Below are 144,179 nucleotides of genomic sequence, written 5' to 3'. Positions count from 1 at the left end.
GGGAAGGAGGGAGCACATGTGAAATTGTGCCTCAAAGAGTTAAGGAAACTAATGACGAAATTATTGGGCTTACAGGATAGTATACAAAAAAACAAGCAACTTGCTTAAAAGCTGAAACTGGAACTGTACCCCAAAGAGTAAGAAACTAGAAACTAACGTGTATTCTTGAGTTTGCAGGATAGCAGATAAGAAAAGAACAACTTGTTGAAACACTGAAACTCCCTCTGCTTATAAGATAAAGAGAAATCTGGCTGAAATCAGTTGGGGCCAAGATGGTTGACTGGAGTTTACACAGAATGAGCTTGCTGACATCACAGCCTAAATTTCCACATGTGTTTCATATTAACTCCCTCCAAATTTGCCCATGTGACCCATTGTTGTTCCAGACCCCTATTGACTCCAATATGGATGAAACCATATCTGAGAGGCTGAACTAGAAATTCAGTGAATTAGACATGAGATTTATTGAGGAGAATTACATATGGGGCGGTCTAGTGGTAGTGGGCTGGACAGGAGAACCACTATTGTTTGTGAAAAGCATGTAGTTTATATAGCATTTTCAGCACCCTCCACCTAGTAACTTCCATTTAACTCAAAACATAGGACTTTGATTCCCTGTACAGTCTGCTTTCTAAGGAATGGGCTGGGTGTTCAGACATCCTTCATAGATAAGGAGTGAATCAATGAGCTGGCCACTTCTGGATTCTTTGCTCAGAACTCAGAGCAGACATTCTTCTTAGACCATAAGGTCACTCTCAAAGTAGGATTCTGTTATAGCTGTTAGGGGCCTCCACCATACCCCCATTAGGTAACATGAAGAGATAACTTTGCATACGCAAAGACTTTCCAGACCTGCTTTTTCCTTCCACCAATCACCTGCTAACCTCAGAATCCACTGCTGAATATTTTTTAATATACTGACCTGAAACCAGGACATATAGAAATATTTGAGCTTGACTCCTTTCTCCATGTGAGTAAACTTTCAATATAAAGCTTTATTTTTTTCCTCAAAAACCATTGTGTCACAGTATTGGCTTCTAGTGCATCAGGCAGTGAGACCCTTTTGCTTGGTAATATATGTCAGGAGAAACCGATAATCAAGGTCAGTGACTGACCATACACCAATGTCAAACATATGAGTTTTAAGTTCTGCTTCTGAACTCACTTAAGATCTGTGGATATGGCCAGGATCTCTTCCAGAATTATTCCATTAAATGTTACACCCCATGATGACAGATAATCAGCTATTATCCTAGTAAGCTGATGTAATAACAGACAATGTAGAAGAATTAGAAAATGTTGTACCTAAACAAAAGAGTAGAGTTGGCCTCAACAACTTTTATTAAAACACTAAATTTATCAACAATTGTATAAATACAAAACAGATGTTCTTTGGGTTTTTTTATTTGATTTTGTCCCTGAAGAATTTTTTAAGAAGGTGTCAGGTCTGGGTCATTGAGGTAGAGATAGTCATATTTTTCAGTATTCACTTTGTGAACTTTAAGTCACATGAGTTCAGTGGAGTTTCAACTCTTCCTTAAAGGTTCAATATGTAATTATATGTTACACACACTAATAGCTGAAAATGTAAGCTGAGTTTTCTATTTTATATCAACATGAGAATCAATGCTTTAATAAAGAAAGCACATGAACATTTAAGAAAAACAGCAGTTTCAAAATGTGCATTCTGTAGTTTAAAGTGAAATTCCTGCATCTCAATATTATGAGATAAATTCGATTGTTAAAAATGGCAGCATAGATAGCAATGATTTCAACAAAATTTTTTTTTTAGAATAAGTATTTGGATATTAAAAAAAATTCTTCCATGATAATTGTGTCTTAAATCTAACTGAAGTAAGATAAAGTCCTTTCTGACTAGGTGATAATGCTCTCTTATCATTTGTTCTTGGGAATGTACTGTTTATTCATGGTTTTTAAGTTTAAGAAAATGTATTTAGGACAACATCATCTGAAGATTCAGCCTGAAAGTTCACTAATAGGATTAATGTAACCTTTAACATTAACATTCAAAGGGCTGTTCTCTGTCACATTGTATTTATCTCCTAATCCATTTAGTAATAATACATGCTTTCTCATGTTAATGTTTTCTCTTTCTCATTAAATACAGAATATGGAAAATTCTGGATTTGCAACCCCATTAAATGAAATTTCAAAGTGATGACAAAAATGGTGTCTCCATTTTTGTCCAATAACTCCTTGAAAGATGATGACATACTTTGTATAACACAATAAGAAAGATAATTAAATTTAGTATTTCAGGACCCCGCTTGGCTATTCCATCCTTCTTAATTTTGCTTATTTTTGTCTTTTTTACCATAGTTAGAAATAATTGTGAGTAATGAGTGGTAAATAATGTTTCAAAATACAAGAAAATAATGTCACTGATAGCTCAAAATGTATTTAAGGTTTATTTTTTTAAAAAGTCTAATGGATTTAAATGGTATTTTTTAGGTAAAATGATTTTAATTCTTTTGAAAGAAAATAGGTGATTTTTTTCATTTTTATTATTTTTATTTTATTTATTTATTTATTTATTTTTAATTTATTTGTTTATTTTTTTCTCCCCCCTCCCCCCACCCCACAACAGTCCCCGAAGTGTGATGTTCCCCTTCCTGTGTCCATGTGTTCTCATTGTTCAATTCCCACCTATGAGTGAGAATATGTGGTGTTTGGTTTTTTGTTCTTGCGATAGTTTACTGAGAATGATGATTTCCAATTTCATCCATGTCCCTACAAAGGACGTGAACTCATCATTTTTTATGGCTGCATAGTATTCCATGGTGTATATGTGCCACATTTTCTTAATCCAGTCTATCATTGTTGGACATTTGGGTTGGTTCCAAGTCTTTGCTATTGTGAATAATGCCGCAATAAACATACGTGTGCATGTGTCTTTATAGCAGCATGATTTATAGTCCTTTGGGTATATACCCAGTAATGGGATGGCTGGGTCGAATGGAATTTCTAGTTCTAGATCCCTGAGGAATCGCCACACTGACTTCCACAAGGGTTGAACTAGTTTACAGTCCCACCAACAGTGTAAAAGTGTTCCTATTTCTCCACATCCTCTCCAGCACCTGTTGTTTCCTGACTTTTTAATGATTGCCATTCTGACTGGTGTGAGATGGTATCTCATTGTGGTTTTGATTTGCATTTCTCTGATGGCCAGTGATGGTGAGCATTTTTTCATGTGTTTTTTGGCTGCATAAATGTCGTCTTTTGAGAAGTGTCTGTTCATGTCCTTTGCCCACTTTTTGATGGGGTTGTTTGTTTTTTTCTTGTAAATTTGTTGGAGTTCATTGTAGATTCTGGATATTAGCCCTTTGTCAGATGAGTAGATTGCGAAAATTTTCTCCCATTTTGTAGGCTGCCTGTTCACTCTGATGGTAGTTTCCTTTGCTGTGCAGAAGCTCTTGAGTTTAATTAGATCCCATTTGTCAATTTTGGCTTTTGTTGCCATTGCTTTTGGTGTTTTAGACATGAAGTCCTTGCCCATGCCTATGTCCTGAATGGTATTGCCTAGGTTTTCTTCTAGGGTTTTTATGGTTTTAGGTCTAACATTTAAGTCCTTTAATCCATCTTGAATTGATTTTTGTATAAGGTGTAAGGAAGGGATCCAGTTTCAGCTTTCTCCATATGGCTAGCCAGTTTTCCCAGCACCATTTATTAAATAGGGAATCCTTTCCCCATTTCTTGTTTTTGTCAGGTTTGTCACAGATCAGATAGTTGTAGATATGTGGCGTTATTTCTGAGGGCTCTGTTCTGTTCCATTGATCTATATCTCTGTTTTGGTACCAGTACCATGCTGTTTTGGTTACTGTAGCCTTGTAGTATAGTTTGAAGTCAGGTAGTGTGATGCCTCCAGCTTTGTTCTTTTGGCTTAGGATTGACTTGGCGATGCGGGCTCTTTTTTGGTTCCATATGAACTTTAAAGTAGTTTTTTCCAATTCTGTGAAGAAAGTCATTGGTAACTTGATTGGGATGGCATTGAATCTGTAAATTACCTTGGGAAGGATGGCCATTTTCATGATATTGATTAATCCTACCCATAAGCATGGAATGTTCTTCCATTTGTTTGTATCCTCCTTTATTTCATTGAGCAGTGGTTTGTAGTTCTCCTTGAAGAGGTCCTTCAGGTCTCTTGTAAGTTGGATTCCTAGGTATTTTATTCTCTTTGAAGCAATTGTGAATGGGAGTTCACTCATGATTTGGCTCTCTGTTTGTCTGTTATTGATGTATAAGAATGCTTATGATTTTTGTACATTGATTTTGTATCCTGAGACTTTGCTGAAGTTGCTTATCAGCTTAAGGAGATTTTGGGCTGAGACAATGGGGTTTTCTAGATATACTATCATGTCATCTGCAAACAGGGACAATTTGACTTCCTCTTTTCCTAATTGAATACCCTTGATTTCCTTCTCTTGCCTAATTGCCCTGGCCAGAACGTCCAACACTATGTTGAATAGAAGTGGTGAGAGAGGGCATCCCTGTCTTGTGCCAGTTTTCAAAGGGAATGCTTCCAGTTTTTGCCCATTCAGTATGATATTGGCTGTGGGTTTGTCATAAATAGCTCTTATTATTTTGAGATACGACCCATCAATACCTAATTTATTAAGAGTTTTTAGCATGAAGGGTTGTTGAATTTTGTCAAAGGCCTTTTCTGCATCTATTGAGATAATCATGTGGTTTTTGACTTTGGTTCTGTTTATATGCTGGATTACATTTATTGATTTGCATATATTGAACCAGCCTTGCATCCCAGGGATGAAGCCCACTTGATCATGGTGGATAAGCTTTTTGATGTGCTGCTGGATTCTGTTTGCCAGTATTTTATTGAGGATTTTTGCATCAATGTTCATCAAGGATATTGGTCTAAAATTCTCTTTTTTTGTTGTGTCTCTGCCAGGCTTTGGTATCAGGATGATGCTGGCCTCATAAAATGAGTTAGGGAGGATTCCCTCTTTTTCTATTGATTGGAATAGTTTCAGAAGGAATGGTACCAGCTCCTCCTTGTACCTCTGGTAGAATTCGGCTGTGAACCCATCTGGTCCTGGACTTTTTTTGGTTGGTAAGCTATTGATTATTGCCACAATTTCAGCTCCTGTTATTGGTCTATTCAGAGATTCAACTTCTTCCTGGTTTAGTCTTGGGAGGGTGTATGTGTTGAGGAATTTATCCATTTCTTCTAGATTTTCTAGTTTATTTGCGTAGAGGTGTTTGTAATATTCTCTGATGGTAGTTTGTATTTCTGTGGGATCAGTGGTGATATCCCCTTTATCATTTTTTATTGCATCTATTCGATTCTTCTCTCTTTTTTTCTTTATTAATCTTGCTAGCAGTCTATCAATTTTGTTGATCCTTTCAAAAAACCAGCTCCTGGATTCATTTATTTTTTGAAGGGTTTTTTGTGTCTCTATTTCCTTCAGTTCTGCTCTGATTTTAGTTATTTCTTGCCTTCTGCTAGCTTTTGAATGTGTTTGCTCTTGCTTTTCTAGTTCTTTTAATTGTGATGTTAGGGTGTCAATTTTGGATCTTTCCTGCTTTCTCTTGTGGGCATTTAGTGCTATAAATTTCCCTCTACACACTGCTTTGAATGCATCCCAGAGATTCTGGTATGTTGTGTCTTGGTTCTCGTTGGTTTCAAAGAACATCTTTATTTCTGCCTTCATTTCGTTATGTACCCAGTAGTCATTCAGGAGCAGGTTGTTCAGTTTCCATGTAGTTGAGCTGTTTTGAGTGAGATTCTTAATCCTGAGTTCTAGCTTGATTGCACTGTGATCTGAGAGATAGTTTGTTATAATTTCTGTTCTTTTACATTTATTAAGGAGAGCTTTACTTCCAAGTATATGGTCAATTTTGGAATAGGTGTGGTGTGGTGCTGAAAAAAGTGTATATTCTGTTGATTTGGGGTGGAGAGTTCTGTAGATGTCTATTAGGTCTGCTTGGTGCAGAGCTGAGTTCAATTCCTGGGTATCCTTGTTGATTATCTGTTTCGTTGATCTGTGTAATGTTGACAGTGGGGTGTTAAAGTCTCCCATTATTAATGTGTGGGAGTCTAAGTCTCTTTGTAGGTCACTCAGGACTTGCTTTATGAATCTGGGTGCTCCTGTATTGGGTGCATATATATTTAGGATAGTTAGCTCTTCTTGTTGAATTAATCCCTTTACCATTATGTAATGGCCTTCTTTGTCTCTTTTGATCTTTGTTGGTTTAAAGTCTGTTTTATCAGAGACTAGGATTGCAACCCCTGCCTTTTTTTGTTTTCCATTTGCTTGGTAGATCTTCCTCCATCCTTTTATTTTGAGCCTATGTGTGTCTCTGCACGTGAGATGGGTTTCCTGAATACAGCACACTGATGGGTCTTGAGTCTTTATCCAATTTGCCAGTCTGTGTCTTTTAATTGGACCATTTAGTCCATTTACATTTAAAGTTAATATTGTTATGTGTGAATCTGATCCTGTCATTATGATGTCAGCTGGTTATTTTGCTCATTAGTTGATGCAGTCTTTTCCTAGTCTCGATGGTCTTTACATTTCGGTATGATTTTGCAGTGGCTGGTACCGGTTGTGCTTTTCCATGTTTAGCACTTCCTTCAGGAGCTCTTTTAGGGCAGGCCTGGTGGTGACAAAATCTCTCAGCATTTGCTTGTCTGTAAAGTATTTTATTTCTCCTTCACTTATGAAGCTTAGTTTGGCAGGATATGAAATTCTGGGTTGAAAATTCTTTTCTTTAAGAATGTTGAATATTGTCCCCCACTCTCTTCTGGCTTGTAGGGTTTCTGCCAAGAGATCCGCTGTTAGTCTGATGGGCTTCCCTTTGATGGTAACCCGACCTTTCTCTCTGGCTGCCCTTAACATTTTCTCCTTCATTTCAACTTTGGTGAATCTGACAATTATGTGTCTTGGAGTTGCTCTTCTCGAGGAGTATCTTTGTGGCGTTCTCTGTATTTCCTGAATCTGAATGTTGGCCTGCCTTGCTAGATTGGGGAAGTTCTCCTGGATAATATCCTGCAGAGTGTTTTGCAACTTATTTCCATTCTCCCCATCACTTTCAGGTACACCAATCAGACGTAGATTTGGTCTTTTCACATAGTCCCGTATTTCTTGGAGGCTTTGCTCGTTTCTTTTTATTCTTTTTTCTCTAAACTTCCCTTCTCGCTTCATTTCATTCATTTCATCTTCCAGGGCTGATACCCTTTCTTCCATTTGATCGCATCGGCTCCTGAGGCTTCTGCATTCTTCACGTAGTTCTCGAGCCTTGGTTTTCAGCTCCATCAGCTCCTTTAAGCACTTCTCTGTATTGGTTATTCTAGTTATACATTCTTCTAAATTTTTTTCAAAGTTTTCAACTTCTTTGCCTTTGGTTTGAATATCCTCCCGTAGCTCGGAGTAATTTGATCGTCTGAAGCCTTCTTCTTTCAGCTCGTCAAAGTCATTCTCCGTCCAGCTTTGTTCCGTTGCTGGTGAGGAACTGCGTTCCTTTGGAGGAGGAGAGGTACTCTGCTTTTTAGAGTTTCCAGTTTTTCTGCTCTGTTTTTTCCCCATCTTTGTGGTTTTATCTACTTTTGGTCTTTGATGATGGTGATGTACAGATGGGCTTTTGGTGTGGATGTCCTTTCTGTTAGTTTTCCTTCTAACAGACAGGACCCTCAGCTGCAGGTCTGTTGGAGTACCTGGCTGGCTGTGTGAGGTGTCAGTCTGCCCCTGCTGGGGGGTGCCTCCCAGTTAGGCTGCTCAGGGGTCAGGGGTCAGGGACCCACTTGAGGAGGCAGTCAGCCCATTCTCAGATCTCCAGTTGCGTGCTGGGAGAACCACTGCTCTCCTCACAGCTGTCAGACAGGGACATTTAAATCTGCAGAGGTTACTGCTGTCTTTTTGTTTGTCTGTGCCCTGCCCCCAGAGGTGGAGCCTACAGAGGCAGGCAGGCCTCCTTGAGCTGTGGTGGGCTCCACCCAGTTCAAGCTTCCTGGCTGCTTTGTTTACCTAAGCGAGCCTGGGCAATGGCGGGCGCCCCTCCCCCAGCCTGGCTGCCGACTTGCTGTTTGATCTCAGACTGCTGTGCTAGCAATCAGCGAGACTCGGTGGGTGTAGGACCCTCTGAGCCAGGTGCAGGCTATACTCTCCTGGGGCACCGTTTCCTAAGCCCGTCGGAAAAGCACAGTATTCGGGTGGGAGTGGCCCGATTTTCCAGGTGCCGTCTGTCACCCCTGGAAAGGGAACTCCCTGACCCCTTGGGCTTCCCGAGTGAGGCAATGCCTAGCCCCTGCTTTGGCTGGCGCACGGTGCACTCACCCACTGACCTGCACCCACTGTCTGGCACTCCCTAGTGAGATGAACACGGTACCTCAGATGGAAATGCAGAAATCACCCGTCTTCTGCGTCGCTCACGCTGGGAGCTGTAGACCGGAGCTGTTCCTATTCGGCCATCTTGGCTCGATTTTTTTCATTTTTAAAAATTACTTCTATCAAAGATGGAAAGCTTTGAAATATCAATACTCACATATGATTTGAACTGCTCAAAATAAAAGCAAAAACAAAACCTTCAGCAACTAAAATGGGTAACCAATTGGACCACAATTAAGTACAGAGAGTTAATAAGGCAACCAAAGTTCTTCGCTTAACATTGCCTTCTTGCTTTCATGGCTCTTTGATACCACTTTTTATTAGAGTTGTGAGAGATTTTTCTTGTAAATTGTGATCTTAAAAAAATCAATTTTCCCTTCAATCTGTAAAAGAAACATTGTTGACTGTGGCATAGTTATTTCCTAATAGTTACATGCATATTCTCATTTCCACAACATGGTACTGAAAGGTCATTTTTTCCTGTTCTGAAGAAAATTCAAGAAAGAAAATAGGATCCTTAGCTTATCATATTTTAAGTGTCCCAAAGAATATGATCATACTAAAGTAAAATAGAAAAATAAACCCACTTGCCCTCATCTGATGATCTTAAGAAATACTGCCCTGAGTGAGGAGAAAGAATAATATTAAAAGTACAGAAACATGGTTTTGCAGGTTTGCATCATAAATTTATACAACTTTATAGATAGAAAACACCTAAAAGCCAAAATTTAATTTAAAAGTGGGCTAAGTAATGCCTTTAAATGCCTGACAGAAGCAGTAGTAAAATTCTCTGCAGAAACTCAATTTCAAATCAGGCCAAAAAGCATTGCCACAGTAAAGTTCAGTGAATATAAACTCATAATCACAAATCACAAAAAATACGATAGAAAAATGAAACGCTATTCAGACTAGCAGACGAAATATCACAGGATCCTTTGAGTGTTGCTTTGTCTGCTGGAAACCTCTGTGGCCAGTGGCACCTCTGCTTGAGTTTTGCTCATTTCACCCACTCTGTCAGGCAGGCTGCACTTGACTCATGCTACCGGCCCAGATTCCATGACCATCGAGGGTGAGCCAGGCATGAAATGGCAAGAAGTGTGTGAGTATGTGAGCGCAGAGTCTGGCCACTGTGCACATCCAGCTGTGCCAGCTGCTGTGGCTTGGCAGGCAGCTCCAGATGCTGGCACAGGCATCAGCTCTGCAAGGCTGCAGCTTGAACCAGGCATAGTGGAAGTGGTTTCTGCTGTGGGCATTGGTGTCCAGATGAGAGGAACATGGTGGCCCCCAAAAACTCAGAGATGTCAGCAATCACAGAGCCCAAAGGGTTTAGTGAGGCACATGTTACAATTCTTTCATTCCCATCAGCTACAGCATGGAAAAAGTTGGTGGGGTGTGTTTCAGCTCGTTTGTGTTACAGCTCGTTTAGTCCTGCCACCTCACTTCAACCCATGGCTTCTAGCCCTGCTGCTGCTTGCCATCACATGGTGTGCCCACCCAGTGCTGATGGAGGTTGGGAGGGCTATAGTGTTACAGCTGTGTCTCAAGGAATCCTGAGGTCTGGGGTCCCAGATGGGTCACCATTCTTCACTTCCAGTCTGGTGAATGGGAACATGTCACCACCCACAGCTCCAGTAAGCAGGCCAGGAAAGTGTAGAAAGAGATTACATGGACAACTGGAGGGTGAACAAGGCAAAAAAGAGTTTTATTGAGTGACACAACAGCTCTCAGTGGCGAGTGACCCAAAGTGGGTAGCTCCTACTGAGTTTGGCTGAGTCTGGGGTTTTTGTGGGCTCAGAATGGAGGAAGTGCATGCTGATTGGTCCATGTGTGAGAGAAAGTACGTGCTGATTTGTCCATAGGTGGGCTTCTGCACCATCTGATTGGCCAAAAGGGATCAAGGAAGTGCCCACTCTGTCATGGACTCGAGGCAGAACTGGCAACATGGCCCCTGGGCTTCAGGCCATCTCTGGCTTGAAGGTTGGGCCTCACCGGGGACCTACCCCTTTCTGTCTAAGAACCTGTGTCACTCCTACTGACATCAAAAGCAGAGAGCAGAGTGAGGTCAATAAAAATATCAGATATTAGAATTACCAGATGAAATATAAAATATCTATATTGAAATAATGTAAGTTATTAAAACATGTTCAACAAAATTGTTATATAAAAAGTAGATTTTAAAGGAAACTAAAGGGAAAAATAATGTAATTGAAATAAACACTAATTGGACAGGTACAATATCAGATTATGAATATCTAAAGAAACATTAGTGAGCATGAGATAAATCTGAAGATGTTATTCTGAATACAACACAGAGCAGTAAAGAAATTTTAAAAAGTTTCATGAAAAATGAAAATGAAAATAAATAGGATGTCTCTAATCAACATTACTGAAGAAATAGAAAGAATTAAGAAGAGGAAAACTAAGCTTTAAAAAACATCTAGAGGAAAGTATAGATTATCCTCAATGGCATGAGAGAATTCTCATGAAAACCCACTTCTCAACCATAAGAATTCAGTAGACACTGAAAAACAAAGTGCTTGTAAAAGAAAAATATAACTCAGATTTTTATATGAACTGAAAATATTGCAACTGAGAACAGTATATGGGCATTTTTAGATAAATAAGAATTGAGGGTTAGATACTACAGACCCTCTCTAAGGCAACTAGTAAGATGTTTCCTGAAAGTGATTCTATATGTAATATCTGAAATGAAAACAATGAAAAGATAAGCAAATAAGGTAGCAAATACATTATTAGTAAATCTAAGCGGATACATTTAAAACATACAAGGCAAATGCTAATCAATTACATACCAAAAGAATGCTGATTAGACCATATTAATATAAAAAATGACTTTTTTTGGTCAAAAAGCACCCTAGGGAAGAAAAGTGCATATAAATGTTTCAACTCAGTAGAAACATGTTCTGAGTTGATACATCTAAGAATATATTTAGCAAACTTTTTAATAACAAGGAGAATTAGAAAATCTGTCACTATATTGGAGGGATTTTTGCATTACCTTCTTAATAATTGGTAGGACACATAAAATTAAAGCTATAAATAGGGTCATAGGATATCTGAACAAACCAATAAATAAGCTAAATATATTGTACAAACATAAAACACAAAGTCTCTGTGAGAATTGGCTATATCCTAAGACATAAAGCTAGTTCAGATCTTTACAAAAAAAACACAATATTCTGTGATTACATTGCATCTAATGCAATAACTTAAAAAAAAAGAGATAACTAGAAAAATGCTTTTGAAATCTAGTAAGAAAGCCAATTAATAATCAGTAACTTCTGGGTCCAATCGGAAATTATAATGGAAACTAGACATTTAGATATCAATGTTAAAATTCTCCTTGTCGAAACCTGTGGAATACAGGTAAAATAGTGCTAAGATGTAAATTTATAGCCTTAAATAATTCAATTAGAGAAGAAAAGCTGAACATTGGTGAATAAAAAATCTAACTTTAGGTGTTACAGTACAACATTAACACAGTAAATCCATAGAAATTGTAATTAAGTAAATAAAACACTTACATAGGGCTAGGGCCTGTTCTAAACACTTTACATAGTCTAACAATCTTTCAACTGTTACCATGAGGTAGGTCTTTTTATTATCTATACTTTTTTTTATGTGAAAGCAAGTTTATTAAAGAAGTAAAGAATAAAACATGGCTACTTCATAGGCAGAGCAGCCTATTGTCTATACTTATTAACCCAAGCAGACTAGCTTTAGAAATTATCCTGTTAACCACTATTCTCTACTCTCTGACAGTGGACATTTAAGCAAAACTATAATGAAATAGAAAGCAAGATTAAAATATAATCAAATTTAACACTGACTATTTCAAGTGGATTAGGATTATAGTCTAATCCAAAGGGGTCAATACATAAATTTGTCTAAGATTTCCTTTGATTATTGCAAGGTTGAAGCCTTGAAGGGCTGGCTATCCATGTAGAATTTCAGATATTCAGACCCAGGGAAAAATAAAACTGGTTGATACTCCCATCTGTAAAATGGGATAATAACAGAACCTACCATGTTCTGTTGCTTTGAGGATTAAACGAGACACACTATATGGATTTCTTAATCTATATAACCTCTCTCTATATAATCTATCCATACATAATGTATATAATATAATCTATGTAATCTGTCATGTTAATGTATTATGTGATGATGCTATTTAAATGGACAATATTGTGTTCTGCTTGCCACATATAAACTACTGGATGAACAGTAGCTATTGGTGATTTGGCATTCCAATTCTAATTACATTTCTTGGTCTTCTTAAAATTATTCCATTTTAATTTAAATTATTTATTCATTTAAGTTGCATTCAAAGTTATTAGATTTTTACCTAACAAATAAATCCACCTTATAAGAGATTTGGCTGATAAATTATTAATCTCTTTAGGGCTAATATATTAACTCTCTTTATTTTGCTCATAGTAATAATCATACCTGAATTTAAAGTCCTTTAAAGAAATCTAATCTAATGAGGGCTCAAATATCTGTGATCTAATGATGTCTATAAGACTACTGCATCTTATAGTGCTTTTGAATTTTAAACACTTTGAACCTATTCTTTATTTTGACTGATGGAATTGCACTTTTATTTCTCATGCTATTTTGAACTTATTAAGCTTTTGTGCTTCCAAACATAATTAGCAAGGCATTAAGAATATTTTATACCTTGATTATGCATCTTTATTTTCAAAGGCTTATGCTTCTCTGATGTGTTTTGAAATCAACAAATATTATTTGTTCTGTTGCTCATGACTAGAAAATATTTCACAAGTGCCAGTAAACAAATTGTAACATATTTTTTAGTTGGAGCAATATTCTTGTAGATTTTAATAGAGAATAGTAAAAGGAACTATTCATTTCTTCATAAAGTGTGTTTATGAAAGAAGTCAAATTAAGACACTTCATCTTTACTTGAATAATATTAATATTTTGTGGATAGCCATGAAAGATTGTCTAACTCACCACTGTGTTATTTCCTCCTGGAAGGGTCATGTGTTTCTTCCTTTCCCTAATTTTCTTCTCTACTGCTTAGTTCTCAGCACTAATATAAAACTGTGGTCTCGTAGGTCCCCTCACATGACCCCACAAGCAACTCAGGTCCTTGGAAAGGGCCGAAGTACCTAAGTTCACATTATCAATGATTTAAGTTCATACCTTTATATTTCTTGCTGCCCACTTCTCTGCAAAACTACTTGATTTCAGAATTTGTATCTTCAGAATAGATTCCCACCACCCTAACCAATATCCTTGAGTGTAAACATTGAAGAGGGCATTTAACAACTGTTGACTCCTCTTTGCTTAGCTAGCTTAACTATTGAATTTATTATTTAAGCCCAGTTAGAAAATGCATACTGAGGCAAAACTCCCTGCAGGATGAACAAGATCTTATTCTAGTCAAGGAATCCCAACTTGGAACTAGAAAGCAAAATATGAAATTACTGAAATAAGACGAATGTAGATAATAACAAATTATGATACATCTATTCTTAATGTTCAGGGACAAGCCAGAGCACCTAATTCTCCATTCAGAAACAATTAACATGCTTCTTGCCGTGTCCATTTTGATGCATGTTTCTATTATTTTCAAATACAATGAGGTTAAAAAAAGATTGTCCACTCTTAAAAATGCTATTAAAATGCTTAATATTCAGTTTTATATATATATATATATATAGTTACTGAAGGCATTTAGTTTGCTGGTGTTTAAGATAGACAAAACCCAAAAGGTTCTGGGCTAAAAAGTCAAGATATAACTCCCAGAAGAAATGCTATTTATGACAGTTTTCTTTTACTTTATTAATATCATTTTGGGAATACTTTAAGAGCAGGATATGAGTAGATAAATATTGACAAGTAATTTGGTGTGATTACAATGAGGTCATGTACTAGGTGGATTGTTGTGTAAGTACAGAATTTGATTCAGGGCTTAATTCTTTTTTAAAGAAGTCAAAGGCTTATATATATTGATGTTATTTGATAGTACTTATAATTTTTAATTACCTTACTGTGTAAGGTGTAAATGAAAGTTAACAAAGATAATACTTTGTATAGCATAATTAGGCCAATTATTGACTTTAATATTCAAATAATGTTGGTTAGAGAAGAGATAGGGAATCTAGGATGTTTTCTTGCTTGCTTATTTTAAGCTTTATTAATTCTGAACCTGCTGAGAGCCTTGTAATCATTTTTGTGCCAATTGTAAGAAAGATTGCTTTCCAGATTACTTTTTTTTTCAGTTTAAGATTTTTTTCCAGTTTAAGATTAAGACCACAACAGCAACATTTTGCTTTTGCTGTAATTATAATATTGTAGTCTTTGTTGGACAATGCAAATCAACAGGTATTAAGAAACAGTGGTGGGAAGTGGCTGGGTTATGAAAGCGTAAAGAGGAACTCTTAAAATTTAGGTCCAAAGGACATTTTGATTTTATAATGTTATAATATTTCTGAGTTATCTACTAATATCCTGAAAGATTCATAAGAAAGAGACTTTTAGATTTGTGATACAAAATTGTTTCTCAATTCATAATTTTTCAAAGATTTACCTAAAAATTTAGCTTTTTGTAATTAATGAAGTTGATCTAATTACTGAACTTCACTAATAGCTTTGCTGGAAATTGGGATCATTACTTAGCTTCTTTTAGTGATTACAATATTTTTTCTAATCTTTAAATATAAGTGGCAACATTATATATGATCATTTTTCCACTACCAATGATAGCATATAATGTCCCTTTTACTACCTCTCCCTAAAACAACAAATAAAAAAATAATAATAAAAACAGACAAAAAATGAACAGGAAAGAAAATTAGCTTGTCTTCAAACTACACTACAAGGCTACAGTAACCAAAACAGCATGGTACTGGTAACAAAACAGATATATAGACCAACAAAACAGAACAGAGGCCTCAGAAATAACACCACATATCTACTACCATCTGATCTTTGATAAACCTAACAAAAACAAGCAATGGGGAAAGGATTCCCTATTTCATAAATCATGCTGGGAAAACTGGCTAGCCATATGCAGAAAACTGAAACTGGACCCCTTCCTTACACCTTACAGAAAATTTAACTCAAGATGGAATAAAGGCTTAAATGTAAAACCTAAAACCATAAAAACTCATAAAGAAAACCTAGACAATACCATTCAGGATATAGGCATGGGCAAAGACTTCATGACTAAAACACCAAAAGCAATTGCAACAAAAGCCAAAATTGACAAATGAAATCTAACTGAACCAAAGAGCTTCTGCACAGCAAAAGGAACTATCATCAGAGTGAACAGGCAACCTACAGAATGGGAGAAAATTTTTGCACTATAGCTACTGACAAAGGTCTAATACCCAGAATCCACAAGGAACTTAAACAAATTTGCAATAAAAAACCAAACAACCCCATCAAAAAGTGGGCAAAGGATATGAACAGATGCTTAAAAGAAGACATTTATGCAGCCAACAAACACATGAAAAAAAGCTCATCATCACTGGTCATTAGAGAAATGCAAATCAAAACCACAATGAGATACCATCTCATGCCAGTAAGAATGGCGATCATTAAAAAGTAAGGAAACAACAGATGCTGACAAGGATCTGGAGAAATAGGAACACTTTTCACTGTTAGTGGGAGAGTAAATTAGTTCAACCATTGCGGAAGACAGTGTGGCGATTCCTCAAGGATCTAGAACTAGAAATACCATTTGACCCAGCAATGTCATTACTGGGTATATACCCAAAGGATTATAAATCATTCTGCTATAAAGACACATGCACACGTATGTTTATTGCAGCACTATTTATGATAGGAAAGACTTGGGACCAACCCAAATGCCCATCAATAATAGACTGGATAAAGAAAATGTGGCGTGTATATGCCGTGGAATTCTATGCAGCCATTAGAAAGAATAAGTTCATGTCTTTTGGAGGGACATGGATTAAGCTGGAAACCATCATTCTCAGCAAACTAACACAGGAACAGAAAACTAAATACCACATGTTCTCACTCATAAGTGCAAGTTGAACAATGAGAACACATGAGCATGGGGAGAGGAACATCACACACCAGGGCCTGTTGGGGGCTGGGATGGAAGAGGAGGGAAGGCATTAGGACAAATACCTAATGCATGCAGGGCTTAAAACTTAGATGATGGGTTGATAGGTGCAGCAAACCACTATGGCACATGAATGCTTATGTAACAAACTGACACATTCTGCACATGTATCCTACAACTTAAAATTTAAAAATTAAAAATATTAGCCAGCCTTGCTTTATATAAATAGAAGTCATATCCTTCAATCACTTTAATTAATTGGATTCACTGAAAGTAACAACAGACTATAGTTTTGTACACATTTTTGTCATTGGAAATTCTTTTCTTATTAGCAGTTGTTTTCTCACATTTTCTTTCCTAAACACTGAGAATTTTACAACCTACTAACATTTTATTCTTCTAAAAATGATTTTATACTTGATTTATACCCCATAAACAAAGCATTGTTATTGACTATTAGTGTATTATCTTCTGCATTTTCCAAATATTAAAACATTGGAATCCAAAATAGGACAAAATGTTGCGGGAAGTCAGGGACCCCAAATGGAGGGACTGGCTGGAGCTGTGGCAGAGGAACATAAATTGTGAAGATTTCATGGAGATTTACCAGTTCCCAAAATTAATATTTTTATAAATTCTTATGCCTGTCTTTACTGCAATCTCTGAACATAAATTGTGAAGTTTTCATGGACATTTATCAGTTCCCAAAATTAACACTCTTATAGTTTCTTATGCCTGTCTTTACTTTAATCTCTTAATCCTGTTATCTTCATAATCTGAGAATGTATGTCACCTCAGGACCACTGTTGTACAAATTGATTGTAAAACGTGTGTTTGAGCAATATGAAATCAGTGCACCTTGAAAACGAACAGAATAACAGCAATTTTAGGGAAAAAGGGAAGACAACCAAAGGTCTGACTGCCTGCGGGGTTGGGTAGAATAGAGCCATATTTTTCTTCTTGCAGAGAGGCTATAATTGGACTTGCAAGTCAGAGAGATATCGCTGAATTCTTTTCCCAGCAAGGAATATTAATAATTAATACCCTGGGGAAGGAATGCATTCCTGGGAGGAGGTCTATAAATGGCCGATCTGGGAGTGTCTGTCTTATGCGGTTGAGATAAGGACTGAAATATGCCCTGGTCTCCTGCAGTACCCTCAGGCTTATTAAGGTGGGGGAAAGATCCCGCCCTGGTAAATTTGAGGTCAGACCGGTTCTCTGCTCTCAAACCCTGTTTTCTGTTGTTTAAGATGTTTATCAAGACAATACGTGCACAGCTGAACATAGACCCTCATCAGTAATTCTAGTTTTGCCCTTTGCCTTGTGATCTTTATTGCCCTTTAAAGCATGTGATCTTTGTGACCTACTCCCTGTCCACACACACCCTCCCCTTTTAAAGTCCTTAATAAAAATCTGCTGGTTTTGTGGCTCAGGGGACATCATGGACCTACTGATATGTGATGTCACCCCCGGAGGCCCAGGTGTAAAATTCCTCTCTTTGTACTCTTTCTCTTTATTTCTCAGACTGGTTGATACTTAGAGAAAATAGAAAGGACCTACATTGAAATATTGGGGGCTGGTTTCCCCAATACAAAATAGGTTTCTAAAAATAAATTTTGGTCAGGGTGTCATGGAAATAGAGTCATTCTGGGAACTCAGAATATAAAAGAAGCAATAGTTCTTATAATTCTTAGTATGTTGACAATGTCTCAGAACTAATATAAACTTTTACTCTGCTATTTGCATTACAATTAACGTACTCAGTTTCCAAAAGGGAAGAAAAGAGACTTATACATTAATTGCTTAATATTGTTGTAGGAAATATTTTTAATATATTAACCCAGAAGCCCTTAAACTTTTTGTTTTCAGGATGCCTTTATATTAAAAACTATTATAGAAGTTCTAAATAGTCTAAATTACTATTTCTCTCTCTATTTACTGTATTGGTAATTACAACTAATAATGTTTAAATATTGTTTATTTATATTTTATTGAATACTATTTATTGATATTGATATGGTTTGGATTTCTGTCCCCACCCAAATCTCATTTTGAATTGTAACCCCCAGTGTTGAAGGAGAGGCCTGGTGAGAGGTGATTAGATCATGGGGGCAGCCTTTCCCTTTGCTGTTCTCCTGATAGTGAGTCCTCATGAGATCTAATTGTTTTTTTAAAGTTTGTAGTACCTCCCCCTTCTCTTTTTCCTGCTCTGGCCATGTGAAGATGTATCTCCTTCCTCTTCACCTTTCTCCATGATTGTAAATTTCTATGTACATCATGCTTCATGTACAGCCTGCATAACTGCGAGCTAATTAAACCTCTATTTTTTTTTTTAAATAAATAAGCCAGTCTCATATTGTTTTCTATAGAAGTGCAAGAACTGACTTATACAGAAAGTTGATACTGGAAAGTGGGGCATTGCTGTAAAGACACCTGAAAATGTAGAAACAGCTTTGGACCTGGATAATGAGCAGAAGCTGGAACAATTTGGAGGACTCAGAAGAAGATAGATAGATTAGGAAATGTTGGAATTTCCTAGAGGCTTGTTAAATTGTTGTGATCAAAATATTGATAGTGATGTGCACAATGAAGTACAGGCTGAGGTGGTCTCAGATGGAAATGAGGAACTTATCGGGAACTGGAGTAAAGGTAACTCTTTCTCTGCTTTAGCAAGGAGATTGGGGAGGCATTGTGCCCATGCTCTAGGAATCTGTGGAACTTTGGACTTGACAGTGATGATTTAGGGTATCTGACAAAAAGTAATTTCTAAACAGCAATGCATTCAATATGTGAACTGGCTGCTTCTAACAGTGTTATGTCATATGCCTGAGCAAAGAGATAATGTGAAGCTGGAACATATTTGAAAGGAAAACAAAACATAAAAGTATAGAAAATTTGCAGCCTGACCATGTGGTAGAAAAGAGAAACCAGTTTTTAAGCAGGCTGCAGAAATTGGCGTAAGTAAAGAGGGGCCAAATGTTAATAGCTAAGACAATGGGGAAAATGCCTGGAAGACATTACAGAGAGCTTCATGGCAGTCCCTACCATCACAGACCTGGAGGCCTAGAAGGGAAAAATGGCTTTGTGGACCATGCCTATGGCCTCACTCCCCTGCACAACCTTGAGACACTGCTCTCAGAATCCCAGCTACTCCAGCTGGAGCTGTGGTTAAAAAGGCCCCAGGTATGTTTCAGGCTGCTTCTCCAGAGGGTGCCAGCTATAAGCCTTGGTAACTTCCATGTAGTGTTAAACCTGCAGGTGCACAGAGGGCAAGAGTTGAGGCTTGGGAGTTTCCACCTAGATTTCAGTGGATGTACAAAAATGTCTGCATGTCTAGTAGGAAGTCTGCTGCAGGGGCAGAGCCCTTATGGAGATCCTCTACTAGTGCAATGTGGAGTGGAAATGTGGGCTTAGAGCCTCCACACCGAGTCCCCACTGGGGCACTGCCTAGTGGAGCTGAAAGAAGAGGGTCACCATCCTCCAAAGCCTAGAATGGTAGATACACTGGCAACTTGCACCATGCACCTGCAAAAGCTGCAGGTATTCAACAGCAGCTCTTGAGAGTAGCCATGGGAGGTGAGCCCAGCAGAGCCAAAAAAGCAGAGCTGTCCAAAGCCTTGGGAGACAACCCGTTGCATCAGTGTGGCTTGGATGTGAAACATAGAGCCAAAGGAGATTATTTTGAAGTTTAAGATTTAATAACTGACCTGCTGTTTTTCAGACTTGCATGGAGCTTGCAGTCTCTGTTTTGGCCAATCCTTTTGGAAAGGGGAGCATTTACTCAAAGCCTACATCCCCATTGTCTCTTGGAAGTAAATAAATTGTTTTTGATTTGACAGGCTCATAAGCAGAAAGGACTTACCTTGCCTTAGATGAGACTTTGGAATGTAGGCTTTTGAGTTAATGCTAAAATGAGTTAAGACTGAGGAACTGTTGAAAACGAATAATTGTATTTGGCAATGTGACAAGCACATGAGATTTGAGAGGGGCCAGGGTGAAATAATATGGTTTGACTCTGTGTCCCCACTCAAATCTCATGGCAAATTGTAATCCTCAGTGTTGCAGGAGGGCACCTGTGGGAGGTGATTGGATCATGGGGGTGGATTTCCCCCTTGCTGTTTTCATAATAGTGAGTAGTTTCTTATGAGTTCTGGTTGTTTAAAAGTGTGTAGCACCCCTCCTTCTTTTTCTTCTTCCTGCTCTGGCCATGTGAAGATGTGCCTCCTTCCTCTTTGCCTTCTGCTATGATTGTAAGTTTCCTGAGGCCTCACCTTCCATACTTCCTGTACAGTCTGCAGAACTGTGAGCCAATTAAACCTCTTTTCTTTATAAATTACTCAATCTCAGGTAGTTTTTTTTACAGCAGAGTAAGAATGGAATAATACAAATATTTTTATATACCAATAAAATAGGACTTATCATGTTAACATAAATAGCCTATTTCTTATAGAAACTCTATTGTCAAAAAAAAATAACCATGACAAGAGAAGAACTTTTTTGTAGTTTTGCATACATATTTAATATTTGGATTAGTACAGGGCATTAGAAATTTCTTATTCATATCTCAATCTTTTTCCAGATTCACTTTTTAAAAACTTGTATAGAGAAGATTCATCATTACACAGATATATATATTTGGAAATGGGAGGAATATTTGAATTACCTTCCGTGGTAATTGTCGATATTTGTCTTTGATATCACACCAAGATTTGGTATGTGGTAGTTACTTAAATAAAGGTTATTTGCAACTTGTAATTTGAAATTATTTCAATGAACTTTTCATACTTTATTGCCTTGAAATAAGTTGGAATATCTTGCACTTTGGGCAAATCTTTAACATGTGTATGATTATCATGCATTTGCCACTTAGAAAATATCAGTTCAGTGATTATGCAAATTTTTCAAATGTTGATATATTTCCTTTAAGTATTGGAAGCTGTCAAGCTCATGGTGGCCATTAGATTTTCCCAAATTCTAATCTTAACTGGGAGGCAAAAATGTTGGTATTTAAAGCAAACACTATCAGTTATTTGTTTTGAAGTGACAGGCTCATTTTGCCAGTTTTCTTAAATATCTGCCAAAACCCAAGTTGAGTAACCAGAGTTTGTGTCATTCTTTCCAATAAAATTGTTGTTCCTTGGAAAATATGGCTCATTCAGTTCAGAACTCAGACAGTCCCTTATGTGCTTTTACCCATGATCCGTCACACTTCAGTAGGCGACAAAAATGCCTTATGTGTACTTCTAATTTCACCACACAGAATATTAAAATGTAACATTATCTGACTAGCTTTAAAAGAACATTTTTAAGCCATTCTTCTTTTTTTCCTTTTTTTCCCCCCAACTGTGTGGCGTTGACATACACAGTAACTAGTAACATAGTAGCAATCCCAAGACAGTCAGTCAAGCTACTGATGCTAAGGGTTCCAATAGTTTTATCTGCTATTGATTTTGCATAGTTAGTTCAAATTCAAAAAGAGGAGAAAGGCCAAATAACGTCTGAGTATTATTACGGAGACAATTTAGACCTGTCAGTACCACCTGCAACACCTTGTGTTTGAACAGGTTGGTTTTATACTCATCTTAGTAAGGAGCATACCACCATAGAGAGCTATGGGGTGTTCCATACAGGTGTTAAAAAAGACTTATTTATTACAGGATATGGACTTATTTGGTAGTTTTTGTTTTGTTTGGTTTGGTTTGAGACAGAGTCTCACTCTGTTGCCCAAGCTGGAATGCAGTGGTGGGATCTCACTGCAACCTCTGCCTCCTGAATTCGAGTGATTCTCATGTCTCAGCCTTTCACGTAGCGGGGATTGCAGGTGCACGCCACCTTCCCCAGATAATTTTATATTTTTAGTAGAGATGGGGTTTGCCATGTTGGCCAGGCTGATCTCAAACTTCTGGCTGCAAGTGATCTGCCTGCCTTGGCCTCCCAAAGTGCTGGGATTACAGGTGTGAGTCACCACGCCCAGCTATTTGATGGTTTTGAAGAGAATTTAAGAAGTGGAGTTTGGCTCTGAATTGCTTTTAGGAAGCAGGGATGATCTTAAATTGAGGTACTTCTATACATCTCATGTTTCTAGAGGGTAGATTACAGATGATGCAAAGCTGCAATTCATAAATACTAAGCAGTCACTCAGCCAAAATCAGGGGATGGACATTGGCCTTGCTTTTTCTGTGCGTAGACATGATTACAAAACAAAATGTTGATTCAGTATGCTCACAGAATGGCCTTGTCTGTTGTTGATGTTCTGTGAATTATGTCCAACAGAACACCATGTCTTGCCTGTGGATGTGAGGCAAACTCCTGGATATTAGAGGCTGCTTTTCTCTTTCTCAGATATCATGGGCTTCCTGAAAGTGTCAATCCTTCTGAGGTCCATGAACCATATTTACATATATGACAAATATTTTCAATGGTGCAGCAAAATATTCCTGACTCCAATATACTCTTTTTATTCATATTTTGGCTTTTTTTGGGATGCTTAAAGTGATTAGACTGCAAGAACTCTAAAATCACATTGAAAAGTGTGAAAGAAACCTTAGAAAGGGATCAAGTTGTTTTGAGATACATGGTTTATAAAACTATGGAGATTCCAGTTTTTGCCCATTCAGTGTGATATTGGCTGGGGTTTGTCATAGATAGCTCTTATTATTTTGAGATACGTCCCATTAATACCTAATTTATTGAGAGTTTTTAGCATGAAGGCTTGTTGAATTTTGTCAAAGGCCTTTTCTGCATCTATTGAGATAATCATGTGGTTTTTGTCTTTGGTTCTGTTTATATGCTGGATTACATTTCTTGATTTGCGTATATTGAACCAGCCTTGCATCCCAGGGATGAAGCCCACTTGATCATGGTGGATAAGCTTTCTGATGTGCTGCTGGATTCGGTTTGCCAGTATTTTATTGAGGATTTTTGCATCAATGTTCATCAAGGATATTGGTCTAAAATTCTCTTTTTTGGTTGTGTCTCTGCCTGGCTTTGGTATTAGGATGATGCTGGCCTCATAAAATGAGTTAGGGAGGATTCCCTCTTTTTCTATTGATTGGAATAGTTTCAGAAGGAATGGTACCAGTTCCTCCTTGTACTTCTGGTAGAATTCGGCTGTGAATCCATCTGGTCCTGGACTCTTTTTGGTTGGTAAGCTATTGATTATTGCCACAATTTCAGAGCCTGTTATTGGTCTATTCAGAGATTCAACTTCTTCCTGGTTTAGTCTTGGGAGGGTGTATGTGTTGAGGAATTTATCCATTTCTTCTAGATTTTCTAGTTTATTTGCTAGAGGTGTTTGTAGTATTCTCTGATGGTAGTTTGTATTTCTGTGGGATTGGTGGTGATATCCCCTTTATCATTTTTTATTGCATCTATTTGATTCTTCTCTCTTTTCTTCTTTATTAGTCTTGCTAGCAGTCTATCAATTTTGTTGATCCTTTCAAAAAACCAGCTCCTGGATTCATTAATTTTTTGAAGGGTTTTTTGCGTCTCTATTTCCTTCAGTTCTGCTCTGATTTTAGTTATTTCTTGCCTTCTGCTAGCTTTTGAATGTGTTTACTCTTGCTTTTCTAGTTCTTTTAATTGTGATATTAGGGTGTCAATTTTGGATCTTTCCTGCTTTCTCTTGTGGGCATTTAATGGGAGAAAATTTCTGCAACCTACTCATCTGACAAAGGGCTAATATCCAGAATCTACAATGAACTCCAACAAATTTACAAGAAAAAAAACAAACAACCCCATCAAAAAGTGGGCAAAGGACATGAACAGACACTTCTCAAAAGAAGACATTTATGCAGCCAAAAAACACATGAAAAAATGCTCACCATCACTGGCCATCAGAGAAATGCAAATCAAAACCACAATGAGATACCATCTCACACCAGTTAGAATGGCAATCATTAAAAAGTCAGGAAACAACAGGTGCTGGAGAGGATATGGAGAAATAGGAACACTTTGACACTGTTGGTGGGACTGTAAACTAGTTCAATCATTGTGGAAGTCAGTGTGGCGATTCCTCAGGGATCTAGAACTAGAAATTCCATTTGACCCAGCCATCCCATTACTGGGTATATATCCAAGGGACTATAAATCATGCTGCTATAAAGACACATGCACACGTATGTTTACTGCGGCACTATTCACAATAGCAAAGACTTGGAAGCAACCCACATGTCCAACAATGATAGACTGGATTAAGAAAATGTGGCATATATACACCATGGAATACTATGCAGCCATAAAAATGATGAGTTCATGTCCTTTGTAGGGACATGGATGAAATTGGAAATCATCATTCTCAGTAAACTATCGCAAGGACAAAAAACCAAACACCGCATATTCTCACTCGTAGGTGGGAATTGAACAATGAGAACACATGGACACAGGAAGGGGAACATCACACTCTGGGGACTATTGTGGGGTGAGGGGAGGGGGGAGGGATAGCATTAGGAGATATACCTAATGCTAAATGACGAGTTAATGGGTTCAGCACACCAGCATGGCACATGTATACATATGTAACTAACCTGCACATTGGGCACATGTACCCTAAAACTTAAAGTATAATAATAATTAAAAATAAAATAAAATAAAATAAGAAAAAAAAGAAAAAAAAACTATGGAGATGTATAAATTTACAAAACCCTACAGAGGTAGAGAAGCAACAGGATAATTAATACTAAGGAAAATAGCAGAAATTGAGGAGAACCAGGCAGTGAAACATATTACAAAAAATAATTAGATCTGGATACTAAATTATCTGTAATTAAAGTAAAAGACTATATCAGGAGAAATCTATGTTTCTATAAGAACTATAAAGGAAGCCAAAGGTGAGAAGAGTGAAACTCTTTACGTAATTAGAACACGTGATTTAATGATCAATGTTTCACTTGATCCAACTCCTATAATTCCTGCTTTATACCAAAAGTAAAGTTAAATAAATATATAATATTTGTAAAGCTACCAAATTAATATCGTATACTGTTTAATAACAAGTCTTGCCATTGAATGCCATTTTTGTGCCTGCTATGCTTTGTGTCATATTTTAGATGTTCCCATTGAACTAAATGAAGGAATGATTTAATGAATAAATAAAAACTATTACATTATTAATCCATTAAAATATATGTGAGGATGTTAGGTAGGACACAAACAATGTAAGCACAGCAAATACATATTTTATAAAAAGTAGATTTTCAACTGATAATATAAAACAAGCTTTTAGATGTCACATTTTAAAAATTATAACTTTTGTTTAATGTCTATGAAAATGTAATAAAAATGACAGCCAAACATTTGGGTATGTTTTGCTTTTTTTCTTTTAAGCTATCTTTCCACACCTGTGACCAGACTGCTATGCTTGTCAGAAACAATAAAATAGAAGTCTCCTAACTACTGGGAACAGATCTATCCACAAGACCATAGGGAATCCCACCCAGGAACCAGATGCTCTGTTTAAATCTAGTTGGCACTACAAGCCATACACAAGGAGCTCTTCTGAAAGTTGTGCTTACATCATTTATTTTCAAACACATTGATTTTGTTAGATTATGAAAATGCAATACAATATTTTAATTCAAAGTTTTCCATTAAAGTTACAGAAGCTATCAATTTCCAAGTACACACTCCAAGCATTAAGAGAGGCTACAATCTCAGTTGTATATGCAATCTCTTTTTAAATATTTTCCCATAAAGACTTTCATCAAAGTGTAAATTAAAAAGAAAATTCTAAGCCCCTCAAGTAACTGATGAACACCACTTTTGGTCTTTCTAAAGTAAATTTGGCATTCCAAAGTAAATTTGAAAATCTACTTCAGGCCATGATAGAAACGGGTTGAATATGTCTCATTATATCCTCCTCCCTTTGGAATTCAGGCACAGCTGACCACCATTAACATTACAACAGATCTTAAGACTGACGAAACAGACTCTTTGTAGCAATAAGATATCCAACTCCAACCTGACTCTAGTGTGGTATCACATGACAGATAACAGGCCCTAAAATAAATGGAAATATTTTACCCCAAAATATATTTCTTTGACATATTTTTGTAAAGGCGCTGCAACGCTGTTCTTTGTGGGGAAAATCTACATTCTGTGGAGAATCACCTTCACTTTCAAGATCTTTTTTCTGATCCAAGAAAGAATTAACTAAGAGTGTGGCACCCTTTTAAGTCTGATAAGAAACATCTACAACCATTTCTCTCAGAAGCCTGCTACCTGGAGGCTTTATCTGCACAATAAGTTCCTTGATCTTTCCAACTCCTTATCTTAACCCAGACATTTCCTTCTATTGACTCCGGGTCTTTAGATAATAGCTCTTTCAACTAATTGTCAATCAGAAAATCTTTAAATCCACCTATGACCAGGAAGCCTCCCCACACTTTGAATTGTCCTGCCTTTCTAAACGGAACCAATGCAACTCTTACATGTATTGATTGATGTCTCCCTAAAACATATAAAACCAAATTTTAGCCTGACCACCCTGAGTACATGTTTTCAGGATCTGGAGCTGTGTTAAGGGCTATTGGTCACTCATATTTGGCTCAGAATAAATCTTCTCAAATATTTTATAGATTTTGACTCTTTTCATCAACAAAAGATATGGAACTCAAGGTCCTATATCTTTCATACAGGATGTTTGATCCTGACCCAAGTATCGGTTGAGAGAAAAATAAATTCATTTTTTTGTGTGTGTATTCCAAATATCATTTGAAATTCAAATGCTCTTCATTCTAGGTAGAATTTGAATCTGTTCAAATTGACATGATTGATTGAGGTTAGCATTTGAATAGAAAATGGAAAAACAGCAAAATTGGTAGATTGTTTTCCCTGATAAAGTGGGGAGGTGTGGGAAGTCCCAGGAAGGCTTCTGGCATATCACTTTAAAATTATCATTTCATTTAATTTGACTGCAAAACGGAGGAAAACAAATTCAGAAGTGATTGTTCTTTTATGCATTTTCATTTTTACTTTAAATAATTACAAAATTGGATTTTGCATATTTTTGCACTCAACCCAAGAAAAAATAAGAATAGAAAGCTAAATGAAAATTACTTTTGTATTTGATTTAGTATTCACATCCTATTGAGTAATGAACCACAGAGAATTTTCTCTATATAAAAATTTTTAAAAATTATTTTATAAAATTGTTTTTGTACATATTTATGTTGAAAATATGTTAATTTTTTTATTGTTAAATTATGAATTTAAAATGTAATAGAAGCATCACATTCTTTTTAAATTACAGTAGTAATATAGAAACAAAATAGATGACTCAGTAAAATAAACAACTAAAATTATGGCACTATTTAAGACTGTGCAATTAATAATTTTGAAATTCTCTGGCTTAAAATTTTTTCAAAACCTAATAGTTGAAGTAATTAAATTGACACTCAATGAGGAAAACTTTGAAGTATATTAGGATTTTCAAATGAAACTTTGAGGAAGGGCTAATTTAAGAAAAGTTATTCTTTAAAATTCAATTCCTCTTGAATGAAAGAAGTCTGATTAACCCGTGAATACAGAAGTTCGACAGTATTTTTGTGTTTCTTTTGCTTTGTATTATAAAACACAGGTAGATCTGTGTTTTCTGGAATGCTATGCATACCATTTTCAGCCAAAGAAAGTTCTCTCATGTATCATCCTGGATCACAGATGCTGGGGGAAGATTAGCAGATGATTGGAGAAGGAGGCAGATGAGAGATTATAAAGACGTGGTAGGGCATGTGAAGGATTGTGTTGTTTATCCAAAGTAACAGTTTTCTAATGTAAGCTTTTGATGATCACTTGATCATAACTATATTTTTAAAAGTAAAGGCAGTCTACAAGGACAAGTGTATAAGTAATATAATATGGAAAGATGCCAGTTATCTTTCTCATATACATAGATAAATATTCTACTTTTTTATTTCTTTCTAATTATCTTATGAATCTTCCTTCACTAAAAGACAAAAAAATAGTAATCTTTTTATGTAGCATTCAGCATCGACAACTTTCCAAAAATTTATCAGTATTTTCCCTAGAATTAGAGTTCTCCAAGTTTTTGAAAATCACAAACCTAAGGCTGTCTTAATTTTTTTTCTAGAAAGTCCTGGGAAATTCATGCAAAATACTCCCTGGAGGAAGAGCAAAAAGTTATAAGAAAATATGCAGGAAAAAATAAAAGGTATTATTTATCCTGCAGTTGATGAAATAATACAGGAAAAGACTCAATAAAAGACTAACAAAATGTGTTAAAAGTGATAGAATGTTAGGTGGAAGTGATGAAAGTAGAAAAGTGGAATCATTGAAGAAATATGTAAATGGTAAAATGATTAGGAATTGGTGATTTTTTGGCTGTTATGTAGGAGAGGGAGGAGTTAAGAAATACAGCATAACAGTTTGTTCAACTGGTTGAATCAAAGTCTCATTGAAGGATATGAATTTCACTGTAGTTGATCTGTCCCACACTATGATGTACTCTGTGTGTCTTTTGGAAGGTTGTGTTGTAAAGTATGGCATTACATTTCCAAGAATTTTAATTAAAGAATTAAAATAATTCTCCTTGGTTAACAGCACTTCTCCAATGTATTTGCCTGAGAAACCTTTTTTCCATTGACTAGTTATTAACAGCTTGAGAGAAACTCATACATATTATAAACACAGAAGAAATATGCTATTTTGCTTTTGTTGTCATTTCTAAGATACCATTCTCTTTTGGCTTTCTTTATAATTTTCTAATAATTTATTCCTTTGCTCTTCTGTAGGCTCATATTCCTCTGTGTACTCTTTAAACGTTCTTGTTGTAAAGGCCCAAATTATTTCTTAAAAAGTCTTTCTACATCTAACATTTGTCTTTTAAATCTGTCTCTTCATATACTCCAGACTGAGGGTTCTAAAGGCTAAATCTAGATGGATTAGAGACACATTAAAGCCTTCAGTGACACATATGACTCAGTAATGTCTACAGACCACTGCAAGAGAATGATGGCCTTCTCGGGCCACTCATCACTCCACTCTGTGCCTAGTAATATATTAATGAGCAATACAAAGTTGTTTTCAGTTACTTCTTTATAATGTGTTTTTTCCTGCCTTCTTCACTTTACTCATGATATTCCCTTTGAAAATAATGCTATATTGACTCCAACTTTGACTCATGAATCAGTACTTACTTTTTATTTCTCGGCCCTAGCACCACCTCTGAAAAGCCTTTTTATCTATAACATTTCCCCCGCTGAAAATGTATCGCTCTTTCCTTTATGTTCTCAAGAATAAAACTCCATTATTCATTTACTACATGGCTCTAAACTTGCCTGTTTACATATAGGTCTCCCACAGTGAGCTGTGAGCTGTGAGCTGTTAGAGGCTACACAACATGTTTGTATGCATGGCATCTAGGATCATGGCCCCTTTATACAGAATCTGAACGTTCTATCTGAATGAAAGAGTGGAGAGGAAAGCAATCTTTCATGTTCCTTTGCTATTTAATAGGTAATTCAAACTGCCTTCCTACTCTCTGCCATTTTTCATGTCTAAATATTGTTGCCTCTCAAATACTTCTATGTTCCACCATCTGATAGATATGTATATTATTAATGTTGCACTCGATTCCAATATACGTCAGTGCTACCCAATGCTTGTTGCCATTCCTCTCTGATTTTTCTTTCTTGTTCCTTAAGTATTGAAAGAAGTTGTATTGAGTTTCCAAATTATTATTTTTTTCTCAGCTTTATTAACATGTAATTGACAAATACAAATTTTAGATACTTTTGGTATATAATGTGATGTTTTGAAATATGTATACATTGTGAAATGCTGAAATCGCGCTGGTTTACATATGGATTACCTCACATACTTACCATTTTGGGTGTGTGATGAGATCATTTATGATGTACCTTATGAGCAATTTTCAAGTATACAATTCATTATTATTGATTATAGTTAGTTATATTAGTCACTATAGTCTACAATACATCTCTCAAACTTCTGCATCCTGCTTAACCAAAACTTTGCACCCTTTGACCAACATCTCCCAATTCCCCCAGCTCCACCTCAAACCATGGTGACTATCATTCTACTCTCTGCTTGTAAAACATCAACATTTTAAGATGCCAGATATAAGTGAGATCATGAAGTATTTGTCTTTCTGTGCCTGGCTTCTTTCACTTAGCATAATGTCTACCAGGCTCATTCATTTTGTTGAGAATGAAATAATTTATTTCTTTTTAAAGACTAAATATTATTTTATTTATATGGTAATATAGTTTGGATATTTGTTGCCCCTCAAATCTCATGTTATATTTTTATCTTCAATGCTGGAAGTGGGGCCTGCTGGGAGGTATTTAGGTCATGGGGACAGATCCCTTATGGCTTGGTGCTGTTTTCATGATAGTGAGTGAGTTCTTTCAGGATCTGGTCATTAAAAAGTATGTGGCACCTTCCTCCCCAACTCTCTCTTGCTCCTGCTCTGGCCAAGTGATGTGTCTGCTTCCCTTTCACCTTCTCTCATGATGTAAGCTTCCTGAGGCATCCCCAGCATCTGAGCAGATGCCAGCACCATGCTTCCTATAATGCCTACAGAACTGTAAGCCAATTAAACCTCTTTGCTTTATAAATTACTCAATCTTTGGTATTCTTCATAGCAATGCAAGAATGGTCTCACGTGCACAAATAAAATTGACACTGAAGAGTGGGGTATTTCTATAAAAATACCTGAAAATGTGGAAGCAGGTTAACAGGTAGACATTGGAAGAGTTTGGAGGGCTCAGAGTAAAACAAAAAGATGAAGGAAAATTTGAAACTTCTTAGAGACCAGTTAAATGGTTGTGGCCAAAATGTTGATAGTGATATGGACCATGAAGTTCAGGTCAATGAAAATGTAAATGAGGAACTTACTGGGAAGTGGAGCAAACGTCATTCATGTTATACCTTAGCAAAGAGCTTGGCTGCATTCTATTTATGCCCTAGGGATCTGTGGAAGTTTGAACTTCAGAGTGACAACCTAGGATATCTGGTGGAGGAAATTTCTAAGCAGCAATGTGCTCAAAATATTGCCTGGCTGCTTCTAACAGCCTACTCTCAGATGTAGAAGAAAAAGAAAAAAAGAAAAGACTTAAAGTTGGAATTTATATTTGAAAGGGAATCAGAGCATAAAAGTTTGAAAAATTTGCAGCTTGACCAGGTGCAGAAAAAGACAAAGCTTTCTTAGGACAGAATTCAAGCAGGCTGTGGAGCAACCACTTACTAGAAATATTTGCATAACTAAAAGGTAGCCAAGTGCTAATAACCAAGACAGTAGAAAAATGGCCTCAAAGTCATTTCAGAGACCCTTGTGGCAGCCCCTCCTATCATAGGCCTGGAGTCCCAGGAGGAAGAAACAGTTTTATGGGTCAGGCCCATGGGCCTGATGTGCTGCACAGCCTCGGGCCCCTGCTTCCAGCATCCTGGCTCCTCTGGCTCAAGCCTTGGCTCAACGGGCCCAATTTACAACTGTAGCTGCTGCTTCAGAGGGTGCAAGCAGTAAGCCATGATGGTTTTCAGGTATTGTTAAGCTTGCAAGAGCACAGAATGCAAAAGTGAAGAAGCAGCCTCTACCTAGATTTCAGGGGGGTGTGTGGAAAAGCCTGGGTCTACAGATGGAATCCTGCTGCAATGGTGCAGCTTCCACAGAGAACTTCTATTCAGGCAGTACAGATGAAAAATTTGGGGTTGGAGGCCCCAATAGAGTCCCCACGGGGGCACTGCCTAATGAAGCAGTAAAAAGGGGGCCACCATCATTGTTTTCCAGGTCCTAGAACGATAGATCAACTAGAAGTTTGTAATTTGTGCCTGAAAAAGCCACAGGCACACACAACAAACTGAGAGCAGCTGCAGGGGCTGAACTCTGCAAAGCCACAGGAGTGGAGCTGCCCAAGGTCTTAGGACCCCATGCCTTGCACCAGTGTGTCCTGAATGTGGTACATGTAGTCACAGGAGATTACTTTGGAGATTTAAGATTTAATAACTACCCTGATGGGTTTCAAGCTTTCATGAGGCCTGTAGCCCCTTTCCTTTGGTTGATTTCCCTCTTATGGAATGGCAGTGTTACCGAATGCTTACACCACCATTGTATATTGGAATTAAATAACTTGTTTTTGATTTTATAAGCTCATAGGTGAAAGGGACTTACCTTGTCTCAGATGAAATTTTGGACTTTGGACTTCTGAGTTAATGCTGGAATGAGTTAAGAATTTGGGAGATTGTTGAGAAGACATGATTTTATATTGTTGAGAAGGCATAATTTTATTTTGCAACATGAGAAGACTATGAGATATCAGAGGGGGCAGGGGCAGAATGATATAGTTTGGATATTTGTACCTGCCCAAATCTCATGTTGAATTGTAGTCCCTAATGCTGGAGGTGGGGTCTGGTGAGAGGTGTTTGGATCACGGGGGTGCATCCCTTATGCCTTGGTGCTGTCTTCACAATAGTGAATGATTTCTCATGAGATCTGGTCAGTTAAAAGTGTATAGCACCTCCCTCCCCAACTCTCTTTTGCTCCCGCTCTGATCATGTTACATACCTGCTCCCCCTTCACCTTTTACTGTTATTATAAGCTTCCAGAGGCTCCTCTAGAAGCTTGAGCACATGCCAGCACCATGCTTCCTATGAAGCCTGCAAACTGTGAGCCAGTTAAACTACTTTTCTTTATAAATTATCTAGTGTCAGATATTTCTTTATAACAATGCAATAATGGCTTAACATATAAGAAATATATATATTTTATTTTTCAAATCCTTGCACCTATATGAACACTTAGGCTGATTCCATATCTTGGCTATTGTGAATTGTAGTGAGTATGGGAGTGCAGATAACTTCTTAACATATGGACTTCATTTCCTGTGGTTGTATACACAGAAGTGGGATTGCTGAATAGTACAGTATGTCTATTTTTAACTTTTTGAGGAATCTCCATAATGGCCATACTAATTTACATTTTGACCAACAGTGTACAGGATCTTCTTTCCATCTTTGCTAACACTAATTATCTTTTGTCTCTTTGATAATAGACATCAAGTCACTATTTCTAAAAGCTTATTCATTTGTATCCCTTTGGGTTTATTTACTGTTGCTATAGACTGAATTGTAGTGCTTCAAAATTCATTGGTTGAAGTCCTAATCCCCAAAATGACTGTAACTGGACATTGGGTATTTGGGAGGTAATTAAGATTAAATGACATCATAAAAATGAGGTCCAAGTACCATGGAACTGTGTCCTTGTAAGAAGATAAAGAAAAATCTCTCTCTTCTTCCTCACTCTGCCATATGAGGGAGGTGGCTTTCTGCAAGCCAGGAAGAGGACACACATGCCAGGCACCAAATTGGCTAACACTTTGGTCTTGGACATCCCAGACTCCAGGACTCAGAAATAAATTTGTATTGTTAAGCTACCCAGTCTGTGGTATTTTGTTATAGCAGCCCCAGCGGGCTAAAATCAGTTGCTTTTATATATGTCAGTTAATTTTTAGGCTTGAAAAACTCTACTATATATACCTTAACTTACTTGAATCAGATATATAATTCTTAGATTTATATCCTAAATAAATTAATAAATCAATCAAGATTTTAAGGTTGAATTTATTTTGAATTTTTGGTTGTTGTTGTTGAGACACAGTCTCACTTTGTCACCCAGGCTGGAGGGCAGTGGTGAGATCTCAGCTCACTGCAATATCTGCCTCCTGGGCTCAAGTGATCCTCCTGCCTCAGCCTCCTGACTTCTGGGACTACAGGTGTGCACCACCACTCCTGGCCAATTTTTGTAATTTTTTTTTTGTAGTGATGGTGTTGCCCAGGCTTATCTCTAACTCCCGGGCTCAAGTGATCTGCCTGCCTCAGTTCCCAAAGTGCTGGGATTACAGGTGTTAACCATTTCAGCCAGCTGTAAAATGTATTTCAAAATAAAGTTAAATTTACTAAATTAAAAGTAAGTGTAGGCTAGGCTCAGTGACACACATGTAATCCCAGTACTTGAGGAACCTGAGGTGGGAAGATGCCTTGAGCTCATGAGTTAAAGACTATCCTGGGCCAAAAAGCAGGATCCTTTCTCTACAGGAAATTAAAAAAAAAAAAAAATAGCTAGGTGCTGTGGCTCATGCCTGTAATCTCAGCAATTTGGGAACCTAAGGTGGGAGGATCACTTGAGTTTGTCCAAGAGTCTGAGACCAACCTGGACAACATAGCAAGACCTTGTGACTTAAAAAAAAAAAAAAAAAGCCAGGGGTTGTAGCATATACTTGTTGTGTTGTGTTCTCAGCTATTTGGAAGGCTGAGACGGGAGGATCACTTGAGCCCAGGTCAAAGCTCCAGTGAGCCATAATCATGCTACTGCACTCCAGCATGGGTGATGGAGTAAGATTTTATTTAAAAAATATAAAGAAATCATTTAAAAACTAAAATATCTAAACCACTTGTTTTTTAAATATATACACACAAAAATGCAATAAAGCTAAAGGTTTTTTGTTTTTTGCTTTTTGTTTTTTAATTTAGGCTGGGCACTGTGGCCCATGCCTATAATCCCAGCACTTTCAGAGGCAGAGACAGTCGGATTGATTGAGCCCAGGAGTTTGAGACCAGTCTGGGCAACATGGCAAAATACCAACTTTACTAAAAAATATTTAAAAGTCAGCCACGCGTGGTGGCATGCACTTGTGGTCCCAGCTGCTTTGGAGGCTGAGATGGGAGGATCACTTGAGCCCGGGAAGCAGAGTCTGCAGTAAGCCATGATTGCACCAGTGCACTTAGCCTGGCACAGAGCAAGACCTTGTCTCAAAAAAAGTTAAATATAGGTTTATTCTCTAATGGAAATCATACTAGAATTTGGTTTGTCAACCATGTTAAATTTGTGATAATACAAATGGTAGCTAATATGCATTCAATGATTTCTGCATTCTGTAGGCATGTTACTTTTTTTCCTTTATTCCTCACAATTCCAAGAGATGTGTACTATTTTTAATGTATTTTATAGATGTACTTTATAGATGAGGAATTGAATCATGGAAAGTTAAATTGGGCAAAGTTGCACAGTAGTATATGGGAGATCCATTTAACTCTATATAATATTATTATTCTTTAAAAATAATGTGTATTTAAGTTGAACATTGTATTTTAGCTTAAATTGTATTCATTTATGAATATAATGAAAGTTCAAGGCCCTTCCTCGCAGTATGTCTTTTTATTAGTTTCTGTAGACTCTTACTTTTTGTAAAACTTGCCAAAACAACTATAATTCACCTGATATCACTACTTGCTTTTTAAAAAAATAATTTGATGAAAAGTTAAAATCACTGGCAAGGCATTCTTTTAGATTTTACTGCCCTTTTCCTGTCTTTCCTTTTTTTTTTTTTTTTTTTACTTTTACTGATATCTAATGTGTCAGTAAGTATGTCTTTTTTAATCAACTAGACTTTACCAAGGTTCTTTGAAGGTACTCATCGTTTTATAGCTGTGTCTCAAATTTTCAGTTCTATTTAGTAAATTTATTTCAGTTGGATTAAATTACACAAATGTAGGAGAAACATTTAATGCTCCCCGAATGTGTGTATATGCCCCTGTATTTTCCAGCTTTCCCTGCAGTTAGTTTGGTACCAAGAGTCTAACTATGGATAATGGGTTATAGAGAAAGTGTGTAAATTCCTGTAAGAAGCAGAGATCTATGTTCTCCATGTTTTCTCTTCCCTTTCCCCAACAATCTTGAAGTCACATGTTAAAACCACATGAATGACATGATGGCCATTTGTGATATCATGATGGAAGTAGTCAAGATTTTTGGGAGAGGACAGTTGACTAAAGTGTTGCCCAACATGCAGCAGACTTTGAATAAGCCAGAAGTAAATTTTTGTTTCGTTAGGCCACTGAGATTTGGAGGTTGATTTGTTTCAACCACATTACCTGGCCTATATTCATTGATGTAAGAGGATTTGGAGCTGTAATCATTCATTCTCACACTGCAATAAAGACATACTTGAGAGTGAGTAATTAATAAAGAAAGAGGTTTAATTGACTCACAGTTTCACATGGCTGGGGAGACCTCAGGAAATTTACGGTCACGGTGGAAACATGTCCTTCTTCACAGGATGGCAGGAAAGAGAAGAATGTGAGCAAAAGAGGGGAAACCCCTTATAAAAACCATCCGATCTTGTGAGAACTCTCACTATCATGAGAACAGCATGGTGGAAACTACCCCCATGATCCAGTCACCTCCTACCAGGTCCCTCCTTTGACATGTGGAGATTACAATTCAGATGAGATTTGCATAAGGACACAAAGCCAAACATTATCAGGAGGTAAGGCAGTTCTTGGTAACCATAATAATTCACTTGATGGGAACAGGCATAACACATTTGCAAAAAGTTTTTGGCCTACATTCTAGGCATTAGCACATTTTGTAGAAAGAAAAACTGGATTTTATCTTTCTAAACAGAGTTCTATCGTGTGCCTAAGTGCATATGCCATTAATTTAAATGGCTTCACCAATCATTGCAAATTTATATGATTTTATCTCTTTTATCACAGAATATTTCTAATATCTTTAATTGACTTTCTTAGGATAAACCATACACATATTTTGAAAACACATTTACTTTATTCCTTTGATATAATACATCTTTAAATTGTGAATTACTGGATATCAAAAAATAATTATTTTAAGCAGCAGCAAGTGAATGGAAAAAATCCTACTATTTAAAATTTAATTCAGCTGTGCAAGGTTTTAATGACTTTTTGGAAAGCCCTCATGGTTTTACTATATGCCCATAGTTCATTATATATAATAAACTATGTATTAAGCATGAATAAAAGGCAACAATAACACATTTTAATAAAGAACCTTAATTAACATATGTTGAATGTTAACTAATCTCTTAATCATGGCAGCAAGTGTTATCAGCCAGAGGGTAGTAGACTATAAAGTGAGCACTTCCTATCTCCATCATACTAGTTGATTGGAGAAGACAGTGACACATAGGTTATATTAACACGTTAATTTCTGAAGGGAAATTATTCAAGCAGAGTAAGTCTTCATTTATTTATTTAAGAGGTATTTCTCACCTTAATACAATTTAATGTATTATCAATAAAAGTGAAATTACAACTACTGTATATCAACAATCTCTGGAGGGATCTACTTTATTAACCTGCATCATAATTCATTGCAATTTAGCACATAGTATTCCGGCACAATAGTAGAATACCTGCTGATTAATATTTGCTGTGGAAATAGTAATGTGCTCGTTAACTTGGGTAAGAAATGAGCATTGCTTATTGACTGCACAAATGAAGTAAATAACAATTCCATCTAGTAACTCATCAAAATGATGAGAGATTCCATGGAGACTCTGCCAGTGAAAAATCAATCATTGTTGGATGGAGAATATTTACAAAATTCTGAGGACAAAGATGTTAAAAGTATGTGATAATTTCTCTGTTTTCATATTTTATTATCCTTGATAAATGTTTACTTATATGTTTTGAATTTGCTTCTTCTGTGTTCTTAGATTGTAGCTATATTATGCAGTAATTAGCAATTTCAAAACTAATTGCTTAATATAAATAAAAATTTTATGGATTGCCTTCCATTTTCCTAGGTACTGTGTTAAAAGCGGCAAAAGAAAGATAAATAAATCTTAGTATCTTCTTTTAATATTTCATTATATTGTGATGTGAATTTGTAAATATATAATCTTAACATACCAAAATTTTTGCTAAATGCATGTTTTGGTATGTGTGGATACTGACACAACTATGGAGACAAGGACATTTTCAAATATACATTTTGGGATTCACAGCTATACTAATAAAATGTACCAGCAAACACTAAACAATTCTTGGTACAATTCAAGTTGCTGAATGAAAAAAATATATAAGTATCTTTTAATCTCCTAATATAATAAATTTTACACTGTGAAATTACATCAGTTATGATCAGTCTCTATTATTTTATATATAATACACACATACACACACACATATAGACTGCTCCAGATCTAGCATTAAAACAGGAACAAGAAATTAACATGGCTAAAAAGATCATAGAGATTGATTGATCATAATTGATGTAATTTCACAGTGTAAAATTTATGTATTAGGAGATTAAAAGATATTTATAATAGTGTATATATATATATGAAATCAACTTCCCCTTTGTATCTTATTCATTAAAATTAGTGATTCGGAGACACCAATTTGCCATGTAAATAACCAATGCATTCTTATGCCTAGAGATTTTGTTAATAATACATCAAAAATGTCTTTCATTTCTTCTTGCCTTTCTCAGTTGCAGGTTATGTGTGTGTATACATATGTGTGTGTGTGTGTTTAAGGGGGATGTGTATTTTAAAAGCAGAGCTTCACTTTTAAAGCAGACATAAATAAAAAACAATGTTCACCTTGTGCAGATATGTGACAACTAAGAACTCATTGTTTGGGTTGAGACCCCAGGCATGCTGCATATTTATAACGTGTTCCCTGGGCTTGAATCTAAGTCTAGAAAATACTAAACTATACTTGAGCTATAATGGCTTGGGTAGGGACTTTGGTAGTTGATTTGGATCAACTAAATCAAGGGGACTGTGCAGAAATCAACCATACTAAGGGTTGAGAGACACATAAATCAACAGCATCGAAGCCACCTTGCACTTAGGCAGATCTGATTAAGTTTGTTCTCTGGCAGTAGGTTAGATAGAAGCATTAGACTTTGAATAGAGCAGAGTAGTAACAGCATCTGGAATAATAATAAGGTTTCCTGTAACAAATGACCCAACGGAATAACTTGGATAATGTGGCAAATCTGCCTTGTTACATTAAAGACAGAAAATGTATATTAGGTTTTTCTAAAATTTTGTTCCAGAGGGAGGGGGGCTCTGAGCAGAGAGAGAATACACACACTCTGTGTGTGGCGCAAACATAGTCGGTTATATTGGGAGGCTGGAGGAGGCGGTGTCTTATTTGCATAGGGCCCAGGGGCTTGGTTTGACCAGGTGTGTCATTCATGTAGCCCACGAAAAACCTGGCCCTCCCAGCTTAGCTTTTAATATGCAAATGTGGGCCACCATGATGTCCCGCACTGGTGGTGTTACCTGGAGGCAGCCATGACACCTGGCACACATGGTGACAAGCAGAAGAGGGTGGGAACCCCAATGTTGGGTGGACCTAGTTTCTCATCGTTGGCATTTGCATGTCAATACTTGCTGGCCTGGTTTTTCAAGCTGCCTTGCTGTTAGAAAAGAAATGTTTCCAGAGCTGTTTTTATTTAAAAAAAAAAAAAAATCCCCCCAAGAAACTTTACCCTTTCTAGTTGCCTAAAAATTATTTCTTAATAACTCCTGTATTCTGTGTAGAGTCAACTTCATTCCTAAAATCACTTGAAAATCACTTGAATTAGTTTACAATGTGCCATATTGTGTGGGTAGAACAAAATAAATACTTGTGTAGGTAGAGCAAATAAATGCAGGAAACTGAAGCACATGAAAAATAAACATTGGATAAAGTCTGGAATAAAATTAATTTGGGAGACAGGTTATTCCTTAAGGTTTTCCACAGTTCTCAGAAGTCAGTTGCAAATTTATCAATCAAGATTTTTAGGCACCAAATTAAAAACAATAAAAAAGTAAAGTAAAGCTAATAGTATTTAGATGGAATATAAACAAGTTAGTTCTGACACGTAAGTTTTTAATTTTTCCCTGTGAACATTCAATGAGAGGAATTCAATATGAGGTATTGGAAGATGTTTGAGCTGGTGGCTCATTACTGCAATCTCAACACTTTGGGAGGCTGAGGCGGGAGAATTGCTGGAACCCAGGAGTTTGAGACAAGCCTGAGCACACGGTAAGACCCCATCTCTACAAAAAATAAAAAATTATCTGAATATGGTGGTGTGCACTTGTGGTCTCAGTTACTCAAGCAGCTGAGGCAGAGGATCACTTGAGCTTGGGAGGTCGAGGCTGCAGTGATCACACCAGTGCACTCAAGCCTGGGCAACAGAGCGAAACCATGTCAAAAAAAAGGAAAAAAAAAAAGAAAAAAATGTTTAAGCCATACATACAATTACCAGAAATACTAAAATATGTTTTCTTATGGCATTTCTTAGGTTATATACCCATGCTGAGGTAGTATTGTAACAAACTGCAATACAAGAAAGGCAAATCTGTCAAGGATGGAAACTTAATCCAAGTATGATATGGAATAAAGTAACGAACACAAATATCAACTACCTAGAAACAGTAGTGGTTGTTGCTAACTTTTAGGCATATGTTGCATGCATTTTGGATTGTATGCCAAAAGACAGCCTAAATAGCCCTGGGGAAGTTTGAGGAAAGTGTTAAGTGAAATCTAGAAGGGGCCCAAGCAAAATATTAAATGTATAAAGGTATGGAGGAGGCTCTCAGTGAAGGATCGAACAAAGATGAGAATGTGCACTGGAAACTGGAGAATGAAGACCCTTATTAGAGAGTGGTGGTAATTTGGCAATGCTGTAACCTGCATTGTGAAAAATAGTATATATATTTAATGAACTTTAAAACTTAGCGAAGAAGATTTCCAGGAAGAATTGACTACTTCTTGCTGTGCAGGAAATATAAGACAGAAAGAAATGAGCTAAATATAAAGAAGCCAGGGCTTGCTGAATTAGAAAATAAAACTCTCATCCCCACCCTCTCCAGATGGCTGGCAATTCTCAAGTTAAATAATGACTTCTAAGACAGATATGATCCAGACTTCTATCTGGAAAACATGGTAAAGGTAAAAGCAAGGGGGTGATGTAAAGCCCTTTGTTAACACCTCAGAAGATCTTTGCTACTCTTCTGAAAACAAGCTAAGTTCAATGGAAAAGGAAAGCTGACCCAGAGTGCAGAGCCAAGAGCCACAGAGAACCAGGAAGAAGGGCTGAGCCTTAATTAACTGAAACTGGAATCATAAACTCGGCTTGATTTAAGGTTGTTGGTAAATGAAGGCAAAGAAATAAATGAAAAATGTCAATTTTTCTTAACTCTTATGGAAAGATCTGGCTGTGCATGGAATTCTGGGTTGATGATCATTTTCTTTCTTTGTCTTCAAGTATTTGCAATTGTTTATGAAATCTGTATGTTGAATTTTGGGTCTCTCTACACTGTGAGTAGCATGAATCCCATAACTTCCAATGCTGTCAAATCCTTTTCTATACAATTTCCCTGCCTCACGCCCATAAGCTTGGCTTTGTCAACTGCTTTCCTTGACTGTGCCGAGCTTTTCTTTACCCATACTGTACAAGAGAAATTCTTACTGAACAACCTGAACAAACCTTTACATACTGAACAAATTTTTGGGTTTTGAATTTCAGTTGCAACATTTACTAAGAAGGTAGACTTGGACAACTTACTTAAATTCTCTATGCCTCTTTTTATCTGCAAAAATTGTGAGTTTTACAGTTTAAATGAATAAACATTTAGAAAAATGAATAGAATTGATGTCACTGACATTTTCATTATTTATTATATTACCAGTATTATTCTTACTATTTGAGGTGACCTGCTAAATTGCTTAAACTTATTAACCTGACCTGTGACTTTGCAGTGGATTGGTCACTTAGAAGGCTCTGTAATGATATAATAGAACAATTCCTAATAACAATGATTCTAGAGGCCAGGGCACTGGCTGATGAAATTAGTTTTCTTAAACTCGCTCTGTCTTTACTGAAGGCTTCAGCTGTCCTCGACAATTTCTTATTAAAAACATTATGATGGGGGAACTTTAACAAAATTTTATTCATTTTCTCTTTTAGTACAGTAAGGCATTTATTTTGTTATTTATAATCTAAATGTCTACATGAAAAATTAATTTTAACCAAAATGTCTTAAGATTTGAAAAATTCTTCTGTTATTATTCATTGGCATATTTTAGTCTTCTGGGGACTTATTTTCTTTAAAAAGAGAAAAGGCTGAGAAGGAAATGGATCTTTGATGTGTTTTCATGCTTTCTTTCCAAGTAGTAGCCTCTGAGGTGATGTGACAATCTCCTCTGGTGGCACTGGCCCACTTTTGTAGAACTTAACTTCTAAAGCAAAATTATAAAGTTTAAAAAAAAAATCTGGAAATACTAGATATTCCAGAATTTTAAAAAAATGGTATGACAGTGAACATTTTTTTTTGTTTGTGTTACTGGTGGCAGGTATCTGAGTACCGGCAGTGAATCCATGTGGGTCTGCAGCAACCTCAATTCTTGCCTCCTCAGAAGAAAGAATTTGACTGAGGGGTATAAAGCAGAAAATGCGACCAAGGAAAGTTTCAAAACAGGAGAGGAAGTTCATTAAAAAGCTTTAGATCAGGAAAGAAAGGAAAGTGCACTTAGAAGAGATCCAAGTGGGTGACTTGAAGAACAAGTGCCCCATTTAACCGTGATGCTAGGACTTTATAGGCTGGCATCTTGCACCCCTTTCCCATGATTCTTTCCTGAGGGTGGGCTGCTGGCATGCGCAGTGCGTTTCTTACCCTTGGAAACTGAGCACACGCTGTGTGTTTAGGAAGTTGTATGCTTGCCCATCTGAGGCTTTCTTCCTTTTTCCAGTGGAGTGCCCCTGGAAGGTGGGCATGCCACCTTCTCTTCCATTTTGTCTCTTAATGACCATGCCTGGGCTCACTCACCCAATACCTGAGATTTTATTGGAATCCCTTTTGCTTCTTCCAGGTGGGGTGCCTGCATTCAGTTAACACTTTAATGTTAACAGCTGTGGATCAGCATGAGATTGTCTCTCCCTGGTGCTGGTAATGTGATAATGGTGGAACCATCACCTGACATTCCTAGTGGGTGGAGGAGAATAGTCTTCTCCTGGTCTGCTCATGCCTGTCTAACTACCCATAACAGTTGTATCCTGTTACTATTGGAATTTTTAACTGCTGCCCAATCAATGGAATAAATAAGTAAGTGATAGATAGAATACCTTGATGCAATCTTTCTTTAAGCAGAAAAAGAGCAGAGAGTTTAGAATTCTTTTGAAAGTTTTCACTATGTTGAGATTGCCATAAAGTATGTGATATGGTTTGGCTCCCAAATCTCATCTTGAATTGTACTCCCATAATTCACACATTTTGTGGGAGGGACCTGGTGGAAGATTATTGAATCATGGGGATGGTTTCCCCAATACTGTTCTCATGGTAGTGAATAAGTCTCACAAGATTTGATGGTTTTCCTTTTGCATCATCCTCGTTCTCTTTTTGCCTGCTGCCATCAATATAAGACGTGATTTATTCGTCCTTGCCTTTCAGCATGATTGTGAGGCTTTTCCAGCCACGTGGAACTGTAAGTCCAGTTAAACCTCTTTATTTTGTAAATTTCCCAGTCTTAGGTATGTCTTTTTCAGCAGCATGAAAACAAACTAATACAGTAAATTGGTACCAGTAGAGTGGGGCATTGCTGAAAAGATATCTGAAAATGTGGAAGCGACTTTGCAGCTGGGTAAGGGGCAGAGGTTGGAACAGTTTGGAGGGCTCAGAAGAAGACAGGAAAATGTGGGAAAGTTTGGAACTCCCTAGAGACTTGTTGAATGGCTTTGCCCAGAATGCTGTGATAGTGATGTGGACAATGAGGTCCAGGCTGAGGTGGTCTCAGATGAAGATTAGGAACTTGTTGGAAATTGTAGTAAAGATGACTCTTGTTGGGTTTTGGCAAACAGACTGGCAGCATTTTACCTCTGACCTAGAGATTTGTGGAACTTTGAACTTGAGAGAGATGATTTAGAGTATTGCAGAAGAAATTTCTAAGCAGCAAAGCATTCAAGAAGCGACTTGGGTGCTGTTAAAAGCATTCAGTTTTAAAAGGGAAACAGCATAAAAATTTGGAAAATTCGTAGCCTGACAATGTGATGATAAAGAAAATCCCATTTTCTGAGGAGAAATCCAAGCAGGCTGTAGAAATTTGCATAAGTATCGAGAAGCTGAATACTAATCCCCAAGACAGTGAGAAAAATGTCTCCAGGGCATGTCAGACCTCTTCACGGTAGCCCCTCCCATTACAGGCACAGAGGACTAGAAGAAAAAAGAGGTTTCCTGGGCTGGGCCCAGGGTCCCTGTGCTGTGTGCAGCCTAGGGACTTAGTGCCCTGTGTCCCAGCCACTCCAGTCATGGCTGAAAGGGGCCAACATACAACTCGAGCAGTGGCTTTGGATGGTGCAAGCCCTGACAGCTTCCATGTGATGTTGAGTCTGTGGGTACACAGAAGTCAAAATTGAGGTTTGGGAACCGCCACCTAGATTTCAGAAAATACATGGAAATGCCTGGATACCCAGGCAGAAGTTTGCTGCATGGGCAGGGTTCTCATGGAGAACCTCTGCTAGGGCAGTGCAGAAGGAAAATGTGGGGTCAGAACCCCCACATTGAGTCCGTACTGGGGCACTGCCTAGTGGAGCTGTGAGAAAAGGGCCACTATCCTCCAGACCCCAGAATGGTATATCTACTAACAACTTGCACCATGTGCCTGGAAAAGCCACAGACACTCCATACAAGCCCATGAAAGCAACTGGGAGAGAGGCTGTACCCTGCAAAGCCACAGAGGCAGAACTGCCCAAGACTATGGGAACCTACTTCTTGCATCAAATGACCTGGATGTGAGACATGAAGTGAAATAAATCATTTTGGAACTTTAAGATTTGACTGCCCTGTTGGATTTCAGACTTGCATGGGCCCTGGAGCCCCTTTGTTTTGGCCAATTTCTCCCATTTGAAATAGTTGTATTTACCCAATGTCTGTACCCCCACTGTGTCTAGGAAATAACTAGCTTGCCTTGATTTTACAGGCTCATAGGTGGATGAGACTTGCCTTGTCTCAGATGAGACTTTGGACTGTGGACTTCTGAGTTAATGTTGAAATGAGTTAAGACTTTGAGGGACTATTGGGAAAGCATGATTGGTTTTGAAATGTGAGGACATAAGATTTGGTAGGGGCCGGGGTAAAATGATATTGTTTGGCTCCGTGTCCCCACCCGAATCTCATCTGATTTATACTCCCATAGTTCCCACCTGTTGTGGGAGGGACCAGTTGAGAGATAACTGAATCATGGGAATGGTTTCCTCCATACTGTTCTCATGGTAGTGAATAAGTGTGGTTTTATCAGGGGTTTCCACTTTTGCATCTTCCTCATTCTCTCTTTGCCTGCTGCCATCTGTGTAAGATGTGACTTGCTCCTCTTTGCCTTCCACCATGATTGTGAGGCTTCCCCAGCCACGTAGAACTCTAAGTCCAATTAAACCTCTTTATTTTTTAAACTGCCCAGTCTCAGGTATGTCTTTATCAGCAGTGTGAAAACAAAATAATCCAGTGTGTGAGTGCCTGTGTATGTGTGGGTGGAAGTGTGCATTTGGAAACAAGAACATTCATCTTCTTATGGATGCTTGACTATGCTTTACCCTTGCTTTTGCACAGCTTTACAGATAATATCCCAGCATTTTAAAAGGTAGGACATGGTCTGAATGGCTTGCTATAAATATTAAATAAACTAGAAGTTTCACACTATAAAACTGTGTGACAATCCTTCCACAGTCCCTGAAATAAATGTTATTAAAATATCCAAATTGTCAGGAAGGTCATATTGGAAATACAGAAAAGCACATATAGGCACTGAAAAATTCATAGTATATTGGGAGAATATCATTTGTTGATAGGGATTAAATTAATAAACACTACGAGACCTGGGAAAGATTAGAAGATGACTTTAGGACAAAATTCCATGAAATTCTGCCTTGAGAAGTTTCAGGATGTCCTCTAGAATGTATGCTTGAAGTGAGAAAGAAAAGTATGCTCATTGTTTTTGTATTGCTCCTGGATAAGGATGCTCTTGGTTTCCTTCTAGACTCTGCTAACCAGTAACCAGCCCATGCCCTGTTTACTAGTTGCTGTGAGTGATGGCTGCGCTCTTTAAAGAGGTACCCTGTCCAAACAGGATCTTCCTCACCAGCCAGTAAGGCTCTGTCATCTCCAGTACTCACCCTCTACCCTCCACAAGGGAGAAAAGGACAGGTCCCTGATGCATGGAAAAAAAACTATTTTTTGACACAATTCAGCTTGAAATTTCTCTGTGGTATCAGGCTGATTCTTGCTTACATGTTTTTTTCCTTCCCTGTCTGAGAAATCTCGCTTCCCTTCTAAGAACACTCTTGTACTTAATCAACAAACATTTCGGTCTCAGTCTCTGCTTCAGGGGAAACAACCAAAAGAACCTATGAAAGAAAGTACCTTAAAAATTTTCCAATTGTTACATGTTGTTAGTGACAATTAACACATCAATGCTTTCTTAGAAATAAAGTTGGGAAAGAATGCTTTTCCAGTGAGCAAAGTTCAGACATATAATAATGAAAAGAAAGAAGGGACACAAAGTCTTTTATTATTTAAATAAATAAATAACCGTAACTTTGACAATACAGTTTGCTTCTTCTCTCTGCAGAGAGATTTTCTTTTGAGATTTATTTTGGTAGTATAGCATTAATAATCTCACTAGAAAGAGGATTATTTAAATTAATGCTAAGAATTTCACCCTTTTTGTTTATTTTTTATGGGCACAAAATTATTCATTAAATTACTTTTTAATGCTTTTTATTGTCTGAATAATCTGTAGTTATCTTTCATGTTTCTGTCATTAGTTTGTCCAATTTTTCTTACTTCTTCTTGATTCATGTCACCAGACATCAAGCAACCTCCTGTTTTCTTAAAATGTTGCTAATATTTTTTTTTGCTTTTGTTGATTCTCTCTAGTCTATTTTCCCTATTTTATTAATTTTTGTATTTACATTCATTTCCTTCTTTCTTTGTTTATTTTTCTCTCTTTAATCCCATGGGCTTATGCTTAGTTATTGATTTTGTGATTCTTGCCTTTTAAACACAAGTAGTTCATTATATTTCTTATGCGAAAGGAAAATATCTTGGGCCTGCAAAAATCACTAAGCTAAAAGGAAAATTCAAGCTGGAAACTGCTCAGAACAAACCTGCCTCCCATTCTATTCAAAATTATCCCCATGCTGGCTGAATGCATATTCTGATTGCCTCCTTTGGAAAGGCTAATCAGAAACTCAGAAGAGTACAACCATTTTTCTCTCACCTACCCGCGACCTGGAAGCTCCTTCCCTGGAGTTTGTCCTTGCCTTTCTGGATAGAACCAACATACTTCTTACGTATATTGATTGATGTCGCATGTCTCCCTAAAATGTATGAAAGCAAGCTGTGCCCTAACCACCTTGGGCACATGTAATCAGGACTTCCTGAGGCTGGGTCATGGGTGCGCATCATTAATCAACTAAAATTTAATTTAACTCTGGTATACTTACAGGTACTGTGAAGGTTAATTTTAAGGGTCAATTTGACTGCTAAGGGATGCCTACATAGCTGGCAAGACATTATTTTGAGGTAAGTCTGGTAGGTGTTTCCAGAAGACATTAATCTTTGAATCTATAGACTGAGATAAAAGCCACCCTTCCCAGTGTGGGTGGGTATCATTCAACTGGTTGAGGGTTTGAATAGAACAAAAAGATAGAGGAAGTGCATGTTTGCTTTCTTTTCTTGAGCAAGGACTTCCATTTTCTGGTTCTTGGGCCCTTGAATTCAAACTGAATGACACGACTGGCTGTCCTGGTTCTCTAGCTTGCAGGCTGCAAATCACAGGACTTCTCAGCCTTTTGTAATAAGATACTTACATAAATATTCTCTTTGATCAGGAAAAGAGCAAGAAGAGTTTAAAGCTTTCCTGGAAATATTCTCCATGGTGAAATGCACACACAAAGACACAAGTACATATCTTTAGGTTTGGTTTATCTGGAGAACCCTGAGTAACACAGGTACAATCCTTAAATACCAAAATTATGATACTCTTTTTATTATCTTTATTTCTAATTGAAATGTAGATTTCCATGATTTAAAATTTGTCGAGACTTGTTTTTTTGTCATGAAAACATAATTATTTTGCATGTAATAGATATTACATTTGAGCTTGAAAATTATTCTGAAGTTTTGGGTGTGATGTTTGTGAACCCAAAAAATCTGAGACAGTTCTCATTAATTTAGAAAGTTTATTTTGCCAAGGTTGAGGACATGCCTGTGACACAGCCTCAGGAAGTCCTGATGACAGGTGCCCAAGGTGGTCAGGGAATAGCTTGGTTTTATACATTTTAGGGGGACATGAGACATCAATCAACATATGTAAGAAATCCATTGGTTCTGTCTGGAAAGGTGGGACATCTTGAAACAAGGGAAGGGAGACTTGAAGTGGGAAGGGATCTTCTGGGTCACAGATAGGTGAGACACAATGCTTGTATTCTTTAGAGTTTCTGCTTAGCCTTTCCAAAGGAGGAAAAAAGATATGCATCTATCTCTGCGAGCAGAGGGGGTAACTTTGAATAGAATGGGAGACAGGTTTGCCCTAAGAAGTTTCCAGCTGGAGTTTTCCTGAGTGATTTTGAGGACCCAAGATATTTTCCTTTCACATGTTCAGTACATGTTTCTTGTGTTAAATTTGTCGATGCTTTTACATTTTACTGTTTGTTTTTCTTTTAATGATAATATATGGAATTTTTAAGTTCCTCCTTTCAGTTCTATTTATTTTACATATTTTGAAACTATGTTATAAGATAAATACACATGTCATTTGTACTAATTTACATTCCCATCAACAGTGTACAATGGTTCCTTTTTCTCCACATCCTCTTCAGCATTCATTATTGCTTGTCTTTTGGATAAAAGCCATTTGAACTAGGTTAAGATGATATATATTGGAGTATGCATTTGCATGTCTCTGATGATCAATGATATTGAGCACCTTTTCATATACCTGTTTTCCATTTGTATGCATTCTTTTGAGAAATATCTATTTATATATTTTGCCCATTTAAAAATTGAATTATTATATTTTTTCTTATTGATTTGAGTTCCTCATATTCTCTTGTCAGATAGATAGCTTGTAAATATTATCTCTGATTCTGTGGGTTGTGTCGTGACTTTGTTGATTGTTTCCTTTTCTGTGCAGAAGCTTTTTCACTTGATGTAATCCCATTTGTCCATTTTTGTTTTGATTACCTGTGCTTGTGGGGTATTACTCAAGAAATCTTTGCCCAGATCAACGTCCTGTAGAGTCTCTCCAATGTTTTATTATAGTAGATTTATGGGTTAAGATATTAGATTTACATCTGTAATCCTTTTTTATTTGATTTTTGTACGTGGCAAGCGATAGGGGTTTCGCTTCATTCTTCTGCATTTGGATATCCAGTTTTCCCAGCACCATTTATTGAAGAGACTATTCTACTCCAATTTATGTTTTTTGCACTTGTATTAAAAATGAATTTAGGCATACGGGTTTATTTCTAGGTTCTCTATTCTATTCCATTGGCCTATGTGTCTGTTTTTGTGTCAGTACCACATAGTTTTGGTTGGTATAGCTCTGTAGTATAATTTGAAATCAAGTAATGTGATTCCTCTAGTTTTCTTCTTTTTGTTCAGGATAGCTTTGGCTATTCTGGGTCTTTTGTGATTCCATACAAATTTTAGGATTGTTTTTCATATGTCTGTGAAGAACGTCATTGATATTTTGATAGGGATTCATGGAACCTGTAGATTTCTTTGGGTATTAAAAAATTTTAACAATATTAATTATTCTACTCCATTAACAGAATATCTTTCTATTTTTTTGAGTGCGCTTCAAATTTTCGAATCAATGTTACATAGTTTACATGGTAGAGATCATTCACTTCTTTAGTTAAGTTTATTCTTAGGTATTTCATTTTATTTGTAGCTATTATAAATAGCTTTAATTTTTTTATTTCTTTTTTCAGATTATTCACTGTTGGCATGTAGACATGCTATTAATTTTTTTGTATGTTGGTTTTGTATTCTGCAACTTTACAAAATTTGTTTCTCAGTTCTTATTTTTTTGATGTAGTCTTTAGGTTTTTGCAAATATAAGATCATATCATCTGCAAGCTAGAATAATTTGACTTGTTCCTTTCCAATTTGGGTGCCCCTTATTTCTTTCTTTTGTTTGACTGTTGTAGCTAGGACTTCCACTACTATGTTGAATAACAGTGATGAAAGTTGGCATCCTTGCTTTTTTTCAGGTCCTAGAGAAAAATAACAGTGATGAAAGTTGGCATCCTTGCCTTTTTTCAGGTCCGAGAGAAAAGGAATTCAATTTTTTCTTATTCAGTATAATACCAGCTGTAAGTCTGTGGTATAAGGCTTTTTATTATGTGATTTGTTCCTTCTATATGCAGTTTTTTTTTTTTAACACAAAAGGATGCTGATTTTTATCAAATGCTTTTTCTTCATTAATTGAAATGATTCTGTGTTCTTTTCTTTATTATGTTGATAGGATGTTTCACATTGATTGATTTGTATAAGTTGAGCCATCCTTGCATCCTGGGTATAAATCACATGTGTTCATGATAAATAATCTTTTTAATGTGTTGTTGGATTCAGTTTGCTAGTATTTTACTGCAGATTTTCATATCAATGATCATCAGGGATACAGGCCTTTGTTTGATATGTCTTTGGTTTTGGCACTAGGATAAACCGGCTTCACAGAATGATTTGGATAATAGTCCCTCTTCTACTTTTTGGAATAGTTTGAATAGAATTTGTATTAGTTCTTCTTTAAATCTTTGTTACAATTTAACAGTGAAACCACTGGGTTCCAGGCTTTTCTCCACTGGGAGACTTTTCATCATAACTTTGATCTCTTGATAGGTTGTATATTTCTAGGAATTTATTCATTTCTTCTAGGTTTTACATTTAATTGACATATAGTTCCTTATAGCAGTCTCTAATTATCCCTTGAATTTCTGTGGTATTAATTGCACCGTCTCCCTTTTCATCTCTGATTTTATTTGCCTCTTACGTCTTTTTTTCTTGGTTAGTCTGGCTAAATATTTGTCAATTATTTTACTTTTTCAAAAAGCCAACTTTTTATTTTATTTATATTTGTATTGCTTTTCTCATTTCAAATTCATTTATTTCTGCTGTGATCTTTCTTTTTTTCTACTAATTTAGGCTTTGATTTGCTTTTACTTTTCTAGTTTTTTAAGATGCAGCATTAGGTTTTTTGAAGTTTCTCTACTTTTTTGATGCAGGCAGTTATTGCTATATTACTGTTTTCACTGTATCTCATAGATTTTGTATGTCATGTTTTCATTTTCATTTGTTTCAGGAAATTTTAAAATTTTCTATTTAATTTCATTGATGCTCTAGTCATTCAGCAGCTTATTGTTTAAGTTCTGTGTGTATGTTAGTTTCCAAATTTCTTCTTGTTATTGATTTCTGATTTTATTCCATTGTGTTCAGAGAATATATTTAGTATAATTTTAGGGTTTTTGAATTAAGTATCTTTTGCAGCCTGATATGTGGTCTATCCTTGAGAATGGTGGATGTGTTGAGGGGAAAGAAGAATGTGTATTCTGCAGCCTCTGGATATAATCTGTGAATATTTCTTAGGTCCATTTGGTCTATAGTGCAGATTAAGTCTGATTTTTTTGTTTTTGTTGTTGACTTTCTGCCTGATTGGTCCAATGCTGAAACTGGGGTGTTGAAGTCTCCAGGTGGTATTGTATTGGGATCAATGTTCCTCTTTAATAATATTAGCTTTGTGTGTTTGAGTTCTCCAGTGTTGGATGCATATGTATTTATAAGGGTTATAACCTCTTGCTGAATTGACTGCTTCATTATTATATAATAAACTTGTTTGTCTTTTATAGTTTTTGTCTTGAAATCTATTTTTTCCAAAATTAGTGTAGTTACTCCAGCTCTTTTTTGGTTTGTACTAATATGGAATATATTTTTCCATCTCTTTATTTTCATTCTGTATTTGTCTGTATGGGTGACATGTGGTTTTTGTAGGCAACAGATCATTGTGTCATTTGTTCTATTTTTTAATTCAGCCACTCTGTCTTTTCATTGGCAAGTTTAGTTCATTAACATTCGATAAATATACTTACATACATACTTATTGAATGTAAACAAACTAAACTCTCCAATGAAAGAATAAGTATGAACTCACTTCTGCTATGTTATTATTTGTTTTCTGGTTGTTTTGTGGTCTTCTCATACTTCTTTTCTTCCCTTCTGCCTTTCAGTGAAGATTATTTTCTCATGTTGTGTATTTTAATTTCTTGCTTTCTATTTTATGTGTATCTATTGTATGTATTTTGATTTGAGGTTACTGTGAGACTTGCAAATAACATCTTATAACCCATTATTTTAAATTATGACAACTTAACAATGATTGACTAAACAAACTAGCAAACAAGCAAAGAGAAAACTAATCAAATATTAAACTCACACTGTAACTTCATCTCCCAATAGGTTCATCTTTCTACTCAAGATATGAGTAATTTACACACCACGATTACAGTGTTAGAGTGATCTGTTTTGTATGCTTACTATTACTAGTGAGTTTTGAACCTTCAGATAACTTCTTATTGTTCACTAACATCCTTTTGTTTCTGATTGAAGAACTTCCTTAGGTAATACTTTTGATTTTAACCTTTTTGTATCCACATATTTTAGATCTGAATTTTAAAAATAGATTGTAGTGTTGTTTAGTTTTACCTTTTGTAGTCTGCTATAATAATATTTTGATTTTATTTAGAGCATTTAGGCCATAATAGCTTAATATAATTACTGCTATATTTGGTTTTAAGTATCTTATTTACGTTCTTTTTGTTATCTTATTTATTTTTTGTTTATAATCTTATTTATTATCTTATTATAGTATCTTATTCATGGTCTTTCTTTGTCCCACCTACTTCTTTTTTCTCTCTCCTATTTTAACTTTAATTAAACTGGACATTTTTCACTATTTCATTTTCTTAGTAGAGAATATAGCATGGATATTTTCTGTTATCATCTTTCCAAAAATACAAGGTCCCTAGTACCCTTTTAAGTTTATTCATTTTCTTCTATATTTGGGCTATTTTGCTATGAGTTTCTCTATATTTTAATGCCACATGCAATTATAATTATTGTTTCACGCATTCAATATTAATTTAGATTTAATATTTATATATAGTTTTTTTGTGCTCTCTTTGTTTCTGTTTTTGTCTTATATACAGAAAAATCAATTTCTGTACTTTGACTTTTAAGTTCCGGAATTTTTATTTTGGTAAGATTTATATTTTTTAGTTATCTAACGACATTCTTATTTTTATTTTTATATCTTTAACCAAAGGAAATATAGTGGTTTTAAAGCATATAATACAAATATCTGAAGCCCTATTAATTTATATGTATATATACATATATGCATATGCATATATAAATTGATTCATGGGGTTTTCACTCTCATGATTTAATCACCTCTCAAAGTGTCCACCTCCTAATACCCTCACATCTGGGATTAGGATTTCAGTTTACAAATTTCGTGAGGGCACAGACCTTCAGACTGTTATGATAGTATATAGAATTCTTGTATACCCTAGACCCAGTTTTCCCTATTAACATCTTACATGAATATAGTACAGTAGGTTCCCCCATTATCTGTAGTTTTGTTTTCCCCAGTTTCAGTTATGCATATGAACTGTGGCTCAAAATATTACTGTATTTTGAGAGAGAGGGAGGGAGAGAGAGAAAGAGAGAAAAGAGAGAGACCACATTCACATAACATTTATTACAGTATATTATGGTTTTATATTTTATTATTACTTATTGTTGTTATTTCTTATGGTGCCTAATTTATAAATTAAACTTTATGATAGTTATAAGTGCATAGGAAAAAACGCATAGTATATGCATAGTATATTTAGGGTTTGGTACTATTTATGGTGTCAGATATCGGCTGTGGTCTTGGAATATATCCCCCAGGCATAAGGAGGACTACTGTATATTTGTTTAAATTAATGAACCAATACTGATACATTATTATCAACAAGTCATATTTTTCATATTTTCTTTTTTTTTCCTCTCTCTTTTTTTTTTTGACGGAGTCTCTGTCGCTCAGGCTGGAGTGCAGTGGCGAGATCTCGGCTCACTGCAAGCTCCGCCTCCCGGGTTCACACCATTCTCCTGCCTCAGCCTCCTGAGTAGCCGGGACTACAGGCACCTGCCACCACGCCCCCTAAATTTTTGTATTTTTAGTAGAGACGGGGTTTCACCATGTTAGCCAGGATGGTCTCGATCTCCTGACCTCATGATCTGCCGGCCTCTGCCTGCCAAAGTACTGGGATTACAAGTGTGAGACAGCACGCCTGGCCTTTGTTAGTTTTTTTTAACTTAACATCATTTTTTTCTTTCAAGATGTTATCCAGAATACTACATTATATTTAGTAGTCATATTTTCCTTAGGTTCCTGTTGGGTATGGCATTTTCTCAGACTTCTGGTTTTTGAAAACCTTGAGAATTTTGAGGAGTACTGGTCAAGTATTCGTAGAAAGACCCTCAATTAGGATTTTTCCAATGTTTTACTCATGATTAAACTGAGATTATGTGTTTTCAGAAGGAATTCCTGTGACATAAGGTGACATTTTTATCATATCATATTAAATGTATGTACAATCAACATGGCAGATCAATGTTCACATTACCTGGTCAAGCTAGTGTTCATCAGGTTTGTAGACAGTAGTTCCACTTTTTTCCCCCTTTTCATACTGTATTCTTTGGAAGGAAGTGACTATTCAGAGCCCACACCTAAAAGTGAAGGCTTCCAGTCCAGCTCTTTGAGATCAGAGTATCCACATAAGTTATTTTGAATTCTTCTGCATGGTACATTTGTCTTTCTCAGTTATTTGTTCATTTATTAAATATTTATATCAGAGTGAAATCATGAATTTTTATTTTATGCTTTGGGTTATTATCCAGTAGTACTTTATTTATTTTGTTGCTTAAATCATTCCAGCTTTGGCCATTGAAACCACTTTCTTTTGCCTCTTAGGACTTTTTGACACGCTCTGATAATTTTGAGTGTGTGTGTATATGTGATTAACAGTTCCTTGCTTTCTGGCACAAGATTCTTCAGGCTCAGCTGTTATATTTCTGCCCCAGTTTTAAAATCAGACATTTATTTAAAGAGCCCTAGTTCCTTTTATTGGAAAATGGAATAAAAACCAAGTTCTGTGAGTTTCATGTACTCAATATCACTAAATTGCCCTTGCTTTTAGGTCTTCTCAGTTGACAGAACAGGGAAATAAATGTATGTATACTCACCCATGTATTATCTATAAATATTTCTATATGCAACACTCTGTATCTGTACTATAACAAAAGTTCATACTAACTCTAACTCCAATCCAGTACCACGTGGATCACTCTAGCCTCCTTCTCTTGCTTACCTGTATTCCCTCACTCCAACAGTGAGAAATCTGGCTTCCATCATCGGCCATCGTTTTAATTAGTTGCTCAATTTCAAGTTACACCTATACTACACTCATTTTCCATCTTACTAGGTTAGCACATTTTTTCCCAACTCACTTCAATGAGATTGTTTCATCCATTTGTAATACAGTTTGTTTGTCATCTTGTGCATTCTATTCTGGGATTTCCCCTTACCTCCTAAATGATAATTTTAAAATTTGTATACATAAATTTGAGCTGTAAAGTTCTATGGATTTTGACAAATGTAAATGTTGTGTACCCAAATTATAGTATTATACAGAATAGTTGCAAACCTCTGAAACATGTTCTGTGCCTCACACATTCAAAGCTCCACTTCCCCAGAATGCCTGGTATTTACCGATTTATTATTGTCTCTGTAAGTTTTCCTTTGCCAGAATGCTATATAGTTGGAGTCGTATAATATGTATCATTTTCTGATTGGCTTCTTACACACATACACACACACACACACACACACACACGATTCATCTCTGTTTTTTCGTGTCTTGATAACTAATTTCTTTTTGCTGCTGAGTAATACTATATTGCATGGATGTATCACAGTTTGTTTATCCATTCTTCTATCCAAAGACATCTGATTGCTTCCAGTTTTCAATGATTATGGATTGCGTTTCTGTAAACATTGGCAGGTAGGCTTTTGTGGAGGCATAAATTTGAAATTAAGTAGGTAAATACTTAGTATATTTACTGGATTGTATGTTTAGATTTGCAAAAAACTGCCAAACTGCCTTGTGACATGTTTATGCCACTGTGCATTCCCACCAGCAATGAATGAGAGTTCCAGTTGCTCTATTGGCAAGTAGCACTTTAGTTTTGGAATAGTACCTGTTCTAATAGATGTGTAGTGTACTGGTATCTCTTGTTATTTTAATTTAATTTAAACACTTTTTCATTTACTTCTGTTCATCTGTATATCTTCTTTGATGAGGTTTCTCTGCTTAGATCTTTTGCCCATTTTTAAAATTGGGTTGTTTGTTTTCTTACTGTTAAATGTTAAGAATTCCTTGTATACTTTGAAGTCAATTGTTTAAATCACATTTATGTTTTGTAAATATTATCTCCAGTCTGTGACTTTGCTAACAGTGTCTTACTCCAGAAAGAAACTTTTAATTTTCATAAAGTCCAACTCACCAAATTTTGTTACATGTACTGACCTTTTGGTGTTGTTTCTAAAAACTCATTAGTAAATTCAAGGACACATAGATTTTCTCCTATGTTTCCTTCTAGAAGTTATATAGTTCTGCATTATATGTTTGGGCCTATAGTGGATTTGAAGTTTTTAAATGAAAGATACAAGTTTTCTGCTTTGGTTCATTTTATATATATACAGAAATCCATTTATTTCCAGAACCTGTGGTTCTACCGGCTATCATCTCTTCTATTAATTACCTTTGGTCATTTATCAAAGGTCAGTGGACTATCTGTGTGAGTCTATACACGGGCACTTTATTTTGTTGCATTGATCCATATGTCTGTTCTTTCACCGTTATCACACTGTGTTAATGACTGCAGCTTATAGTCTTCAAGTTGGATAGTGTAAGTCCTCCAACTTTGTGTTTTTACTTCAACACTTTGTTGGCTGTTCTAGGTCTTTTGCCTTTTAATATACACTTTAGAATTCATTTGTCAATAGCTAGAAACTAGCTTCTTCGATTTATAGATTGAGCTATGCACAATTTATACCATAATAATATCAAGTCTGATAATCCATGAAAACAAAATATATCTTCATTTAATTAGATCTTCTATTCTATTCGTCAAAGTTTTGTAGTTTTTTGCATATAAACACCTTCTATTTCTGTTAGATTCATACCTAAGCGTTTCACCTTCTTTAGTGCCATTGTAATTTTTTTGTTATCCTTCCTATTTTCAGTCATTTTTTCCCTGGGGGACTTAAGTGGACAATCATGCTATCTATAAATAAGAAGAGCTCTATTTTTTTTTGAAGTCTACATACTTATTTTTTAGCTGAAATAAACACTTTAAATTCAAATTCTTATTTTTCATTGAATTAAAATATAGATTCTTGCTTTTGCCCAGATTTTTATTGAGATTTGTTGAGGGCAATAAAATATTCAATAATACATATAAGTAAAGCTTATACCAACATAATGGTTATAAATCCTACTTAAATTAATATTGATCTGTCTTTAACGTAAATTATCTTTAAGCAATTATTTATTAGGACTACGTCTTTAAAGTAATTTCTAATAAAAAAAGAAGTGTTCTAAAGCATCAGTGATTTTTAAATTTTGATTTAGAAAGAAAAAAATATATTTTCTGCCAGATGACTTTTTAATTATTTTTTCTTGCACTTATATTAATACATCAATTATATTGCTGATTGCTATATTTTAATACTTTTTCACAATCATATTAAGTAGAATTACATAGACTAACCCGTGAGTCACACTTGCAGTGTTTACTTTTTGTCTTATACCACTAACAATGACTGACTAAATTTTGACTGTATCTGGAGATAAAAAAAAAACCTTTCTTCTGTTTTCATAAGTATCAGCTTGCAAAGTTTTATTATTCAAGTTCTGTTCTCAAAAGCTGCTGTATGAGATGTTGCATACCTGCCAGAATTTGAAGAGACAAAAATGTAAAGGAACAATGGCAAGATCAGAGAAGCTATTCTATAAACAGGAACTTTTAAATAGCAGCCTTTCTTGAATCTTATCTTTATGCTCTATGACAATTTATAAAAGATGAAAGCTTATGAGAACTTATTTAATTTGCTTGTCCTATTCTTTGTCTAAAGAGTTCCTTGATAATTTGACACATCAGATGCAAATAAAGAGATAAAGAGATTGAAATAAGAATACAGGTGCCACACATTTTCCATTTAAGTCCAGTGTCTGCTTTGCAAAATGTGACATGCTGTATTTTTATCCAGATAGAGAATTGACATCTCTAGGAAGAAAGAAATACAAGAATTATGTTTCTTGGATTTTTTTTTCTAGTCCCTTAATCCTGATAAGAAAAAAGAAATCATGACTATGTTATAATGTAATATATAGTATCAATAACTAAAAACCATTACACAAATATAATATTAATATAAAACTGTAACTTTATTATACAGTATATTATTACAAATAGTATTCATGATAAAATTAGGCCGGGCATGGTGGCTCACGCCTGTAATCCCAGCACTTTGGGAGGCCGAGGAGGGTGGATCACCTGAGGTCAGGAGTTCAAGACCAGCCTGATCAACATGGAGAAACCCTGTCTCTACTCAAAATACAAAATTAGCCAGGTGTGGTTGCACAAGCCTGTAATCCCAGCTACTGGGGAGGCTGAGGCAAGAGACTCACTTGAACCTGGGAGGCGGAGGTTGCGGTGAACCAAGATCATTCCATTGCACTCTGGCCTGGGCAACATGAGTAAAACTGTCTCAAAAACAAACAAAAATTAATAGTAACTATTAACTACTAATACACCCAATACAATATTTTATGAATAACTCCATTGATGCTTTGTTGCATTCTTATACTCTAAACTAAGAAAATTGAAATAAGATATGAGAAGAGCGCTTTTATTTTCAACCTAACTCTTCTAAGCTGGTATACAAGAGGGGTGCACCCATTTCCCCACAATTCTTTTGGACTCAACTTATGGTGTTGAGTTGCACCACAGATCCTACTCCTCCACACCTGGAGTTTTCATGGGAGCCTTCAATGTCAGAATTTTCCCATTACTGTGTTCACTTTTCCTGCCTAGCAGTGTTCTGGAATCCTGTATGATTCTTATTCTCTTGGAGTTTTGGGACATCAGAAATTCATGATCCTTCTTTTAAGAGCTACATGGATTTGGACTCTTATCCTCACTAGAAGAGAGGAGAGCACCCAATGGAAAGGAGGAGAGCAACCAAAGTCTAAGCTAAGAGCATAGTTTCACGTGAGTGGGTGTGGTGTGTGTGTGTGTGTATGTGTTTGGTGTGTATGGGCCCTACAATTCTAGCATTATACACTAAATAGTCATTTGTGTGTATCACAGGCAATCAAATTGTGATTCATTAGAAAAATCTTCTCTGTGAAACCTAATTTGAAATTAGCAACTGCTAGGTTATAAAAGTAATTGTTCAAATTCTTTCGTGGTGCAGGTGCTGGGGTTGGTCACTTTGAATACCCGTGGCAGTTCATTTTCTGAGAATATAGACATAATCTTTCCCTCTGGTTCAGGAATGGGGAAGAGCTTTGGCTATGTTTGACAAGTTATAAATATGCTATCATATTTCATAACACGGAAGTAATAAAGAGTTATGTAATTACATAAGTAGGATGCCAAATATTGAATTTGTGAAAATAAGACAAATACAACATGAAACATAAAATCATAAATTTGTAAACACGCAATTCACACAAAATTTTAAAATAAAATATAGAAAAATCCCTGCTCACGAAACATTTTCTTACACTTTTATTTTCCTTTTTTGTAATCACTAATGGCTGAACCTTGTTCATATGCTTCTGCATCTTTTATTTACACATAACTAAAAAACTGCTATCATTTAATCTGAGAATTTTTATGTTATAATGACCTAAAACTATCCCATGAATTCTATAAACTCTTTAACACTTTCTCTCTTCCATGACTTCCTTTCTGAAAGTATGTCCTCTGGCATTCATAGTTTTTGTGGACACACCTGGTACCTGAAAAAAACAATCTGAGTGAGTTTAACTCATTAATTACTCAGAGTCCTCTCTATTCCCAATGTATTCCTTCTGTCTCCCATGCAAGACCTTACATAGCTGTACTGTTTGTCTCCTTCCTCTCAATATCTACTCTTTTGCCTCTTCCAACATGCAATCTGTTCAACATGTTTGATATATGTCCTTGTGTGTCTATATGTGAAAATGCACGTGTTCAAGTGTTTTTTTGGATTTTATAAACTGAATCAATGTTTTCTGTCTTGTTTAATGCTGGTTTTAAAAACATATCTCTTTACAAAAAATGTTTACTACATTTATCAATGTTACTCTATTCCCTTAAAATTTATTTTTTTCTAACTGCATCACACATTTCACAGTGTGCATTAACTATAATTCTTGTATATATCCTCTTAGGAAAATCTAGGCTGTAACCAGCTCCCTGTTACCCTCAATGATATCATGGTGAATATCTTAGTGCATGTTGCTTCATGGATTTATGTGAAAACTTCTCTGGGTTTACTCAGGTAGGCTAGTAAATTAGACAAAAACATACTTAATTTTTGTCAGAAATCCTAGATTGTTGTTGTTCTAAAGAGCCCCTTTTCCTATTACTATGTTCTTTTTTTAAGCAATCTTTGGAACTTTGAAAAATTGTTTTACAGCTTTTTGCATGTATGTTTCTCAAATTATGTTTATGCTTAAATATGGAAGACATTGAATAAATAGTATATAATGTGGAGAAATTAAATTTTGGAGAAAGATCACAAAAACTAGTTCAACCATTGTGGAAGTCAGTGTGGCGATTCCTCAGGGATCTAGAACTAGAAACACCATTTGACCTAGCCATCCCATTACTGGGTATATACCCAAAGGACTATAAATCATGCTGCTATAAAGACACATGCACACGTATGTTTATTGCGGCACTGTTCACAATAGCAAAGACTTGGAACCAACCCGAATGTCCAACAATGACAGACTGGATTAAGAAAATGTGGCACATATACACCATGGAATACTATGCAGCCATAAAAAATGATGAGTTCATGTCCTTTGTAGGGACATGGATGAAATTGGAAATCATCATTCTCAGTAAACTATCGCAAGGACAAAAAACCAAACACCACATGTTCTCACTCATAGGTGGGAATTGAACAATGAGAACACATGGACACAGGAAGGGGAACATCACACTCTGGGGACTGTTGTGGGGTGGGGGGAGGGGGGAGGGATAGCATTAGGAGATATACCTAATGTTAAATGATGAGTTAATGGGTGCAGCACACCAGCATGGCACATGTATATATATGTAACTAACCTGCACATTGTGCACATGTACCCTAAAACTTAAAGTATAATAATAATAAAATAAAATAAAACAGGTCTATGTTTTACAGAAGTGCAATTGCAGCTTGGAGTGAGTATTACCAGCTCCCCTGAGCATGCATAAGCCATGGGCATGTATAAGCCACCTTTCCAAGAGGTTGCAAGTGCAGAAGATTCCATTGAAGTCTGGATGTTTCATAATACACAAATAACTATTTTATCCAAACTTTTTCATGTGCTAGTCTTATATTAACTCCTACCCTAGATGTGGCATTTTTTATTTCTCAGCTTGGTAATTCTCTTCTTTATTATTTAAGACATAGCATTTTATACTTTTAAAGATGAGAAGGCATCTAGCTCTAAGTGCAACACTTATTTACAATTGGAATACACACCATGAATCATTTATGCATTTTCTTACTGCTGTACCTCTTCCTATTCTAAAACTGCTTTGACAAAACTATGAGGTGTGTTAGATGGCTTCAGTCATCTTTAATTCTACTATTCTGACTACTTCTCTATTACTCTTGTTATCACTTTTACTTCCTGTCTTTATCCCTAAGAGTGGCTGCTTCCTGATAACTTGTTGCCCATGCTGAGAATCTCCAGTGCTGAACACCAGTTTCAGGGGCCTATGGCCCCTGCCAGCAACCTCGTATCTCCTGAAGGGTCTCTCTCAGAGACTATGTCCTTGACTACAAAATCGCTTTCTCTTCAATACTGTCTTTATTCCTCCCACTAAGAAAATAAGATACAGATAGCAACATATTTGGGGTTCAACTGGTGACTGAGCCAAACTTATACATTTTGAAATTGGTAAAAAAAAAAAAAAAAAAAGTTCAGAAAGTAAATATGTTTCATGTGATAAGAAATAACTGCCATAAAATATTTCAAATAAAATGATATGTAAATGGGATCAACTGCAGTTTTCGTCACAATGTCAGAATAGTAAGACACTTTTTGTATATATTAATTTTTGAGTGTCTAATGTGAGTGGGGTTGAGAATTGTGACAAAGATTTTGCAGTCTTGGTGAGGTCCCAAAGGCAGCAAAGTATAGAGTCATATGTTATGTTTGAAATAGAATTCTTGCAGTGGGAGCCTGATCTCGTGTAGAATGGTCCCCCATTGAGCTGCAGGTGGGCCACCATCACTGCAGTTGGCCAAAGGATGACAAGCAGAGCTGCAAGATTATCTGCTTCAAGTTCTTCATACACATACTCATGTTAAAACTCACTTACATGTCTTTTCTACAATGACTTGGAAAGCAAAATATATGTTCTGTCTTACCTTGAATTGATCTGTATATTGTACATTGATTACATAAGAGCAGCAACCATTCTTTGATTGTCCAAATTATTCAATTTGAGGTGATTGGTAGGTAGTCAGTGAGTGTTGACATATAGCGATTAGATATATAGATTAATTACATCAGATCCATTTGCATAGTCAGAGGGGTGATGTGTTTTTATTTTTAGTAACAGATGCTTTTGAGCAAAAAAACGAACAGTGTATTAAGTAGAAGAATGATCAAATAGAAAAAATGCACTGTTTAAGTGAGACACAATACAATACTTACTCTTTATATATTGTCGGTCTAGGCTTCTCCCCAGTAGGAATAGTGGGCATCTGAAAATAGGGCAAAGGAAAAAGACCAACTGGTATAAATAACAGAGCAGGTGCATATCTGGACTAAATATTTAGACATCTGGGAAATTATATATGGAGACACCATTGCAGAGGGTGGTGGTTAGCTTATTCAAGGCCAAAGTTAAATATCTGTCTCCACACCTAAACTCACTTTAGTTACCATTCTTGCAGTGTGCTCAACTCATTCTATTTTATCCAATTTCTACCCACTGTTAGGAAAATTTTTGAAAATACTGACCCAAAGTGATTTCTACTTCCTCCCAATTCTTGGAGGACTTACTATAGGTGCTTCTTTCCTTTCCTTTCCTTTCTTTTCTTTTCTTTTCTTTTCTTTTCTTTTTGAGATGAAGTCTCACCCTGCTGGAGTGCAATCATGCGATCTCAGCTCACTGCAACCTCTGCCTCCCAGGAGGTTGTTCAAGCGATTCTCCGGCCTCAGCCTCCTGAGTAGCTAGGACTAAAGGTGCCGGCCACCATGCCCAGCTAATTTTTGTATTTTTAGTAGAGATGGAGTTCTCCAAGTTGCCCAGGCTGGTCTAAAACTCCTGACCTCAGGTGATCCACCCGCCTCATCCTCCCAAATTGCTGAGATTACAGGCGTGAGCCACTGCACCCGACCTATATATGTTTTTTGAAAATGTTATGCTTAGTCCATGCTGGCTTATTATTTATATTTTCATGAATTTATGTTAGACTTCCAAATAACTAATTTCTTGAAGAGTGCTTTTTGCCACTTTGTATACCTAGAGCTTATCCAGGGACTGGTTGATAATAGGAACCACAACAAAATATTAGATCCAGAAATTATTTGGTTGGGGGGGGAGGGAGGACAAATCTTCTATTTTAAAAATTATAAAACTATAACCCTGGTAGGTAAAATGGGTTGCCTAAAGTCAGATATAATAAGTAAATTTTTATGGCATAGTTTAGAAAACACAGTGTTCCCCAGAAGGTGATTTAAAATAACTTGTGTAGTCTTAGGTATGAAATGGGATGAAATGTAGTTCAATAAATCCATCCATAGAATGAACAGGAGATATCAGGATTTATTGTCAGCAAGACATTTGGAGTTAGCCATACTTATTTTTTCAACAGTCCATCTCTTCTATCTATTATATTTCATTTTGGAAGCTGCTCATTAAGACAGTTTAGCTGTCTATGGTGGCAAACATTGCTGAACTGAGCAACGCCCTTTCTGCAATACCTCAACACAATACCGTTGTTTTTACGTGTCTGTGGACAATATTTTAAGAACCTGTCACTGGAGTTTATCTTTTCCCTTTACAGCTTATACCAGCTGCTGACCTCGGTTTGATTAGTTGTGCTAAATGTGCTGGATCCCACAGCTGCTCCCTTACTCTTTGATTTCATGGTTATTTCACTGACTTGAAATCATGTTGCCATGGGTACTCATCCAGTCTCTTGGCCTCTAGAGAGACCAGTTCAGCCCTCTCCAATCTGACCGTGCATTAAAGTTTCTGTCAATGTAAGTTTATTATTTAAAAACTGCTCTGTTATTGGGGATGACTCTATCATTAAGGCTGTTTGTGAAGACAGCAAAAATGACAACAAAATCTAGAATTTCAAATATTTCTCCAGTGTAGTTACATCAAGAAAAATCATCATACTGCTAAAGGTAGTTCTATTTGGTGGATAATATAAGATATATTTTAAATTTGGACCATGACTAAGATAGGAAATATGTAACTTTCTGGATCATCGTTCCTGCATTCATTCTTTCCCCCAACTATTGAGTGAGATTATTTCTAAATTTGTCTCTGATGATCCACAGGGAATATCTGGAAGACTTTAAGAAGATCTGGCTCAGTAATCTAAGATTATAAATCAAGTTTTCAGTTTTGCTAGTATTGCTCAGATTTTATGTTCCTTCTCTCAGATTTTTTTTCCTCTCAATCTAAGACTAAATAAAGTGTCTCATTTCTTAGCATCCATTCTAGGTAGTAGAAACCTTATATCTAATTCTAACTTGACATTTTGGCAGCTATCCAGATGAATATTTCTGTGATACTGCACATACAGCTTTTTAGATCACTGTGCTAGACTATGACTTTGGTGGTCCCCAGTGAATCACATCTCCCAGTATACATGTCCCTGGGTTGTGCCCTCCCACATTGACTCTAGGCTTGACCAATAAGACATTTGCAAGCATGATGCAAACAACACTTGATAAATGCTTACACATTGAATATTTTTGCTTTGGAATTCTCCTTTTTGGAAGCTCACTGCCATGTTTTGAAGAAGCCAAGCTAGCCCCTTTGAGTCCCAGAACCCTGTCAAGAAGACCATTTGAATCATATATAGTTAGGAATAAATATATGTATCATAAAAATATAAAGACAAACATGATGATTATCAAAAATATATAGTAATGGTTAAATTTTGTGATTTTGTAGTATGTGAGGAGAGTTATCAGGTGGTCAAAAGGAGATGTCGATCATATTAGTAACATTATTTATTAAACTGCCTGTCTTTGAATTATTATCATCCTTTGAAATATACATCTATTTTCTTAATCCAGTCTATCATTGTTGGACATTTGGGTTGGTTCCAAGTCTTTGCTATTGTGAATAGTGCCGCAATAAACATACGTGTGCATGTGTCTTTATAGCAGCATGATTTATAGTCCTTTGGGTATATACCCAGTAATGGGATGGCTAGGTCAAATGGTATTTCTAGTTCTAGATCCCTGAGGAATCGCCACACTGTCTTCCACAATGGTTGAACTAGTTTACAGTCCCACCAACAGTGTAAAAGTGTTCCTATTTCTCCACATCCTCTCCAGCACCTGTTGTTTCCTGACTTTTTAATGATTGCCATTCTAACTGGTGTGAGATGGTATCTCATTGTGGTTTTGATTTGCATTTCTCTGATGGCCAGTGATGATGAGCATTTTTTCATGTGTCTTTTGGCTGCATAAATGTCTTCTTTTGAGAAGTGTCTGTTGATATCCTTCGCCCACTTTTTGATGGGGTTGTTTTTTTTTTCTTGTAAATTTGTTTGAGTTCATTGTAGATTCTGGATATTAGCCCTTTGTCAGATGAGTAGGTTGCGAAAATTTTCTCCCATTTTGTAGGTTGCCTGTTCACTCTGATGGTAGTTTCTTTTGCTGTGCAGAAGCTCTTTAGTTTAATGAGATCCCATTTGTCAATTTTGGCTTTCGTTGCCATTGCTTTTGGCGTTTTAGACATGAAGTCCTTGCCCATGCCTATGTCCTGAATGGTAACTTAAGAAAATGTGGCATATATACACCATGGAATACTATGCAGCTATAAAAAATGGTGAGTTCATGTCCTTTGTAGGGACATGGATGAAATTGGAAATCATCATTCTCAGTAAACTATCGCAAGGACAAAAAACCAAACACTGCATGTTCTCACTCATAGATGGGAATTGAACAGTGAGAACACATGGACACAGGAAGGGGAACATCACACTCTGGGGACTGTTGTGGGGTGGGGGGACGGGGGAGGGATAGCATTAGGAGATATACCTAATGCTAAATGACGAGTTAAGGGGTGCAGCACACCAGCATGGCACATGTATACTTATGTAACTAACCTGCACATTGTGCACATGTACCCTAAAACTTAAAGTATAATAATAATAATAATAAATAAAAAATAAAAGAAATATACATCTATTTATCACATGGATTTTTGCTTGCATGCTACATTTCACAAGAAAAAATATATTCAAAGACCTACTGTCACATACTAACATAGTAAATTAGTGTTAGAAACAGACCTAATACAGGCATACCTCAGAGATATTGTGGGTTCTGTTCCAGACCACTGTAATAAAGTGAATATTGCAATAAAGTTGCAAATTTATTGTAAAGTGAATGTTGCAATAATTATTGAAAAAATAATATTGCAATAAAATAAACTTGTATATGCACTGGGTTTATATAACCCTATACATATAAAAGTTATGATTACACTCCACTGTGGTTATTAAGTGTGCAATAGCATTATGTCTCAAAAACAATGTACATACCTTAATTTAAAACGTTTTATTGATTCAAAATGCTAATGATCATGTGAACCTTCAGTGAGTCATGATTTTTTTGCTGATAGAGTCTTGCCTTAATGTTGGTGGCTGCTTACTGATTAGGTGGTGGAGGCTGAAGGTTAGGGTAGCTGTGGCAATTTCTTAAAATAAGACAGCAATAAGATTTGCTGCATTGATTGACTTTTCTTTTTATGAAATATTTCTCTATAGCATGCAGCGTTGTTTGATGACATTTTACCCACAGTAGAACTTCTTTCAAAATTGGAGTCAGTTCTCTCAAACTCTGCCACTGCTTTATCAACTAAGCTTGTGTAATGTTCTAAATTCTTTGTTATAATTTCAATAATGTTCCTGGCATCTTTACCCAGAGTAGATTTCATCTCAGTGAAGCACTTTATTTGCTCATACGTAAGAAGAAACTCCTCATCATGAGACTGGAACAATTCAAGTCTACCTTCAGGCTCCACTTCTAATTCTAATTATCTTGCGATTTCCATCATATCTGTAGATACTTCCTCCATGAAAGTCTTAAAGCCCTTAATTTCACCTATGAGTGTTGGAATCAACTTCTTCCAGACTCTTGCTAATAGGGCTATTTTGACCTGCTTCCATAAATCACAAATATTCTTTTTTTTTTTTTTTTTTTTTTTTTTTTGAGAAGGAGTCTCAATCTGTCGCCAAGGCTGGAGTGCAGTGGCACTCCTGCAACCTCTTTGGCTCACTGCAACCTCCTTCTCCCCGGTTCAAGCGATTCTCCTGCCTCAGCCTCCTGAGTAGCTGGGACTACAGGCCCGTGCCACCACACCCGGCTAATTTTGTATTTTTAGTAGAGATGGGGTTTCACCATGTTGGCCAGGCTGGTCTTGAACTCCTAACTTCAGGTGATCCGCCCACCTCGGCCTCCCAAAGTGCTGGGATTACAGGCGTGAGCCACCGCACCTGGCTGCAAATGTTCTTAATGTCATCTAGGATGGTGAATACTTTACAGAAAGTTTGCAATTTATTTGTTTATATCTGCCAAAGGAATGGGTAGTTATACCCTCAAGAAATGATAGTCATAGCCATAAGAAATGTATTTTTTACATGATAAGACTTGAAAGTCACAATTACTTCTTGCTCATGGGCTACAGAATTGAGGTTGTGTTAGTAGGCATAAAAACATCATCAATCTCCTTGTATCTCTTCATCAGAGCTGTTGTGTGTTCAGATGTCTTGTCAGTGAGCAGTAATATTTTGAAAGGAATATTTTTTTCTAAGCAGTAGGTATCAGTAGTAGGCTTAAAATATTCAGTTAACCGTGCTGTAACCAGATGTGCTGTCATTTAGGCTTTGCTGATTCATTTATAGAACACAGGTAGGATGGATTAGCATCATTCTTAAGGGCCCTAGGATTTTTAGAATGGTAAATGCGCATTGGTTTCAACTTAAAGTCACTTGCTAAAATAGCTCCTAACAAGATTTAGCCTATCCTTTGAGGCTTTGGCGCCAGGGATGACTTATCTCTTAGCTATGACCATCCCAAGTGGCATCTTCTTTCATTGTAAAGCTTTCATTCACATTGAAAATCTGTTGTTTAGCCACCTTTGTCAGTTGTCTTAGCTGGATCTTCTGGACAACATGCTGCAGCTTCTATATCACCATTTGCTACTTCACCTTACACTTTTATTTTATGGAGCTGACTTCTTTTCTTAACCTCACAATCCAACCTCTGCTACCTTCAAACTTTTCTTCTGCTGCTTCATCACCTCTATCAGTCTTCACAGAATTGAAGAGAATGAGGGCCTTACTCTGGATTAGGCTTTGTTTTAAGGGAATGCTGTGGCTAGTTTCATCTTTAATCATGACCACTAACCTTCTCCGTAACAGAAATAAAACTGTTTCATTTTCTTATCATTCATGTATTCATTGGAGTAGCAGTTTTAAGTTTCTTCAAGAATGTTTTCTATTCATTCACAACTTGGATTTTGGTGGAAGAAGCCTAGCTTCCAGCCTGTCTCTCCTTGGGGGTGTGCCTTTTCCACTAAGCTTAACCATTTCTAGCTTTAGATTTAAAGTGAGAGTCTTGTGAGTCTTTCTGTCACTTGAACACTTAGGGGCCGTGGTAGAGTTATTAACTGGCCTGATTTTAATATTATTATATTTTAGAAAATACGGGGCCCCAAGGAGAGGGAGAGAGATAGAAGAATGCAACAGTTACTGATTCAGTTCACTATCTTATATGAGTGCAGTTTGTGGCCCATGTAATTATAATGGTTTTGTGGCCTAGAACAGTTATAATAGTGATGACAAAGCTCACCGATCACAGATTAGTGTGACAAGTAATGAAAAAGTTTGAAATATTGCAATAATGTGACTCAGGGACTCAAAACGAGCACATACTATTGGAAAAATGATGCTGATAGACTTGCTGTTCACAGTGTTGCCATAAACCTTCAATTTTAGAAAGTGCATTATTTGTAACACAATAAAGCAAATGACAATAAAATGAGATATGCTTTTATAACTGAATTTTGCTTAAGCTTATTGCAGCTTCCCTAGATTTTTTTCCCCAAACATAATCTCTCTTTTTTCTCAAGTAATGATGAAGGTTTTATTCTTGTTATTACTTATATAATATTGTATAAATTTGTATAGATTGATTAGATAAATTGCTCAAGGTGAAAAGTTATTAATGAAGGAGATGGGACCAAATCCTGATATTTTTATAGAAGTCAGAAATGTTCTTTCATGATACCAGCTTTATCCCTACATTTTTCTGACCCTGACATTTCTAATACTTTCAGTAGGTCATCGTTCTGATTGTAAGACGTATAATTCTAATTTTTTATTAAACATTACAAGTGTGGTAACATATTTTGATGATAACAAAATTAAGTGTAAACCCAATAAGACATATTGCATTTCTCTTAGTCATCACTAAGGAACTCTCAATTTGTTTGATCCTTTACTAGAAGGACTTTTTAACGTGGAGTGTGTTTTCAAAGATGGATGAACTTTTACCGTTTCATCAGTGAGTAGAAGTTGTGTATCTCATTTACTGAAGAAAGATGCCTTTAAAAACATTTTGTTGTCTCCAACAAAGACTTATTAATCGAATAATGCTCTTAACCTTACTGCTTTCTAAGAGCTTTAGAAACATTTTGAAACTACAAAGTGCATTTACTAATATTAAAACCTTGGAATGTCTTGAGCTGCAGCCTATTTGTGGAAAATATGGCTTCTCACTCTTCAGTCACTTCATTCAATTTTCTACTCATATTTTTTTTCCTGAATCAGACCAACTCTGTGGCATGTAAAGGAGTGTAGTGATTATGTGAGTTATTGTAGATACTGTTGACATTTTGTCTATTTTGCTGCCTGGAGTTGGCTAATGCCAGCAACAGATCATGCATTCTTGATTAAAAAATGGTGGAAAAATGCATTAACACCAAGAATGGTATTGTTGCTGTCACTGATGAATCATAGCACTTCAGTTCAAAATGTTAAGGTTATTTTTTCCCTGGGTTTTATTTTCTAAATGAATTTTTATAGCCATCTGTGTTGTTTCTAACAGAATGAGAAAAAGTGCATTTCCCTTAATTTATTTTGTCTTTTCCTTTTCTTCACCCACATTCTTCTTAAATATCACTTTCTATAATTATGTATTTTCACAGTACTCCAAAAATCATTCACACCCTTCTTTCCTGAAAGTCTGTGGTCTGTGGCACCACTCAAATTTGCTTTGATCCCATCCAAACTTATGTTTCCTTGGAATATGTTTTGATAGTAAAGATAAAAGGAAACGGTAAAACTGAAAAGCATTTTAAGGGAAAATTATTTTGGATACGTTGATGAAGGATTTTAGAAAATGAAAATAAGAGGGAATTGAAGGTGATTTCACAGTGCAACCTGTATGATGGACTAGTAGAGATGCCAGTTATAATCCCTGGAAAATTGAAATGAGATTAATCTGTAGATGTAAGACAACACTTTAATTTCAAAGTAGACTAAATTTAAGAATTTGTTGGATTATATATGTGAGATTTCTAATGACAAAGATTGGCAAGAATGAAAAATAATAATTTCAGATGCAGCTTGCGTATATAAAAGCAGGTATATAGTAAAAATAGCATTATTGTTTATATCATTAAATAAATCATTTTGGAGTAATCAATATCCAGCCTGGAATAAATTAGTATTAATATTAAACTTTTGAGAAAATATAATCTATTTAAAGTAACCTGTGCAATGTTAAACAAAAATATAAAATATATGATATATAATTAAATATACCTATGTGTGTGTATGTGTGTGTGTTTGTATACATACTTTACTGGACATTTATAGACTTCATAGACATTACTGGACATTTATGTTACAATACTAAATAGCTTTTCTGATATATACCATTGGGGGACATCTTCTTATTCTGTGTAAAAACTTGTCTTTTGGGAAATTGATCTATCATCTGTTCACTTTGGTTTATAATCTTCTTCTATCATGAAAATGAACTGTAAGACATTGATCACCATCAGTTTTTATTATCTATTAAAATAGGTTAGGTCAATATGAATTGATTGATGGAAAATTAAAATAATTAATGGCTACTAGGCTTAATACCTGGGTGGTGAAATAATCTATACAACAAAATCTCATGACACAAATTTACCTACATAACAAACCTGCACTTGTAGCCCTGAACTTAAAGTTAAAAAAAAAAAAAACAGTAATCTGTCTCTACTTTGAGATAAATGAAAGCACCTTTGTTTGCTGCTGCATATGCTGTATAATGTTTTCTCTGTGTATTTCTAAAAATGTGTATGTAAACTGTAGTATATATTTCCATTATAAAAAGAAAAATACTAGTTATTATATAAAATAATTTATATGGTAATTACAGTGAAAACTGTACAATTTTTTTAATGACTATAATGATCTCATCTATCAACTCTATACATGTCTGTAATTTTTACCTAAATCATCAAACTACCTGTTTCAGTGCTATGCCTGAAGAGTATACCTTTTAATTCCATTGCAAAAGTAATAATGAGTGGAAAGAGCTGTGACTGAAGAGAAAGAAATATTTATTTACCCTCTGATTTGAAATAAAGTATTAGAATTTGGTTACTGGCACTTAAACATTAGGTTATTGTTATTTAAATGTAATTAATTGCCATCCTCTTGATACAAGTGTTATCAGAGCTATCTGGAATCTGTCTGCAATTACTGAGAATTTAAGATTCATGAGGCAGAAGAATTTGGAAACATAGTATGTAGGTAATAATTTTTTAAAAGTTAAAGAAAAACAACTTTTCTTCAATGATTACAACATTTATTTTTTTCTACTGAAAGGCTTAGGGAAGAAATCAGGATTTTACATTTATTCTTCCCTCTTGCTCCCAGATATCAAATGACAGGTTGATAGAATAAATTAATAAATAAAGAAGAGTGTTTCTCTTCTTCACTTATAGTATATAAGTGAATTTAGATGATTCTAGGAAATATTTTAAAATACAGCCTTATGATAATTGATAACTAGAGCTGTGCAGTCTCTAATGAATTCTGTCTGTTTGCTCTTTTTTTCACTAAGCAGTGAGGACTGACAAGCTGCCGGTTCTGGCTCAATGCTTTTTGTCAGTTTGTTCTCTTTGGAGATAAATTATTAAAGGATGTAATGAACAACACAAAGTTAGCACTTTCAGAAAAAGAGGGCATTTCTCCATTTTAAAATGTTTCATAAGATAGAAGATGACAAGACCACATTTAGTTTGGACATGATGATTCCCATCTTATCACATTTGAAATGATGACATATCACAAACTCTACAACACAAATATTAGGAATTTCTGATTTCTTTAGATGAGATCAGAAGTATTATTTATTGAGTGTGTTTTTATTCCTCTCCAAACCCAAAAATAATTGCTATGTGCTAACTGGTACATAGTAATAGTGACTTATTGAATTGTTTCAGTCAACCTGATTAAAATCTTCTTATAAATCTTCAATAATCTGATATTAGTAGAAGCAAACATTTTATGCCTAAATCAATACAATTTAGCGAATAAATATTGGCACACTTGGACATTTGGTATAATTTTTAAAGATGGTTTGTAGTTTTAATTAATTTTGACTGGCTTCTGAGCCAAAATGGGTACTCTTTGAACTTGTTAGCACTCTCACAATACTTAAAAGTAACAATGATATCAAACAACAGCACATGTTATGACTTTTTCCAGTAGCAAAATTCAAAGATTTTCTATACGCTAATAAGGACTTCATATCTAATAAAGTCACCTGCTTAAGTAATTTTACTTAATTTTCTTTGAGAGCGAGTATACCCTCTTATTCTATAATTGCATGGAGGAATTAAAGTAGAAATGCTGAAAAGGGAAGTAACCCACAATCAAATAGCTAAGTTCCACATATGGTGCAAATGGCTTCCCTCAAGTTATTTCCAGCGTAGGAGGATATTATACTAGCAGAGGCTGTAGAGTTGAAAAGGAGGCAAAAATGTATTAATACACAAAAGAGAGCTGGGTCAATTGCCAGTGCTAAAAAGATAAGAAACAGGAATCAAAATCAAACTTAGAATGTGCATTTGAGAACAGGTATGATAACAAGAACAACAGGTGGGGTTTAAGCTGGCAGCAGTTAGTGGCAGTCCACAGAGCTGATGCTGATTTGCTAAGGCTTCCTCTCCCGCATGGGTCTTATTGTGGGGATGCACCAGCTTAGTGTAACTTCTCAGGATGGGAGACGCATATCCAGAGTTAAGTTTGCTTATGTTGAGTGTTGGAAACAATATTAGCTTTTCAGTGTGCTTAACAGATTCACCTTATTTCAAAACCAGGGGTGGAACTAGTCACAGTGAATGAATTGTCTTAAAGTAATGGGTCTCTTTTTACCTTGCCTGAGGTTCTGAACTGTTGTGCGTACAATGAGCCCATTTTAGGGACATTTTTTGAGACCACCTGACCTTTCAGTTGGTATGCTCTGACATATAAACAAACAGAAGAAACCTTCAAATCAATAAAATAATAGTTCACAATAGTGTTTTAATTGAATACGGATACATTACAAAGATAATTTAAAATTTTAAATCATGTATAATTTCTTTTTTTAAATAATGAAATAAATGAAAAGTTAAAAAAGGAAAGTTTGGGGAGAAACACTTCATGCCAGAAGTATCTGACGACTCAATCCCCAGTTTTCATCTTGTTCCCAATTGTTTTCATCTTGTTCCAATTGTTTTCATCTCAACAGTAAACATAGTTTTCATCTTGTTCCCAGTTGTTTTCATATCAACAGTAAACATCCTCTTCTGTATTAAATATTACTTTTGCTCTGCTTGACCGGTAGACTATGCTCATTTAGGTGAAATCCTTCTATAAAAAAATCGCTATAGTAAGGTGGAAACTCATTTTTTACATAGGAAACTATATTAGGTTATTCTTCAAACACCCACGTTTGATGTGCCATTTGAGCTGTTAGATAATTACCACTTCAGTCAGTATCAGCTCCTACCTCTTGAGGGACACAACTGCCCTTCTATAGGTCCTTCCCATGTCGTACTAGTTAATCTGACAACGGGCTTTATTGAAATCTCTACTCAATTTGTCATGTTCTCCTTCTATTGCTCTGACAATGGATGGCTACCTAATATCTTGTCTGTGTCTTCCTAGCCTCTTGTCCACATGGAGGCTGGATTTAGCTCTTGATCAATTGAGGGAGGTCTATGCTAATGTATTCATACCTTCCCAAGTGCATGTTCCCAGGCTTTTAAAATAATTCCCAATAGGAAATTGTATTTTGCCAAAATTCTGCCCATTGATTATCTGGACCTCAATATTACACACTTTCCTCCAGCACGGCAACAATTTTGAGCTCATTATGTTCTGCAGCATGCCTTGTGTGTCATGATTAAATATATTAAATATAACAGTTGACAAATATTTCAATAGAATGAGGATCATTTTATCATAATGCAGAATATCACCAAATGTGACCTAAATTAAATTATTTCACCGCCCTTATTCCTTTACTGAAAGACATAGATGCTACTAATTTTATGTTAACCACAGAAATAAAAAAAAAAAGTCTTGAAAAAAATGACACAGAGAAGAATAAATAATATTGGGGTTAAAATAATGTTTTATAAAAAGATAATTTAGTCAGCACAGAGAAATATATGCACAACAATTAAGCTGATAATATTCTGCTATCATTCCTGGCAAATAATTATAAATAAAGTGAATCCACAAAAATGTTGAATAAAAACTAATGATTGACTCTGGTCAAAGCAGCAGCATATAAATATTTGGAAGAAAATGTGAAAGTATTTCCCTTGCACTAGTTTCATAAGGTTGCAAAAAATGATTGTTGGTACTTTATAATCATGTGTCAGATCTCAAATGTCAGGGTGATAATTGCTAAAGACTGCGACTATTATTATAATCAGCATGCATTTTTAGGACCTCATGCCTATGACAGAAGCTTTTTATGTGTTGTTTATTCTGGCTCAAGCCTAGAACTAAAGCTAATACAGGCTTCATTTATTTGTATCTTCATTAACTTAAGAATAAAAGTTGTTTGGTGACATTTATATTATTATTATTATTATTATTATTATTATTATTATTATTATTATTTGAGACAGAGTCTGGCTCTGTCACACAGGCTGGAGTGCAATGGTGCCATCTCGTCTCACTGCAAGCTCCGCCTCCCGGGTTCACGCCATTCTCCTGCCTCAGCCTCCCGAGTAGCTGAGACTACAGGCACCCGCCACCACGCCCGGCTAATTTTTTTGTATTTTTAGTAGAGACGGGGTTTCACCGTGTTAGCCAGGATGGTCTCGATCTCCTGACCTCGTGATCCGCCCGTCTCAGCCTCCCAAAGTGCCGGGATTACGAGTGTGAGCCACCACCCCCGGCCGACGTTTATATTATTAAGTTAAAATTAGACTACCAAGCATGACTATAGAATATATGAATGTAAATATTGAATTTTATAATGGTAATAGTTTTAGAACCAATAACTTAGTAACTGTTATGTATTGCTTTTATTTGAGAGTCAAATTATTAACAGTATAAACATTAATGAAATATATATGTATTTGAAAACAGGGTTTAAATTTATTCCTGTGAATCTTTGAGGTCATACCTTGATTTAACTCCCCAAATATTTGTTAGGCATTTTTATGTCAGTGTTTGTGCTTTATTATAAAGGCAGTGCTATGTAAAAACTTTACAAATACACATTTACCTTCTTATTTTCCAAATTAGAATAAAAATATCACGTCCAAATTGCTTTATGTTGTCTATGAAAGTCATGTTTGCCAGATTATTTATAAATTCTTAATGGGCTGTATTGCTGTGCTTCTGTTCACAGGTCTTGGGGAAAAAAGATTCTTTAAAGTATTAATCTGAGAACACTGGAATTCTACATATACTATATTTTCTTAAATGTTTAACACTGCAGGGCAAAACTTTGTCTTGTCTCCTTAGTAGAGTATTTCTGACATCTGGTAGTTCAGACTGTGATGTCCATAATTTATGAAAAATAATCTGTAAATAGAGGGCCTCCTCACTGCAGTAGCAACCAAAAGAAGGATCACTTTAGCTAAGCAAATAAGAATCTCTTGCCAGAGTTTTAATCTATTTAGGTATAGTTTTATAAGGTGGTTATCAGTGTAGAGAAATGTGGCAGGATGTACCAACAAGGAGGTGTAGTAGATGAGATTGCTCGTGGGTTGAAAATGTGGGTTTAAATTATAGCTCAATTAATTTCTACTTATGAAATATTATGAAAATGAGCTCTTTCAGCCATCATTGTTCTCATCTGTGACATGATGCTAACATCAAGACATTTACAAGTAATCTGAATATTGTAAATATAGATATATAGGAAATGATGGTATTCTTATAGTTTTATTAACATATTGCTAGGGTCTGAATGTTTGTGTCTCCCCTAAATTCATATGATGACATCTTAACCCCCAAAGTGATGGTATTAATAGGTGGGTCTTTGGCAAGTGATTAGATCATGAGGCTCATGAGTGGGATTAGTGCTCTTATAGAAGAAGTTTAAGGGAGCTCATTCTTCCCTTCCACCATGTGAGGATACAGTGAGATGGAGCTATCTATGCACCAGAAAGCAGCCCGCCACAGACACCAAGTCTGCCAGTGCCTTGGTACCGGACTTCCCAGCTTAGAATTGTTAAAAATAAAATGTTTATAAGGTAAAATGAAATAAGGAAAATAATATATTTATAAGTTACCTGGTTTATGATATTTTATTATACCAGTCTAAATGAATTAAGACACATATAATGTTTTAAAAGCATATAGTTAAAATGGTGAAAAAATATATAAAAAGTGAAGCTAGATTTTGGAAGATGAGTGATGAAAGGGAAGATAAAATAAATGGAAAATACTGAAAACATTATAAATATTATCATCTGAGTACAAAGAAAGTAGAAGACAAAAATAATAAAAAGAAAAGAATGTAGATCACATGGAAGGTAAAAAAAAAAAAAAAAAAAAGAAAAGAAAAACAGAAAGAATGAATAAGACCTACTACCTGATAGCACAACGAGGTAACCATCGTCCATAATAACTTATTTGTATATTTTAAAATAACAAGTGTAATTAGATATTTTTGTAACTCAAAGATAAATGCTTGAGGGAGCGGATGCCCCATTCTCCGTGATGTGCTTATTTCACATTGCATGACTGTATCAAAACTTCTCATGTACCTCATAAATATATACCCCTACTATGTACCCACAAAAATTAAAAATTAAAAAAAAGAAATAGAAGGAAATGGAAGACAAGAGAGAAAGAAAGAGAACTGAGGAGAGAACAGAAGGAAAAAGTAAGAAAATGAAATGTTCAATTGCTTAGATTCCCCTCTACAAAAATCCTCCAGTCTCACCTAGAACTGACAAACACTGTCTTTACTGATGGCTCCCCACTGAAAGTTGATCCAGAATATGGCATCTTAACTTTTTGGATACTTGCGTTTATTAGGTTTTTATGTTCTATTCATCTTCCACTATTATTTTAATAGGCAAAGAAAGGAGAGCATTGGCCGGGCACAGTGGTTCATGCCTGTAATCCCAGCACTTTGGGAGGCCGAGGTGGGCAGATTACAAGGTCAGGAGTTCAAGACCAACCTGGCCAATATGGTGAAAGCCTGTCTCTACTAAAAATACAAAATTAGCTGGGCATGGTGGCACACGCCTGCAGTCCCAGCTACTTGGGAGGCTGAGGCAGGAGAATCGCTTGAAACCCGGGAGATGGAGGTTGCAGTGAGCTGAGATCACGCCATTGCACTCCAACCTAGGTGACAGAGCAGGACCCTGTATCAAACAATAACAACAACAACAAAAAAAAACAAAAAAAGAGCATTGAAACATATTACGTTTGAAGCCTTATCTCTAATTTCATTCCAATTGGTTGCTCAAGACTATTTCAAGATTAAAAATAATGTAACAAATGAAAATATGTTTGGAAATAGTTTTCACCAATTTATAGAGTTATAATTGATATATAATAAATTGCATATACTTAATGTTTCCTATTTGTTGAGATTTGACATATGATTATAACTGCAAAATCATCATTATAGTCAAAATAAGGCATATTTCCCTTAGCCCAAAAGCGTCCTTGTGTAATCTTTCCCTTTAGCTATATTTCCAGGAAACCACTGATCTGCTTTTACTATGTATACAATTTTGTTTTATAGAATTTTATCTAAACAAATTAATACAGGATGTACTCAGTTTAGTCTGGCTTCTTGCACCCAACATAATTTTGAGACTGATAAGTACTGCTGCATGTGGTAATAGTTCTTTTTTTTTTTTTTCTGCTTAACAGGATTGTGTTATATGGATATAGTACAAATTGTTTATCCATTATCCATTGCTTTTTATCATTTAGCAAGGCTCTATTTATTTGTTATTACAAAAATGACTATAAACACTTTCATAAAGATCTTTATGTGGATGTTTTCACTTAACTAAAATAACATATCTAGGAGTTGAATTGTTGGGTCTTACAGTAGATGTGCGTGTAAGGTTTGTAAGAAACTGATTTTTAAAATAGTTGTATGATTTTACATTTTCACCAACAGTATAGGAGGCTTCCAGTTGCCCACATACTTGTCACCACTACGTATTGCCAGCATTTTAAATTTTAACCATTCTAATGGTTCTAATGGATATGAAGGGGCCTTGCACTGTAATTTTAATGTTTATTTACCTTAATATGCAGAACACTGTAATGGATTTATTGGCAATGCAAATGTCTTATGTGTCGTGTCCATTTAGATCTTTTTGCCCATTTATATCGAGCTATTTAAATCCTTATTACTGAGTTGTAAGAGTTATTTATATTTCTATAAATTTGTTTCCTTTCTGTGGTTTTCCTTTTCATTTCTTGAATTTTAATTTTCATGCAGTCCAATTTGTCTGTTTTTAAAAATTTTATAGTTTTCACATCTTTGTTCTAGTTAATAATTGTTTCCATATATGAATGTGGTAACAATTTTCGTCTCTGTATTTCATAATTTTATATTCTTAGGTTTTACATTTAGGTATATTATTATTTCAGGTGTGAGTATGAGTGTGTGTGTGTGTGTGTGTGTGTGTGTGTGTGTGTTGAAAGTTAACGTTTGATGATTACTTTCCATAAGAATATACAGGTGATGCTATACAATTAAAAAATGACATTCATGTCCTGAAACATATTCATGCTTTTGGTGAAATTCAAATAGCCCATGAATGTGAATTCTATGTTATATTTTATTGGTCTATGTTTACATGTTTGGTCTTAGTTGTTTAGTCTTGAGACCCTGAATTTCAGCCTTTTGAAGTTTAGGAATTCTTGCCATTTCTACCAAAAATCCTGCTGAAATTTGATTTAGATTGATTTTTTAATCTATAGATGAACTTATGGAGAATTGGCATTTAAAAATATTGATTCTTCCAAAAAAAAATAAAATACCTAAGAATAAAGCTAACCAGGGAGGCAAAAGATCTGTACAATGAGAACTATAAAACACTGCTCAAAGAAATCTGAGATGACACAAACGAATGGAAAAATATTCAATAAAGAAAAATAATCAATATTGTTAAAATGGCCATACTGCTCAAAGCAATTTATAGATTCAATGTTATTACTGTCAGATTACCAATGACATTTTTCACATAAATAGAAGAAAAACTATTTTAAAATTTATATTGAATCAAAAAGGAGCCCTAATAGCAAAGGCAATCTTAAGCAAAAAGAAAAAAACTGGAGGCATCACCATACCTGACTTCAAACTACACTACAGGACTATAGTCAACTAAAACAGCATGGGACTAGTACGAAAACAGGCACATAGATCAATGGAACAGAATAGAAAGCCCAGAAATAAGGCCACACAGCTACAACCATCTGATCTTCGACAAAGCTGATAAAAACAAGCAATGGGGAAAGGACTCCCTGTTCAATAAGTGGTGCTGGGGTAACTGGCTAGCCATATGCAGAAAATTGAAACTCGACCCCTTCCTTATGCCATATGCAAAAATCAACTCAAGATGGATTAAAGACTTAAACATAAAACCCAAAACTATGAAAACTCTGGTAAAGAACTTAGGTAATATCGTTCTGGACATAGAGAAGGGCAAAGATTTCATGAGGAAGATGCCAAAAACAATTGCAATAAAAGCAAAACTTGACAAATTGGATCTAATCAAACAAAAGAATTTCTGCACAGCAAATGAAACTATCAGCAGAGTGAAGAGACAGCCTACAGAATGGGAGGAAACTTTTGCAAACTACACGTCTGACAAAGGTCTAATATTCAGCATCTATAAGGAATTTAAGAAAATTTACAAGAAAAAACCCAACCTTATTAAAAAGTGGACAAAGGACATAAACAGACACTTCTTAAAAGAAGACATTTATTTGGCCAACAAGCATATAAGATGCTCAACATCACTGATCATTAGAGAAATGCAAATCAAAACCATAATGAGATCTAACACCAGTCAGATGGCTATTTTAAAAAATGATAGATGCTGGTGAGGTTGCAGAGAAATGGGAACACTTATACACTGTTGGTAGAAGTGTAAATTAGTTCAACCATTGTGTAAAGCAGTGTGGTGATTCCTCAAAGACCTAAAAACAGAACTCACATTTGATCTAGTAATCCTATTACTGGGTATATACCCAATGGAATATAAACTGTTCTATCATAAAGACACATGCACGTATATGTTCATTGCAGCACTATCCACAATAGCAAAGACATGGAATCAACCTAAATGTCGATCAGTGGTATACTGGATAAAGAAAATGTACAGATACACCATGGGATACTATGCAGTGATAAAAAAAAAAATAGACATCATGTCCTTTACAGGAAAATGGATGAGGTTGGGGGTCATCATCATTAGCAAACTAATCCAGTAACAGGAAACCAAATACCACATGTTCTCACTTATAAGTGGGAGCTAAATGATGAGAACACATGGATGCATAGAAGGGAACAACACACACTGGGACCTGTCATAGGGTAGAGGCTGGGAAGAGGGATAGGATCAGGAAAAATAACCAGTTGCTGCTAGGCTTAATATCCGGATGATGAAATAATTTGTACAACAATTCCTCCATGACAGGTGTTTACTTATGTAACAAATCAGTCCATGTATCCCTGAACATAAAGTTAAAAAAATCAATTTTTCTGACATCTAAACATTGTAATATTTCTTTGTTTATTTAGATCTTGTTTCATTTATCCTAGTATTGATTTATAAATTTCAGCGCAGAGGTCTTAGATATGTTATTGTATTTTTTACAGCAATCCTGTAAGTGGTCATTTTTAATATTTAAATTGTCTGCCGCTGGTATATAAGAACAATTGTTTTTCATTGATCATTTCTATATCCTTGCTAAATTTATTACCTTTTGAACTAATTTCTTTACTTCTGGAATTTTCTATGTAAAAATATATTAACAAAGTTTTATTTGACAATTTATGGATTTTATAGGTTTTATTTTAATTTCTTACTTGATTATAATAGCTAGAACAACCAGTAAAATTCTGAGTGGGAAGTGTGAAAGCTAGCATAGTTTTCTAGATATCAGAAGAAAACAACTTTTTGTTTTATCATTGTACATTATATTAGCTATTGAATTTTTATAATGTTCTTTATCAGTTGAGTATGTTTCTTACTATTGGTAGTGTATTCAGCATTTAAAAATCATGAGTGGGTGTTGAATTGTATTTTTCTGCGTTTTTTTTAATATTGTAAATGTATTGATTGATTTTGAACATCAAATTATCAGGCATTCTTGAGGATAAACTGCTGTCATGACAGCATAAGGAACTTCACTGACTCACTTTCCAGTGAATCATAAGGCTCTGGACCCTAAGGGCAAATGGCGATGAAGAAACACAAGGAAATCTGTGAAAATTCAGTAAGAAAAGTAAGGGAATAGCAAATAGGATAGCTGAAGGGCACCTTTATGGAGTCAGAACAAATATCAAACACAAACATCAGAAACTGTTTCTTCAAAGTAGCCAAAATTGAATTGGGTTAGATTGTGGAGCAATTTATGCCCCAGTTCATTGGTGAGACTATTAGAAAAAGGAGGAAGCAATTAATGGAGTTTAGCAGCCATGTCTAGTCAGGAATAGAGATAAGAGATCTGCACTAATGTCTTCCCAGGGTGCCCGTGAGTGTCTCCAAAGAGATGCCTCCCTGTGTATTAACATTACTGGTTTAACACTGTATAGGTGAGGGGGGATGTACTTCACAGAAATGATACGCCTAGTCCAGTCATTAGGAAATAAACAACAAAACCAAGCCCTGGAAGAAAGAGTATCAGTACCCAGAGTTGCTAGAAAGTATACCTGAAATGTCAGGTTTCCAAAAAAGGATTTCGAGGCATGCAAATAAACAGGAAAGTATGGAGTTTACACTGGAAAAAATATTGCAGGCTACACAACTGCCTGGGAGAGCAACCAGATGCCAGATTTGAAAGAAACAGACTTCAAAATAGCCATTATAAATGTGTTCACAGAACTGAAGGTAAGTATGGTCAGAGAAGGGAAGGAAGAGATGATGACAATGTTGCGTTAAGGAGCTAATATCAATACAGAGACAGAAATTAGGAAACAAACCCACACGTATTATAGTAATTTCATATTCATGAGAAGGGCTTGAACGTAGACTTAGAATGGGTGATGAAAAGATAAGCAAATTTGAGAATAGATTGATAGAGATTATGCAAGCTAAACAACAGAGAAAAAAATAGAATGAAGAAAATAAACATTGCCTCAAAGGCATGAGGGGTATTATGAATATGTATATTTTTATCTTTTTCTTTGCTTTTTCTTTCTTTCTGTCCTCTTTTCTTTCCTTTTATATGGCCCTTCTTCCTTACTCCCTTCCCTTTTCTTTCCTTCCTCTCTCTCTCCCTCCCCTTCTTCCTTTCTTATTCTTATTGTATAATGTCTTATTAGATTTTGGATTAGCCATGAACTACTTTCATAAAACAGTTTGGTAAATGATTTTTCTCTAAAAAAAACAAACATATGCATACATACCTACAGTAATGTTGTCATCTCTCCCTTGGATGTTAGATTTACCTTTCCTAGTTGATTTCCTAGAGATTTCCTAGTTGGAGTGTTTTGTTGAAATTATTTTGATGTTTTTAGATATAGAAATGGATATTCTATATCTTCTTACATCAGTTTAATTAGTTGTACTTTTCAAGAAATTTCTCCAGTTAATTCCCATTGAATTTGTAGAATATGTATGATAGAACAATTCTTTTTTAAATTTTTAAAAATAATTTCAACTTTTATTTTAGATCTGTGGGCACATGTGCTGTTTTTTTACATGAATGTATTGTGTGATGGTGACGTTTGGGGTATGCTTGATTCCACCACCCAGGTAGTGAGTATGGTACCCAATAGGTAGTTTCCCCCTTTGCCCTTTCTGGTAGTCCCCAGTATCTAGTGCAATCATCTTTATGTCCATTGAGTACCAAATGTTTAGTTCCCACTTATAAGTAAGAATTTGTGGTATTTGTTTTTCTGTTCCTGTATTAATTTGCTTAGGATAATGGCCTCCAGCTTCATCTATATTGATGCAAAGGACAAGATTTTTTTTATGGCCATGTAGTATTCCATGATATATATGTACCACACTTTCTTTATCTAATCTACCATAGATGGGCACCTAGGTTGATTCCATGTCTTTGCTACTGTGAAGAGTACATGTGTCTTTTTGGTAGAATGATTTATTTTCTTCTGGATATATACCCAGTAATGGGATTGCTGGGTTGAATGGTAGTTCTAAGTTCTTTGAGAATTATCCCAACTGCTTTCCACCGTGGCTGAAATAATTTATATTCCCAACTACAGTGTATAAGCATTCCCTTTTCTCTAATGCCTTCAGCCTCTCTGTTTTTTGACATTTAAATACTAGCCATTCTAACGGATGTGAGATGGTATCTTTTCGAGGTTTTGATTTGCATTTCTCTGATGATTAGCGATATTGAGCATTTTTTTCCTGTGTTTGTTGCCGCTTGTGTGTCTTCTTTTGAGAAGATTCTATTCGTATGTTTTGCCCAGTTTTTAATGAAGTTATGTGCTTTTTACTTGTTGAATTAAGTTCCTTATAGATTCTGCATATTAGACCTTTGTCAGATGCGTAGTTTGCAAATACTTTCTCCTATCCTGCAGATTGTCTTTTTACTCTCTCTTTAGTTTCTTTTGTTGTGCAGAAGTTCTTTAGCTTCACCAGGTCCCACTTGTCAATTTTGTTACCATTGCAGTTGCTTTTGAGGAGTTAGTCGTAAATGTATTCCCAAAGTCAATGTCCAGAATGGTGTTTTCTAAGTTTTCTTTTAGGAATCCTATAGCTTCAGGTGTTACATTTAAATCTTTAACCCATTTTAAGTTAACTTTTGTATATGGGAAAAGGTAGGAATCTAGTTTGATGATTGTGCATATGGCTAGCCAGCTATCCTGGCACTGTTTATTGAATAGGGAGTGCTTTCCCTATTGCTTATTTTTGTTGACTTTGACAAAAATCAAATAGCCGTATGTGTGTGGCTTTATTTTTGTTATATTGGTCTATGTATCTGTTTTTGTACCAGTACCATGCTATTTTGGTTACTGTAGCCTCATAGTATGGTTTGAAGTCAGGTAATGTGATACCTCTGGCTGTGCTCTCTTTGTTTAGGATTACATTGGTTATCCAGGCTCTTTTTTCATTCCACATGGATCATAAAATACTTTTTTCTAATTCTGTGAAAAATGACATTGACATTTTATAAGAATAGTATTGAATCTGTAGATTGCTTTAGGTAGCACGATCTTTTTAATGATATTGATTCTTCCAGTCCATCAGCATGTAATGTTTGTCTATTTATTTGTATCATCTATAATTTTTTTTCTGAAGTGTTTTGTAGTTCTTGTAGAGCTCTTTAACCTTCTCAGTTACATTTATTCCTAGGTATTTTATTTTGTGTGTGTTGCTATTGTAAATGGGATTGTGTCCTGGATTTGGCTTTCAACTTGAATGCTATTCGAGTCTAGAAATGCTACTGGTTTTTGTACACTGATTTTGTATCCTGAAATTTACTAAAGTTGTTTATCAATTCTAGGAGCCTTTTGGCAGAGTGTTTACTATTTTACTAAAGTTGTTTATCAATTCTAGGAGCCTTTTGGCAGAGTGTTTACTATTTTCTAGGTATAGATTCATATTGTCAGTGCAGAGAGATACTTTGACTTCTTTTTCTGTTTGGACGCCTTCTAGCTCTGGCTAGAAATTTCAGTAATATGTTGAATAGGAGTGTTGGGAGTGGACATTTTTGTCTTGTAGCCATTCTCAAAGAAAATGGTTTGAGCTTTTGTCAGTTCAGTACGATGTTGGCTCTGGATGTGTCATGGATGGCTATCTTTATTTTTAGGTATGTTTCTTCGATGCTTAGTCTGTTCACAGTTAGTATGATAAAGGGATGCTGGATTTTATCAAAAGCTTTTTCTTCATCTATTGAGATGATCATATGGTTTTTACTTTTGATTCTGTTTATGTATTGAATTACATTTATTGATTTGCATATGTTGAACCATCTTTGCATCCCATGAGTAAAGCCTACTTAATTATGGTGTATTGACTTTTTGATGTACTGCTGGATACGATTTGCTAGTAGTCTGTTGAGAATTTTTGTCTCTATATTTATCAGAGATATTGGCCTGAAGTTTTCTTTTTCGGTTGTGTCTTTCCCAGGTTTTAGTATTAGGGTGATCCTGAGTTTTTAGGATGAATTAGGGAGGAGTTCCTTCTCCTTGATTTTTTGAAATAGTTTCAGTAGAATTGTTACCAGCTCTTCTCTGTAAATCTGGCAGAATTTGGCTTTGAAAAAAACCTGGTCCAGAGCTTTTTTTGGTTGGTAGATTGGTTTTGCCGATTCAGTTTTGGAACCCCTTTTTGGTCTGCTCAGGGTTTCCATTTCTTCATGCTGTGGGGATAAGCTGTAAAGGCTAATTATACCAAAGCAGAAAGGGAACTGATGAGTTTTGATATTAAAAGGCAACTTTGAGTTTTTGAATGTAAACATAGAATTGCCACAATATTCTAGGAAAATTTAAATTGATGTTACTATTCCTTTTTGCTGTGGTTAACTGAATCTAATTCATAGTGATGCCATATTGAGGGTATATTCAGTATTAGTACATCTGAAACCAAATATAGAACATAGTAAGTATGTCATAAAGTAACAATAAAGTATGATATTTATGATGGTAATTTCTTATAAAATCCTAATTACTCAATGCAATTTCTATATTATAGAGCTGGTGATCTCTGGCAAAACCTAGCAAGAAACAACATGTTCCAGAATCAAAATGACTTTATCAAAGTTTTCCAGAGAGACTCAGGCTTGAAATAACTTGCCTTTCAGAATGATAAAGTTGTTTTTAATATTAGCGACATTGCTTTCACCTTCAAATTTCTGCCCTTAGTAGAATGATCTGAAGAAAAGTCAATCATTAAATTGTCAATAAAATGCTTCCAGGTGACACTAATTTTGCAAAATTGTCTAAGTTAAAATCCCAAGAGAAGCATTTACCCCCCTCCCCCCAAATTTTAAATATGACAGTATATTAAGCTTTGTTTTACAGAATGGTACATGATTTACATATGACAACTTTTGAGAACTATGACTTCATCATAACTGGAGGATGAAAACTTTCTTAGCTTTTATCTCTAAGACTCTAGTCACTTTTGACAAGATGGTAATTCAGACTTCAGCGATAAGGTGTAGATCAATTAAGTCTACTTTTGGTTTTTACTGAATGCACTCCAGCACTTTAAAATATTTTCAATAATAAGAACGAAGTTTGCAAGTGTTCTGTGGTGAAGGCTACCTTAAATATGCTGGTCTGTCCCCTCGTATGACACTTTTGAGACACAGTTCACACTTATGCAAGACATTCAGGAAAAAAGAAGTCTGTGATTATCTGAAGTTCAAGTTAATGATTTCTCAAATTTTACATACCACACATTTTAATTGTAAAATTCTCAGATTGTTTTTTTTTGCTGTTTGAATCTATACTTGATTTCTGCTGTTTATCATCTAGATGACTTCTATTAGAAGTAAGATCCAGATACTTTATTTCTACACCTATTTTACACGCTGTAAGTTGTTTTTATATTCATGCTGCTACACATGGTGACTATGGTTAAATTATATTTGTCCCCTTGTTATGTCCAGTGTTTCAAATCTATAAAGTCTGACATGGGATGATGTGGCATTGACATAGCTAAATTAAAAATACTATTATTATAGTACTAATAGCATTTGGACTTTCAATTTCAGCTCCAACATGTAAATAAACAGCTGACAAGTTCTCACTCACCTTAAAATAACCAAAGGCTGGAGAAACTGAAAATAAATGACTTATTTTTTACGTATCAGATAATTCAAGTCAGGGGAAACTGCCTCTTGGAAATCTGGAGAGACAGGATCATCCAGAGAGACCTATCTGAAATTTTCCTACCTGAAATAGAAGCCACTGAGTCCATAACTGGCTGAAACTCTTTAATGTTAATTTTCACAAATTCCTCAAGGCAGAGTGTTGGAAGAAAGTGTGAGAATTTCCTGGGGACTGCAGTTTTAAAGGGAACCCAGCATTTTTGTGGGCTTTACCTGCAGGCGATTCATTAGTTTTTCCCTAAGAATATCTGAGAAAGATCCCCTTGTGCATCTGGCAAGGACAAAGGAAGAAAAAATTCATTGCGAAATAACTTCAGAGCCTTTGTGATAACACGGGGGAAAAATTTTGACAGAGCTTTATTCCACTTTTTAGAGGGACCTTCTTGTTACTCCAGTTCCATCCTGTCTCACTTAAGCAAAAATGAAACAACATCAACAACAACAAATAAAGCAAAACAAAACAAATTAAACAGTATGAGAACTTCAAAGAAATAGACTGGGAATGCTGCTACCAAGGAAGGAAATAAAGGGTAGAGGAAGCGTTATACTACTGGAGAAACACTTGTGAAGAAGTGTCACAATCCTAAGACACCAGCTCACTAAAAGCTCAGATCATAATTCCGTCTGTGCACAGCAGGCCAGGCATTTTGATACACTGACCATGCCATGTATCAAGAGCTCCTAGGTTAGCTGCTGCCAGTAATTCAAACATACATGCCTGAGGAATAAAGTCATGTGGTACACAGCATGGAAGGCCTAAGGGATGCTCCTGCAATAGGGGAAGGTTTCATTATCATGACCTACCTATTTTTAAAGACATGGACTATGTTTTGTTCACCATTGTATACTAAGAAACTCTAATATTAATTTCTCAATAAATACTTATTAAGTGAAGGGATAAATAAATGAAAATCTAATGTACCGGTAAACTATGTTAAAAATTAAGAGGATTTGGTAAATCTAGCTACCATGAGATAATATTAATGTCCAGGAAAGAAAAAGGAATGTATTCATGCCCATATTACTTGTTGCATGGCTTAAAATCATGAAGACTCTCACAGATGCTGTGGTCTTGTGAAGGCAAATAAGATAATTCTGATTTTCTGATTATATTGGATGTGAATTAAAGCATGTGTTTGCATATCGTGATCTCCGAACACTCTAGGACTTAGTAGTACAAAAGATCCTCACCATTACTACCTAACAATTCTTTAAGTTTATATCACTGCTGGGAAAAAGAAGAAAAACAAAACAAAATAAAAAGTTTTCTATTCCAGAAAACACACCACTCAATCCTCCTCTCCACAGAAGTTGCATGCCGTATTTTTCAGGGACATTTTCTTTCATTTTCTAGAAAATGATGCTTGCCAGCATTCACTGTCCAATTTTCCAGAACAAAAACAGAAAGAAACATAGATGCTCTGAAAATTACAGTGAATTATTGTGAAATATCTATTTATAGTAACTATCTTCATGAATAATTAAGTTCATGACTTATTTACTTAGAGTACAGACAACGATTTAATTTATGTAGCCTGTTTAGAATTAAACCTTGTAATTTATTTTAATTGCAAAGATAAAAGATTATTCCCTCTCCCACTTTTCACCAACAACATAATTCTTTCTGGTCATTTCTTCTATGTGATAAACATTGCTTTCTCTTTGTTTTTAATTACTTTGTCTCCTCAGAAGCTATCTCTTCTCATCTCTATTTCCCTTTCCCTAGTTTCTTTAAAGACTGAAATCATTTTTAGCAAGTCCTATTTGTCAACTTCTATATTTTTTCTTCTTCATTCTCTGAAATTTTTTATACTTCCCAATATTTTTTGTTGCACCATACTTTGTTATTGTTTTTGCAACCTGTCAGTACCAGTGTAATAGACTCTGCCCAGAGCATACAAGATCCAAAGATGACAAGCTACATTGCAATTTGCATGAATTGCTTTCAAGATTTTCTTATAAACATGACAGTTTGCCTAGCTGCTGTCACAAGTACTATATTAATATCTGTTCTCATTAATTTCACAATGGGTTGAAAAAGAGTCATTTGTAATTGAGGGACCAAGTCTATGTTTATATCCTATAGTTAAACAATGCAAATTTCCATGGGTTTTGGTTAACCAATTAATTAGATCCTGAGTATAACTTTCCATGATAATTAGTCTTTCAGTCTGGGTCAACACAATACAAAATAACTCAGAAAAATGACAAAATATTTTTTTCAGGCTGTATAATAATTTCATCAGGACAAGTACGCATTTTAAACTTACATTTTAGGTAACTGATTATTATCAGTATTACCCATACTTAGGAATTTATATGTATTGAATGTAGAGATGCTTGTAAGTTTATTGTAGGGTTTACTTTCATAAGCTACTTGAATGTTGAAATCATGAGTTAATTTCTCTTGACTATATCTGCAGAAAGATCTCTAGATTTGCTATGATATGGTTTATAATATATGGTTCTAATGTTGTTTTATAGCTAAGATTGCACAGGAGTCTGGAAATATACTTTATAATAAGAACAAAACAGTATAGGGAAAATACAGGCAATGCTATAGGATTATGTTGAAAGTTAAGTCACTCAGAGATGATGCTAATAGTCAGTTGCAGAGAGTATAATATTATATATCTTAATGCACTTGGGGAGACTCAGGTGTGATGTCAATATCCTCATTTCTGCAGAGCCAGGAGTGCTGGTGCAGCAACTCTGGAAGAGGGGAAATTATCTTCAAGAGCTCTTAAAATTACTCTGAACCTTAAATTACAAACCAGTGCAATACATCTTCATTATCAATTGCCAAGCCAAGAAAGTTGCCTTTAAAGGCAAATAATACAGAGGAAATTGTTTTATGTACTGTAAAACATCATGCAATTTCAGGAGAAATTTTCAGCAACTTTCCATAAGTAAATTGATTTATATTTTATATCAAATCATATATAACTCTATTAGGTTTTTTGTCCCATTATTTTATATTTAATTTCTTCAAATCTAATTCTTCCTCTCAGTTATGAACCAAAATCAGGAACTGAAACAATATTGGGTAACTGAAATCTGTGCAATAGATGTTTGCTAAATCTAATGGAATTTTTAAAATATAATTCTGACTTTTTCATTATGTTCAATTCCAAAGGTTTTGTGTGTGTGTGTGTGTGTGTGTGTGTGTGTGTGTAGAACTGTTTTAGGAAAAACACTTTTTAGGCCACTGTTGTTTCTATGAAAGGTGTGTATTTATTGGAGCATCAAAATTGATTTGTAGATTAAGGAATGCTTTTGATCCTCTCTGCCCCCAGGATTTGTAGTTATGACATTCATTTAGAATGCTGTGTGAAGTTCATCTCTTCTCCTGATCCCAAAGTTACTGCAACATAGGTAAAAAATGTCAGTTTGTAAACATTACTTTGGGGAAGAAGCAATAAAAGCTAGAAACAACCAAAAAAATTTTCTGATTTTTAATATCAGAAGATATTTCAATATATCTAGGTTCATTTACCTTTGAAATTCAAGGTAACTGCTCTAAAAATATTTTATGAAATGTTAAATTCCTATGTTAGTTTCTGATCACTTACAAAACTCATTTACAAGAATGTGCCATAGTGTTTTTCCTTTAAAGGTTGAAGTTATAATTTACGCTGTTTTCATCTTCCAGTGAAGATATCAAGTAGCAGAGGTATCTGTTGTTTCCTTCACAAGCCGTTTACCATAAAAGTTGGAGAGAACAAAATAAACTGGTTATTTGTTTTTTTCTTAAAGCATCAAGTAGTTTACATTTCCTAATGTACAAAAGTGGAAAATATCTTTCTGGAACTGCTGTCCCCACCCTTAGACGCTTTTATAGAGATAAATTTTGAGAAAATATTATAATAATAGTAATATTAATGTAGATTCTTTTTTTAGAATTGAATTATACAAATTATTAAAACATTGATGCAACAGACTGAATGTTTTTGCTTGCCAAAAATTTATATGTTGAAATCCTAACCCTTAATGTGATGGTATTAGGAGAGGGGACCTTTGGGAGGTGATTAGGTCATGAGGGTGGAGCTCTCACAGATGGAATTAGTTTCGTTATTAAAGAGACCCGAGAGAGCTGTCTAGCTTTCTTTTCATGGTCTTAGGATACAAAGAGAAGTTGGCAGTTTGCAGCCCAAGAGAGGGTCCCATGCATGAGGACCAAATCTGTTCACACTTTGACCTTGCATTTCCAGCCTTCAGAACTATGAGAAATTAATTTTTGTTATTTAAAAGCCACCCAGTCTGTGATACTCTGTTATATCAGGCCTGGCTGACTAAGAAAATTGGGGATCACACTCATTTGACAATAAAATGTTTATGTCCAGAACTTGAAAAAGGTTAATCGACTTCTTAAATATTGTACCTCAAATTTTCAAAAAGGCAAGCCACTGCTTCTCCTGAGTCCTTTGTTAATGATTATTCCGAATGCTCTTCGGCTCCTCACCTTGTTACAGTTCTACAACGAGGTCATCCGTGAGCTTCTGAAATGTGAAGCACAGCCCATGTCTTTTATTTTTATATTCCAGGTCACTTTTCCTAATTTGATGGCTTTTAAACTACCAACTCACCATCCTCTTGCTCTTGGGGAGCACAATTGTCTTAGACCTCATGGCCCTCGAGCCTTTGGTTACTTTTCTGGTGGGTCCATTTCTATTCCTTTCCCAATCTCCTCATCCTCTGCCAGTATCTTTATTGTCTATTTTCCATAACACTCCAGTCTCAGGACAGTTTATTTTCATTTAAGAAGTTTTCTCTGCTTGATATCACCTTTTCTCATTGTTTCAATGACCATGTCTTAAGAAGCAGTACATACTGTATGCCAGAGACTGGGTCCTCCTGCAGTTTGCTTAGGTACAAATCTCACCACCATTAATTACAAGATCTGTGAGCTTGGGCAAGACATTTAATCCTCTGGGTCGCAGTTTTCTCTTCTGATGAATAGTAATCCAATAATATTATCTACCTCATTTTGTTACTGTGGAGATTAAGTGACATTAATTTATACAAGGCACATAGAACAGTAATTGATATCTAGCAATTGCTACTTGTTGGTATTAAGATTATTTTTATTCCGGTGACTCCCATATCTCCATGTTTATCTCATATCATTCTCTTTAATTCCAGATTCTTATATCCAGCTATTCACAAGCATACATTCTGTGATGTTACACAAACATTAAGTTCAGTATATCCACACTGAACTCATCAAAAACTGTGTCCCTTAAATCTGTTTCTTTTTCTCATATGCATCTCCATGAGTGAAAATATCTTCCCAAATACCATCAATCCATATTCTTGAGAAAAATACTGAGTAGTTGGGAAGAATTTTTGTCGTTGTTATTCTTCTTTTACTTACTCTTCCTCATTTTCAATCATGGATAATGAAAATCGATTGATGCAAATGTCTTAATATTTCTTAAGTTTCTCCACCTTTTTTATCATTCTTATATCTCCTTGTCCATCTAGGCTCTGACTTGGGTGGTCAAATATCTTAGGTTTATCTCATACTGTAACTCCCCATTTTAGCCAGAATAGCTAGCACATCTGAAAATCATTCTACATATCAAAACTGCCCATAACTAAAACCTACCTCAGGGATATACTCTCCCAATACTAGGACCTATACCTGCAACAAAAAGTCTAGGATTAGCAATTTCTCATTTACTTGCAGTTAGTCATCTAACCAAATATATGAGCAATCCTATTTGAGAAAGCCTTTTTTTTTTTTTTTTTTTTTTTTTTACAGTCTCACTGTTACTCAGGCTGGAGTTGTACAATCTTGGCTCAATGCAACCTCTGCCTTCTGTGTTCCTGCAATTCTCCTGCCTCGGCCTCCCAAGTAGCTGGGCCTACAGGCACACACCACCACGCCCAGCTATTTTGTATTTTTTTTTTTTAGTAGAGATGGGATTTCACCATGTTGGCCAGGCTGGTCTCAAACTCCTGACCTCGAGAGATCCACCCGCCTCGGCCTCCAAAGTGCTGGGATTACAGGCATGAGCCACCATGCCCGGCCCGAGAAAGCCTTTATAAGTGTTCATATTCATGTGGCAATTACTCTATAATTCAGGATCCAAGCAAATATGGCAAACGCAGTGAAGAGTTAAATAGACTTTGATAAATGGATTACATATGGAGATATAATTAGCCTTTAGAAAACAAAGAAAGATGCTGAGCCACGCAGAGACCAGTATGAGTGGGAAGACATGACTACCTGTAATAAGCTTAAAAGTTGGAGGAGGTAGAGCTGTGTGTGAGATGGTGCCATGGACAAGGGGCTCCTGACAAGGACCTGTGGTCATTGATCAGGTGTTCTCAATCGTGGCACTATTGCATTAGGATTGGATAATTCTCTCTCTGTGTGTGTGTGTGTGTGTGTGTGTGTGTGTGTGTTGTGTTATTTTGGGGGAGAAGTTGTTCTGTACATTGTAAAATATTTATCAACATCCTCGATGTCCTCTTACTAGATTTCTGTAACATCATAATTGTGACACTCAAAAAGGTCTCTAGGCATTGTCAAATGTCCTCTCTACTAGAGAACTACTTATCATAAAGGAATACATGCCAGCTATAGCACAGTGCCAGAGAAAGCAGAGAGGAAAGAAGTGTCTTGATCATGTTCTCTCTGGATGCTCAGAAGCCAGAGGGTAAGGGAGACTAGGTAATGTAGTCTCTAATTTTAACACCTTAGAATTGGACATTTTATTGTCGTTGGAGACAGCAGAAAAGATGCTATAATTATCTCTAAGTGTGACATACAATCTACTAAATCCTATTTTAAGACTAAATTATACCTTTTTTATTTTATCAATTTTTCTATTTCTTATACCATACCTCCATATTCTTTAATTTTTTAATTTTTTTTTTGAGATGAAGTCTCTCTGTGTCACTCATTCTTGATGTTCACATATCTTGGTTAACTCAACTTTGTCCTCAAGTGCTTAAATTAATATTTAAGAATGGGACTATGTTGGTCAAAATGTATTCCAAAATCCTACGAGTAGTTAATGATGAGATATATGTCACACCCACACCACATGTCTAGTGCTGATTGTCAGTGCCTATCACAACCACTCAAGGATCCAGGCTGATGGAGAAGCCATCTCATCACATGCTTCCATCATTACTATAGAAAACCATGCAGATGCTCGAAGGCTTCTTCCTGGAAGTGACATGTGACACTCGTGCCCATAGTTCATTAACTGATAAGTAGCATCTTAATACCCAGCCTCAACCCGGGTAGAGGTGTGTGATCACACCACATACCTAAGAAACAACTCAAAATATGGTCAAACAATTATAATTACCACAGAGAATGCATTTTATTTGGCTTTTACTCTCCCTAGAAATAAATTATTTTGCGATTTTCCCCCAGTCCCCTCTCTAAAAAGTTTCTGTAGACAGTAGGCAAACAGTGCTTTTAGTTCAACCTGAGAAATTTTTGTTATGGTGAATGAATCAATCACCTGATCTCTGCCTTGCATAAGTATATAGGCCAAATATGAGGCTGAATTAAAATCCACCATGTGGCTACTGGACTTCTGTGGGTGCCCATGCCAAGAGCAACAACGAATTGTGTTGTAGGAAACAAAATTTCCTGCCAACTGCTCTTGCGTCCGGTCTTGCTATTCAGACCCTTCTAAGTTAAGCGGTGTGATTAAGTTAGGAATTTTCTCTAAGTTTTCTTTAGAAGTAGTCAGGTCATTTTGAAAATTTCAGGAAAAAAAAAGAGGAACTAGATGATGACCACTCTTTTATTAATATGATTCTTTCTGTAGTACATTGGCTAAAACATTGAAATTCCTTGCACATCAAAAGCATTTCTCGATAATTTCATTGGAAATCAGAAGAAAGGAGGAGTATTTAGGGAGAAAAGCTTATGTCACCCTGTTTCTATAGTTCCTGATTTTAGATACAGCAAGAGAGGTCAGAGGTGACAAGGGAAGGGTATAGGCAATGATAAGAACCTGAATTAAGAAATAGCTGAAAAAAAAAAAAGAAGAGACTTTAAAATTGAAGTGCATCTTTAATTTTTCTTAAAATTTTTTTCTTTTTTTTTGGTAGGTTTGGAGTGTGGTACAGTAAATAAGTGAGTGAAGAATGATTAACGTAGCCATTGAAGGAAAATAGGACATTAAGTTGCAAAATAGTTGGAGATACACTTCCAGTAGAGAAAAAATTTAATATGCTATACTTATATACAAATGCTAGAAAAAGATGAATGAGGTTTTCATTAAAACGTGTAAACAACCACCAGTAAATATATAAAAATGGACTAATGCTTATCATTAGTCAACTAAATTAAAAATATTTTAAATGACATTTCGAATACTTACAAATATTACAAATATTTAAATGGGCTCAACAATGCCCAGTGTCAGCAAAGTTTCAGAGAAATGTTGCTGACTATACATACAAAGTCTTTTTTCTAAGACAGTTGTGAGATTTGCATTGAAATTATAAACGCATAAGCCTTTCAACCAGCAATTTCAATTCGCTAATCCTGTCTTCAAAGGTTATCTGTAAAATTATATGCTTAATCATGAGCAATATTACCCAGAAACAATTTACTCTCCATTCCTAGGTAAGTGATAGGAGCATATGATTTAAGATCAAATAATTGTTAATAAAAGATGAGAAAGGGTTATACTGAGGCTAATCAATATCTGAAATTCTGGACGCCTATGATGTGTATTTCTCGAGGAGAGAAGGTTGTGTTTCGTGGCACAGAAGCAACAGATGCTGCATGCATATTACACTGATTGCTGTATTTCTTTCTCCCTTGTTGTCAAAGAAGATAAATATACCTGATTCATATTTGTGAGCAAGTAAAGGTGCTTGTAAGCGTGAATATAAGTTCAATGCCATTTCAAGATGAGATGCGGCTGATCCATCTTCACATCATAAATTCCACTTGCCTGGTACTATAGCTGAACTTTCTATTCTTGAATTAAAGATGAATAAATTCGGATCTTTGTGTGACATCGTACATACAAGTCTCAAACAGGCAATTCAATATGCTTATCAAAGAGCTGAAAATACAGGTCACTGGTAAAACATTTAGACAGTAAATTTATTTAATATTTAAATTTAGGATTTAATGAAATGATAATATTTAGTATATTAGCTACTGATATAAAATTAAGGATCAAACCTAATGTAATTGTGATTTACCTATTTCAGTATATTTTCCTGAGTGGACAACATCTATTATAATCATTCTTCAAAAGTTTTGTGTGTATTGGTGAAAAATTTTATTTCATGATACTTTTTCTGCTTTTTTAACTCATAACTAATTTAGGCATGAATGTGAGTATCTAGACTAAACACTTGTATAGGTAATAGTTTGGTAACTGAATTTTGGTTTAAAATGCAGCTTACATTATGAGATAGCACAGCTTTCAGTTTATAATTATCTCTAATCCTTCAGATATAATAAATATGAAGTTCAAATATCTATTGTTAGGTATATGAATCAATTTATTTAAGCACTCTATTAATTGATTATGAGGAAAGCATATAAATATTATTTTTAATGTAAAAACAATTACTACTTTTCCAGAATGTCAGTGGATGCTATATGCTTTCACCATAAATTTTATTATGAATAAAACATGTCATTTTGATGACTATATCATGTTAAATGTTTCAATCATCAATCATTGCCATAAAATAGATTGTCCCCTTTAGGGGGAAGGTAAATTGATTCTGAGTGAATAAACATCATGTCCGGTACTTAGTCTTCATTTCGTCAGGCTCTTATCTACAATCTGTCTAATGTTTTGACAGGATGAAAAATGTCATCTGGAATAAACAATGAAATTCACCACATCATCACTAACTCCTGCCTTGTGGAAGTGCTAATATTTACCTTAAGAAGAGAGTAAACTTTATCATTTAATGAGCTTAATGTTATGTTTCATATAGTTAATATACCAAAAGAAGTCCCATGCTTACTCACAAAATAAATAAATTAATTCAGTGATACATTGAGTACCTCTTAATTGAAATCTACCATTTGCCAAGCCTCATAGTACTTATTGGGTAAAATACTGAACATAATAAAGAAAATTTCAGTTCATGGAGCTTGCAAGCAAGGGAGGAAACAAAATAAATATATACGGTAAAAGCCACCTTTGGTGCACCATGCCATGTGCCCACCTGTTGTCAGGGCAGCTCTGTTGGACGATTCTGTGCACTTGGTAGTATCCCCCACCAAGCATGGACAGCTGTTGTGGTGCCCTGGGGCTCCCTCGAAAGCTACAGATAACTGGACTTCCTTGCATGGCATAAGTCAGATGTATGGCGATTCCATACTCTCTGGGGCAACTCTTAACCGGGGAAGTGTGGATGTCAGTGCATGAGTGTCCAGTGGAAAGAGCCCAGCAGAGAGGATGATGGAAAGATTTATTTAAAGCTAACCTAAGATGACCAGTTTGAGGCAACATCTTATAATATTTGGGGCTCTAGCCTATAGGGAGTAGTGACCAAACAGCCATATGTATTTCTGTGTTGCCAGTAGCTTCGGGATCCAAAATGTATAAAGGAAATTAGACCTGCTCACCATCACTCAGTTACTCACTTGCATAATATACGCTGCTTGTCTTCTGAAATTGAAGTTCCAGCTGTTGTTCTGATTACTGGGCATGGGGCTGAAACATTTCTGCCAGAGGACACAGGAAGTGCTCTCCAGAAACTAAAGCTAGGACCGCTGGCTTGCTTTGGGCTTCTCATGGCTGTCATGTTTAGGGATGTTTAGGGGCACTCCTGGGTGCTTCACAATGGAGGCCAGAAACCTATGTCTGGACCTCAGTGGATTAATCTTATACTCAAGTAAAAGAAACCAGTCACAAAAGATTACATATTGTTTGATTCCATGTATATGAAATGTGTAAAATATGTAGATCTACAGAGACTGAAAGTAGATTAGTGGTTGTCTAAGCTTTAATGTAAAGTAACTACTAGTGGGTACAGGGTTTCATTAATATTTTTGTGAAAATATTCTAAATTTGATTGTGTTGATGGCTGCACAATTCACCATGTTTGAATGTAATAATATATACTTTAAATGGATAAAGTGTATGGCAGGTGAATTTTATCTCCATAAACATGTCCAAAAAAGGAAATATTTAAAATAAATCTATTTAAATATGAGCACAAAATCAATAAGATAACAATTATAAACATTATTGAGACAAATTACAGAATACTTAAGTAAATGGAAGAATATACCATTTTGATGGGTTAGAACACTTGCTATTGTAAAGGTGTCCATTCTTCCTAAACTAATCTACAGATTCCACACTGTCCAAATTAAAATACCAGCTTTTTTTTGGTAGAAATAGATAAACTTATTGTGAAATTCACATGGAAGAGCAGAGAGACAAAAATAGGCAATACAAATGAAGAAAAATAAGATTTAAGCTGAAGGCCTTACAAAATAGACTTTAAGTTTTAAAAATAGTTGGAATAGTTCAGAGAGTGGGATATTAGACAAGACAAAATTTCCAATATAACGATTCTGTTTGCTACTTTGTTTCTGGACACTCTAGTCTAATTTTAAGAATAATAGTAGAGCTTTCACAAGAAAACACATAAAATAATTGTTAGAATAGGCAGATATATAAAGAGTGCACAAAAAGCACTAAGGACTAAGAAAACATAATAAACCTGACATATTTTACAACATGTAACAAATAAGAAATTCAGTATCAAAGTATACTATGAAGAGATTAAAATGGTAGTCCTCAGAATAGAATATAATATTTGTAATACAGATATCTAACAACAACAGCAAGAAGAATAAACACCTCATGCGCAGACTACATAATGTTAAGAAAAAAGGACAGTCAAGACAATAGGAAATACGCAATTAGACTTGAATAGACATTGCAAAAAAAAAAGTATCCGGGTGATCAATAAGTCATGAAAGATTGCTCAGTTTTACAAATCATCAAGAACTGCAAATTGAAACTACAATAAACTTTCACCAAAATGGCTAAAATAAAAACTATGAAAAATGCAAGTGTTGACAAAAACTATAGTCTTTGACCCTCTCAGATAGTTCTGGTTGGAATGTAAACTGAAATAGTCAGTTTGTAAAATCATCACCATTTGTGAAATCTGATGTTATGAATACCATGTAATCAAGTAATTCAACCAAACTAGGAACATATCCAACAGATACATGTTCACAAACATCCATTTGCTTCAATGCAGTAGAAGCCCTATTCTTATCAGACAAAATCTAGAAATTGCCCAGTGGCCCTTTGGGGAAGAATAATATAGAAGTTGTAACATATTTAGCGAATGGATTATAATAGTATTGAATTATCTACACCTATCAACAACCACGTGGATGAATATCACAAATATAATGTTGAATGATGAGTTGTGACAAAGAAAAATGGGCAAAACTAATCCTTGTTTTTAGGCATCTGTATAGTCATTATTCTCAAGGATGTGCCTGGAAAAATGCACAGGTTCTGGACTGGGGTGATGGCAATTTATTTTGTTGACATGGAGGTGCTGGCTACCTAGGTGTGTATAGTGAGAGAGAAAGAGAGAAAGAGTGTGTGTATATATGTAGCCCAGGCCAACCCAAGACCAGTTGAATCAGTAAATCAGATCATCAGATTTTTTGGGGGTGTTGATTTAAGGGGTATAAGAATAATTTTGTTACGTGGATATATTGTATAGTGAAGTCTGGCATTTTACTGTAACCATAACTGGAATAATGTACACTGTATCCATTAAGTAATTTATCCTGCTTCACACTCCTCCCACCCTTTCAGTCCCCAATGTCTATCATCCTACACTATGTTCATGTGTAAACATTGTTTATCTCCTACTTATAAGTGAGAACATGCAGTATTTGTCTTTCTATTTTCGAGTGGTTTCACTTAAGATAATGGGATCCAGTTCCATCCATGCTAAGCAAAGAATATAATTTCATTTTTTATGACTGAATATTATTCCATTGTGTGTGTATGTTTGTGTGTGTGTGTATAAGCATTTTCTTTATCCAAAAATGCACTGATGAACACTTTGATTGATTTCGTATCTTTGATATTGTGAATAGCACTGTGATAAATGAACAAGAGTAGGTATCTTTTTGATATAACAGCTTATTTTCCCTTGGGTAGATACACAGTAGTGGGATTCCTGGAACTAATGGTAGTTCTATTTTTAGTTCACTGAGAAATCTCCATACTGTTTTCCATGTACTAATTTACAGTTCCATCAACAGTGTATAAGCGTCCCTTTTCTCTGCATCCTCACCAACATCTGTTATTTTTAAACTCTGCAAGAATTCTAATGGCAGAGAAAAGCTGATATTCACTTCTCTGTTATAAGGTGAAGATAAATGACAAAAATATCCCAAAGCTGTAATTTTGAATCTTGAATAGCTACTATTTGAGAGTGTTTTCCTTGTACTTTACATCCATGAATACCTTTAGCACTTATTTCAACCCAGAGAGATATATATTATTGTTCCTACTAATACTGAGAACACTGAAACACAGATTATATCTTATCACAAGGTCCAATAGCTAGTAGAGTTATCAATGTTATGTTTTAAATGCATGCCTTTTATACTAAATTCTGTGTTTCACACTATCACTGCCTGCTCAACTTATATTTGAAAAAGCCAATGAAACAAGATGTAAAATTTGAAATTAACATGTTTTTATTTATCTTCAGAGGTCAAATATAAGAATGGAGTTGAACAGTATGTTACAAACCCTTCAAAACAATACAATATTTTTTCATCTTTATTCACTCTGCCTTTATTTATTGGTGTTGCATTTTGTGCTCCCTCTTGTTTTTCATAACAAATGTAAAAAGTAACATGTATGGTTAGTTTCAACAAGATTTCAACCCCAGAGAGAGGAGGGCAATATGCAGAAGCAGCATTTTACCATTCACTTCAAGTGATTATGCGTCTGTACACCTCTGCATTTGCTGAACTGCTCTTCTAATTCAAAACACTAAGCTTTAATAAGTTACACTGACAAGATTTTTCCTTACAAATAGGCATAGCTTAATAGATCATGGCTCAATTTCCAAATCTATTTTTCCTTTTGTTTACTGTCATACTGTAGTAAAATATGTTATTCTTTCAAGCATTCAATCTTCATGTTTGTGCAAGAGTTTAGAAAGGTCAAGACCAGTGGGGAGTGGAGAAAGTAGACTGTTACATTTGTTATTTACAATCTGACCCTTATTGATGGCTGTAAAATCCCTATAACACTTCTCCTCCCAACACACACACACGCGCACACACACACACACACACACACACACACACACACACACACACTGAAAGTAGGGTCCACAGTCCTTATGATTAAGTTTTTATTTTACATATTCTCCAATTATGCTAAAATTACTGTTTATCAGTATGAGTTATTACATATAAAGGATTCTGGGCTGGGAGGAAAGGATTGCTTGTTTGTATAAGTAAAACAGTTTTCAGGAAAGATAGCACATGTAACCCCAACATTCAGATACTGGGATCCTCATATAATTGTTATTACTTATTAGAAAAAGTCATTCTATCTTCTAAAGAATTGAGTGAAAAACCCAGAAAAATATAGATGTATATATACACATATATTAAATATACATTATTGACATATATGTATACATATTTATATATAAACATATCTATATGTATGTATATATGTATGTATACCTATTTCCCTGAATCAACAATTGTCTTAAAATTATACTTCTACATGAACATAGAAAAGCAGAGTTTATCTTCAGAAAAGAACAAAAACAAACTTGAATATATTTCTTCATTGGTTATTTTTACTTTTTACACAATCACATCTGTTTTTTTGACAAAAGAATTATCCCATTATGTTCTTCCATAGACATGGTTAAAAGAAGTACCAACAAAAAGACTATTAAGAACATTAAGACTCCACAAAGAACCCTTTTCTTCAGTTTTATTTAAAAACTATCTCAAAGATCTGACCTTTTTCTTGTATAAAAAATAGTCTTGTAATTTGCCGGAGCGGTTCATGAAACAGGTTTGTTCAAACCAAAGGATTAGAAATTAAGCCTCTTATTCACAAAATTTATATTTTATTAGTAATTTGAATTGTTTTAATATCTCTCATCTTCACTATCTCTATCACATCCTCAGGTGGCAAACGGATTGTCTAGATTTTATAATTTTATTTTCTGGAAGATTATCAGCCAGATGAGCCTTGAAAAGCATTGTATTGTGGTGACTAATGTACACACTGTAATCGCACATACAAAGATTGTAACTGTACATGCCCAATTACCTATTTGTACTCCCATTCATTCTCCTATGTGTAGGGCAGAAAAGGTATCTAGATCAATAAACTCAGGCCATTCCATTAACTTACTCAGTCTTTTTCAGATGCCCTTGTCTTTCAGATTTTCTTTTGTCATCTCTCTCTCTCCAAGGGAGTAGTTGGCATTCCTGACCTTGAAAAGATTCCTAATTCTGGCCTTGCTGCCCTGGCTACAAGATTGTTGGTATCCAGCTGCAGTGACCTCCCTGGTCAGCTTGCCAATCAGCACCATCTACAACCTCGTTGTCCTTTCATGGGGTTGGTGGAGGGAAGCTCTTGGACATGGTTGTAGCCACATAGGGCCCATAGGAAATTCTTTGGGGTCAAAATGAAGTGCTTCTTCTGCCATATTAGTTATGAGGCTCAAGGCCAGTTTGATTTTCCTTTACCTGTCTTGGGTAGGTAGAAGGTAGAAAATGTATATGTGTGAATGGGAGTGGCCTGAAGGGAACAGGGGACTCTTGGGCTATCACTTCCTAATTTTTCTGTTTTTCTTCCAAACTCATCTATACTTTGTCTAGGAACATTGCTTGAAGAGATGGGTTTGCATGCCTGCTGTTCCTACCACTCTTGAGTTTCTCCCTGACACCAGGCTCTCTTCTGCTTAGCATGCCATATGCAGCTTCAAGGGGATATTTGCTCTCTTTCCTTGGCACATCATGTGGAATGACTGCCCAGGTATCTGCTTCACAATGGAAAGAAATAAAAATATCAGTTTAGTATTTTCAGAAAATGATCTCTGAAACAGCATGTTAGATTAAATTTCTTTTACACCATGGAGTGAAACTGAAATTCTCTCCTATTATCAACTGTGATTTGGGATACAAACACTTGTTCAGGATCAAACTCTATCATTCGAATCTAATTTTTCACAATTCTAGGATAGGGAGCATTATCAGAAGCAACTGTATTGGTATCTGAAATTATGTTTGATGATAGGAGTGGATTTCAGCCCTTCTGGGAGGTATTCTCCTTCCATGAGAAGAAAGAACAAGCTTTGTTTCTCTAAATTAATACCACGATGGGACAACTGACCTTAGCACTTTTTTCTTCTAGTCAGGGCAATTCTAACATAAGTGCAGAACATCAGTGAATCATATTACCTGGGAACTGAGAGATGTCTGTTCTAATTGAGTTCTGGTTAGAGTAGAAAAAACAATAAAAAGATTAAATTAAAGGAGACTTTCCTTAGATCAGTAGTACGTTATAACATATCAAAATCAGAACTCATTGACTTGCTTATTTGAAGCTACACTTTTAATACATCATTTATTTATGTAACTCAACCATTTTTTTCTTATTTTTATTGTAAGTGACCCTGCTTGTCTTGACACATTAAGATGAAACGTATCGTTTGCTTTTTTTCCTCCTCCAGTGAACATATGTAGATGAGCATTAGCTTCAGACAAATAACATTCAAAATATTATGCAGTTTTTATGTAATGTAAACAAGTAAAATCCCTAAATGCAATCCCTTTAGAAAATTACAAATTAACAGGCTAAACAAATAACATTTCCAGCACTCTACATTATTGGAAGGGGATTTTTTTTTCTTTTCTTAATGAAATCCTGTAACTTAGAGTTATCTGCTGTGAAAGTGACAACTTGTTAATAACGGTTTACTTTTCCCCAGATTAAAAGCACCTTCAAGGTTGTAAAATCAATACAATCAGCAAGTTGCTGTTATGTTCTTTTAAATTTATGGGAAACAAGCCAACAGAATGGAATGAAAATGGCATTTATTTACAGAGTCACAGAGATACGGACCGATTGCATTTACCACTGGCTATGCCAGATCTGTAGAAGATAAAACATTACACTTTTGGGGAGGTGGGGTTCAAATTTTCCTTCAAACAAAATTACATTCAGAATCTTGCTAGATTGAACTGGGTGGAGTACAGCCCAGAAACCTACAGTCCTGTTACTCATCCTCATCCTCATCCAGTGAAGGAGGCTGGAAGGGTTGACCAGATCCCTGGAACTCACAAAGCAGTTAGAAATCATTGATAGGAGAAGCAGTGCTCAGCGTTGACGTCAGCTGTATAATTGTCTTCTGAGTTCTTTATTATTCTCCTTACATCACTTCAACTTTTCACTGAAGACACAGAAAAATTTCATGGTGTTATTTTGATAGTTGAAATGGATTGTTAAAATTTAAAAGTATATGAATTATGGAAAATATATTTCACTCTTGAACAACATGGGAGTGAGGGTCGTTGACCCCCCGTGCACAGTAGAAAATCCACATATAACTTTTGACTCTCCCAAAACTTAATGATTAATAGACTACTGCTGATCAGAAGCCTTACTGTTAACATAGTAAATTAACACATATTTTGTATGTTTTATGTATTATAAATTGTTATTACTAAAGTAAGCTAGAGAAAAGAAAATGCTATTTTAAAAACCATAAGGAGAGAAAATATATTTATTATTCATTAAGTGGAAGTGGATCCTCATAAAGGCCTTCATCCTCATCATCTTCATGTTGAGTAGACTGAGAAGGAGGAGGGAGAGGAGGGGCTGGTCTTACTCTCTCAAGGGTAGCACAGGTGGAAAACGTGGAAGGGCAGGCAGGAAAGACGCCATACTCAGTGTAACATTGAGGAAGTACGTTGTAATTTCTTTCTGACCTTTTCATTTCTCTAAAAGTGTTTCTGTATGATACCAATCCTTCTTCCACCATTTGCTTTCAGTTTCGGTACCCATATCATAGAAGGGTACATGTCATGAAAGAGGCCAGAAGCTGTCTTGAATAATCGGAACTCTTCTACCAGATTGTCTAAAGATAATTCTTTTTCTGCCACTGTTTCCTCTGTCTCCTTCCTCATCACCTGGCGCTGGTTCTGAAGCACTTATCTCCATCCAGTTGCCTCCTGTTAATTTCTCTAGTGTGGTGTCTATTAGCTTTTGGATTTACTCAAGATCCATATCTCAAAACCCTTCACCCCCACCTTTTTGCCATATCCACAATCTGTTTCATAATTTATTGATTGACTCTGGAGCAAATCCTGTCAAGTCACGCACAGTATCTGGACGCTTTTCTACAGCAGGAATTTACTCTTTAGGGCTTGATGGCTTTCCCACCTTTTTCTGTAACAATGATGGCATCTTTGATAGTATAATCCTCCCAGACTTTCATGATGTTCTCTCTCCCAAGGTTCTCTTCCATAGCATTGACAATTCTTTCCATATCTTTATAGGAGTTTTTGTTGGAAGCGATATAGACTTTGTTATGAAGGATGAGACATGTTATTTAACTTAATATATGTTAGATCCTGGAGCTGACACTTTGTGCAAAAATTATTTTACTTCAACTAGATACAGATACTTGGATGATATATTTAAGTTCACGGATATTGCTTTGGAAGCTGAGTGAGCCAATGAGCTGCCTTCATTCCTCCCAACTGTAAAGAGATGGCTTCTAACCTGAAAGTTAACAAGAGATATAATGTTCTTTAAAAATACTAAAAATTATTTTAATATCAATTAGATAATTCTGAAAATGTTTCAAAATTTATCCAGGCCAGTAAAGAAGCAGATAAGAATTGTGGTGGACTCAAATCATAACATCACCAGTGAAATTTTGCAGAATGTGTGAGTTTATATTTCAGCTTTGCTACTTGCTAGCCCTGTGATTTTCAAGTTCTGTAAATATGAATATGATCTCTTAAAAATAGAAAAATAATGCTGCTTTGACTAACTCACAGGATTATTGTGAAAAATAGTTTAAAATACACATTAAAGAACTTTGGATCTGAATACAGATATTAAAAAACACATATCCCTGGCTTAGTGTGGGTTAAGCTCAATGAGTCTCTGCTTTATCACTTAAAACTTTAATTCATGGCTGGCACGGTGGCTCACGCCTCTAATCCCAGCACTTTGGGAGGCCGAGGTGGGCGGATCACGAGGTCAGGAGATTGAGAGCATCCTGGCTAACATGGTGAAGCCCTGTCTCTACTAAAAATACAAAAAATTAGCCAGGCGTGGTGGCGGGCACCTGCAGTCCCAGCTACTTAGGACACTGAGGCAGGAGAATGGTGTGAACCCGGGAAGTGTAGCTTACAGTGAGCTGAGATGGAGCCCCTGCACTCCAGCCTGGGCAACACAGCGAGACTCTGTCTCAAAAACAAAAACAAAAAAAAAAAAACTTTAATTCATTGGATTTTTGGATCACTGAAATGTCTATTATTCACATACTCTAGGTCAGGTTGCCTCACTTCCTGAACCACACTCAGAATGCAAATGAATTCGAAAGTCATTCTCCCTCAAAGAGTATTCTTTCTCAACAGGCCTTTGTTCCAAAAATTCTGTTTGAAATGTGGACTTTTGATTTAGCGTATAGTGAGTAGCATTTCCCCAGTAAAAAGTCAGAGTCAAATTAGGCTTCTCTCCTTAAAAATATAAATGAAATATCATTTTTGAAACATAATTGGAAATTTAGAAAGTTAAAAAGAAGCAAGTTAGGCTGTAGATTGAAGGAATGTTGTAAAAGGCTGAAAAATAGCAAGTAAAATATATGAGATTTGGACATAATTAATGAAATTAATAATACAATAAAATTCTAAGAATTGGATATGATTAGTTAATTTAATTCAAACCCGATTGTGCCTTTTTCATGTAAAGTAATTCCCATGATAATATAAGTCTGATTATATGACTGAAATTATTTACTCACACATTCAGTGTGGTCAGTGAGTTTTTTTAATGTTTTAAGCAGAGATATATAGAATTCTGATGAGGGATTTCAAAAGGGTGTCATGAATATTTAAATGTACCATATGCAGCTGCTTGGTGGCCCAACGTAGGCATAACTTTAACATGTCATTTAGCAATATGTTATAGGAAAATGCTATATAGATCAGGGGTCAGCAAATGGACCAAATGTCACCTGCCACCTGTTTTTTGATAAATAACATTTTATTGGAAAACAACCATGCCCATTTATTTCTGTATTGTCTACAGCTTCTTTCACACTACAACAGCACAGTTGTGTAGTTGCCGCAGAGACTGGATGGCTGGAAAATCCTGAAATATTTACTCTCTGCACCTTTGTAGAAAAAACGTGGTGACTCTTTCTAGAGATCATTTCTTGTGTCAGGAGAAACCATCAATGACTTTAACATGAGCAAAAGGCCATTGGTGTCTTTCAATAGAATGTGGATTTTTTTAAAAAGATTCTTCTGGGTTGTGTTAAAAAGAAAAAAGGAAACAATGTTATTTTCTTTTTTAAAAAATGATATATCTTTTTATGGTTCAAAATATTTTAGAGTACTTTGAGCCCTTCATATTTCCTTCTCTGTTAATTCTCGCTACACCTGTTTTTTTTTTTTTTGGCTCATTTTTATATTAAGTTTTGAATATTTTCCCCTTAACTTGTAGAGTCCCCTTATTTGTTAGAGGAGTTAATCATTTGTCATATAAAATGCAAATGGCTTCCCTACTGGAAAAACACTAAATGTTGTACAAATATTGGGACGTACTTATTTTTATGTGATATAAAGTAGAAGTATAGTTTTATTTTTCTTTATAATCTACCTGCTTTTCCCAAATGGAGTTAGTTTGCATATGGAGTTATTTTTAGTTTACATATATTATTTTATGTTATAGATTATATTATGTGCCTTATATTTTCTATTTACAATATAATTTAATGATTAAGCATATTGTGTAGGTCCACCTATTTTATCGTTTCTTCTGCTAAATCTGATGACCAGTGACAACCCATCTGTCCTTTGCTGATCCTTTCTGGACACAATATATTGGATGCTTCCATTTCTCTTTCTCCTGTGTACATCCTATGTCAGTGATTCTCACTAGCAAACTCCAACCTGGGGCACTATGAAGAGAGAAGTTTGGGGGATATAGTTCTTGACTTCTCCTATGGAATGAAAAAGACCTTAGAGGTCTGAAATAAGATTAATTTCTGAGTCTAGATATAGGAATAAAATTGGGTTTTCTGTCAGATTCATTTATTAGATATGTCCCAAACCATATGTTTATCATAAAAGTATAACTTTTTCAATTAAATTATTAAAATCAGATGCTTATCTATTTCCATTTTAACATATCTGAAATTAGGATGCAGTTTACAATTAATTGGTTTTCAGAGTTTATTTGCCTGTAGATAGTTTTCTCTTATATAGTTTCACAAAATACTTTGGATATGAAGGGTAATAAAATGTAGTATATGTAATGCACATAGAAATGGACATGGAATGACTAGTAATAATGGTTTCTATATCTTGATAAAAATGTTTAGCAGGATGTTCTTAGATTTATTTTGAGAGAGCAAGGTATTTTGAGATGCAATTTCCTCATCTCTCAAGTTACAGAATATCTTGCAACACCTTCCCTCTCCCCACTTCATTATCTTCCTTTTAGTTGAAATATACTTTTGCAGGACAGAAATATGCCTGAGTTTTAGTATTGGGTAGATTTATATGGAAGCTAGTAAGAAAAAAAAATAACTACAGTGTCATGTCCTAATAAGTGACATTTGCAACTCTAGTGACCAATGGAGTGTTGACAGAATTCTGCAAAAAACTCCGATGGGTTAGATAGTTTTTACAAACTTGCTGATTATGTTGTTTAGAAATTTATAAAACAACTTGCTACCAGTACACACTTTTAGAAATCTTACACTAAAGGCACTCAGTTGACCAGGAATCCCCTGTCACCCCACTATGACAGAAGCCACCTCTCCATGTCTTACCAGATATTCATCTTCCAAAGAAAAGTGTGGATCACAAATCTTGTGTTACAAATATGTGGTTATTTAAGGCCTCAATTTTGGTAAATTTAACACAAGAATTCTGTAAAATTAGTACATTCATTTTTATTCAACAAAGTCTCTGTCCAATATTGGCTTTAAGGAAGATCAAGAGTTGGCGATGAACTAGGCACCGTGGTGAGATGACAAATGGATGATGGCATAGTGCAGAGAATGTCATGTTATTCATGACAGATATGGTTTAAATCTTGAATACTTCCTATTCAGGAAGATGCTGACCAATACCAGATTCCTACAGTGATTTTCCCACAGCCAGCTTAACAATCTGAATTTTGAGAACCCTCCCAAAGCTTTGAAAACCCAAAAGATTTTGTTACTCTCACTGAACACTTATACTGATGAGGATTAATATTCTTTGATCTCATTTAGTGTGAATATTTATATGTTTCTAGGTAGATATAGTAATGTGATTGATTACAGGTGCCGTCATAGCCTCTATATGGGTATTATATATGATATAATTTACAATGAATGCACAATCTTACCTTACATTTGAAATACATCTGGTATTGGATGAGCAAATAAGTACATATATTAAGTATATATAAGGTTACTTATATTTTATTAAATATAAGTTATATTAAAATTATGTGTGGATAGAGTTTTAGACTCACATGTTTTGGTCGATATTTAAACTATAAAGTACACAATGTTGTATTTGTTTACTTGAGCTGTCATAATAAAATACCACAAACTGTGTGGATTAAATGACAGAAGTAATTTTCTCACAGTTTTGAAGGCTTGGTATCCAAGTTTAAGGTGTATGCAAGGTTGTTGCTTTTGAGGCCTCTTCCCTTGGCTTATAGATGACCGTCTTTTCACTGCATCTTCATAGTGTCTTCCATCTGTGTTTGTCTGTGTCCTAATTTCCTCTTCTTCTAAGGACATGTGCTGAATTAGATTAAGGCCCACCATAATAATATTATTTTATAGAGTTGGCCTCTTTAAAGGCCTCAGCTCCAAAAGCAATAATATTTTTAGTTACTGGCATTAGCACTTCAAGATGTAAATTTTGGAGGGACACAATTCAGCCCATAACAGCTGTCTATATGAAGTCTCTAATGTAATTGTAACAAAGAACAATTATGCAGAAATGAAAAAGGAGGTACAATAAACTCCTATGGAAGAGGAACCCAGGAAGGCCTACTTTCAGCTTATCAGTAACAAATGTTACATTATATTATCTCAACAACTATCAATTTTAGCTCTCTTCAGATAGACTCCTTTATTGGTGTAGAATAAAATGGTAAATAAGCAAACTAGTAGAAAAGGAACAATTACATGACATTCTTGAATTTAGTAAAATATAATCACAACACAGATATTACCCTTGAAAATAATGGAAAATGGAGACAATTTAGATTTTAAGCTGGGTGTCTTTAACAGCTGTTCCCCGTTAGAATACTATTGTCTTCATCACTTTGTTTGAGAGAGTGGTATAAACCATGTTACCTGAAATCTGAAATATTGAGCCTGGCAGTATGGTTTGAATTTTTGAATTATTTAAAATGTTTTGAATCGTAATATGGTTTGGCTGTGTCCCCACCCAAAATCTCATCTTGAATTGTAATCCCCATCATCCTCGTGTGTCAAGGGAAAGACCAGGTGGAGGTGATTGAATCACGGGGATGGTTTCCTCCATGCTGTTCTCATCATAGTGATTGAGTTATCATGCGATCTGATGGTTTTATAAATGTGTGGCAGTTCCTCCTGCATTCAATTCTTCTTCCGCTGCCTTGTGAAGAAGGTTCCTTGCTTCCTCTTCACCTTCCACCATGACTGTAAGTTTTCTGAGGCCTCCCCAGCCATGCGGAACTGTTAATCAGTTAAACCTCTTTCCTTTATAAATTACTCAGTCCCAGGCAGTTCTTTACATCATTGTGAAAATTGACTAATACAAATCAGTTCATTTAGAGTTATTACTTTTGTCATTTCTAAGGACATTGATGTGTATTTTTATCTTTGAATATAATAACTCCTCAGGATATTTTTAATGGGCACATAACATCTCTTTTTGAATTACATGTTAATTTACTCTCAGGTGTCTCTGAAGTTATATATTGTTAAAACTGTGTTTCAAGTATGAATACATTGAGGTTGTAATCTTAACTGATTTTACATGGCTCATGCTTTACAGATGTGTTTTCTCACTGAGGCCCCTTTTGCAGGGTACACAGTAGGACAGGAGTTTTTGATGTTTAAAAAATATTTCCATTAAATTCAGAGAAAAATTTGATACCACCTTATTGTCAAATGTTTGTTGGATTCTTGTAATATTCCAGATCATCATTATAATTCAGTTTTTTAGTATAGAATGACATTTATTTTTTTGATAGAGTTTTAGCAAAAAGAAAAACTCCTGTAATTTAGGATAAGGAAAACCTGGCACAATATGATCAGAGTTGATTGATATATTTTAACATTTTTTCTACTTCAAAATAAATGGGGAATACATTAGAACTACAAGTTGTATTTCATTTTAGTATTTATGGCAGAGAATAAGAAAGAAAACCGGTTATTGCTTCCAGGCTGTAAAGGAGGAGTCACATTATATATCACTATGTCCACAGGGGAGACGATTAGACAAAATCCTGGAAATAGAGGAATATTTTGTAAAATGTCTCACTGTGAATTTCATATAAAAGTAGCTTTCTATATTATATTGTTGGCTTAGTTTTAACTTGGGACCAATATTTATTTCTCCTAGATTTTGTGGCTCATGTAAAACAGCCATTTACCTTTGAAAACTTATAAAGAAAATTTTTCTTTGATATGCATGATGGTGGAAATGGTAGGGTAGGCTGAATTTTCTTCTTTCTTATGCAAAAGTTATATGTCATTATCTACTCCAAATGATTATTTCTTTAGAATTGCTGATAGTGTCTTAGCCACTCCAAACATAAATTCAATAAAATACATAACTCTTTATGTGTGAGTCCATAGGTTAAAAAACAAACAATAAAATTCCAGTGGTTAAAAAACAAGCAAACAATAAAATTCCAATGAAAGAAGCCAGTTGAAGCAAAGGAAATAATGATAAAATGTAGTACATTGGGCGATGGTTGTAAAAAAGTAACAGCTAGAAATATGAAAATTAAAAGCATGTTCAATTGTATGGAAAAGAAGGCATTGTTCAATTTCTGAGGGAGGAATCCATAGTAGAACTAGTAAAGACATCATCAAATACGGTTTCATAACAAACACAGAGGTGAAATAGATGATTTCCAAACCACTATCTTACATGCTTCTTACCATTAATATGTATGAAATTTTACATTATAAAATCTAACTTTGAAAAAAATTAGTTCAATTTATTTTTGTTTTTCAGAGGTACATTTGATGTTTTCAAACATTGTTGATACATTAAAAGTTATTTAAATTATTCATAATGATACATGTTCTTATTTCCTGAAAAGCGTATATTTTGAAATCATTAGAATATTGTTTGTTATTGTAGAAGGTATCCTGTGAGGTTCGGTAAGTCTACAATGAGACAGTTTTATAGATAGTGCCTGCTTTTAGAATAATCATGAATGTTCTAGTAAAGATGATCACGATGGGATGGACACATTTTACAGCATTGATGTCGGACCTTGAAAAATTAAAATGCACAAAACATGCCTATTGATTGAATCCGTGTCTCAACACATAATGTAAACTTCAGAACACTTTATATGGTATCCGTTTTCTGAAAAATAAATACCAAAGCAATGTAAATAAAACTTATAAAATAGTAATGTTTTATATGATGTAGAGTATTTTAATAAAATAATAAAAATACTTAAATCAGAGGTGAAGGAGTTTGTATACAAAAGTAGAAAGCAAGCTGTTAGAATGATGTCTCTTACTTGTGATATAATTTCACTGGCCACTATTACATTTCTTCTATTTCCATGTAAAACATGAATTATTCTATAAAGTACTATAAAAGGTTATTTTTTAAACTCAGTCAACATTTACTGATATGTTTCAATAAGAAGACTCAGTGATCACTCCTACTACCCTTAAACCCCACATGAATCTTGTGTTATATAGTATGTAATAAAATAATAAACATAAGGGATTGGAATAGACATCTGGTCTAATTACCTACCTTATGATCAATCATACTTAACCACCTTCGATATATTTCCACAGTAATCTTGTTTTCTGGAATCTCCATTATGAAGTTCCACAGTATGAACCAAAGTCTGTTTTCTTAGTCCCTCATATCTGCACAATCGAGTCTGATGGTCTTATATACTACACTTGTTTTAACTATTTCAAAGCATATATCATAGTGCATACTTTTCTCTGTAATGCCCCTGAAGATTTCAACAAAACTACTATTCCATAAATACACATCTCCTCCTACCCTCCTTGCCTTTTCTAATAGTGAGAATAATGTGGTCCCTGTAGCTATTTTCTCATTCTTTTTTTGGTAACAGAACCCTAAATATATTCAGAACACTGTTTTACAAAACTTGAAGACTATTTTCTAAGCTATTTGCAACTAGCAGTGCCTAGTAACATGTGGCATTGCTTGGGAATTTTAGAGAACTTCTTTAAAACTGGCTGGCTCAGTTGAGAGGTGCACCTGTTTTCCTTGCCCACTTCTCCCTCCTGCTGCCAGGGACATGAGCAAGCTGGATATCACAATATTGTGATATCCTCAATGTGATGTTTTAGGCATAATAATATAACTTGACTACATGGAAGACATTTTGTATACATATTTTCTTGTTCATCTGAATTTATTTAAAAATCATAGAAATGAATTAAAACCTGGTATTGCATTTTCTCAATTTTTCACATTCTAGATTGTCTTCTCTGTCCATTTGCAAAACATCAATCAGGAAGTAAATCTTATTGTTATTTCATTACATCATACTTTATTAATGAATATGTATATTTTAAAATAATTTCTTAGCTCTTCATAAAAGGAGAATTCAGGAATACTATTATTTTAGTAGACTAATGGAAGAATTAATTAACCACCAATATAAGAAATGTTGTAGATATTTGATAAGAATTCTATAGTGTTACATATGTTTGTAACAGCTACCTCTCATTAAGCAAAGTTAAATGTAAAAATAACTACCAATAAGTAAAGGTAAATATAAGAATTAAAAAATGATGTTGAATGAATAATATATTTTCATATTCTATCAATGAATAATAACTACCATGTTCTATTTGGCAAGGAAACATCTTGGTGGGTGACATTTTTATTTCTACCACCTGGTAAATACTAGTAAATTCTTGCTCTTCCTCCCCTTACAGAGAAAACACATGGAGTGAGGTTGTTCATATAAGAAGCATCTGAAGAACAAATTAGTGTTTGTTAATCAGATACCTTTCTTATGTTGCTTACAGATAGCCATGCAAAACAGAATTTCCCAGGGAAGTGCAGATGTGTGAAAAGCAAAGGAGGAATCTGAAAAAACTCAAGTGGTTGATGGACACTTTATATATCATGCTGTATCCACCTCATGGGGTGTGCCAAACTGGGCTCAATGTTTTCTTTTTTCTTTTCTTTTCTTTCTTTTTTTTTTTTTTTGTCATTAGATTCTGGATGTTGCTGTCCGCAGAAATAATGGCTTAAGCTCTAAGTGCTCTGTGAATGGCCCAACATTAACACTCAAAACACATAACCACTGCATAAGCCCATTTGGCAGACACTGAGGTTTGATATCCAAATGCTATTCCCCAGCAATTTCTCTGGTCTGCCTCCACTTTAGAGACTAAAATACCTAAATAATTGCTTTCTCATGCTCCTTAGTAGGTAGTGAAGCAATATAACAGAGCTATAGGCAATGGGTCATAATATGCATTCTACTATTTTGTAGATAAAAGAGACGAATGTGGTTTATTTTGATATCCTCTTCATCTTGCATGATAGCCTGATCAACAGTAAGTCATTCTCACCATGAGGCAGGCGACTGTCTCAACACTGAGAATGGTAGAGTTTAATGCTAGAGGTGTCTTGAATATTGATTTCTTCAGTGAGTTGCTGCACAATATTTAGTTGCTGCTGGTCTCCAAAACATATTTTTAAGTGAGCAAAACAAATGTAAGCCATTAGCATTCAGATATTCTGTTACTTGTGGCTAAAAAACATTTTTATCTCAGATATATTAGTTTCCTGGGGCTGCTGCAGTATAGTACCACAGACAGGGTGGCTTCAAAAGAAATTTATTGTTTTATGGTTATGGAAATTGAGGTGCCAATAGTGGTTTTTTTGTTTTTTGTTTTTCTAAAGGTTGCGAGGAATATTCTGTTCTCCCTTAGCTTCCGGTAACCTTGGGCATTTCTTGGATCCCATATGGTATTCCTTCCGGGTCTTCACATTTTGTCTATCCCTATCTCCAAATTTTCCCCTTTTATGAGTATACCAGTGATATTGGATTAGGGTCCACTCTAATGGACTCATTTTAATTTCAACATCTACAAAGACTGTTTGCAGTAAGGTTGATTTACACTAGGGTTACAACTTCAACATCTTTTTGGGGAAACAATTTAACCCCTAACAGCAGAATTCAGCATAGAAATATGTTTCATATTGTGGACTGAGTTTAGATTAGCAAATTCAGTTACTCTGTGTGCAGTCTATCTTTCCCTCTCTGCATGAACACAGGCTCTGGGGTTTAGTGGCTCTGGAAGGTGATGGCCTATGCCAATAGTACTCAAAGATTCTGCTTTTATTTACCTTGAAAGTTTTCCTCTCTCTTAATTGGTCTTTAATTGGCTATCTTTTCTAGATTAACATTTAGATTCTCTTAGAAGAGTTTGGATCATAATCTCTAAAGACACAATTCCAAATGCCATACTTCCGAATGTTGAAATCCCAAAAGATTGAATTCCTAAAGTCTAAATTCCTGAAGTCTAAAATTCCTAATGTCTAAAATCCAAGAAATTACAATCACAAAATAGTTGCATCATGTTAGGTGGAGAGATTACTTTGCTATTGTTTTTATGTAGAAAAAAACGAATTTCAACGGAGTCTCCAAACCATAATGACAGATTTAGAATCAGGTGCAATCAAGGCTTCCAAGTGAATTTCAAGGTGGTATCAATGAAGTTTCTTTTTTTTTTTCCATTCAGTCCAATGAATTTGGCAAAAAAAACCTCAGGTGAATGGATTGGCCATACAATATGGCAACAATGAAAACTTCAGTTTAAAAGTGTGCCATTTGCCTGCTTTGGCATTCTTTCCAGCTGATGACATATCAGGAGCTTTTAATGAATTAAAGCTACCTTTGCCTGAAGAAGCTAGCTAAATTATGAAATAGTTTAAAAATAATTATGTGCATTGTAGGATAAGAAGACACGTATGCAAAGGTGTAGCAGTTTGATCACCAGTATTGTGGTCTATATATGTGCACATGGGGAATGGACTTCCCCATAGTTGTTAATATACACAGTATTTATCCTTGCAAAAATATGCATGTTATTTTATTGTGTATACTGGCCTATGAAGTGCTCTGTTATGTTTTTATATGTTTCTCCAGCAAATCACCTTTAAGAATGTAAACAAATATCTTATGGAGCCTTAAAAATTATTTTTCCAGAATTTTATTTTTGAGAATTTGATCTTTCAGGATTGAGATTTTAAGGATTTAGACCAGAAATTTTGATCTTTCAGAATTTCTACATTTGGGAATATGGTGTTTGGGGTTTCATCTTTTGGAAGTTTGATTGGCTTTCCTCTAAAAGTTCTCATATATGTTACGTCTCATTGTTACTGTATTGACAGGTTTTCCAGCGTGATCTTTTTGTTTTTCGGGCCTAATTTCTTGTATGTATATCTATAAAAATAAAATTAGGTGCTGTGGAAAAATAATCAGCATTCAGACACCTGGACCAAAATTCCCATCAATGAGTTTATGGTCATATTTGATACTGAAGAATATTTAAATACACACTATTCTGTATTAAAACAATATTTTAACTGTACTTTAAGTGAAATCCAAAGTGATTTTCAGGTACACCACCAAGTTTACATTTTAAGTCATCTCATTCAAATATGTCTCTTATATTTAGTGAACATATGGGCCAGGTATTATGTATAATATGAGGAAATAAAAATAATAGATTTTTTTAAAGAGTTTGAGACCATTCTGTTTTTTTTCCTACATGTGCAATAAAATATCTTGCACATCATATATTGGTATGTATGTCTTCTCAAACTCTATTAACCCATTTATGCCAGAGGTTGCAAATTTTTTTTTGTGGAAAATCAGACCTTGTTGATGACCTTGAGCGGTAGGATATAAATAACTCCCACAAGCTTAGCGTTCCAGTAATGGAACACTAGGCATAAATGAGTTGACACTTAAATTTTGTCTTCTTATATAAATCCCATTGCTTACAATTATGAAGTATCTTTCAATGTGTTTAAAATATCCATAGTGGTTACATTTCTCTAGTTTGGAGGAGTATAGCACTTGCTTTAATCCAATCACTGTGGAGTTATTTTGTTTGTTTTCTGAATAAACAAGCTCAAGGATCAATTGGCATTGATTTTATTAATTATCTCTTTTTGGACTAGAATTAGCACTCTGGAAGAATAAGTATACTTATTTTCTATATTTACCAACATTTTAATTTATTATACTTTATCACATTTGTTAATTCAGACTTACAAAAATATGTTGCTTTATCAATATAAATGCATATTTACAATGGTGGTTGGCACATTTTAAAGAAAGAGAAAAGTAAAGCTTGCCAAACAGATTTATTTCATAAATATAAGGTTGGTTTAATATTTATTAATTAATTCAATTTATTGTATTAACATAATGAAGATCATATATCTTAACTCACAAAAATATTCTCATAATCAGTACAAATTTATAATAAGACATCTCAGAAAAATAGAGATATATTGGAACTTATTCAAAATGGCTTAAAATAAAGAAAATCTATGCCAACACCAAACAAAAATTATGCTTAAATAGTTCAGGACTAAATGTTTTTCCAACAGCATCTGAAAAAGGAAAGGATGTCCACACATATTTCCTTTATATACCATTGTACTAATGATCCTAGCTAGTGCAGACCGTGGTGTTAATATACAACAATCAGATGTAATGTTATATAAGATCAATAAATAATTGAAAAAAAGAAATACCATTATATTAGAGCAAAACTTCTCAAAATATTTAGAATACATTTATTAAAATATGTGCAAGATCTGTATATACAAAACTATTGAAACTTACTGAGAGGAACTAAAGATAAGTATAAATGGCACAAAATGCCATGTCATGGGTTGGGAGACACAGTGTCGTCAAGATGTCTATTTTCCTCAGATTGATCTATAGATTTATGGTAGTCTTGATAAAAAAACCGCCACAGGTTTTTTTTTTTTTTTTAATAGATACTGGCAAGCAAATTCTCATAGACCTAGATTAGGTGTCTGGTACTGAATATTACTGCTATCAGTGTACACTAGGGAGGGAGATAAGCTTAAAATGCATTTGTGAACTGACTGGGGACACTAGAAGATTTAAGTGAGTAAAAACTTTATTACTTGATGTTCAGAAGCCCATCTTGATGAAAATATTTTGATTTCAGGTAAGAGCATTAACTTGGGCCCAGTGTCCAATAATTCCTATGAAAATTGTACTTTTTCCTTTTTTTCTTTATAGTTGCGCAATATAGAGTACCGGCTGCTGGTAATCTTGGGGAAATTTTGTAATCTTGTAATGTATTATGAAATTCATCTGCAATTTTTCTTCACTTTTATTCGATGAGCTCTGGGATTTGCAAGTGATGCAAGTATAGGAGTTTATTTAAATCCAATAAATCTTTGTTTTGGACAGTCAAGTCTCAAGTTAGATTTTAATTCACCAGACCTAGATACCTTTATTGTCTAATAGTCATTAAGCAGGACTCTGTATGACAGGTCATTTATTTTCTTCCAAGGACCTGACAGTGTATTTGCTGTTGTCAAAGGCCACTGTGGGTTAGGTTGCTCTAATTAGCAGTTTAGACCTTGTGCCTATCATAATGACCATTGTCACTCATGTCTTCTCTGGCAGGCACTGTTGCAACTTGACCTCTTCCACCCTAGAATACAATTATCCTCATTAAAATAACTGTGCCCATTTCACAACCAGTATATCCAAATCAAATTTCTAGTTGAAAACAGAATAACTGCCACGATAACCTTTCATATATACTGGTTCTCCCTTCCCCAAAGTATTCCTCAGTTCTTCATTGAAAGAAGTTAACTCTGGGACCCTAAAAGTGGAAAGATATGGGTGGTGGGCAAGTGAGTTACAAGTAATTAGTTATATGCAATGTTTTCATTGGATGTTCTTCTAATGCATTATTCTAATACTTTTATCTATATTATTCCACTGAATTTCTATCATTTTAACTTGATTTAGTGAGTGAAATGTTAAGTCCAGATTTTAGAGAACTAACCTAAGAAATAATACTATATACAGTTTATTAAGCAAGCACAATTAATTTATAATCTCTGGTGTGTGGATTCTCAGTGATAAATTCAGCAGAATCCAGATTTTTCTCCCTTGCTCTTCTCTCACAGAATCAATTTCCATATATATTACCTATGTTTTGTTTTTGTTTTTGGCAAATACAAATTAGCAAAACCTTACAATTCTTGTTTATGAAAGCTTTTCCTTTTCATATTTGACTTTATGATTTTTTCTTTTGAGATGTGCTTAAATATGGATCTGATTAGAGATCAAATGTATTCCCTTATTCAGCACACACTTTCTCTTCCATCATGGCAGACCTGGTTGAGAATACTGCTGGCTGCAAGCAGGTTAAATAAGCTTTTCCCCTCAGGTTTTGCCACTTGTTTTGGAGAGCAAGATCTACAAAATCTACAGAATCCACCACTGGTATATTTTGCCCTACTATAATTTGATTATTTATTTGAGCATAAACTCTTGATTTAAATACATGTTATTAAAATACTATATGGGAAAACTATTACCTTAATAATACATGCAATTAAGATAGTCAAAGATTATAGAAATTTTGTGCATGTTTCTAAAATAACAAAGATTGCTCTACTATCATTAACTTCCAGTTTTAAAGTGGTAGAGTAATAACTATCTTACCCTTCTTTTATAGGAATGACAGGAAAGTAAGTATAAGGAAAATACATGTACGTACCAAATTCAAGGAAACTAAGAAATTATTTAATATATGATATATGAAGAAGAAAACCAGTGAAATCAATAAGGTACAGGAATATATTCTAAAGGGACTATAGGTTTGGGGGCACATTTATTATTTAAACCCAAATATGTGGGTGTGTGTAACTGTGTGAAACTGTGCATCAGGTAGGAGAATCAATCACTCATGATAAATTAACAGTGTTTCTTTCAAATTATTCTTATCAATGAATTTCTGTCACTTAAATCTGATGTATCCAGGACAATATTCACTATATCTGCTTCAACCTGCTTTTAAGTTTTTATATATGGCAGTAGTCTAGAAGCACTGAAAGTCTTTTTGGCTTGTTATTTAAAAATGCAATGGAAAAGACAAAAAAGTTAATTCTGATCAACTAGATTTAGCCACATTCACACAATAAAGTCCATGTTTAAATTTGACACGGCTGGGCGCGGTGGCTCTCGACTGTAATCCCAGCACTTTGGAGGCCAAGGCAAGTGGATCATTTGAGGTCAGGAGTTCGAGACCAACCAGGCCAACATGGTGAAACCCATCTCTAGTAAAAATAAAAAAAATTTCCGGCCGTGGTGGTGCACACCTGCAATCCCAGCTAATTGGGAGGCTAAGGCAGGAGAATTGCTTGAATCCGGGAGGCAGAGGTTGCAGTGAGCCAAGATCGTGCCACTGCACTCCAGCCTGGGTGACAGAGCGAGACTCAGTCTGGAAAAAAAAAAAATTGACAGCCTTTTCTGGATATTTCTGGGATGCATCTCACAGGAATAACATAGAGCTGTATTAAGTGAGCATTCTCATTCTCTGCTCACAACCTCCTGCCCCTTTCAACCCACACTCAAGGTGGGTTTTAATAATGGAGAAGCAGAAACAAGAGAGTGTAAAGGAGATGCATAACACACACTGGTATATTTTAATTTACCTACTAGTACATTTATTAAGTATTCAAAACTTGCTGAAAAATGTGATTGGCAGAAAGAAAAAGTATAGCAACTATTTCAAAAAGGCTGAGAGCCTGCATAAAAATGAACTCAAAATGGATCAAAACCTAAATGCAAAACCATAAAACTTTTAAAAGATAACATAGAAAAACAATCTAGATGATCCTGTGTTTGGCAATGACTTTTTAGATAGAACACCAAAGGCATGGTCCATGGAAGAAGTGGCTGATAAGCTCTACTTAATTAGAAATAAAAACTTCTGCTCTGTGGAAAACACTGTCAAGAGAATGAGATGAGAAGCCACACACTGGGAGAAGATACTTGCAAAAGACGTATCTTATAAAGGACTCATTCAAAATATACAAAGAATGCTTAAAACTCAACAATAAGAAAATGAACACTCAATTTTAAAATAAGCAAAGACCTGAACATGCACCCATCAAAGAAGATTTACAGATGACAAATAAGCATATGAAAACAGACACTTGCCAAAAGAAGACATAAATGCAGCTAACAAACATGTGAAAAAAAGATCAACATCACTGATCATTAGAGAAATGCAAGTCAAAACCACAATGAGATACCATTTCATGCCAGTCAGAATGGTGATTGTTAAAATGTCAAGAAACAACAAGATGCTGGCGAGGGGCCGGGCGTGGTGGCTCACACCTGTAATCCCAGCACTTTGGGAGGCCGAGGAGGGTGGATCACGAGGTCAGGAGTTCAAGACCAGCCTGGCCAAGATGGTGAAACCTCGTCTCTACTAAAAATACAAAAATTAGTCAGGCGCTGTGGCAGGCGCCTGTAATCCCAGCTACTCGGGAGGCTGAGGCAGAAGAATCGCTTGAACCCAGGCGGCAGAGGTGGCGGTGAGCTGAGATCACGCCACTGCACTGCAGCCTGGACGATAGAGTGAGACTCTGTCTCAAAAAAAAAAAAAAAAAAAAAAAGATGCTGGCGAGGTTGCAGAGAGATAGGAACACTTTTACACTGTTACTGGATATGTAAATTAGTTCATCCGTTGTGGAAGACAGTGTGGTAAGTCCTCAAAGATTTAGAACTAGAAATATCATTTCACCCAGCAATCCCATTACTGGGTATATAGCCAAAGGAATATAAATCATTCTATTAGACGTATGTTCATTGAAGCACTATTCGTAAGAGCAAAGACATGGAATCAACTCAAATGCTCATCAATGATAGACTAGAGAAAGAAAATGTGATACATATACACCATGGAATACTATGCAGCCATAAAAAGGAACAATATCATGTCCTTTGCAGGGACTTGGATGAAGCTAGAAACCATTATCCTCAGCAAACTAACACAGGAACAGAAAACCAAACACAGCATGTTCTCACTTATAAATAAGAACTGAACAATGAGAACCCATGGACACAGGGAGGGGAACAACACACACTGGGGCCTGTCAAGGGAGGGTGGGGGGAGAGAAAAGCATCAGGAAAAACAGCTAATGCACACCAGGCTTAATACCTAGGTGATGGGTTGATATGTGCAGCAAACCACCATGGCAAGTGTTAACTATGTAACATACCTGCACATCTGCACAGGTACCCCAGAACTTAAAGTAAAAATGCAATATCTGAGAAGTGCAATAAAGCATAGCACAATAAAAGGAGATAGATTGTTAAAAAAATGCTCAGTATGATATGCCATGAGGGAACTGTAAATTCAAACAATGATGAGATTGAATTCCACCTGCCAGAATGGCCAAAATTCAAAACACTGACAGTGGGAAGTACTGGTGAGAATGTAGAACCAAAGAAACTCTCATGTATTGCTCATGGGAATGCAAAATAGTGCAATCACTTTGGAAAATGCCTTAGTGTTTTATTACAAAACTAAATGGACTCTTGTAATGTGATCCACCAATAATGCCAGCTGGTATTTTCCAAAGGAACTGAAAAATTATGTCTACACAAAAAGCTGCATACAGATGTGTGTGTAAGCTTCATTTATACTTGCCAAAAGTTAGAAGCAACCAGGATGTCCTTTAGTAAGCAAATGGATAAATAAACTGTAGTACATCCAGACAATGAAATATTATTAATCACTAAAAAGACATGAGCTATCAAACCATGAGTAGACATGGAAGAACCTTAGATGTATATTACTAAATAAAAGAAGCTAATCTGGAAACGCTACATACTGTATGATTCCAACATAGGACATTCTGGAAAAGGCAAAACTATACAGACATTAAAAAGATCAAGATTTTTCAGGGTTTAGATGGGAGGGAGGAATGGAAAGGTGGAGCACAGAGGATTTTTAGGGCAGTAAAATTATTCTCTGTGATACTGTAATAGCGAGTGGACATTACTATACCTTTGTCAAAACTCAGAGTATGCACAACACAAAGAGTAAACCCTATCCTAAACTATGGACTTTGGGTGATGTGTCAATTTGGGTTCACAGATTGTAACACATGCACCATTCTAGTGAGGAAAGCTGACAGTGGAGGAGATTGTACTTGAGTAGGGGCAGGGCATATATGGGAAATTCTGTATTTTCTGCTCAATTTTGCTGTGAACTCAAAACTTTTCTAAAAAATAAAGTCTTTTTTTGTCTTTTTAAGATTGCGAGTAGATATTAGGCATTCTTCTCTCTATCACTCTTTCTAAAATATTTTGAAGTTCCAAGGAGAGAAATTTGCGTCAGAGTAAGTATTGTGGAAAATACGACATTTTGACTAAGTAGTAGGCGATATGTAGGATTTGGACCTATATTTATTGATTGTACACTTGGTGTTAAATACTTCACAAGAAGGTTTTTTTTTTTTTTTTTTTTTCATTTTTTTGAGATGGAGTCTCGCTCTGCTGCCCAGGCTGTAGTGCAGTCTCCTCATCTCACTGCAAGCTCCGCCCCCAGCTTCAGACCATTCTCCTGCCTCAGCCTCCCGAGTAGCTGGGACTACAGGCGCCCGCCACCACGCCTGGCTAAATTTTTTGTATTTTTTTTAGTAGAGACGGGGTTTCACAGTGTTAGCCAGGATGGTCTTGATCTCCTGACCTCGTGATCTGCCTGCCTTGGCTTCCCAAAGTGCTGGGATTACAGGCGTGAGCCACCGCGTCCAGCCCACAAGAAGGATTTTTAAACTTTATGTGGCATTGGTACTCTATAAAGTCTAGTGAAGCCATGGACCTTACTCAAATAAATGCACAAAATTTAAAAAATTACATGTAGTGTTTCAAGGAAACCAGTTTCACAGTTATCAAAATATTACTTTTTAAATTGGGCTGTATAGATATCTGTACTACTTTATTATCGTGGTGAAACAAAGTACTACATTTTAAAAGGAGTGGTGTGCATACATGATATTTTGAGATACAATAAATCACGTGATCTAAAAGTCTGTGATTCTACTGGTTGCAATTAATAGTACTGATACTAATGTGAGTTCTCACTTGCATTTCAACTTCAAGTAAATGCTAAAATTCAGTTAGAAATTAATGAAAATAAAACTGTATTTTTTTCCTGTTTTTAATGTAAAGTTATCCAAAATTCTATCTATGAACACCTTAGGGCAATCTCTGGAAGGCAGACACAAAACCCTTGCATCATACATAGTTAACCCCATTTTGAGCCACTTACTACATTCCAGACTTTGTACTGAATACTTTAACAATGACATTTACTTTATAGATTTCTTGCTTCCACTAGTTGAACATGCACTGATTTGATTCACATTTTATAAAAATATGAAAATGTATTAGATAAAAAAAGACCCTTTCTCTTCTAATCAGATATCCTTGATTAAAATTAGCCTATATTCATTTCCTCCTGTTGTAAAGTATCCATCTCCACTAATAAATGCTTTCTTCCCCTTAAAAGACAAAGATATATTAAAATGTTCAAAGTCAGATCTTGAGCGAGATTGAAGGTAACAGATGCATCTTCGTTTCAATAGTTGCCTCCAAAACAATCAACTGCTAACAGAATACAGTATCACAGACAGAGATGATATTTTCAATTACTTCACAGCATTTGCTCTTATTAGTCTTGTAATTACTTACAGAAGAGACATTTTTATACATGAAAATTGAAGAATACCCTACTTGTCAAATCACAACTAGAGTATTTTATAAAATTTGAAGTAATGTATCTTATAATAGATGTTTATAAACTATATTGGAAGAAATCCAGAATGATAACGGGGTCTATAATTAAACTCAACTAATAAATCAAACATGGAAGTAAATTTATTCAGAGAAAATGTTGTTTATTAATTTTCCCATGATGTCTCTCAATATGAATTTGAAGGTTAGTCCTAGGGAAGAATAAAACTTAAATTAAAATCAATGAGAAGCATATTTAGGCAACACATTGGAAAATATATTGAAACTAGGAGACATGCCTAACAATGGACTACCTCCATAGAGAGTCAGTACTATTTATAAAACTCATCAAATGATATATGAGTGACTTACAAGCATGCATTATAAATGATTCTCCATGTAGGAGAATTTAGACTGGATTATGTAAAAAGTTATGCACAGCTTTTGATATCAAAGTTTAATTTATTGATTACAAAAGCAAATGAAAATATTTTGTTTTATTTATCTTTTTATAATTACTTTTTTTTCAAAATTAAAAATAATGCATCCTGGCCGGGCGCGTTGGCTCACGCCTGTAATTCCAGCACTTTGGGAGGCCGAGGCGGGCGGATCACGAGGTCAGGAGATCGAGACCATCCTGGCTAACAGTGAAACCCCGTCTCTACTAAAAACACAAAAAATTAGCCGGGCGTGGTGGCGGGCGCCTGTAGTCCCAGCTACTCGAGAGGCTGAGGCAGGAGAATGGCGTGAACCCGGGAGGCAGAGCTTGCAGTGAGCCGAGATCTCGCCACTGCACTCCAGCCTGGGCTACATACACAGCGAGATTCCGTCTAAAATAATAATAATAATAATAATAATAATAATAATATGCATCCTTGGTACCAAAAATGTAATAATTGGAGAAATACATAACATGTGACCTAAAGGTCCCTTAGGTTCCTGCTGTCTCCCTGAAAATATGTTTAACTTATGCATATTCCTCTTTCTTTTTTTCCTTCTAATCTATTTAAAATTAAAAGGACCTGGACAGGGTAAAAAAGAAAAGCTTACCCGTTCAGTTAGCTTTGTGTAATTTGAAAACTGGAATGTTTCTCACAACCTATCTAAAGAGTTTTTCACTGAAATGTTTCAAATAAATACTTGCATATTAGAAGGTTTTGTAATTTGTAATTACAATTACAGAGATGTTCATGTTACAATTATAGAGATGTTCATGACATCTCTATAATTACTGTGGCTTATTTGCTTTGCTGGTGAATGCAGAATATATCCAAGTGTCTGCAACATGGTTCTTCCTTTGCCTAGTTAATTTAAGTAATAAGAAAATTTGTGTTCACTAGTTGGAATGTGTTACATTTCAATAAAAGGATAAATTTTTCCACGTCTCCTGATGTCAAACCGAAACCTAGACTTACCCTTCTAATTTGGAAACACTGCATAGCAAATGGTCATTTTGGAAAATAGGTCTATGAGCTTTAATTAAAAAAAAAACTAGTGTCTGCTGTTGAATTACCAAAGGACAGTGAGTCTGAGACTTCTACTAATATCTAAGGCATCATAATGTTATAACGATGTGATGCTACTATTATATTTACTGATAAAGGTTTATTTTTGATACTAGCACAGTCTGACATTAAGATCTAAAAACAGAAAACTAATAGGTGGTACCTGACAGAAAACAATTTTATAAGTCTTTTCAAAGTATATTTTATAACGTGTCGTAATGACTGTAAATATTCTATTTTTGTTATGTTTACTTAAAGAGAGTTGATTACAGCTTTAATGGATTTTCTAATAGATATGAAGCAAGTCTCTGTAGAAAAACTGTGATAATCTAAAAGTCCATAAAGTGTATATATGTTTACCAATTATAGAAATGAATTTACATTATAGCATTATTTTCTATAATCATGGAATAGGTCTTAAGAAAGTCAATATAACAAAATAATAATGTCTAATATATAACTCAGTGGTATTGTTCATGTCATTTATGTGACTGTTTATTATATGGGTAGTATAATTTTTCCTGATGACCTACTAGGTATAGATTTCTGAATACATAAAGGCGCTCATAGCATACCAATACAAAAACCTCTTTTGGAATGTTGGAATTAATAACATTAAATATACAAAAACTTACATTAGTTTAATTTTAAGGGAAAAAAACATGTAACAATTTTTTGTTTTCTCCTGTGTATAATTTATATGCAAAACTTTTCTTACTGTTTTTATTGATACATATGGTTAAAATTAGTAAAAAACATTCAATTCAAATTTCAAGAGATACCCTAATTAAAATGCATATTTGACCTGAAGTATTGAATCAAAATTTGGTTGAGATTGACCTCTTATATGATAAAGTTTTCCAAATGTATTGTGAAGCTAATTTTGAAATGATTATAAAATTCCTTCTTTAATACAGATTAACTGTTAGTCTTCAATTAGCTGACCTGAAATTTGTATGCCAAAGGATAAAACAATATTCAAAATCATCAAATTAATAAAAACTAATAGAAGGGATTGTAATATTGGATAGAAATCCCAAAGCATTCCTAATTATTTTACTTTTGTAAAAATATATATCACAAAAGTAATAAGTTACCTTAAAAGATTTTACAATTTTCAATTTTGAAATGTAACAATACCAGCATTTTAGGTTCAGGGAACTAGCAATATAAAGCCGTGTTGGTAAAATAGAAAATGTGTAATACGATTTTAACATTATAGTCATTCCTTTTCCCCAAAACATCTAGAGTGAACTTTCCTACACTCTTCTCTCCTACAAAATTGCAAATAGTTTCTTCAAACTGTAGCTAAAATAAAATTTGTATTATGATGCCTTTACTGAATTTTGTGATAAAGCACTTTGTCCAAATTTTGCAAAGTTGCATTCTGTATTAGTCTGCACATAATGTCGATTTATATCCTTTTCTCTTGCCATATTATATATCATATATCCTTACACATTTTGCATATATAATATTTAACATAATTGGTAACCAGGTAAATGCAAATTTAAAAAATAATGAAATATGTTTAAGATATTCAGATTACAAGAATTTAAACTATTGGTAATTTATACTATTGGCTTTAGGGAATTTGGCATTCTCATATACTCCTACAGAATATACAGTTTGAATTAAATAATGGAGAAAACAAAATTTAAACATGTGTTACTGTCTGTCTCATGATTCATCTTCTAGCTAGCTATCTTACAGAAATATTTACACAGGAAAATGTAAACAGAGATGATCATTTCTGCATATTTTGTAATTGTGAAAAAAACAAGAAAAACCAAAATAGTCATCGAGAAAGTGTTAAATGAATCATTTTATGTTCACATACTAAAATACTCAGATGCAAAGAAGGAATAAAAGTGTCTGTACATGTAGACATAAAATTGTGTTGACTATATTTTGTTAACTGAAAAGAAACGAGCAAACAACATGTAGAGTCTGATGTGTTTGTATAAGCCTTTTTAAGGTTGCAACGCAGTCGCTGCAAAGTGGAGCAGAGTGGAAAAGTGAAAACTTTCTCTTTGTTCTTTTTCTCTCTTTATAAACTTGATTATTTTACCACCACCATCTTCTTATTTTCATATTTTGTATTATTTTTCTTCCCTTCTAATCTAGATTTTGTTAATCTGAGTTGTTTTACTGTTCCTTTGTTCTTTTCCAAATATTGCTTATTATATTTAGTTTTTCCATAATATTTCCTTCATTAACCTATCATTTGACTTTTACAAACCTAATCTTTTTATAGTTTTTAATATTTGTAACTGAGAAATTCTAGTTTTAGAATCTTATTTCATTCAGTATTATTAAGTCATTAATAAAAACAATTATGTCTGTATATTTTTATTGTCTGTTCACAGATATTCTGATATATAGTAATTTAATGACTGCTATTTTCAAAATAGTCTGCACTTTCAATTTTTATCTTGTCTTTGTGTAAAGATTATCTTTGGAGAAATATGCTTTTATACTTTAGCTTTTCTGTGAGCAGTGGGTGTGTGTGTGCACGCTTCTTAAATATTTTTTAAAAGATGAGTATACTAATTGTAGTTTTTATCTAGTCATTGTGTTTATCACAACATTTCCTTTCCTTTTCATTATTATTAATATATAATATATTTGAAGTGTGATTGTTGCATGTGCATTTGGAAAAGAGGTGCTTCCTATGTAAAGTCTTTGATACATAGCAATGACATCTTGTTAATTTATTATATTGACTAGGTTCCCTAAATTATTACTGAATACTTTCTTTGCATTAGCATTAGCCAATAAAAGCTGAAGCATAATTTTTCTTATATCCTCTGTAGTCTTTGCTTTATGAATGTTTATGCTGTTATTTAATACAAGCATATTCCTGACTATAGGATATTTCTTGTGGATTTCAACAATTATAGGGCCATTTCCTTTGTCGTTTAATGACTTTCCTTAGAATTTAAAGCTCCTGTTGTTAATATTATCATCCATTAGTATTGTATTTGTTTGCTATTGATATTTCCATTTTTTAAAATTTTCAATTATTTCAAAGATTTTTGTTTTAGGTGTAACTTTGACATGTAGCATATAGTTTTGCTGTGTGATTAAAAATTTTAAGACTATTGTACTAATAAATATGCTAGGATTGGCATGAGAACTACATTCAGTTTCAGAGTTAATTTTAAAGTATTTCAACATTTTAATAACTTGATGTTTATTTAAATATAATTTACTATATAAAATATTTTTATTTACACAGATAATTATTTTGAAAATATGTACTTTTTTCCCTTTGGCTCAAACTTATACTTGAATAATTTCTTTTGGAGCACAAAGATAGCCGATTACTTTTCTTCTTAGATTTACAATGTCGCATTCACTGTGTCAGGTTTTCATTTGTTACTCAATTTTGACTCTTTTTCTGTGGCATTTATTTATGTTATGACTGTATTATTCATTTTACATCATTTTTTAGATCAGCCAATTTAATTTTTATTCTCTTGTGTTAACCTTTGTTCAATAATTCTGACTCAACATCTAGATATGTAGAGCACACTCGAGATTTTTTAATGCATGTTTTTGAGTACCCTTTAATTACCATGTTTACCTACTCATAGCAAAACATGTTTCTTATGTTCTAGGTTTATTTTAAATATTCTTTACCACATGTTTTTCCATATTTGGAATGCTGATCTAATTTACATGTGCGTATATGTCTTTATGTGCGTATATGTCTTCTTGAACCATCTATTTGTGGCAAAGTAATTTAGAAAAGGGCCAGTAATTCAGGTTATTAAGCCATTACTGTGACTTACTCTGAAGTCCTTGTGTCAAGATGTGCATGTGTGCCTGTATATGTATGTATGTTTGTGTGCGTGTGTTATGTGCATGTGTGGGTACCTTGTAGCAATTTGCTGACAACAGTGTTTTACATAAGTCTGTCCTTAATAGGTTGTAACTTGCAAAGCAAGCCTGTTGGTCTCCTCTGGGAATAATTCATCTGCTGTTCCATGATTTCAAATGTCATTCAGGGAAGCTCCCAGGGCCAGTGTAATTGGGTTTCAAGTATGGTGTTTTTACCTCCCAGTCTGTGTTTCCTATCGGAAATGCTGTGCTATGCAAGATCTGGCTGGGGTTTGGGTGCTCTGATATCCATTCTGTCTGATCTAATATTCACTGGACTTGGCAGCCTATCTTCATGCACACTGTGTTTGGGGAATAAAGGAGATTTTAAAAATGATTAAAATAGTATTTTTCATGCCTGTTGCTAATTTGCTTTCTTTTCCTTGATTTTATATTGGTTTAGAGACTAGAATGAAGGAGAAATAATTTTTATAGATTATAGTATGAATTATATAATCAACAATTTTTAAATAAACTTAAACATAAAGTTATATGCTCTATATTCAGAGCAAAAATAATCATAAACTTGCTTTTTAAAATCCCATGTATAAAATCGTATGTATAAAATCCTTATGACTGTATATACATTTATAAACAATGATTAAATACATGTTTCATCATGAAATATGTTTTTATTGGATAAAACTGCATTTTATTCAATGTATTTCACAATTCTTAGTCATTATGTATATTTTGAAAAAAACTTTATACTTATTGACCAATTTTTACCATTTTGTCACATTTGCCTTATAATTTATTCTTTTTCTACACACACACACACACACACTCTCTCTCTCTCTTTCCCTCTCTCTCTCTCTCCCTCTCTCCCTCTCTCCCTCTCTCCCTCTCTTTCCCTCTCTCTTTCCCTCTCTCTCTCCCTCTCTCTTTCCCTCTCTCTTTCCCTCTCTCTTTCCCTCTCTCCCTCCCTCTCTTTCCCTCTCTCTCCCTCTCTTTCCCTCTCCCTCTCCCCCTCCCTCTCCCCCTCCCTCTCCCCCTCCCCCTCCCCCTCCCCCTCCCTCTCCCCCTCCCTCTCCCCCTCCCTCTCCCCCTCCCCCTCCCCCTCCCCCTCCCCCTCCCCCTCGCTCTCCCCCTCCCTCTCCCCCTCCCTCTCCCCCTCCCTCTCCCCCTCCCTCTCCCCCTCCCTCTCCCCCTCGCTCTCCCCCTCCCTCTCCCCCTCCCTCTCCCCCTCGCTCTCCCCCTCCCTCTCCCCCTCCCTCTCCCCCTCCCTCTCCCCCTCGCTCTCCCCCTCGCTCTCCCCCTCCCTCTCCCCCTTGCTCTCCCCCTCTCCCTCTCCGTCTCCCTCTCTCTCTCCGTCTCCCTCTCTCTCTCCCTCTCTCCCTCTCCCTCTCTCCCTCTCTCCCTCTTCTTAGAGATATTGTGGATTTGGATCCAGATCACCACAGTAAAGCAAATAGAGCAATATAGTGAGTCACACAAATTTTTGGTTTCCCAGTACATACAAAAGTTGTGTTTTCACTATACAGTAGTCTATTAAGGGTACAATAGCATTATATCTAAAAAATGTATATACCTTAATTAAAAATGCTTTATTGCTAAAAATTGCAAATGATCATCGAACCATTGGGCTAGAGGCAATCTCTTTTGCTGGTGGTGGCTTTTGCCTCAATGTTGGTGGCTGCTAACTGATCAAGGTGGTGGTTGCTGAAGATTGGGTTGTCTGTGGCAATTTCATTTTAAAAAATGAAGTTTGCTAAATTGATCGACTGTTCCTTCCATGAAAAATGCATCTGTAGCATGTGATGCCATGTGATAGCATTTTACTTACAGTAGAGCTTCTTTGAAAATTGGAGTCGATTCTTTTCAACCCTGCCACTGTTTTATCAACTAAATTTATGTAATCTAAACCCTTTGTTGTCATTTCAAATATGTTCATAGCCTCTTTACCAGGAATAGAGACTATCACAATAAACCACTTTCTTTGCTTATCCACAAGAAGCAATTCCTGTCTATATAAGTGTTATCATGAGATTGTAGCAATGAAGTTACATCTCCAGGCTTCCCTTCTAGATCTAGTATTCTTGCTATTTCTACCATATCTGCAGTTACTTCCTCCACTGAGGTCTTAACCCCTCAAAGTCACCTGTGAGGATCAGAATCAACTTTCCAACTCTTATGAATGTTGATATTTTGACCTCCTCCCATGAATCCTGAATGTTCTTAGTGGCATCTAGTCTAGTGAATCCTTTCCAAAAGGTTTCAATTTACTTTACCCAGATCCATCAGATAATTCACTCTCTATGGCAGATACAGTCTTGTGAAAAGTCTTTCTTTGATGATAAGACTTGAAAGTCAAAATTACTCCTTGATCCATTAGCCACACAATAGATGTTGTGTCAGTAGGCATGAAAACAATGTTAATATCTGCATACACCTTAATCAAAACTCTTAGGGGATTAGGTGTATTGTCAATGAGCAGTAATATTTTGAAAGGAATCTTGTCCTCTAAGCAGTAGCTCTCAAACAGTAGGTTTAAATTTCAGTAAATCCTGCTGTTAAACAGATGTGCTGTCATTCAGGCTTTGTTGTTCCATTTAGAGAGCAGAGGAAGAGTAAATTTAACATAATTCTTAAGGGCCCTAGGATTTTCAGCCTAGGTAAATGAGCAATGGCTTCAATTTAAACTCATTGGCACCCAACAAGAGAGTCAGCTTGTCCTTTGAAGCCAGGCATTGACTTCTTCACTGTCTCTTTGAAAGTGCTATATGGCATCTTATTCCAATATAAGGCTGTTTCATCTACATTGAAAATCTATTATTTAGGGTACTTCCCTTCATCAATTATTTTGGCCGGATATTCTGAATAACTTGCTGCAGCTTCTACATCAGCACTTGCTGCCTCACCTTGCATTTTTATGTTATGAAGATGGCATCACATGAACCAACCTCTTAAAACCTTTAAACTTTTCTTCTGCAACTTCCTTACCTCTCTTGGTCTTCATAGGAATGAAGATAGTTAAAGGCTCACTCCGGATTAGGTTTTGGCTTAAGGGGATGTTGCAGCTGATTTGATCTATTCAGATCACTAACTCTTGCCATATCAGCAATAAGGCTGTTCACTGGAGTAGCACTTTCAATTTCTTTCAATAACTTTTCCTCTGCATTCTCAACTTGGCTAATTGGCACCAAAAGCCTAGTTTTCAATCTCTCTTGGCTTTCAACGTGCCTTTCTCAATAAGCTTAATCATGTCTAGTTTTTATTTAAAGGCAGAGAAACATGTGACTTTTCCTTTCATTTGAACACTTAAAGGTTCTTTTAGTATTATTAATTTTCCTGATTTTAATATTGTTGTGTCTGAGATACTACAAAGGCCTCAGTAGAGGGACACAGATGGGAAATAGGCAGTCAATGGAGCAGTCAAAAAACACAGAACATTTATTGATTAAGTTTGCTGTCTTATATGTGCCTGGATTTGTGGTGTCCCAAAACAATTATAATAGTAACACCAAAGATCATTGATTATAGATTGCCATAACAGATATAATAATAATGAAAAGGTTTAAAATATGACACAGAGTCAGAAAGTGAGCATGTGTGTTGGAGAAATGTTGCCAATAGAATTGACTGAAACAGGGTTGCCACAAACTTTCAATGTGTAAAAAAGACAATATCTATCTGAAAATTTCAGTAGTGTGATATGCAATATAAAATGGTATGCCTGTACATATAATTTGTTTTCCAAATAATTTGGGTCAAAGTTAAAATATGTCAATTTTCTCTAAATAATTTAATGGTGTATTTCTTGAGAATACAGGCACTCCTTCCATCCCACAGTATAATTATAAAATTTAGGATATTCAATATCAATGTAAGATTATTGTCTCATCCACAGCCCATATTTCAGGTTTTTACCCACATTCTTACTAACGTCCCTATAGCATTTTTCCCTATTCTAATATGAAATTTAGGTCCATGAGTTGCATTTAATTATCAGATATCTTCAAAACATTTTGACATCAATCTATTCTGAATGATGATGTTAATTCATCTCAATGGCTTTGTAATTTCCTTTGTTAGACTATAACAAATTGTATTTACATTTGTTTGCAAATTTTTGATAATATTACAAAAAAATTGATACAAAAACCTTTCCTAAATGTGGACTGTCACCTGGAAAACTATGAAATTGCAGTGGTCAGTAGTAATATATACACGTATTCACAGTTTTAAATATTAGAATTTTCCCTCTAAAATGATGATACCAATTTGTACCTTATTAAAAATTGTTTGATATTTTTCTTTTTTCCCAATTCTTTATGCCTACAATTTTTTTCTTCTAATATTATGTCATGAAATGTTATTTTATTTCATTGATTATTGGAGTTGTACCGTTTTAGTTTCTGCTATTTTGGATTTTCTACTTATATATTTTGCTCGTTTTTATTTTTATCCAATTGAAAGACTGGATTCTTATTGAATAATTTCTAGTAGAGGCTAGATGTTAGCCTTTATAAGTACGGAAATATATTTTCCAATTCTGGGGCATACTATATCACAATTTATTCAGGAATAGTTGCTTAATGTGCTTATAGCCAAACTTAAATAGTAAATATTTTCCAGTTCACAAAGGTGAACCTACCTATGTATGATTTATTGTAATGTTTTCAAAGTTTTCCTAATAACATTTGGGGCTTTGAATATGGAAATTTATATTGTATATGGGTGAAGGTCTAATAATTTTTCCATTTGGATAAATTATTGATAAGTCTCATTGTGTTAGCCATGTTTTTCTCAAAGATTTAGTAATTTCATTCATGTCATATACAAAATATTCACATTGATGAGACTATAATGGTCTCACTATATGGTTTGAATGTTGTATTTGTCATTCTACATACAAGCATTTTTAATAAAAGCAATATCAACATACATATCTGTTTTATGTCATTTTTCTATATTACTTGGTAATCTACAGTTGCAAATTTCTAACTGATAGCTTCAAATTTAATTCATAAGATACAGTCCTCGTTAATGTAAATTTAAATAATCCTTAGCTATTTTTGTTACTACACTAATTGCTTTAGACGAGCTCAGTGTTTTTCTTCTCCATAGGTCATTTTGAATGTTATCTTGATGTTTAATATATCATTATTAATTGTTTTTAACATAGTGGATGTGACGATATATAAATGAACTACAGTATCTCCACAGGAATATCTCCATTTCATTTTCCGATTCCTAACTAAATTCAGTTACTATTAAATTGCTTACTGATGATTTCATTTATTTTTGTAAGTTCTCTAAGGGTTGAAACATGCATTGTATTTTATTTAGATTTGTAAAGGACCTAGATAACAAAGGGTTTCATAGTAGTCGCCAGTAATTGTTTGGTGGGGATCTATAAGAGAGTATTTTTATGTAAAATAGACAGCCATCTATATTTAATTATACCTGACCAATATTAAAAATATTAGTTTCTGAAAATTCTAAAAAAGCCCTTGAATTGTCATAGTATTTTATTACCTGTCAGGAGTTTGACCAAGTTGAGTATTACACATACCGTGGAGACTTACATCATGACAACTTGGAATATGTCATACTGATATTAACTTGGAAAATCAAAATTGCAGTTAAGTAGAGCCTCTTTTGTTCTCTTCTCTTACTTTCTCTCAAACAAACGTAGTCTCTCTTTCTGTTTTTAGCCACCTAAAGCTGTGGCTGGAGTGACAACAAGCACCCTTGTGGCTATCACAACTACAGCTGTGCTGGGTCAGAACTGAAGCTAGCACAACACTGGATTTTGCCAAAGGCATGCTATAACCAACCCCCTGGTTAATGCCTATGTTGGCTCAAGGCCTTGGGGCTCTAGGATCAGAAAGTGGTAAAGCCAGCTATGTCTGTGTCCTTCCCTTTGGAGCAGAGAGTTCCTCCAGTCCTGAATAGGTCCAGAGATACTGATTTGGAGTCAGGGACTAGAATCAAAAACCTGGTGTTATATTTTATTGTGGCTGAACTGGCACTCAAACTACAAAATGCATTCCTTCCCATGCTTCCTGCCGCCTTCCAAGGGCAGAGAAATCTCACCCCACAGCCACCACCAGCACGGCCATAAGGAGTACTGCCAGACTATTGCTGATGGTCCCTTAAGGCCCAAGGGTTCTCAAGTCAGCTTGTGGTGAATGCCTCCTGGCTTGAGACTCACTCTTCAGGGTAGTGGCCTCTCCTCTTGTCCAGGGCAGGTCCAGAAATGCCATCCAAGGACCCCAAGAATCCACTTGGTGCTCTACTTCCTTGTGGCTGTGCTGGTACCTAAGGTGCAAGACAAAGTGGCCTTTTTTTTTCCTTCTGCTTTTCTCAAGCAGAAGGAATTCTTCCCCATAGCTACCACAGCTGGTAATGTGCTGAGACTCCCCTGAAGCCAGCAATTCTCAGAGGCTCACCCAAGACCCTTGATTCAATAGCTGAGTATTGCTGCTGATTATTCAGGGCCCAAGGGCTCTTTAGTTAGTAGGTCACCAGGTTTGCAGGAACTCAAGTTTGGAGAGTTGGAAATGTCAATTTCCCTCTGGCTAGGGCTAGTTTAAATGCTCCCTCCAAGGCAGGCATCAGCTGAGTTTGGTTTGGTTCTCCTTTCTGTTCTAACAGGACAGCACTGAGTTTGATGCCTCACACTTACTGTGTTCTCTCTGCCCCCAGTGCCCAAGAGATGCTCTCTGTATCATGCTGCCAGCTGCTGGGGGTGGTGGAGAGGGGTGGCATTTATGATTCAAGACTGTCTTTTCTATCTCTCAGTGCCTCTGTCAGCGATAGGAAGTTAAAACCAGGTGCTATGAGTGCTCACTGATTTTGGCTCTTAGAAAGGTGTTTTTTCTTTGTAGATAGATGTTCACTTGATGTCCTTGTCAGGGGTATGATCAATAGAGCCTTCTATTCTGCCATCTTGCTCCTGAATTTCTGTCTATTTCCTTCCGTATCAGCCATTTCATATATATATATATATAGAGAGAGAGAGAGAGAGAGAGAGAGAGAGAGATTTCTTTATGCAGACACCTGCTTGCATCTTATATTTCTTTTTCACAGAGAGTACCTTTTAAAATCTTTTGTTGGGTAGTTTTGACAGCAATGAAATCTCTCAGATTGTTTTAGAAAAAATATGTGCTTTCTCTTTTATTTTTGAAAGACTTTTGCTGCCTTCAGAATTTACATAGGCAGTGTTTTGCTTTTAGAAGGTCTCATCCCATTGTCTTCTGGATTTCTGGTGTCTGACAAGCAATATGCTTAAAGTCTTCTCTTGTTCCTCTACCACGTGTATTTCTTTATGCTTTTTAATTGTCAAATAATATTTATTTGTTTAAATTTTTATTTAATTTTTAATTTTTGTGTAAGTCTGTATATTTATGGAGTACATGAGATACTGATGCATTTTGTTTATTTTCTGGTTTCATTCAAGTTGTTCTGTTTATCTTTGGTTTTGAGCAGTTTGAAAATTATGCTTATAGAGCTGGGATTTTTTCTGATTTTTTATTATTTGTTTTTCCATTTATCCTGCTTGGAGTCCTCTGAGATTCTTGTATATCTGGCTTGTTATTTTTTAAATATTTTTGAGAATTCTCAGCAATTATCTCTTCAATTATTTATCTGGTCTTTTCTTCTTTCCTCTTGTTCTGTAATTCCATTTATATGTATTTTGCAATGTTTGACTTTGTCTTACAACTATTACAGCATCTGCTGTTTTTAATTTTTATACTCCTTGTTTTATAGTATTTATACTCTTTGTTTAAAGTATTTCATTTTAGATGATTTCCACTGACCTATGTCCAAGTTTACCAATCTTTTCCTCAGATATGTAAAGTTAACTGATGCCTGCCAATGGCATTAATCATCAGTTACCATTTTGCTGCTGATGTTGCTTTTATTTTTGCTTTTAATAGCATTTCTGTTTAATTGTTTCTTATACTTCTGTTCTTCCCAGTGAAATCCCCCACATGTTTATGCCTTATTTTCCACCCATTACTAGAGTCTTTAGCTCATTAATCATAATTAATTTAAATTTCCTGTGTGCTCATTCCACCTGTGAGCTTTCTCTGACTCTGCTGCTGTTGAATGTTTTGTCTCTTCACAGTGGGTTGTACCTTGCCACCAGCGCCCTTGCTTTTGTGCGTGTCACTAAATTTTCAATTGATGGCTAGGTGTCATACGTAAAGGATTAGAGACTGAGGTAGTAATATTCGTGTCCTGAATTGATCATAGCTTTTCTTATGCTAGGATGCTAGGCTGTTAGTATGAGGGTTGATTCCAACCCTCGTAGTTAAGAGTTGGTGTTTGGGTTTTGCAGTTGCTATTGTTACCTTCAGTGAATCAGTGGCTTTATAATTCTCTAGGCTTATTTTGTAGTTGGTGTGGTAACTGAAAGTATCAGCACTCTACCTTCATCTATTGGCCTTCACTGCATGCCTGTATATCAAAAGGAATCTCTAGTCACACTTTTGTTCTTTTGTTAGGGGTAGACTGTTGTTGCTCATTACTCAGTACTTCCTATTCTACTTTTGGGTGCTTGAGGTGGATGGGTGGGTGAGAGCTCAGTCTCCTAGGAACACCCTGTATCCATGGGACCAGTTCATAAAGTTTCTTCAGTGATTTGCTCTCTTTCCGTGGCAGCCAAACTCTACCTTGTATCTCTAGTGATTATTTTTCCAAAATGGGGATCCTGTTATTCTTTTAGGAGTATGACACATATCTGTTATCAAGGTATCTATTGAGCCTTTTTTTTTTTTTTTTTTTTTTTTTTTTTGCCCAGGACTATTTGTGGTGCCTCCCCTGTGGATAAGGAGTTTTTACTTATCATTGTTTTCTCTCACTCTCCTAGCCACAGTGCATCTTTATCTGTGCCCTGGGGCAGGAGGCGGTGCTACCCTTCCCCCGTGATTCCATAGTTCTATTTCATCGTGTGGAAGAGTCTCGGTGAGCTTCTGTCTTTCCTCCACTGGCACCTTCTTCCTTATCTCTTTGCCTGGACCTTCAAAGGCTTTCTCTGGTTTTACTTCTAACTGAATCTTGCTCTTAAGCATCCCGCGCAGGTGTATGGAAAAGAGCCCGCAATTAGGTGCTTCCAGGAGGCTCTGCATTCCCCACCCCCAGCCAAAAAAAAAAAAAACTAGGTCCAAAACAGAAGCAACAAAGGGCTTTTATTCAACTTGCATCAGAAGAAACCATCTGCTCTATCATTCATTTCAGCAAATGTTCAAAGATATTAGAAAGGAGTGTAAGTTTTATAGAGAAAAAGGAGAATACACTGAGACAGTCTGTTGGCAAACATTCCATTAACATAGGGTTTTATAAAGCTAGTGAGACTTTGGTGGTCTATAATGAAGCATGTGGGTAGTTTCAGGGTATTTTGAAATAGGAAGGATTGCTGTTACTGCAGGCAAAGGATATCTGTGGCTGCCCATGTCCTGGAACAATTTGGAGCCAATGGAGTTCATTTCTATAGATAGACTCCAATAATGGTCTTTATGCAGGCTGAGTTCCATGGTAAGTTGCTTCACATTTGCTCACACTCAACTTTCAACAGGTTCTTGAAGGTTCTTGCTAAGATCTTATCTATTTGTGTAAGTCTAGTCATCACTTCTTCTTGTGGTCTCCAGGAGTTGAGCCAGAGACTATTTCTCGTTGCAAGGCCCTTTTTTTCTTAGATTTTAAGAAATTTGAAACTAGCTCTTGATGGTTGAAAGAAAGTAATAATTATTTACATTACCCGAATATTTGTTTTCATTTTTAGGGTGAAAGCAACACTTTTCTCAGCTTTCTGCTTTCAAAGTGCAAGTGGGACCACACAATTGAAATATAAGCACTACATCACATAGAATAAGATAACTAGAGTTATACCACAAGTAAATATTCTTAGGATTGAGTTTTACAAAGAAATATTTGATAGAACATAAAAATAAAAATGACACATTTTTCTTCTGGATCAATGAACAGGACAAGTGCCTGACAAAGTGAATTCATATGGATAATTATCCTTTTGCCAAGTTAGGAAAAAGAAAAGTAAAAGACAATACAAAATAAAACCAATATAAACAGTTTCAAGAAAATAGCAGATTTGCACACATCTCATGTATCTTTCTATTTTCTACCAAGAAATGTGAAATAAATGTTGAATGCAAATATAACTGTAATATTAAGGAAACGTTATTGTAGGAGAGCTTTGATTAAATATCCACAGTTAAAATTATTCTTCCCCTTTGAGGAGGACATTTTGTTAGAAATCTCAAAGTCACATCAGTACAATAGAAGAATGTCCAAATTATATCTTCAACTTCTACTTTCATAAAAATAATCATTCTCAAATTAGCTCTCTAGATTTGAAGTCCTAGAAGGAGAAGAGTCCCCATGATCACAGCTTAGCTATTAATGTAGTTTTTATTAAAGATTCTGTAGATTTGTCACAGGTTATTTATCAGCTTCTTAAAGTTGTAGACTATAAAAATAGGGTGGAAAAGCTTTTACTTGTCTGTTGCTATAACGTGAAAATGCTTAAAAGAACTTTTGGACTTTTGACTATACTTGGTAGGTACATTTATGGCGATTTGAAACATCAGTGATATTCATGAACCCACATATACACACTTAGATACATTTTGCTATTAGTGTTTCCAAGTAGCTGTTATCTGTCAGATCAATTAAGAAAAAGAAAACTTATTTATTCTCTGATGCTCTTTATTTCTTTATGTGGATCTGAATTTCTGAGGTATATCATTTTCTTTCTCTTAAGAGACTCTTGCAAATTTCTTTCAAGGCAGGTCTGCTGGTGACTAATTCTGTTTTTATTTGTCTGAGAAATGCTTTCCTCATTTTTTAAAGGATAATTTCACAGAATACAGAATTTTAAGTTGGTGAGTATTTTTCTCTCAAAAATTGAAATATTTCACTCCACTCTTTTCTTGTTTGTGTGGCTTCTTTGGAAAACTCAGATGTAATTTTTATCTTTGCTCATCTATAGGTTAAGGTATTTTTCCCCCTTGTGGCTTCTCTAAAATTTTCCTTATCTTTTAAGCTTTTTCCAATTTGAATATGACGTGCTTAAGTATAATTTTTGGCCCTTATTCTGCCTGGTGTTCTTTGATTTTTATGAAGCTGTGAATTGGTGTCTGAAATTGATTTGGGAAAATTTTCAGTAATTATTGCTTCTAATATTGCTTCAGTTTCCTCTTTTTTCTTATTCTAGTATTTCACTAAAATATATGTTACACTTTTTGTAATTGTCACATAGTTTTTGGATATTTTGTTGTATCTGTTTCTTTCTCATTTTTTTTTTTTTTTGGCTTTTGCTTTTTAGTTTTAAAGTCTCTATTAACATATCTCAAAGCTCAGAGATTCCTTCCTCACTCATATCCAGCCTAAAACTGAGCCCCACCAAAGCCATTCTTCATTTCTATTACAGTGATTTTTTTTTACCTCTAGCATTTTCTTTCTTAGAATTCCCATCTGTCTTCTTAAAATTCCCATACATTCTTGCTTGTCTACTGTTTCCATAACTGTTTTTTTGCATATTACTTATAGTTGTTTTAAATTTATGGACTGATAATTCCAACATACCTGCCATGTCTGAGTGTGGTTGTGACGCTTGCTCAGCCTTTCCAATCTGTGCTCTTTTTGCCTTCTAGTATGACTTGTAATAGTTTGTTGAAAGAGGGGCGTGCTATACTGGGTAAAAGGAACTCTGGTAAATAGGTCTTTAGCGATGTGTTGGTAAAATGTGTGGGAACAAGTAGTCTACTGTACTCTTATGACTAGATCTCAGTATTTTATGAGCCTATGCTCCTGGGCTATGAACATCACAAGTGATTCTCAACCTCCCCCACTCTCACCCCAACCCTCAGATAGGACAAGATGCCTAGCGTGGGCTTAAGTTGAGTATTTCTTTTCCCCCAGATCAATTAGGTTCTGATAAAACCACAATAGGTTAGCCTCTGGTAGTTTCTTTTTAGAGGAGGCCTTTTCAACAATAGTAAACCGTGTGTAGGCATTGCATGTCTCTATATAGAGAGAGATATAAATATATGATATAAATATATATATTATG

Source organism: Pongo abelii, chromosome 4, assembly GCF_028885655.2.
Source record: "Pongo abelii isolate AG06213 chromosome 4, NHGRI_mPonAbe1-v2.0_pri, whole genome shotgun sequence".
Taxonomy (NCBI): domain Eukaryota; kingdom Metazoa; phylum Chordata; class Mammalia; order Primates; family Hominidae; genus Pongo; species Pongo abelii.
Note: the sequence above shows the minus strand (reverse complement) of the source record.